At 35.8% G+C, this 144,179-nt stretch overlaps 7 protein-coding genes, 1 long non-coding RNA gene and 1 other non-coding gene across 9 annotated transcripts; 4 read left to right on the top strand and 5 right to left on the bottom strand.

Moving 5' to 3' along the window:
- Nucleotides 1-862: 862 nt before the first annotated feature.
- On the top strand, nt 863-2,132 carry LOC140181654 (uncharacterized). Its single transcript, XR_011876676.1, has 2 exons — nt 863-1,324; nt 1,517-2,132. It is a non-coding gene; the product is annotated as an uncharacterized lncRNA (long non-coding RNA).
- A 17,846-nt stretch (nt 2,133-19,978) lies between these two features.
- Nucleotides 19,979-20,717, top strand: LOC112769964 (uncharacterized). Its single transcript, XM_025814403.1, has 2 exons — nt 19,979-20,568; nt 20,639-20,717. The coding sequence occupies exons 1-2, from the start codon at nt 19,979-19,981 to the stop codon at nt 20,715-20,717; spliced, it is 669 nt and encodes a 222-aa protein (XP_025670188.1).
- Nucleotides 20,718-32,341: 11,624 nt separating this feature from the next.
- On the bottom strand, nt 32,342-36,428 carry LOC112770699 (1-aminocyclopropane-1-carboxylate oxidase homolog 1). The gene is made up of 3 exons (XM_025815058.3): nt 35,250-36,428; nt 33,510-33,831; nt 32,342-32,752 (listed from the first exon to the last, which is right to left on the bottom strand). The coding sequence occupies exons 1-3, from the start codon at nt 35,807-35,809 to the stop codon at nt 32,501-32,503; spliced, it is 1,134 nt and encodes a 377-aa protein (XP_025670843.1). The 5' UTR covers nt 35,810-36,428; the 3' UTR covers nt 32,342-32,500.
- An 18,379-nt stretch (nt 36,429-54,807) lies between these two features.
- Nucleotides 54,808-58,227, bottom strand: LOC112771490 (1-aminocyclopropane-1-carboxylate oxidase homolog 1). The gene is made up of 3 exons (XM_025816256.3): nt 57,337-58,227; nt 56,041-56,362; nt 54,808-55,251 (listed from the first exon to the last, which is right to left on the bottom strand). The coding sequence occupies exons 1-3, from the start codon at nt 57,861-57,863 to the stop codon at nt 54,994-54,996; spliced, it is 1,107 nt and encodes a 368-aa protein (XP_025672041.1). The 5' UTR covers nt 57,864-58,227; the 3' UTR covers nt 54,808-54,993.
- A 9,257-nt stretch (nt 58,228-67,484) lies between these two features.
- LOC112771497 (1-aminocyclopropane-1-carboxylate oxidase homolog 1) lies at nt 67,485-69,729 on the bottom strand. Its single transcript, XM_025816260.3, has 3 exons — nt 69,043-69,729; nt 68,240-68,567; nt 67,485-67,916 (listed from the first exon to the last, which is right to left on the bottom strand). Exons 1-3 carry the CDS (start codon nt 69,576-69,578, stop codon nt 67,668-67,670), a joined length of 1,113 nt encoding a protein of 370 aa, XP_025672045.1. The 5' UTR covers nt 69,579-69,729; the 3' UTR covers nt 67,485-67,667.
- Nucleotides 69,730-91,164: 21,435 nt separating this feature from the next.
- On the top strand, nt 91,165-91,271 carry LOC112774909 (small nucleolar RNA R71). Its single transcript, XR_003189363.1, has one exon. It is a non-coding gene; the product is annotated as a small nucleolar RNA R71 (small nucleolar RNA).
- A 17,026-nt stretch (nt 91,272-108,297) lies between these two features.
- On the bottom strand, nt 108,298-109,920 carry LOC112772897 (major pollen allergen Ole e 10). Its single transcript, XM_025817910.3, has 4 exons — nt 109,652-109,920; nt 108,973-109,001; nt 108,644-108,878; nt 108,298-108,534 (listed from the first exon to the last, which is right to left on the bottom strand). The coding sequence occupies exons 1-4, from the start codon at nt 109,704-109,706 to the stop codon at nt 108,509-108,511; spliced, it is 345 nt and encodes a 114-aa protein (XP_025673695.1). The 5' UTR covers nt 109,707-109,920; the 3' UTR covers nt 108,298-108,508.
- Nucleotides 109,921-112,814: 2,894 nt separating this feature from the next.
- On the top strand, nt 112,815-116,136 carry LOC112772276 (fatty-acid-binding protein 3, chloroplastic). The gene is made up of 5 exons (XM_025817181.3): nt 112,815-113,277; nt 114,459-114,560; nt 115,159-115,314; nt 115,415-115,629; nt 115,769-116,136. The coding sequence occupies exons 1-5, from the start codon at nt 113,049-113,051 to the stop codon at nt 115,925-115,927; spliced, it is 861 nt and encodes a 286-aa protein (XP_025672966.1). The 5' UTR covers nt 112,815-113,048; the 3' UTR covers nt 115,928-116,136.
- Nucleotides 116,137-116,274: 138 nt separating this feature from the next.
- Nucleotides 116,275-119,456, bottom strand: LOC112772275 (receptor-like serine/threonine-protein kinase At1g78530). The gene is made up of 6 exons (XM_025817180.3): nt 118,900-119,456; nt 118,565-118,729; nt 118,140-118,478; nt 117,340-117,594; nt 117,129-117,262; nt 116,275-116,783 (listed from the first exon to the last, which is right to left on the bottom strand). The coding sequence occupies exons 2-6, from the start codon at nt 118,689-118,691 to the stop codon at nt 116,553-116,555; spliced, it is 1,086 nt and encodes a 361-aa protein (XP_025672965.1). The 5' UTR covers nt 118,692-118,729; nt 118,900-119,456; the 3' UTR covers nt 116,275-116,552.
- Nucleotides 119,457-144,179: the final 24,723 nt, after the last annotated feature.

Raw genomic sequence — 144,179 nt, 5'->3', positions numbered from 1 at the left:
TTATTATAAATATTAGATATGTAGTTTTTAAGTTTTGAAGTTTTAGATCTGTGAATTTGTTGTTAGTTGATTGTATTTATTGAAACTAAAAAATAAAAATAAAAACTTTTTTTAATCTCTGATTTTAAAGTGAGCTTTTTTTTCTATATTTGCTTTACATAAAAAGATATTAAGAAAATATCATTAATGTCACAAAATATAATCATTAATTTTTTAATGCTATTATATTAAAATGTTGAAAAATAAATTATTTTATTGATTGAGTTTGATAATTACCGAATCTTAAGTAGGCAAAATTTCTTCCGAAAACTAAAATACTGATAATTTCATGGCGAAATTTAATTTTAAACTTTTTTATATATAAAATCTATAACCGATAATTCAATATTAAATTTTAGGAATTAACTAACAAAAACATTAGTTATATGAAGCAACTACAATGTCCTCAAGATTTACAAATTTGATAGATTATAGAGATCAGACAGTAATAATAGTTACGGAAGTGCTACGAAAGGAGGTTGAACATAAGGATAGATTGGTAAATTCAGAGTCAATTTTAAATGAATGGAGTTATGACAATTTAAGGCTCAATCAAAGAAATTTGGTAACACATCAGCAAATTGATGGTAATAATGAAGGGTGGACAAATTTTGTGGGATATAACGAAAAGAATGAAGTGGATTTTGAACTCACCTTTCCGTAAAGTTATAGTTGTAACTATAATGAGTTAGTAAAAGGGATAAAAATTGATAAAGGTTTGAGAGTTGTTGATTGGGCCAACAATGCTAATAATTTCAAAAACAATGCGTTGGGCCAAGGGGGCCCAAGTTCATCAACGCTTGTGAAGGAGGGCGCTGACACTGGCTTTGTTGGGTTGGATCTGCAGAGTGCAGGTCGGGTTGGGAGGGTCCAGGTTACAAAACCCGGATCTCACACTGCTAAAACGCCGCTACGTCGTCCTCGTGCGTTGAGGGGCCATGGCGAGTAGCTTCGGAAAGGAGGAACCTGTGATGGACGCTGCCAAGTCACTCAGGCTGAAGGTGGGGAGGCGCGGCGCCAACTGGGCAGATTGGCGGGGGCTGAATCGGTGCCGTGCGAGCGTGCTATCCGGGAGGAAGAAGACCATGATGCATTTGTTGATGGAGATGGATTGACGAGGATGGTGACCCAAGTTGAAGCCATTCCAAGGCCCGCTGGTGGGGCGCCGGGCCTGGTAGCCGCTGATAGTGAAAGGAAGGCCGGTAGAGGGGCCAGAACAGTGGAGGCAGGGGACTTTACGTTGGAAAAACAGGGTTCACGGATTGTGATGCACCACTATTTCGTGGTACATTTTATGCTTAATTTGAATGGATTTCATCCATTATTCCCACATTTATTCAATGAAATAGCAGGGTTTCATGACTTTCTCCTAATTTGTTTTTAAGAGTGAAAACATGCTTTTTAGGCCCTTAATTGGTTAATTTGAAATCACCTTTGAATCCACTAGATGCCATTATGTGTTTGTTAGTGAATTTAGGTTGAAAAGGCTAGGAATGGATCAAAGGAGTGAAGAGAAAAGCATGCAAAGTGGAGAAATCATGGAGAATCAAGGATTTGGAGTGCATTCATCGACGCACATGCGTGGCAGACACGCTCGCGTGAATTTGAAGTCGCATGGCGACGCGTACACGTGACATGACGCGTACGCGTGGAAAGCAAATTGCCAAGCGATGCGTACGTGTGACCCACGCGTACGCGTCGCAGCTTGGGCGTGACCTCATTAAAGTGAAAACGCTGGGGGCGATTTCTGAGCTGCCCAAGCCCAAATCCAACTGCTTCCAGAGCCTATTACATGCAGAAATCAAGATGAATCAAAGGGAAAAAGCACATAGTTTAGTTTTCTATCATGCTTTAGTTAGTTTCTAGAGAGAGAAGCTCTCTCTTCTCTCTAGAATTAGGTTAGATGTAGATTTGGATTTCTTAGATCTAGGTTTAATTCATGCTTTGATTCACTTTTCCTTTACAATTTCTTGTTCTTCTACCTCTACTTTCTCTAGTTTAGTCTTTTACTCTTGTATTTGTTTATTTTGTTGTTGATGCACTCTTGTTTTGTCTATTTTCCTTTTAATGCAATTTTTGTTTGATTTCTTTTATTGTTGATTTGAGTTGTTGTTGTTAATTTCCTTGCAATTGGTAATGTAGATCTACATTTCTTGCAATTTTATCTTACTTTCCTTTTTTGCCTTCCAAGTATTTGATTAAATACTTGGAAGGATGTTAGAATAGATTTTTGTGTTCTTGGCGTGGGATGGTAACTTAGGTGCAATTGAGTTACTAATGTCCAAGTCTTGATAATTGGTGTCCATTGACTCTAGCCTTCCACTAAGTTAATTAGTGAGATGGTTAGGACTTGTGGATTAGGATTGGTGTAGCTCATTTGACTTTCCTTTACTTGTTAGATGATGACTTAATGAGATTGATCCTTGCGATTATCACGTTGTGGTTAGTAATAAGGATAAAGATCCTTGACCATCATTCCTTGCCAAGACCTTTTTATTATTTGAGTTTCATTTACTTCCTTGCCATTTATTTTTTATGTTCCTAATTCAAAACCCCAAAATATGCATCTCATAACCAATAACAAGAACACTTCCCTGCAATTCCTTTGAGAGACGACTCGAGGTTTGAATACTTTGGTTATTATTTTTATTGGGGTTTGTACTTGTGACAAACAATTTTTTGCATGAGAGAATTGTTTGTTGGTTTATAACTATACTTGCAACGAGATTTCATTTGTGAAATTCTATACCAACCAATTTTCCGTTCATCAAAATGGCACCATTGCCGGAAAATTGCAAATGTGTGCCTTGTTATTGGTTATTGTATATATGTGAATATTGTGAATATGTTTGCCTTTTGTTTCTTTGTTAGTTCTTGCTAGTTTTAGGATTTGGTTTTCTTTGTTTCTTATTTGATTTTGTTTTTATTTGCTCTTGCTATCATGAATTCTCACCCTTTTGGCTATGAGTTTGGTTACAACTAAGTTGTAGGAAATGGGAATTTCAATGGGAATATGCATTAAGGATGGAACAATCAAAGGTGGGAGGAGCCTTAAGCATATGTCAACCTTCTTGGCAACAACCTCCTCCGGTTTCGTATAGGTATAATTCCACTCCTTATGCATATCAATCTAATAGATGTGGTAATTCTTATTGTACGTGTCAACAACCACCACCACATGCCTATGAACCACCTCCTTAACATAGTCCTCAACCATACTCACAAGCCTCTTTTCACCGAATACCTTCCTATGACCCTCATCCATCATATAATCAATCACCCTTACCTCATCCTTGTGACTATTATGTAAGAAAATCCTTAGAGCCATCACAATTTCAACATCAATACTCCCAAGAACCACACATTTCATATGCACCACCTCCATATTCTATCAAGAAGAACCATCTTCCTATTATGATCCCTTTCTCCAAAATGATGAACCCTCCTATCCACCCCAAGCCCCAATGGATGATTTTCTCACTCTATTCCTTCAAAGGCAAGAAGAGATGAAGAGGGAGGTACTAGAATCCACGACCGCCTTGGTAGAGGTGGTAAACCGATTAGCCTCCCAATGTTTGAGCACTCAAGGAACTCCCATGGCCACATGTGGAGAATTAATTGAAGAGCATAGCATGAAGGAGAGATTGGAAACTCTGGTGGCAAATGAGGAATGTTGCTTTGTGTTAGAACAATTTGAGGAACCTATGCTTGTTAAAGAAGAGGAAGAAGTGGTTGAAGACTTAGGAGATGCAGAACCTCCATGGGAATCTAGAGTTATAGAAAATCCCTCTAAGAAGATTGAATTTGATGTTGAGAAGAGTGCACAACCTCCAAACCAATTTTTGAATGAAGACTTGGAAGGAATGAAGCAAGAATTGAGTTCCCTTGGTGATGAAAATCATGCATCAACCCTTCTTGGTGGTGAATCCTTTGAACTTGAATAACCTTCTCCTGGTAAATTTGAAAGTGTTGTGGAGGTAGATTTCTCTCATCCGTTCATTTATGATTTGAGTGATGGAGAAGAGTTAGATGAAATTGATGAACAAACGATTGAATTTGAGAAATCCTGTGAAGAGGTGGAGGTCCTTAGAAAAAGAAGGACGGGAGTTGAATGCGCTTTGTCAAGATCCTTAGAAGCTTCTTTACCTAGGTTGTCGTCCACTCCTCCATTTGAGTGGGTGAAACTCATTTCTATTAGCTTTATTGTCCCACTTAAGTATGGCTTTCTTGAAACGGATGGTCAACTTAGGGCACTTTGCGGGATGAAGCGTAAGAGAAAGATGTTTCGTGGTTAGCGTTGTAAATCAAGGCTCATTATAGTTGATACTTCAAGGATTAGATACAAAGGTTTGGCTAGTGCTCAATTAGATGGGTCTAGAGGGATAATTTGGTGCTTTATTGAGAATTCATCTTGCTTACCACCCGGATGGAATAATGATGATCAACTTGAAGATGGGTGTCAAAACAAAGTGTGGGATCCCGGATCGCACAAGGAGAATAAATTTTGGGAGCTCATGGTTTGTGAATAACTCCATCAAGGCTTGAAGTTATTAATTTTGAAGAATGGAGCTTATTAGAGACTCAAGCATTGGTGGATGTTCCAAGATAAATACAAGCACAAGCCACCTTGATAAGGAGCTCCCCATAAGTCTAACTTAAGGACAATAAATAAAAGTGCTAGGTGGGAGACACCCCACCATGGTAATATCTTTTCATTTTCTTCTTTTGTAAATATTAGTAGAATTAGTTTAATTTCATGTTTTGATTAGTTTGTTGAGTTTATTTGGTAGTCTAATATGTTAAATAAGGTTTTATGGTGTTTTGATAGTTGTTTGGAGGTTTGGAATGTTTGGTTTGGTGCAAGAACATTGAAAAATTTTGAAAAACAGAGCACCAACCCACGCGTACGCGTGGCCCCAAGCTTTTCAACCATCCACGCGCACGCGTCACCCACGCGTACACGTGGATTCAAAATTTCCACCTCCATACAAATTCTAGAGAGTTGTGCCTACTTTGTGCACGTTTTGTGCCTCGAGCACAAGCCAGCCCACGCGTATGCGTCAGGTGACGCGTACGCGTCGCCTCTCTGAATAACACACCACGCGTACGCGTCGCTCCCATTTCACCACCCCACGCGCATGCGTCACGTCACGCGCACGCGTGGATTTCCTTGTTTCACATCTCTTCTTTTCTTTTCTTCTTTCCATTTCTTCTCTTTTCCTCTCTTCTTCCCTTCTCTTACCCATCATCCAACACTACCACACACCTTTAACCATTAGTTAGTTAGTTAGTTAGCTATTTAGTAAGTTTTATTTTTGTTTCATTTTCCATTTTTTTATACGTGTTGGATTATTAATTTTGTTTACTATTTATTGCTGCTGATTGTTGATGAGATGTTATATTAACATCATTGTTGTTAATTGTTATTGTTGGATTCATTGTTGAGGTTGTATTTGGCTACTTAGTTTTGAATTTTTCGTGCTTAACCTTTGTGAACACCAAGTACATGAGAATTGCCTTCAAGCTTTTTAAATCTTTTTGAATTGCATGATCTGGCCACCATGTGATTTGAATCCTTTCCTTTGATTAGGCAATTTCTTGATGGATGTTGTGCATTTATCTTAATGCATTGTGTTTCTTGATCATATGCATCCATATGTTTTTGGCTTGAATGCTTTTATGCTTCTTTATTGCTTGTTTGGTTGTTTTAACCTACGAGTTTAGAGCATCTCAAGCACACTAGAATGAGTGAAGTGCATGCTTCTTTTGTGACATAATTTTTTATGCTAGTATGTGTTCTAAACCGCGTGCAATTTAGAACCCACTCACCTATTTTCATAAATGTCACACTAATTCACTCACTCCATTCTAGTGATTCTTACCTCATTCCAACAATTTACGCTTCCTTACTTTTGTATTTTCTCATCTTACGGTGTTATTTTTTGTTCTTTCATGCATGATGCACCATAAGCAAAAACAAAAGCGGAAAAAAGAATACGCAGCAGCCGGTTGATCCACCAGCTGAAGGTGGCAACCCATGTAGTCACCGTACCCCATTGCTCATCTTTGGATGCACCAAGGACGGTGCAAACTTTTAAGTGTGGGGAGGTCGTCCGGCCAGTCGGCGTTTTTGGGTGACAAGTTTCTAAGCCCAACACTTTTGCATTTCATTTTTAGGTCTTTTAGGATTGTTTAGTTGTGTTTTCTTATTTTGCATATATATACATAATAAGCTTAGTCAAGATAATGAAATTTTCAAGAAATTTATCTATAGGGCACCCCAATTTATTTGAGTAAAAATTTTTAATTGAACTTGCTTGAATTATATATTGTGGATCATGTTTTTGAGCTAAGAACACAAGCATGTGAGATTTGAGCCTAATTGTGTGGTTACATCTTATAACCACTTATTTTCATTCTTGTGTGCATTATTCTCTTTCTATGATTGTAATCTTTGATTTGTTTGATTCTTTATGTCAATTATTTTGTGTATGAATGCATATATATGATTGAGGCCATCATTTTATTTAGCTCACTTACCCAAATAGCCTACCTTTTATCTTCCATTGTTAGCCAACTTTGAGCCTACGATTAACCCACTTTATTCTTAATATTAGCATATTACAAGCCTTAAAGCGAAAAATAATAAATGTCCTTTATTTGGATCTTTGATTAGCTTGGGCTAGTGAGTGTGTATCATTCAAGTGCAGGAAAACTTGGGACATTGGTTGAGAAAAAGTGTGTGTTTTGTATTTCTATTGTAAATATTGAGAATTGGGTACATACTCATGTGTTAATTAAATGTAAAACCATATGCATTGATGCTCTTGTATATACTATATTGCAAAAAAAAGAAAAAAAAATATATATATAAAGAAAAAAATAATAAAAAATAGAAAAAGAAAGAAAACGAAAAGCAATAAAAAAGGGACAAAATGCCTGAAGAGAACTTTTGCGTGGTCTAGAATTCAGAATAAATTTTCGTTGCAAGTATAGCTTCTAAACTAACAAAAGTCCTTTCTTACAAACGTTTTGGTTGTCACAAGTAACAAACCCCTAAATAAATTGATAACCGAAGTTTTTAAACCTCGGGTCGTCTTCTCAAGGAACTGCAGGGAGGTGTTCTTATTATTGGTTATGAGTTTTGTAAATTGGGGGTTTTGAAAGTAAGGAACAAGTAATTTAAATGGCAAGTAAAATAAATAAATAACTATAAAATAAACTCTTGGCAAGGTATGAGAACTTGGAAGTCCTATCCTAGTTATCCTTATCAATGGTGATGAGAATTGAGTTTTAATCCCACTTAGTTAGCCTTTACTAAAGCAAAGGAAGGTCAAGTGACTAATCAGTTTGATCCTCATGTCCTAGTCAATTCCTAAGAAAGGACTGGAATTATTGAAGTTCAATTCAATTAGCAAAGACAACAATTATCAATCACGTTGAGTTTGATAACTCAAGAGTTGCCAATTAATCAACCAAAGCCAAAAGGGGAAAAGTAAACTTACTCGAATAAAAATGTCTTCAGATTGGAAGCAACAGTAGCATAAATAAAAGAAAGAAATAATAAACTGAAATGCCTCAAATTATATTAAATAGAAATTCAAATCTAAACATGAATGGTTCATAAGCCAATTTGGCAACAAAAGTAATCGAAGGAAAGCATTAAAATATCTAGAAGTAAAAGAGAAATATAAAGTAAAAGGAATATTGAACCTGATAAGGAGTTGGAATACTAAATTGAAATAATAAGAAATCCTAATCCTAAAACCTAAGAGAGAGGAGAGAACCTCTCTCTCTAAAAACTACATCTAAACTATGAAAAGTAAATAATTGGAGAGCTCCCCTATGAATGGAGGCATTCCCCCCACTTCATAATCTCTAATCTGTGCCTTCTGGACTTGGATCTGGGCCAAAAAGCGTTTCAGAAATCGCTGGGAGCATTTTCTATAATTTCTGGTGTGTGGCGTCTGTCACGCATCCGTGTGAGTCACGCGGTCGCGTCATCTGGAGTTTTTCTTATCACGCGTTCGCTTCGGTCATGCGTCCACATCATCTGTGTTCTGCTCATGGCGCGCGTCCGCGTCAGTCACGTATTCGCGTCACTGTCTTTTCGCGCTAGGCATGCGGCCGCGTCGTCCATGCGTTTGCGTCGCTGTCAGTTTCTTCAAAAACTCCATTTTGTGCTTTCATTCTATTTTTGTATGTTTCTTTTCTATCCTTTAAGTCGTTCCTGCCTTAGGAGATCTGAAACTTCTCAACACACAAATCACGGCATCGAATGGTAATAAAGGGTGATTAAAATAAATAATTTCAAAGCATAGGAAACATGTATTTCACATTTATCACATAATAAGGAAGGGAAAGTAAAACCATGCAATTTACATGAATAAGTGGGTGAAGGATTGAATAAATCTCTTGAATTGAGCACAATATATATCATAAAATATGGGTTTATCAACCTCCCCACACTTAAACAATAGCATGTCCTCATGCTAAATCCAAGATAAAGAATAAGGTAAGGTTAAAGTGGTGAAATCTCATGCAATGCAATCTATTCTAAATGCAACTACCTAAATGAATCATGCAATTCTAATTGTTATTCACTTGTATATAAAACTTACATGTAGTTAAATTAATTCACATTCTCAAGGAATCATATATGCATAGCCAACCTTAGATAATGTTAAAGCGCTTTTACAATTGAGATGGGTAAAAATATTTTTCAAACTTGCAAGACAATTAATAATTTAAGCAGAGATATATGGTGATGAGCTATTGAACCCTCACTGGATTTTGTGTTTACTCTCTAGTCACTCAGTGTTTATTGGGTTAATCACTCTATTCTTCTTTTTATCCTTACTTTCTATAACCTTGTTCTTCATCTAACCAATCAACAATTATAGAATACAGACATACAAAAATCATGAGGTCTTTTTCAAGGTTGTAATGGGGCTAAGGTAAAGGTAAGGGTATATGTATAAGGCTAAGTGAGCTAATAAGTGAATCCTTGATTAGTCTAAGATCTCACCTAACATACATATTTTGTAATTCAAAGCTTCTTAACCTATTTGCCCAGATTTTCTCACTTTGTATTGCAAGCTCATGCATTAATTTTAATTTTATCCTATGTGCATTGATTCTTTTTATTTTGTAATTGGAAAATTTTTGTATCCCCTTAATTAAATACCGAAAATAAAATAAAAGCTTTTTTTTAATGCACATGGTAATTCAATTGATTTCACATGAGCATGCTTCCCAAAATTTTTATTTTGAATATTTTTATTCTTTTTAACTTTCTACCTTTGTTTCTATCATCCATGTTCCCATAAAGTTCCCCACACTTAAACAATACACAATTTCTATCTTAAGCTAACCAAGGATTCAACTTGAGATTTTTATTTTGTTTTTCTGCTTAAAGCTAGTAATGTGGTTTATAGAACAAGAGGGGATTAAAAAGCTCAAGGGGGCTAACAAGGGTGATGTAAAAGGCAGGCTAATTTGGGATACGTGAGCAAATATTTCAAGCAATGGCCTCAATCATCTCTTAGTATGTATCTATATTCTATATTGGACATATAGATTAAAACAAAGCAAAGAACATCAGAATAAAAAGAAGGGCGAAACACACAAGAATGAAATTTATGGTTTGAATGTAACCATACAATTAAGCTCAAAACTCACAGGCTGTGTGTTCTCTAGCTCAAAAATCATATATCAGTTATACATGTCATGCAAGTAGAAATTAAGAGTTCTCATTATTCTCAATGTAAAATTTCTTGGGTGGCTTTAAAGTTTTAGTGTTCCTCCTTGATGAAATGTTGTTAACTAACTAACATATTATGCTATATATACAAGGTGTGTGGATTGTTGTTGATTATGTTAAAGTTTCTAGTTTACTTCCTTTTTATTTTCAATTTAAACCAAACTATCATATGCTAAAATGGTAAACTATACTAATTAATCCACATATTCTATAACTAATAAATTTATAATTGCAACTAAACTAAACGGCTAAAATATAAACTAAGGTGCAAAATGCAGATATAGAGTAAAAATACATAAAAAAAGGACAATGTATAAGTACTGAAAGATAAAAATGAAAATAAAGATTAAAAATACATAAAAATAACCAAAATAAGATAAAAGAGTCTGTAGTGGTTCACCAAAAAGATACGCCAGAGATGGCAACCTCCCCACACTTAAAATAAAGCATCGTCCTCGATGCTCACTCAAGCTGGGTGTGAAGGAGTGTCATCACTAGAAGGATGGGCTGCTGGAGTCTCAGTGGTGGCCTGAGGATCTGCAGACTGGATAAGGGTAGGAGGATCTGTCTGCTGCAACGGAGGCTCTGACTGAATAGGAATCTCGGGATCTGCGGCCTGTATCTGGTGTGGCTCCTCCTGCTGTGGCACAGCCTGCTCCGGGTTTGCCTGCTCAGCCTGGGCATGTGTCTCCTCCTCATGGGCACTCGCCTCCGCCTCAGATGTGTCAGAAGGGGTGTCAGGCTCGGAGGGGATGTCGCCGCCGGATCGGATCATCAACTTGAGGTGCTCATAGCGTCGCTTGTTGCGACGCTCCATACGGTCCAAGCAGGCGAAGAGTCGATGCACCAAATGGTAAATAGGCTCAGGAGCAGGTGGAGGTGCAGTGGGTGGGGTTGGTGCAGCAGTGGAAGAAGAGGGAGCAGCTGAAGGCGTGGCTGTCTCAGCAGAAGCGGTGAGGAATGGAGGTGCATAGCCTAAAGCCCGAAACTTCCTGCTGTGAGGGATAATCTTCTTGCAGTCTGTAGCAGGTGGCTTCTCATCAGCATCCTCCCAAGGCACGTCAGCTCGACGGCCTAGCTGGGTGACCAGGTAAGGGAAAGGAAGGGTGCCTCTGACATGGACCCTGGCCATAAAGTGCCGGATGAATCGTGGCAAATACAGGTCCTTACCCTCCTGTACACACCAGAGAAGGGTGATCATACTGGCAGGCAGCTCCGTCTCATGAGTGCTCGACATAACAAAGTTGCTCAGGATCTGGTACCAGAGCCGAGCCTCATCATTCAAATACATAAGCTTGATTCCTTTAGGCATTGTGGCGTTCTTACCCATGACCCATGGGATAGTAGGGTCAAGGGCTATCCTCTCCTTGATAGCATCCCAGTCAAATCTCAGAAACCTCATATCCTCTTCAGCCTTTTGGTAACCGTCAGGCTGATCTGACTTAGGCTGAAGGCGCAGAATATCCTCAATGGCCTCTTCAGTGACCAGTATCTGTTTCCCTCTGAGGTTCACTGCATCCAAGGAAGTCTTGAAATAATTGCAGTAAAACTTTCTTACCCAGGAAGCATTGACCTCAGTCAGGTTTCTCTCCAAGAAGAACCAGCCTCTCTGTTTGATCTGATCGGAGGTGTACTACTGCAGTTCTTCTGGAATTTTAGAGTCCACTCTAGGTACAGGTTTCTGGAGGTAGCAAACACTGGATACTTCAGCTCACAGTATCAGTTTGCAAACTTGATTGGATCATTGGCAGGGAAGAGCTAGTCAGCCTTCTCCTGCGGGGTAAAGTGCTTTTCCCGACAGGAGTCATCATGCATAATCTTCAGGATAGACATAGAGGGTTCACCTCTTTTTCGTTTGCCAGTTGTTGCCTTTCCTTTTACCTTTCTTTGAGGGTCAGACATCCTGAAAAACAGAAATCTAGGATATAATAAAAGCAGGAAAATAAGTAGGCAAATAACAAGATAAGCACAAAGTGGCAAAGGAGCAGTAGAATTATGAAATGAGTTGAATAATTGTGCATATTGGATTGTTTCGGAGTTAAAAAGCGGAGATGAGAAATTTACAATCCAAAATGTATTATAAGGAGAATACTTGTTAATTAGGAGCAATAATAATCATGCCATGAGTTAAAAAGTTGAGAGAGTTAGTCAAAAAGCAGAGGGGGAAGTTAGAAAGTTAAAAGTGGTTAAACTTTGAAAAAGAGGTTAGAAAGCAAAAATCAGTGAGTTAGTAAAAAGAAAATCAGAGTAAGTGGCATGATGATCGGTTTCTAAGTAACAAGAATTTCATCATTTTAAGCAACAGTCAACTCATATTCAAAAAATATCAGGTTAGTGATGATGATTCATAAAGATATAAAAATAGCAAAAAATTAAAATCGAATCATCAAAAGTGCAAATTTATTAACCAGGAAATCGAGAGGAATAAGAATGCTGGCCCGTGCATTCATGAAGTGGTTTGGGAAAAACCAAGTGATGCCAAATTCAAATTGCCAAACCAAAATATGAATGAATATCAAAATAATTTACAGAAAATTGGGCAGCATTTCGGCTAAAATTGGATGATCCCGGGTAATAAACAGCACGCAGAATAGTTCATATAAAGTAAAATAAAGCTGTAATTACATATACGGAATATAAACATGAAATAGAAGTGTAAAAAGCAGCATGAAACAGTAAAGAACAGCATATGAACAGTATTAATCATCACAGCAACAGCTGAATTGCGAAAATTATAAAACAAGTAGCATGAACAACGCAATTAAACAGGCCTAAATCCACTAACCACATCCTAGCTACCTAACCACCTAGAATCAACTACAAACATGCATCTCTAACTAGCCTAATTTTGAACATAATTGAAAACATATGCAACTAACTATGAATGAAAGAAAAATGGCATTCGGCGGAACCTGGTAGGCGTATGAACAAAGCTAGGGAACAGAGAAATGGCGTGGGTATGATGGTGGTGCTGGGAGGGGGGCACGGCGGTGGGTGGCTATTTGTGGTGGCAGGGGGTTTCGGGTAGGGTGATTGGGGGAGGGGTGGTTGAAGAAGGATGGGGGTAAGGTTGGTGGTAGTGGGAGGCGCGGCGGTGATGGCGCGGTGGTGGTGGGAAGAAGAGGAGAGAAAGAGAAGAAAGAGAGGGAGGAAAGAAGGAGGGGGTGGGCGTCGCGGTTGTGGCTGGGTGGTCGGCGCTGGTGCGGTGGTCAGGGGTGGTTGGCAGTGGGTGCAGAGGAAGGAGGGAGAGAGAACAGGGGGGTTGGGGAGGGAGAGTGGGGCGCAATGAGGGTAGGGTTTCGCGTCACTGGGGTTAGTGAATTTGAATCCACGCGAACGCGTGGGGCACGCAGTCGCGTGGCTAGGGTGGAAAGGGGTTGACGCGATCGTGTGGAATGGGTAAAAGGATGAATGACACGGTCGCGTGAGGCATGCGACCGCGTCGCTAGAAATTGTGCTAAACGCACAATTCCAGTGTCGTTTCAGCGCAACTCTCTGTCTCCTTTGGGGTGTTGTGCAATCCATGCGACGCGAACGCGTCGCTCACGCTTCTGCGTGGGATGGGTTTTTTGCAAGTGACGCATTCGCATCAGGGATGCAAACGCGTGGGCCCTTTTGTGCTAAACGCACAACATCCGCACGATTCCAGCCCGGATTTCTGGGCGTTGGATTATTACGCCGATTTCCAGATTACGCGTTCACGTGGTTGACGCGGACGCGGACGCGTGGGGGGTGGTTTTTGCAACTGACGCGAACGCTTTAGCGATGCGGTCGCGTCGCACGCCCTTTCTTTTTTTTTATGCAATTATGCAATTATGCAGATATGCAGTATGCAATGCGAATGAATAATATTCAGGTTCAATGAAAAATAATATAATATAAAAATAAACAACACGAAATAAAACTTGAAAAAGAAACGACCATACCATGGTGGGTTGTCTCCCACCTAGCACTTTTAGTTAAAGTCCTTAAGTTGGACATTTGATGAGCTTCTTGTTAAAGCAAACCATTTGATGAGGTTCTTGTATTAGGTGGTAATGGCCTTAGGATGGGTGTTTCCAGTGGTTCTGTACGTTCTACTCCCTTGTATTTTTCTGTGGATTCCTCCACTTCTTTGCAAAATGCTTCAACTGCAACTGTGTCCTGGTCAAAATCTTCTATGTCTTCCTCATCACTTAAGTCATACGCTGGAGGTTGACAGAAATCTACCTCTGCATCATCTTCGTATTCACTTGGGAAAGATTCTTCAATCTCGGAGAATTCACTTGCGAGTGCAAGTTCATCACTAGGAGAACTTGACCTGTGACTATCACTATCAAGGAAACTTACGTCTTGGGTTATTTCGTCTAGTTCTTCATGAAACACCTGCTTTGGGGATTGTGCACTATCCTCCATAGCATCAATTGTAACGTCCTTGACGGAACTTTTTCACAACTCTGGATTCTCATGGAGGTTCAGCATCTCTTAAATCTTCAACCTGTACTTCTTCTTCTTGGATAATTTGAGCTTCCTCCAATTGTTCCAAAATAAAGTTATGCTCGCTACTGCCTACTGGGGTTTCCAGTGTCTCCTTCATGCTATGTTTGTCATTAGATTCTCCACATAAAGCTATTGGAGTTCCTTGAGTGTCTAAACGTCTGGAAGATAATTGATATATTGCTTGCTCCAGCTGATGAAGGGTTGTATGAAGTTGATCTACTGTTTCCTTGAGACGAACCTGTGATTCTCGAGGTGATGGATATGGACATGGTACACAGGAAAGTGGCGGGGTTTGGGAGTAAGTGGATTGGAGTTGGGATTGTGGTAGATAAGGGTCATATTATGGTGAATGGTGAAAAGGAACTTGTGAGTGTGGTGGTTCAAATCTACGTTGAGAGGATGGTCTATAAGCACAGGGTAGGGCTTGTTGGTAATTACAAGGGGGTCCACCATGTTTATCAGCTTGGTATGCATTATAGAGTGATCCTTGCCCATGATATCTTGGAGGGTGTTGTTGCCTAAAAGGTTGATCAGATCCTCTTGACTCCATCCATCTTTGATTGCTCTGACCTTGATGCATGTTCCTGCTATAACTTCCGTTCCCTTCAACAATATTAGAACCAAACTCAAAGCGAGAGGGGTGAGAATTCATAGTAGCTAATAAAAATAAAAGGGAAAAACAAAAACAAATAAACAAATAAAATAAAAATATTTACAATAACCAATAATAAGACACACGTTTGCAGTTTCCCCGCAACGGCGCCATTTTGAAGAGAGAACTTTTGCGTGGTCTATAATTCAGAATAAATTCCCGTTGCAAGTATAGCTTCTAAACCAACAAAAGTCCTTTCTTACAAACGTTTTGGTTGTCACAAGTAACAAACCCCTAAATAAATTGATAACCGAAGTATTTAAACCTCGGGTCATCTTCTCAAGGAACTGCAGGGAGGTGTTCTTATTATTGGTTATGAGTTTTGTAAATTGGGGATTTTGAAAGTAAGGAACAAGTAATTTAAATGGAAAGTAAAATAAATAAATAACTATAAAATAAACTCTTGGCAAGGTATGAGAACTTGGAAGTCCTATCCTAGTTATCCTTATCAATGGTGATGAGAATTGAGTTTTAATCCCACTTAGTTAGCCTTTACTAAAGCAAAGGAAGGTCAAGTGACTAATCAGTTTGATCCTCAGGTCCTAGTAAATTCCTAAGAAAGGACTGGAATTATTGAAGTTCAATTCAATTAGCAAAGACAACAATTATCAATCACGTTGAGTTTGATAACTCAAGAGTTGCCAATTAATCAACCAAAGCCAAAAGGGGAAAAGTAACTTACTCGAATAAAAATATCTTCAGATTGGAAGCAACAGTAGCATAAATAAAAGAAAGCAATAATAAACTGAAATGCCTCAAATTATATTAAATAGAAATTCAAATCTAAACATGAATGGTTCATAAGCCAATTTGGCAACAAAAGTAATTGAAGGAAAGCATTAAAATATCTGGAAGTAAAAGAGAAATATAAAGTAAAAGGAATATTGAACCTGATAAGGAGTTGGAATACTAAATTGAAATAATAAGAAATCCTAATCCTAAAACCCAAGAGATATGAGAGAACCTCTCTCTCTCTCTCTAAAAACTACATCTAAACTATGAAAAGTGAATAATTGGAGAGCTCCCCTATGAATGGATGCATTTCCCCCACTTCATAACCTCTAATCTGTGCCTTCTGGACTTGGATCTGGGCCAAAAAGGGTTTCAGAAATCGCTGGGAGCGTTTTCTGTAATTTCTGGTGCGTGGCGTCTGTCACGCGTCCACGTAAGTCACGCGGTCGCGTCATCTGGAATTTTCCTTATCACGCGTTCGCTTCGGTCATGCGTCTGCATCATCTGTGTTCTGCTCATGGCGCGCGTCCGCGTCAGTCACGCGTTCGCGTCGCTGTCTTTTCGCGCTAAGCATGCGGCCGCATCGTCCATGCATTCGCGTCGCTGCCAGTTTCTTCAAAAACTCCATTTTGTGCTTTCATTCCATTTTTGTATGTTTCTTTTCCATCCTTTAAGTTATTCCTGCCTTAGGAGATCTGAAACTTCTCAACACACAAATCACGGCATCGAATGGTAATAAAGGGTGATTAAAATAAATAATTTCAAAGCATAGGAAACATGTATTTCACATTTATCACATAATAAGGAAGGGAAAGTAAAACCATACAATTTACATGAATAAGTGGGTGAAGGATTGAATAAATCTCTTGAATTGAGCACAATATATATCATAAAATATGGGTTTATCAATGCCCCAAAGTGAAATCCAATAATAATCAATGCATATGAGTTGTAATCAAGAAAAGAATGCATAAGTGTGTGAAAAAGTGAGAATTATGGGTAGTTAAGTTTGTTTAGAATTGCATAGGTTGTTATATAGGTTAGGTGGGAAGTTTAAGTTAATCAAAGATTCAAATTATAGTCCACTTGACTATATGCATCTTACCTTGACCCTAACCCCATTACAATCTAAAGAAAAGACCTCATGATATTTGTATGCATGCATGAAATAATTGTTGATTGTTAGATGAAAAACAAATCTTGGAAAGCATGATTAGAGGAGAATTGAGTGAATCAACCCTATACACTTGAGCGACTAGAGCGAATACACATCCGGTGAGGGTTCGATTGCTCAATTGCATGTTTTCACCTATGATCATTTATTTTCTTGCAAGTTTGTAGAATCTTTAATAACTCAATTCAATTGTGGTTTGGCTTGGTTGTTAATACCCTTAGCCCTTATGCTTATATTAGTTTTTCTTGGGGATTGATTTATTTTGACCAAGTAATTGCATCTATTTAGATAGTTGCATGTAGATAGATTGCATATAGTTTATTTACACTGAATAAATGATAGTACCCTTTGTCTCTTTCTTGGTTTAGCATGAGGACATGCTATGGTTTAAGTGTGGGAAGATTTGATGCACCATTATTTCGTGGTACATTTTATGCTTAATTTGAGTGGATTTCATCCATTATTCCCACATTTATTTAATGAAATAGCAAGGTTTCATGACTTTCTCCTAATTTGTGCTTAAGAGTGAAAACATGCTTTTTAGGCCCTTAATTGGTTAATTTTAAATTACCTTTGATTCCACTAGATGCCTTGATGTGTTTGTTAGTGAATTCAGGTTGAAAAGGCTAGGAATGGATCAAAAGAGTGAAGAGAAAAGCATGCAAAGTGGAAAAATCATGGAGAATCAAGGATTTGGAGTGCATTCATCGACGCACACGCATGGCAGACGCGCGCACGTGAATTTGAAGTTGCATGGCGACGCGTACGCGTGACATGACGCGTACGCGTGGAAAGCAAATTGCCAAGCGATGCGTACGCATGACCCACGCGTATGCGTCGCAGCTCGCACGTGACCTCATTAAAGTGAAAATGCTGGGGGCGATTTCTGAGCTGCCCAGGTCCAAATCCAACTGCTTCCAGAGCCTATTACATGCAGAAATCAAGAGGAGTCAAAGGGGGGAAGCACATAATTTAGTTTTCTATCATGTTTTAGTTAGTTTCTAGAGAGAGAAGCTCTCTCTTCTCTCTAGGATTAGGTTAGATGTAGATCAGGATTTCTTAGATCTAGGTTTAATTCATGCTTTGATTCACTTTTCCTTTACAATTTCTTGATCTTCTACCTCTACTTTCTCTAGTTTAGTCTTTTACTCTTGTATTTATTTATTTTGTTGTTGATGCACTCTTGTTTCTTCTATTTTCCTTTTAATGCAATTTATGTTTGATTTCTTTTATTGTTAATTTGAGTTGTTGTTGTTAATTTCCTTGCAATTGATAGTGTAGATCTACATTTTTTGCAATTTTATCTTGCTTTTCTTTTTTGCCTTCCAAGTGTTTGATTAAGTGCTTGGAAAGATGTTGGAATAGATTTTTGTGTTCTTGGCTTGGGATGGTAACTTAGGTGAAATTGAGTTACTAATGTCCAAGTCTTGATAATTGGTGTCTATTGACTCTAGCCTTCCACTAAGTTAATTAGTGAGATGGTTAGAACTTGTGGATTAGGATTGGTGTAGCTCATTTGACTTTCTTTTACTTGTTAGAGGATGACTTAATGAGATTGATCCTTGCGATTATCATGTTGTGGTTAGTAACAAGGATAAAGATCCTTGACCATCATTCCTTGCCAAGACCTTTTTACATTTGAGTTTCATTTACTTTCTTGTCATTTACATTTCATGTTCCTTATTCAAAACCCCAAAATACTTGTTTCATAACCAATAATAAGAACACTTCCCTACAATTCCTTTGAGAGACGACCTGAGGTTTGAATACTTCGGTTATTTTTATTGAGGTTTGTACTTGTGACAAACAAATTTTTGCATGAGAGGATTGTTTGTTGGTTTAGAACTATACTTGCAATGAGATTTTATTTGTGAAATTTTATACCAACCAATTTTCTGTTCATCAGATTGGTGGAGCTGTGACGTTAGTTGAGGGGGTTCATGGTGACGAAGATGCGAATGTAGGGGCGGCCGACGGTCACGGTTATGGTGCCACTCATCAAAATAGTCGTGGTGCTAAGGCAAATTTAGCAAATCAAGGCCTGGGAATTGATTCTCTTGGTGAAGAAAACTGCTAATTCAGAATGAGAAAGAGGGCTATGGTGACAGAGAGGACCATATGAGAGAAGAAGGGCTTGCCAATGATGATGAGGACAGCGATATTGAGTATGAAAAATTGGAAGAGCAACTGTTAGAAAATCAAAGGACTTTGGATTTAGCAAAAGAATCAGGAGCAGTGCTATATAACAAAGAAGATGGCATTATGGCTATCTTCCAAGAACAGAATGAAGAAATTACTCAGAAAAGATTGGCAAAACAGAAGGCTAAAGCTAGACGGAGCAGGCCTAAACGTTACAACAAGGTGTCTAATAATAATTTAAAATGATTGTTAGCTCTGGAATATTAGGGGGTTAAGAGGTGATGGGAAGTTTCCAATGGTGAAAGACCTTAAGAGAAAATATAGCTTGAATATGTTAGGCTTGGTAGAGACTAAAAGACAATTAGTGACAAGATTTAATATTTTGAAAATTTGGGGAAATGGTTGTGTGGGGTGGGAGTATGTTGGGTCTGACAGTGCATCTGGCCAGTCGTTGTTAATGTGGGATGATGGTTTCTTTAAAATGAGAAATTGCTATAAAGTTGAGAGATGGTTGTGTGTTGAAGGGATTTTGTCGGAGACTTCTATTAATTGTGCTTTTTTCTTGGTCTATGGTGCACATACTAGAGATGAGAAACTTGTTGTGTGGAAGGAGTTGAGTTACGTGGCTGGCTTGTTTCAAAGACCCAGCTATTTTTTGGGGGACTTTAATGAGATTACACAGGTGGAGGAAAGGCGAGGCTCTGATGGCTTACCTTCAACGACGCAAGATTTTAAGGACTGGATAAACGACATGGGTTTGGTGGAGTTACCGATTACTGACCGTAAGTTTACATGGTTCAGAGGACGTTCATGTAGCCGTATTGATAGAGCTCTGGTTAGCTTGGAATGGCTAGAGGCATTTCCGGAGACTCGCTTAAGAGGTGGTTCACGGGGTTTGTCTGATCACTACTCGATTATAGTGGAGGATAAGAGGCAAAGGAATGGACCAAGGCCGTTCCGAAGTCTAGATTTATAGTTTACACATGACGGGTTTCTAAGAATGGTCAAGGAGGAATGGAGAGGGTTAGGAGAAGTACAATTCACCGAAAATTTGAAGGCTTTGACGGTTCCTTTAGGGAGATGGCATAGAGACAACTTTGGTGATATGGACAAGAAAATCATGAAATTTGAGGAAGAGATTAAGAATAATGATGACATGGTCGGTAATGGGAATTATGATGGAACAGTGGAAGCAAGAAGGAGGGCGCTAGTTACTTGCTGTGAGAAATGGTATGTGAGGAAAGAACTACACTGGAAGCAGATGTCGAGGTCTAGGCATGCGAGGCACATGGATAAAAACACGAGATACTTCCACAACTTAGCTTCCGCGATAAGGAGGAATAATAGGATTGATGCTCTGGTTATTAATGGAAGATTGATAAGAAATCAAGTCAGGATCAAGATTGCCATCAGAGAATTTTATAAGGGTTTATATCATCAAGAGCAGTCTCCTATGGTGTATTTTAGAGATGGTCTGGTAGAAATGATCGGCGAGCAGGATGCTATGGCTTTAGAAGTGCTACCGACTCCTGAGGAGGTTAAAGAAGCAGTGTGGGATTGTGAATCTTCTAAGACTCCAGGAAGTGACGGGTACAACATGAATTTCATAAAAAAGTGATGGGATGATCAAAGCGGTACTGGGTTTCTTCCAATCTTCCAGGTTGCCGACAAATGCTAATGTCATTTGGGTGGCGCTGGCTCCTAAGTTTACTGGTGCTAAGGAAATCAAAGATCTGTGACCGATTAGCATGGTGGGGTGTGTGTATAAGGTAATCTCAAAGATGATGGTTAGGAGAATGAGAGCAATTATGCCAGGGTTAGTAGGCGAGACGCAGAGTGCATTTGTCAAGGGCAGGAAGATTCATGATGGGGCCCTTATCGCGTGTGAAACGATTTAGTGGATCAAAATAAGGAAGAAGGAAGCAACAATAATAAAGTTAGACTTCCATAAAGCATATGATAGAGTCAAGTAGAGTTTTGTAGACCTTGTGTTGTAGAAGATGGGTTTTGGACGGAAATGGAGGGAATGAGTTATGGAGTGTGTCAGTACGTGCTCTATGTCAGTATTGATAAACGGCTCGCCGTCAAAGCCATTCAAGATGGAATAGGGACTGCAACAGGGTGATCCTCTGTCTCCATTTCTATTTGTACTTATTGTCGATGTCCTGCATAGGATGATTGGAGAGGCTGTTAGAAACGGACGCATATCGCCGTTGTTGGTTGTAAGAACCGAAGTTTTTCTATAAAACCGTTTTAATAAAAATAATAATTTTAAGTTCCCGAGATAGATTCAAAATTTAGAAGTTTTAATTTGAAAATATAAAAGTGAAATTTGATTTCAATGAATTTTTCTAAGTTGGAAAATGTATCTTTTGTGATAGGTTTTTGTAAAAATGCGTACTGGCGCTTAAGCTGGCAGTACCGGCTTTAGTCTGTTCAGTACCGTGTATGTTGGAAAAATAAGATTTGGAAAATTGATTTGGTGTTTTGAAAGAACAAAAATAATTTAGAATTAAAAACCGGGCACTAGTTTTAAAGGTTTTAGCCCAAAGTGGGCCAAACGTACTAAAAACCCTAACGGGGTGGACTAGGCCCAAACTGGGCCCAAGGCCCAACATATATATACATGTTTAATGAGCTTTCAGCTCATTTTTCACCTCCAAGAGAGAGAGGCGCAGTTTAAGAGAGAAGGGAGAAGAAAGGGGGGTAACACTATTTATCACCACCTTTCGGGAGCCATATCTTGAGCTACGAAGCTCTAATTGACGAGCCGTTTACAGCCACACGAAACTCTTATCGAGCTCTTCATTTTTATCTAAGAAAATCTGGTGACCTCTAGTAGTGGATAATTGTCGGATTTCGCTCCAATCACCGTTGGATAAGCTTGTCTTGGGAGTTGGTGGTGGCTTTTGATTTGGCTTTGGTGGTTTGGAGCTTGGTGGAAGCTTGTTGGAATCAAGTTTAGTGTTTGAGCATATTGAGAATCGGCCAAGATATGATTTCGGTTTTCTTTATGTAATATGTAATGTTTCGTGAACCTTAGGCTAGTTGACCTTAAGATAAGATTGGATGTTTGGGTGTATATTTAATTGTATGTGATTTTGATGTTTGAAGATAAGTTGTATGGTAGGGATGATGATATAGAGTTGTAGAATGTGGAATATATAAATTTTGATGTTGATTGTTGGTGATTAATGACTATGAATATTAATTATGAGTGTTGTGATTTATTATTGTTTATGAGGATTGTGGGAAAGTGAATGTTGATAATAATTGCTAATGTTGAGATAAATTGTGGAGGAGTATGAATATTAATGTTGATGACAAATGGGTGAAGGATGTGAGCTTTATGAGAATAATGTGAGAAATAAACTTTTTGATGAATTTAGGTAATGTTAGATATTGCTTGGTGATGATAATTGAAACTGATGAGGATTTGTAGTGGTTGTTGATGTTGTTATTGATTGACGATGATTATGAATGTTTATGATGATTTTGGATGTTGATGATTAAGGGTTTTGATGGTGTTGAATGGTGTAATTGGGATATTATGGATGGTTGAGTGACAAACCCCAATTTGACGGTTTGTTTTGCCTTGAATTTAGAACATTTTGATAACCTTTTGTCACATTTAGCCTAAGAATTAGCATGGTTTTGTTATCTCTTCCATGATTGTGCTTAAGTGTAAAAAGCATACTTTTTAAGCCTTATTTTGGTGAATTCTAGTTTCTCTTTGATTCCATAAGATGCCTTGATGTGTTTGCTAGTAATTCCAGGGTTGAAATAGGCTAGGCATGGATCAAAGGAAGCAAGGAAGGAAGCATACAAGTGGAGAGAAGCATAAAAAGTCAAAGAAGCAAAGTCAGCCATGCACGCGCACGCGCACAAGGCGCTCGCGCGCACATTGCAGAATCGACCAGGGACGCGCACGCGTACCATGCGCGCACGCGCCGATGTTGGCACATGACCTCATTAATGCAACACGTGCCTGGCGATTTGAGAGGGTTTCTGAACCCATTTTTGGCGCCAAATTGCTAAGGGAAAGGAATAAAAGGATGAAGGATTAAGGAGAATGCATCATTCATCACTTTCATACTTTTAGATACTTTTCATACTTTAGAAGTTGGAGATAATTAGTTTAGTTTTAGCTTTGTAGTTAGTTTCTAGAGAGAGAAGCTCTCTCTTCTCTCTAGGATTAGGATTAGGTTTAGGTTAATCTCTCTTCTTAGATCTAGGTTTAACTCATGCTTTGATTCATTTTTCATTCACCAATTCCTAATCTTCTCCTCTTCCTCTTTCTAGATGTGTGCTTTAATAATTGTAATTCTTCATTTTGTTTTGGATATATTGTTGTTCCTTGGTTTTCTTTCAATAATGCAATTTGAGGTAATTCATGATAATTGTGATTTCCTTGATTGTTGTTGTTAATTCTTTACATTCAATTGTAGTTAGAATTCATTCTTGTTGTGATTGACTATACTTTTCTTTTGTGCCTTCCAAGTGTTTGATGAAATGCTTGGTTGGATTTTAGTATAGATTTTGTTCCTCTTGGCCTAGGTAGAGTAATTAGTGACACTTGAGTTATCTAGTACCTTTGTTGATTGATAATTGGAGAGATTGCTAATTGGTTTGGAGTGCACTAAGGCTAGTCTTTCCTTGGGAGTTGGCTAAGACTTGTGGCTCAAGTCAATTCATCCACTTGACTTTCCTTTAATTAGTAAGGGTTAACTAAGTGGTAGCAATGAACAATTCTCATCACAATTGAGAAGGATAACTAGGATAGGACTTCTAGTTCTCACACCTTACCAAGAGCCTTTTATAGTTGTTAGTTTATTTTCATTGCCATTTACTTTTCATGCTTCTTATCCAAAACCCCAAAATAACTCATAACCAATAACAAGGGACTTTATTGCAATTCCTAGGGAGAACGACCTGAGGTTTGAATACTTCGGTTTATAAATTTTAGGGGTTTGTTTTAGTGACAAACAACTTTTTGTATGAAAGGATTAGTGATTGGTTTAGAAACTATACTTGCAACGAGACTTCATTTGTGAAATTCTAAACCGTCAAAAATCCAATCATCATTGAGTTGGGAGAAGAATGGTATGGACTTTTATGTTGTTTTGGTATTGTCTGGGTTGTGATTAGTTTGGTTTTGTATTGAGAGTTTTGGTGAAATTGAGGTTTTGAGACTTTTGTAAAAACATATTTTTGGTGAACTTTGACGGATCATAACTTGAGCCTCAGTTTTCAAATTTATTGAAATTTTCTTTAAATTAAAGTTCATTGAAAAATCTTTAAATGGATATAAAGTTTGTAGGAAATGAATTTTTGTAGAGGAAGTTATGTTCATGCAAAATTGTATCAAAATCTGAATTCTGTGCATGCTGCAGAATTTGTGATTTTTGGTTTGTGTGCGCACGCACACCCCTGTGAGTTTTTGAACCTATGCACACGCATAGCCTTGTGCGCATGCACACTCAGGGGAAGGCTTGTTGTTGAGAGCGCTAGCACGACCGGTGTGCACACACAACCAATGAAGTTTTGAATCCTGTGCGCACGCACACATTGGAAGGTGCACTCTGTTGAGGGCCTTCGCACGTCTTGTGCGGATGAACAGAGTTTGAAAATTTTACTCCTTGTGCGTACGCACACCTCTATGCGTATGCACACATTTGAAAGCTTTCCTGGAGCTTGGTGGAAGCTTGTTGGAATCAAGTTTGGTGTTTGAGCATATTGAAAATTGGCCAAGGTATGGTTTCGGTTTCCTTTATGTAATATGTAATGTTTCGTGAACCTTAGGCTAGTTGACCTTAAGATAGGATTGGATGTTTGGGTGTATGTTTAATTGTATGTGATTTTGATGTTTGAAGATAAGTTGTATGGTAGGGATGATGGTATAGAGTTGTGGAATGTGGAATATATAAATTTTGATGTTGATTTGTTGGTGATTAATGACTATGAAGATTAATGATGAATGTTGTGATTTATAATTGTTTATGAGGATTGTGGGAAAGTGAATGTTGATAATGATTGCTAATGTTGAGATAAATTGTGGAGGAGTATGAATATTAATGTTGATGACAAATGGGTGAATGATGTCAGTTTTATGAGAATAATGTGAGAAATAAATTTTTTGATGAATTTGGGTGATGTTAGATATTTCTTGGTGATGATTATTGAAACTGATGAGGATTTGTAGTGGTTGTTGATGTTGTTGTTGATTGACGATGATTATGAATGTTTATGATGATTTTGGATATTGATGATTAAGGGTTTTAATGGTGTTGAATGGTGTAATTGGGATATTATGGATGGTTGAGTTGGGAGAAGAATGGTATGAACTTTTATGTTGTTTTGGTATTGTCTGGGTTGTGATTAGTTTGGTTTTATATTGAGAGTTTTGGTGAAATTGAGGTTTTGAGACTTTTGGTAGAAACAGATTTTTGGTGAACTTTGACGGATCATAATTTGAGCCTCAGTTTTCAAAATTTATTGAAATTTTCTTTAAATTAAAGTTCATTGAAAAATCTTTAAATGGATATAAAGTTTGAAGTAAATGGATTTTTGTAGAGGAAGTTATGATCATTCAAAGTTTGGTGTCAAAATCTGAATTCTGTGCACGCACGCACACCCCTGTGAGTTTTTGAACCTATGCGCACGCACAGCCTTGTGCGCACGCACACTCAGGGGAAGACTTGCTGTTGAGAGCGCTAGCACGACCTGTGCGCACACACAACGAACGAAGTTTTCCAACTTGTGCGCACGCACACGTTGGAAGGTGCACTCTGTTGAGGGCGTTCGCACGTCTTGTGCGGATGAACAGAGTTTGAAAATTTTACTCTTTGTGCGTACGCACACCTCTATGCATATGCACACATTTGAAAACTTTCCTGGGCGTGCGCGCGCACACCTCTGTGCGTACGCACATGCCCTATTTTTCAACTAAAATCTTGTTTTTAACTGTTTAACCTTCCCAACAAGCTTGTAAACTTCTGTGGCACCTATTTAAGATGTTTTGGCTTGCTTTTGGATGTTAAACAAAGAGAAGGTCTTGGAATTATTTGGATATTACTTTGAAAAGTTAGAGAGCGGAGGTTTAGGTTTCTAGTGTACTGAGGATGAGTTCGGTTGAGAGAGAAGGAAGAGTAGTGAACTTGGTGATTTACTGAAAACAAATTGAGAAACTGATGAACTAACGAGTTCGGAATGGAATTAAGAACTGATGATGGTTATTATGAGCTTGATGGATGTTGAAGGAAAGTGTGCTAAACACTATATCCTTAGAATGTTGAGAATTGAGAATTGAAAGTGATTTGAGATGAGAGATGGTGATGCTTTGAGGTCGATGGACTTGTTGGATGTGGATAGGATGCCAGGCACTATATCCTTGGAATGATAGTGTGCCAGGCACTATATCCTTGGAGTGATTTATGATGAAATAGATGTTGTTGTTGTTTTCCTTCTCTGCCGCAAGAGTGTGACAAGCACTATATCTTCGGAATGAGCATGCAAGTGTGCCAGGCAGTATATCCTCGGAACAAAAGCATGCCAGGCGCTATATCCTCGGACGTGGCAGAAAGGCGACATCTGGAAGGATGTGTCGGGTTGGCATTCATAGACCGACAAGTGATATCACGAGCCAATAGGACAGGCATTCATCATGTGCATCTACTATGTGTTTTGTTTGCTTTGCCTAATTGCATCTCTTGTCTAAATGAATAATACGCTTATTTGCTAGTTATTTTACTTGTTGTACATGTATATTACGTGTGATTTACTTGCTTGTATTACTTGTGATTGTCTGGTGTTGAGGAGGTAGGTAGGCGGTGGCGATGGGATCGCACGGAGGTTAGGTTGGTGAAGGTTGTGGGATACAGTGATGTGATTAGTATTAGTTAGAATTCCCCGAAGTTTAGATAACCCGGTTTATATTTTAAGTTTTTTATTTATTTAATTTATTCTAAGTTTGAATATTCGTATTTGATGTGAAGTTCTAGGATTGCCTTCGGCGTCCCGGAGCCTTACATCTTACATATTGGACACTGTTACCATACTGAAAACCTCCGGTTCTCATTCGATACTTTGTTGTTGCTTTTCAGATGCAGGTTGCAACCCACCTCGGTGAGTTGCTTTGATGGTAACAGAGCGGAGGATCCTGGATATGTTTTTGGAGTCTTTTTAATTATGTGTTTATTCTTCTCACTTTTGTATTTACTTCTGCCTAGAAGCTTACTTGGAGAGAAAATCTTGTATAAGTTGTTTTTAACTTTCAGATTTCTGTATGATCTGTATATAACTAGCCGACTTAAACTCCGCAGACCGAAACTAGATTCTTATACTTTGATATTTTGTTATATTATATCTTTTTCTTATGCGTTAAGTTAGTAACTTGTTTATATATTTAAATAAATATTTTGAATTTGAATCCCATTTTATTTATGCAGTAACTTATTCGTTAATCATCAATTTTTGAACGATATTTAAATTTGCGGTAAATTAATATTTAATCTTTTAGATTAAGAGATATTATAAAAAATAAAAAAAAAGTGCTTAATTAAAAAAAATTCTTAACATATGCTCTAACGGAACCGCAATTTTACATTAAAATAAAGAATGGTAAATATTATATATCAACACAATAAATCAAAGTTTTGGAGAAAAAATATTGATAAAAAAAATCTTTTTTTTTTTTGTTTTCCGTGTTATATATATACACACTGTTTTATGATAAATAAGGAGTACAGTAGAGTGATATTTTTGAAAGACAACTGATGAGGGATTAATCTAATAATGTACGTAGGATTGTAGGAAAGCCGTCTACGCTATGTGCTCTAACAAGAACCATAAAATTATCAAAGTTTAGTAATAAAAAGATGTACATGTTTTTTGCTAATAAAATCAATTTGAGTTTCAACAATCAGCCACGTTGTGAGCTCTATTCTCAAGTTTTGTACGTGATATTATTATATGGAATCTTCTTTGTCCAAATGCCATTGTGTGGCCAAATTCAATTGCCAATAACAACTACCCAAATGCCATTCGCTAATATCAAATATTCGTATAAATAGTTGGACCGAACCAATTGATTCAACAAGATTAACTAAAAACCGATTCAATGCAAAATTCAATTTACAGCGAACAGATCAGAAAAAGGGCCAAAAATCAGTAAATTGGTCCTGACTTTTACTAGAGAATCAGTTAAAAAGTAGTAATTTTAAAAAAAATTATATAAATTTATTTATTTTATTATATTTGATTTAATCTTGATTAAATTCCCATAACACTTTTAATTTTATTAATTTAATGACCAATATGGTCCTCAAAAACTTCATAAAAATCAAACATCATTTTCAGGAATAAAAGCACAGCTCAACTTCTTACTATAATTATAAATAGGAGTTTGAATAAAATTGATTTTGCAAACTTGATTTTGATGAAAAATAGGTTTGTGTTAAAGTGATTTATGTTTGGCAATCTTTGCATCAAAATGAATTATAGTAAAATAAATATTGTTTGGATTATACTACTCAAAATTACTTTTAGATAAAAAATTACTAAAATAGATACCAATTAATAATTTTTGTATATTATCTTATCATTTTAATTTAGATATTTAAATAGATCTTATTAATTAATTCTATAATAAAATTAATATTTATACACTAAAATAAAAATAATATATAAAAATTGGCAAAATATATTTTTAATTAAAACTAACAAAATATAAATTTTAGAGAGTACTAAGAATAATAAAAAAAATTAAATATTTATCTTGGTAGTAATTGAAATAAATCAAGAAAATTTTTATGATATTTTTTATATAGTATATTTTTAGTACTCTTAATACTCTTTTTTAATATGCTATAATTTATTATTATTATTATTATTATTATTATTATTATTATTATTATTATTTACAATTAATTTTTTGTTTAATTTACTTTACCTAATAGAATCAATAAATTATATTATAAAAAAATAATAAAAATAATACAAAAAATTATAATTATAAAAGTGTATAATATCAAATAAATAATTAATAAAAAATAAAAATAATAAATAATAGAAAAAAAGAGTTCATGTAATAAAAAATAATAAGAATTCCATAAATAATATAATAACATGCATAAAGGATAAAGTTGGTAAAAGATAAATAAAGATGGAGTATTGTGGCTAAAAGTCCGTTGGTAAAAAGCAGAAGCTCAAAATTGTAACTTCCTGTAAACGTGATTTTGAAAGTAAAATCACTTCTGCGTTCATGGATCAAAAGTTTGCCAAACTGAACATTGAAACTTTTAAGAAGGCTAAACATGCTTCTCTTTTGTAACGCATTTGCCAAACACACCCTTATTATATGTGCTATCCAAGTATCCATCTTAACTTCTTTAAAAAAAGGAAGCAAATCAAGATTTTTTTTGTAACTAGAAAAGAAGATATTAATATAATAATATAATTGTGGGAGAATTAATTTTACGAAAACGTTTCATGTTTTTTTTGTCATGTCTCTTTAGAGTTTAGACTAGCATTGACATGAATTGACAACATGCTTTCTTGCATTCGATGATTAGTCTGCACTCTAAAGCACTTATTAATGATATTGATACATACTTCTTCCCTTACTGAAAATTAGAGATATTAATTACCAGGACTATTTGGGTGTGTTATCGTGTGCACTCTACTATGTATGTCACTAAAACATGATGTTTCATGCTTATATGCAATTGGAGTTTGCTTATATGCTTATATCCACGGGTCGAACTAGAATTTAAAACCCAAATTTAGCAAACTTGAGAGTGCCCCGTCAAATTTGTAGATTTTGGCAGGACAACCTGCCATGCCAAGATTTTTTTATAAATATAAAAGAATAATTAATGTTACAAAAATATATATAAAAATTAATAATTATATAATTTTTAATTTAAACATATATTTTTTATTTTTTTAATATTTTTTATTATTAATTTTATTTATTTTATTTCACACTCTTAATGTATATTCAAACTATGATTTATTTTTTAAAATTAAAAATAAAAAAATAATAAAAAAAATTATATTATAATTTATTATTTATATTTATATTTAATTTTTTAATTATAATTTTAAATAATTTTATTAATTATATTTTTTAAAAAGATTAGACGGAAGGCCCGGCCATTAACCCGCCATAAAAGCGAGACAGAATTACATTTTAAGTCCGCTTATTTTAGCAGGGTGAATCGATCTGTCACTTTTTTAGATGGACCTTGGCCTGCTCAACTCGCTTTGCCACCCTACAGTAGTGACCATGTGATAGTAGTAAGGTTTCAAACATAAATATGTACACACATCAATATTAAGTAAGACAATGACCACTTTCTATAAATTATTTGGTCAAAACTAGTAAACAGTAAATGAGAATGCAGAGTAATAACCAAAGGGTGGTAAAACGGATCGAACTCGTCGGGTTAAACCGCAAAGAAAAAAATGGGTAGGAACGAAATTTTTAATCCGTTAAATTTTAAAAATCCGCCAAAACGCACCACCAAACTCGCGGACTAAGGCGGGGCGGGGTGGCTGCCATCTTGTTTTTTTAAGGGTTTTTTTTTTGCAAATTTATAAATGGTATAAATAGTAACTTGAATAAAAAATTGTTTTCCTTCCTACAAACAACAGCCACAGCCGGCCCTAACCCTTCCCTGATCCTTCAGCAGCTCATCGTCGTCGGTCTCCCCGTCGCCGGTCCCTGTCTCATCTCGTCGATCCTCACCAAATCGAAGTCCCGGCGGCGTTGTCTCGTCTTGCCTCTACTGTTCCCTATGCTCCTCTTTCCTCCTTTGTCTCTTGGACCTCGGCGGTTCTGTGTCCCGCAGATTCTCGGCGGCGCTCCTCTCTCCTCCTCTGGCTCTCGGTGACTGTGATTGAGTAAGTGAAGATTGTTCTGTTCTTTTGTTTTTTCTTAAGTAAGGAACTGTGATTACATTTTACCTATAATTTGTTTTTGTTATGGCTCTATCATATATTCATGTATGTGGTTGTGGACAGCTTCTTTCATGCTTTTAAAATTTTTCGTGGAGTCATAGTACATCTACCTAAGTTCGTCGCACTGAAACAGATTAAAAATCTACCATCATGTGGAATTGAGATGATAAATTTTAATAAGAGCACTTGATTAAAATTTAAGTTAACTGTTGATAATTTCATGATTAAAATGATAGTCATGGTCAGTAATTAAGAATTTCGGTAGGACAATGCCATTAATTAACATGTTCGGCTTGAAATTCTAAATTAGTTGCAATTTTAGCTCTTGATGAATAAATTGGAACAAGACATAGACAACTCTCTTTTTCCTATTTTTAAAACGCTAACTAATATAGGCATAGCTAATTAGCTATAGGTAGCTAGACGTTTCAATACATTCTTTGTGTGCTAGTTGATATGCATTCTTTGATTTTGAATGGGTACTAAGGAAGGTATTTTGGAGGCTCTGATCAGTGCTAAAATAAATTATTCAATGTACATGTTGTGTTAGTTCCAAGAGTATATGACTGGTAGAGTGGTAGGAGGATATCAATTTACTTTAGTTTTAATTTGTTGGATGCTTGGTGTATGTGTTCTGATGCAACATTATCGAAGATTATTATTGATGGTTCAGTTATGATGCTTAACTTCTTTCATGCTTTTGAAATTTTACTGTTTTAATATTTTTTTTATTGATTTATTACTTATTTAGATATTGTTATATATTTGTGTTATTTAAGTTGAGTTGTTGATTTTGCTATAGATAACTCTGTCTCTATGAAAGTTGATGGTGGGAATGTAACACAATCCTAAAAATAAAGATCTGAAACTGCAGAAGATTTAAAAAAAAAAGGACAAAAGCAACAACATCTGATATGTGGAGATATTTTACAAAATAATCGTTATTATGTTAAATTTAATTTGATCATAAAAAAATTTGTTAAAAAATAGGAAAAGTCTAGGGGACCAACAATTTTATTGAATTTTGGCCAGCATGTAACCAGCAGAGAAAGGTGAGCCATTGGATGAAATCTCACAACAATCTCACACCATTAAATCATCATTGATGGCTATTTGATGGCTACTAATCACAAATGTTGCTGGCTCCCTAACATTGTTCTAAAAAATATTTCAAAAAAAAAGAGGCGGGCCGGCTGCTTTGCCACCCATACGTAATAATTTACAATTGAGTTGCAAGATTGAAGTAATATGTTTTAAAGAAGACTAAAATACTATTTCACTGACACTTTATTTTATTATTTTTAATATTTTTTCCCTTATTCAATTTTTCTTTTTTTTCTATTTTTTTATTTCAAAAAGCTATGAAGCGAACATTTGGCTGAATAAGCCCTTGCTTTCTATATAACCAAGCAAATATGTGTATCATTATTATTGTTTTTTTTTTTTTAATAAGGAACTAACCAAATGTTCAACTTATATATAACTAAATCTCAATTACAATTACAAATTATGTCACTACCAACATGATTATTAAACTAACTCCAGTTTCAAATTTTTCTAGTCAAACTCTAAAATGTTCAAGAGCAGTGGTTCCATCAAGACCTTTGGCATTATAGTATGCTGCATACTCTTCCATCGTAGTTTTTCTGTATTTTGCAGGATTGTCTTCGGATAACAATTCTTTTATAGGACCATAAAGCTTTGATGATGATCTCATACCTGAGCAGAAAAAGCTTGCAACAGATATTCTTGGACCAATGAGATTTGCCAGTACTCTATGTTCAACACTCTTAAATATATCATTTGTTATAAGCTGCACTTTAAGAAAAAGAATAAAATTGTAGAATTAGCAACTTTGGATAAGCTCATTTTAATTTACAAAATTTGCTTAAGAACAAGTTCTCTAGGGTGAAAATTCTTATGAAATTTTTATAATTACTAACTTCCTAATCAGATTTTCCAGTGTACAAAAGTTTTTAATAAAATCTTTGTTTTCATCCAAAATTAAATAAACTTAATACATTATAGGATCTTAGTTGAAACTTTTTTTACATTAATTGCATGGTGTTTTAACATAATATATTATACTTTTAAATTTAGTATGGAAATTCAGCAAGAGCAGTTATTGGTAGCCATTCTAAATTAATGTATATGATTAGTATGCAGTTAACCTATCAATTTTTTTCTTTCTTAAGTTTAATAGTGAAAATACTCCCTAAAAAATAAAGTATGCATTATTTTAGTTCTTCAAAGATCAATGCCTCAAATTGGTTTCGGATGATACTACTGTGAATTAAATTGGTCCTATAATCAATAAGATGTTGACATATGATATAATCATTTTGTGATACCTCAATATCTAATTAGTAAAGGGATTAATTTGATTTATCACGGTATCTTTTAAGGATTAATTTGATCTGTTTGATCTTTCGAGTATTAAATTGATGAATACACAAGAATCATTTAACTATTAACCCTTTTCTTCTCAACAACAAAGCTTTTGTTATCAATGAAACTATAGACATAAAAAATATTAGTAATAGTTTTTAAAAGAGAATAAGAAAACTTGCCTGCAGAAGATCACCAATATTGATCACTAGAGCCCCTGGTACCGGCGGTATATCGATCCACTTATCCTCATGAAGGACTTGAAGGCCGCCAATATGGTCTTGGAGAAGCACCGTGATAAAGTCGTTATCAGAATGCTTGGTGGTTCCCAAAGTTAGTTCAGGTTCAGGACATGCAGGGTAGTAATGACAAAGCAAAATACGTCCATAAGTGCAACCTATGTCTCTTAAATAGTTTGAATGCAAACCAAGAGCTTCTGATAGTAATTCAAAGAGTGCAATCCCAAATTTCATAATATTAGTCCCATATTCAAGAAGGATATCCCTACAAGAAGATTCAAATTAGTATTACCAAGTAAATATATGTTCTCTGGTAGAAAATACAGGGTTTAAATTTGTGTCTTTGTTCATTGTGTAACGTAACTATATTTGCAATGAATTTTATAACTTTTTGTTTAACTTTCTTCTATTAAATTTGATCCATAATTCATGTATATTTGGATTAGTTGAAGTGTTAGTTGATATAACTTGTATTCAAGCTTTTTTATTAGGAAAAGTATAGGTAGATAATAAAAATACTAAACAATGTGAATACTGGATATATCGGATGTTCATTTCACTAGGTGTACGGATGGTTATTCTAATATTAAGATTTAGGTAGGTAATTTGGAGGTGGTGTGTTTTGATTTGATTGGTAGTTGTTCATGTTGTTCAAGAAAGTTATTGGTTACTTAGCATAACCCTTTTTATTAATATTCTATTCTTTTTCTATTCTTTTTTAAAATTTATTATCAAAATATCATTTTTTAAATTAATTATTTAATTGTTATCTCTTTATTAAGGTTACAATTGATTTATTATTTATTTTTAATTATAATTTATTATGTTATTATAAAAAAAGTGGCATTTGAATAATTAATTTTAAAAAAGTGACATTTAGTATTAAGTTTCGAAAATAATGACACTTTGGTGTAAAAATTCTGATATTCACAGAGTCACAAACAAAATGAACAAATGAAAGTGAAACTGCTAAATTAGAAAATTCACAGAAATTATTGTAGGTGTTTTGCAATTAGTTAATATAAAATTTCTTTTCTCTGATTATAAAATATAATAATGCTAACGAATAGTAAAAAAAATCTCTATCAATAAAGAGATTAAACAAAGAAAAATTGTTGAAATATGTTTGGTTTGTATTTTAAAAAAAAAAATTGTAAGAAAGCAAAACAAAAAATAATATTTTTTTACTTTTTGATTTTTTTTAATTCACAAAATTCTAAAAATAAAAATACAATTATACTCTAACTTCTTTTTAAGAAGATCTACCACCAAAATAAAGATTTTTTATCTATAGTTGTTTCAAAAACACAAATACATAGATACAAAAATGTAAAGAAAATGTTCAATAAGCCAATAAGACTAATACAGAAAGGGGAAAAAATATCACGAGACAGAGAGAAAAAGAAAAGACATGATGATACTAATGAAATATAATGTCACAACAAAAATATTATCAATACATTAAAAATTAGCTATCAAATCTATTATCATGTATGTATATAAATATATATTATTTAATATATATTCTATATTCTATATTAATATCTAAACACTTATTGATGTCACAAATATATCCTATCTCATCCTAACTATCTGTGTTTGAAACTAAGCCAAACAGAACAAATTAAGGAAGTCTAGATTAATCTAGTAATATAAGTGAAAGCTAGTGCAATTAGAACATACCTGCATACTACTGGCAATTCTACTGGTTTAGGATTATCAGGAGCAAGATAACACACAAAAGTATCTCTCCAATTAAGTGCTGGTGAACTATATAAATCAAAATTACTGTTATAAATAAACGACCTATTCTGGTCACGTGTATAAAACTTTTTCTTCACTTCATCGTCTTGTTCGAAGAACCTTCTAACCCCATCTTTCATCTCCTCAAGAACACTCTCAGGGATGCCATGATTCACCACTTGAAAGAAACCCCATGTCTTACAAGCTTCCCTTATTCTTGAAACAACTCCTTCGCGTTTGCTTGGATCTTTGGTAACAACAACATCTTCAAGGTCTATAACTGGAATTGTATGTTCTGAGTTGCATACATTTGCGGCTTTGTCAGATTTCGTATTATCATGTTGGTGATGGAAGAGTGATGGAATCTTTGTAAGGCCTTTGTCAACAAGACCCTTGACGCCAGTTTTTGTTTCATCGAATGATTTGAGGTCGTTGAGTCTGTTAGAACTGAGCTTCACTGTTCCTACTGCAACTTCTTGATCAGTGTAAGAAACCTCCATTGATCTCCTTATTACTTATTAGTTATTAGTGTTTCCTTACTTTCTTTATAGAGTTTATCCTATAAAAGAAGCTAAGAACAATATTATATGGCACCTAATTGAAGACAATAAAAATATCTTTTTATAAAAAATTTTATATTAAAAATATATTCTATTTATTTAATCATATTTAAAAAAAAAATAATATTTTTATAATATATCAACTATCTATATATTATGTCTGTGGCGGGCCTCGCGGATAGAGGCTTTCAATTAAGAAAAAATATTTTATGGCCACATCCATGGTATGCAGACGGATATAGCGGCAAACCATTATTGACTTTTTAACACAAGTGACAAAAGTTCGATATTGAACCAAACCTAAACTCTTAAATTTAAGATGAAAACTCGTCCAACTACACGGCGGGGTTAGATTTTTTGCTCCACTTCATTTTTATCATATATAAAGAAATTATGGATTTAGTTTAGTGAGTAGTGCAAGTAGTTTAGGATAACTATTTCACTACAGAAAATTCTATGGTGCTGACTGGAAGAAAAATGGCATGCTATGAGAATCATACGTGTCTTGTTTAAAAAATGACTCATTTATTGTTCTTGTCACAACTTTATGAATTGATTTTCTGTTTCTCGTTTTCATATGTGAGGTTAAACGAAAATAATTATCAGGTTAATTAACTTGCTATCTGCACCGAACGCTCGAAAATTTTGGCCATTTTGTATGCATTATTAATGTATTACACCTTTGTGTAAGTTTTTGGTTTGGACTTTAATTTGGACTATTTTTTGTAGATTTCTATTTACTAAAAGTTTTAGTAATTGGATTCACAAATTTTATTTAGTTTTAATATTTTAACTTATCATAAGAATATTTATTTTTAGTTTTTTATTCCAAAAAAATAAAATGTATTAGACCAGCAATAAATCTATATTTTCTATTAATATTAATATAATTGTAATCGTAAAATAAATAATATAAAACACATTTATTTTTATTATAATATATTTAGTTCATTTTAATTATTTAATAATTAATATTAAAATATAAAATAGTTAAATTTTAAGATTTTTTGATAACAAGTTAAAATATATTATATTATGTGATAATAATCAAGATAGTATTAAAATATGTTTTTATGGTTTAAGTAATAATTTTTTTTTATTATTCTACTATACAAATTTTTATGTTAGATATTTTTGTTACAAGTTAAAATATTAGAATAAATATTTAAAAATTAATAAATATATTTTTTGTATTATTATTATTATTATTATTGGAAAACGTCTCCTTTTTAATGGTTTTTTTTTTCTCATTTTTTTCATCCAAGTATAAATACTAATAGGTTTTCTTGGTAGTTAATTGGATATCAAATTATGAAACTTAGCTTCTATTTACTTGGTAAATATATTAGTTCTATACCGTTTAATTTTCACAAGCTAACAAAATTTTGGAGATTATCCCATGTTAGTTAAAAATAAATAAATTAGAAAGAAAAGATGATTCGAATTGTTAAGTAAATTTTTGGAAGAGAAGTTGGTATCGAAGAAGACATATTTAGGGACATTGAGTAAGAGTTTGATTAGTTTAGCAAATCGAGGAGTTACTCAAATAAAGAAGATCGAAAGTTCTTGAAATCAAAGGTTATTCTGTAACTGTTACGTGATCAGGCAAAAGAATGAGAACGGTTACCCATGTTTTCGCACACGTGGGAGTTTCATTTCAAAATTGATCAGTTAAGAAAATGCTTATAAATAATAGAAAACTCGAAGTTACAATGGTTGGAACTTTGCTTCAGAAAACATTCAAACACACTCACATCCCTAGCGAATATCTGAGTCTGCGTTCGAGTCTCTTTTCTGTAGGGTTTCTTCTATGTTTTTATCTTTTCAATTTACAATTTTTGCAAAAACTTTACTTTTCGTGTTCAATTTATCTTTCAAGCAACTTAATTTTCCTGTCAAATTTACATTCCAGCATTTTTAATTTCCATGTTAAAAGTCCTTTGATTCAGTCGAAGGCATTTTATCGCTTTGTTTAAATCCAACGCAAACCATTTTGATTTCGGTCAATTTTACTTTCAAAATATTTATTTAACACCTTTTCTAGTCTTCCATTTTAAATTTTGTCTAATTCGAGGATCTTTGATGCACTTCTAGAAAACTGGCACTCGCAAAAAAGAGGAGTAGGTTTTGCTCCCAGCCATTAGAATCGAATCACCATCGATTTGCTAAAAATCGACAAAACAAATTGGTACGTCCATTGGACAGTTTTTAAATTAAAGTGGGTCAAATAATTTTGGTGTCACTTGGTGTATGCAATTAAGAAGTGCAAGGATTGTTTACATGGCTAATGAAGTGTCGAAAGTGTGTAACACCCTAATATTCAAATCCTTATGCTCGAGTCATAAGTCAATGATAATAAGGTGGTACGACTCTGATGGGGGATTTTTAATACATAATTATAAGTAAAATTGAAAGGAAGTATTAAACAAGAAGCCTAAAAAGAGTAAAAATAAAATCGTGAAGTCGTATCACTCACGCATCGACAACTCAAAGATAAAGCGTGAAGTCGAAGGCGATATACAGATAAAGGCATTAGGGAGAATAAGAGAAGGACAGTATAAGTATATAACATAATTAAATAGCCACTAGTCGCGACCCGCGAAGTTTAGCCGGCTAGGGTACAGTATAACAGTAGATGACAACAGTATCTCCTAACCTCTCCCAAAAAAACATAAAAACCTCTATAGGCAAGTTCAAAAGAGTTCAATACATAATATGAGCTTTTCAAAATAAAGGTGGAGAGATTCTAAGCAAAATATAAAGTAGAGAATATAAAGATCTTTGCCGTCTCTTAGATGAACCACAGTTCACTTGGACCTGTATTTGAAAAACAAGAGATATATACGGAATGAGAACCCCCGACCCATGGGTTCCTAATACGGTAAAAGTGCCAAATAAATACAACGCATTGTAATAAAAACTCACTAAGAATCCTAAACTTCCTCTTACCAAATATTCATCCTCTATTCTCGCTAATCCATAAATAGGCAACTGTCATAAGGGAATGCTAAATATGATTCATTTTTCTCGTACTTTCCAACGTTCTAACTCTCCGACAATTCACAATTAGAATTATAAACAAAACCATCCCCAGCTATTCTATCTTAGCAATTCTATATCATTACCTCATATCCTCTCCTGGAGCAAGTGAAATCATTTTACTGCGTCTACCCAGGGAGCTCAAATTATCTCATTTAATAATCATCATCATTATTCAATCACATCATCAACTCATCTCATCAAGAACAGCCCCAGCGTCAATCGACACCAGCATGAGGGACCTCTCAGTTGTACAAATACAAGCAATACAGGAAAATAATACACAATGAAGTACAAGTAGAACAAGTAGCACGTAATCAAGTAACATAGCATATACGATAGATATAGCAATCCAAAACAAATAGACAAATCTAAACAATTCAAACATATGCAAATGATGTATGCCTGCCTTATGGCTGAAGATATCATCTGTCAATTATCAAGCCAACCTGACGTGTCCGGTAGCTAACCCGGGAACAGTCTCTCTGTTGCGCTTTATTACCATTAGAGGGAATCCATGCCTTGTCACCATTAGAGGGTATCTGTGCCCTGTCACCATTAGAGGGTATCTGTGCCTATCACCATTAGAGGGTATCGGTGCCCTGTCACCCTTACAACCAGAGAGAAAATACAAGCAAACTCACATTCAACATTTTTCATCATTATTCATTTACAACATTCATTCATAATCACTCTTCATTATCACCAATTCTCAAACATTGACCCAGAGCAAGCGGGACGAACCACGACCCTTGCTACTACCCATGTATCACAAATACATTCATTCAAAACTCTATAATTAAACTCATTTATCATAATTCTCCTTCGCCATCTCATACTCGGAGCAAGTGGACAACGCCCTTGCCTACTACCTGGGGTCACACGTCACATTCATTTTCAAACCATCATTTCTGCACTTCCTCAATCACAATTCATTACTCCAAGCATTTCTTTATCAACAAGTTATCATATTTCCTAGCCTCTTCTCATTACTAGGCATACTATACAAATTTAGGACTTAAAGGATGAAAATGGAGGATTAGAAGTTTGAAATTCAGCTTTTTTAAAAATTCAAAAATCAATTTTTGCTGAAAACGGGGTCACGCATGCGCGTCACCCACGCATACGCGTGGGAAGCGGAGAAAAGCAGGTGACGCGTAAGCGTCGCCCATGCCTACGCATGGGAAGTAGAGAGGTAGGATGACGCATGTGCGTCAGCCACGTGTACGCGTGGATGTGTTTTGTGCTCCTCGCACAAAACCGGCACGCTACCATCACAACTCTCTGGAATTTGTACCACGCAGCTGCATCAATACATCGACACGTATGCGTCGGCCAAGCGCACGCGTAAGAGAGTAAAAATCGTGAGTGACGCGTGCGCATCAGCCATGCGTGCGCGTTGGAGTATGATTTACCAAAAATTTTCTAAGTTCAAAAAGCTGCAGGATTTCATTTTCAAACTCCAAACTTTCGATGGGCATAACTTTTTTGTTTCAAATTATTTTCCACCCATTTTTCGAATGGTATATACATCTCGAATCCAATTTTATTTCTAAATAAGTTTGATACAAATCGGAGATTTGGAGACCAAGTTATGCTCTGTAAAAGTAGACCAAAATCACAACTTTCATAAAAACCAACCGAAAACTAAATTTTCAAGACAAACTAAGTTCAAACCTTTTCAAAACCAACCAAAACTTACCAAAATCAACCTCAAGCCCCTCAACTCATATCTTCAATATTCTCATTAAATTCACAATCCACCAACCCACCATTTTGACCAATCCCAATCAAATAACTCAATTTCAAACAAAATATCATATCATATATTTCATTCCACATCTCAAGTTCCAACAATACCAATTCTATCAACCCCTAATACATATAAATCCATATCATCATATACAACCCACATGCATTATCAACAAAGACATCAATTCCTCCCTCAAAACCAATAACCACATAATCCATACAATGCATTATAACCAAATAACAACAATCACAAGTCCATTGAATCTCATATGATATCACACAATACACACATCACTTACCTGCCTTACCTCTTTCTGGCCTCCGGCCCAAATTCATAATTTAAATGCCTATTCCACAAACTAATATTCATTATCCAATTCATCAAATTCTCAACAGACCAACATACAAATTTACGCAATTCCCAACCCAATCTTTAATACATATCAACTACACATATTGGTACCAACCACTTACATAATTCAAACTTAATCCTAGGGGCATCTAGCCTAGGAATTCTCATCACACCACACGGTACTTAAATGAAACTTGAACTGTACCTCTTGGAACCAAACCAATTGAGCCTCTTCTTTGGAAGTCTCCACCAACTTTAGCTCTAAGCCTCACCAAAGCTCCACAAGCAAAACCAACCTCCCAATTGTGCACCAAAATCAACCAATACTCTAATATAACCAATTTCACACTTACAATCAACCTAGGGTTCATGAAAATGATAAATCACAAGGGTTGGAGGGTTTCTTACCTTAACCCACTGAATTTTGTGATGAATATCACCCATGGCTCATACTAGAACACTCCTAAACAACCAAAATCATAAAATTACTCAACACCCATAACCAAACTCGAATTTAAGAGGAAAAACGAAATCTGGGCAGAAGACAGTGGAATACTCACCAAAAAACTTAGATAGAATTGTAGAGGATGAGAAGAGCAATGCGTGGTCGCAAACGGCTCGTCAATCAGAGTTTCGGAGAGAAAGTTATGGTAATTTAAAATTTGGAAATCTAGGTTTTCTTTCTCTCTTCTCTCTATCCGCCCCCTCTCTCATTTCCTAGGGGCTAGGGTAAATGAGCTGAAATGCTCATAACTAATATTTATATATGTTGGGTCTTGGGCCCACTTGGGCCCAGTTCACTTGTTTTAGTCTATTGGCCCAATTTTGGACCAAAACCTTTAAGATTAGAGTTTTAAATCGTATTTTAAATATTTCTAGCTTCCCAAGTTATAATTTCTCATTTTCTAACCTTATTCACTTATAATTAATTTATTCAGTTGCAGTACTGAATAGATCTCAGCCGGTGTTGCCGGTCAAATTTCTAGTGCGCATTTTTACGCAGAAAACTATTTTTCCGATTTAGAAAAATCCACTGAGTCCAATTATCATATTTAAATTATTGAATTCCGATTACTAAATTTTCTAACCATGTTCGCTCCTATTTAATTTATTATTTAATTAATTACGGTTTGACCGTGTTTTACATTCTACCCACCTAACAGGAATTTTCGCCCTCGAAAATTCGCTATCAAATATTCATATAAGCTCTCTCGTATTCAACTGAACTCCTACCATTCTTTTACCATTCTTCAACATAAATTTTAACACCCTATCCCGATTCCAGCTAAAGCTATATTTATCCGTTATACTCTTAGCTTCTTATATGCTTCTCTCAATAACTAACCAAATGTTATGTTCATCTCACCCTTCATAAAACTTCTAAGTTAAAACTATCGATTGATATCATAACTTAAGATTTCTAAACTCTTCAAGTTCTTTTCAGAATTCTAGCAGAACCTCCCCTATAAATTTGGGTTCGCCGTCCTTCACGGTTTTCCTAAAACCAATCTCAGTACAATATCAGCATTTCAATTTAATGTTTACCACATTCGTCTTTGAATCTAATCATTATACATTTCAATCTAAATCCAAGGTCATCATGATTAAGTCGTAATACTTATCCCTCAAACACGACGATTGGTACTCACTTATCACCTAAATCTAATTACACACCAATAATCATTTTCGTATCCACTCCGGAATCAGTCAAAGTTCACAGCCACAATCAATTCAAGTACCTGAGAATCATTACTCGCATTAACCCACTAGACCCTTCGAGTATTTCAAGCTTAAGACATTCTAGTCAACTTTACACCTCCTATACGTAACTATCCTGTGCTACTGCTTCTGCTGCGTCACTCTGATTGCTTTTTATTAAAGATCTACCTAATCGTTTATGATAGCCAAACCTTCTATTAAGATAACTTAGGGTCATCTAGAACAGATCATGATTTTTCATTCGACCATGTGTTATGAGTGAATACCAGTCTTCAGTATTGTCTAAAGTGGTAAAGAATTAAGTTATCAGTTTTCTTATTACCTCAGGTATGAACCCGAGGGGTAGGAATCATCCTCCTCGGTCCAGGAGAGCTTGGTATTGATGGCTTTGGCAGAACATGAGAGGATCCTTCCCCAACCACCTTGGCCGAGATGTTCTGGGCAGCTGTAGCCTTCCTCGCCTTTTTAAAGGCCCTCATGGAGTCATTATTTTTAACTATTTCTGAAAAATACAAACAAAACAAAGTTACAAAGCTAGAAGAAATAGAAAACAAGAAACAAGCAAGCCAAAAGAAGTCGACCACTACCCAGCTCGGCTCGGACAAGGGAAGGGTCTCCTAAAAATCTCTTTGTATCAAGATGAGGAGGTTGTCCCCAAATCCCCTCCAACAAAGTCACGAAAGCCTGCTCAATCTCATCAAGCATTTTCCACGTATATCTAGAAACTACAACTTTCTTTTGCCAACATAAGGGGAAGGCAGGTTCACCATTCGACTCTAAGAAAAATAGTCGAGCTCCCTCAACAGCTCGGACCTTGAAGAAGTAGTTCTTAAAATCCCTAAAAGACTCATCGTACATAGAAAATACTTTGTGTCCTTGGGCATACCTGAAAGAAACCCAAGAAGCTTTCTTTTTGGTAGTCCCAGGCTTGGTCAAAACGAAAAGATATAGAAAGAGAGTTTGAGAAGGTGTGACATCCAACTCTTGGCAAAGCAACTGAAAGATCTTGATGAAGCCCCAGGAGTTCGGATGGAGCTGGGATGGGGCCACATTACATGACCACAACAAGTTGGTCTCAAAAGAAATAAAAGGAAAAGTAATATTCAGCTAGCTGAAAAAATAGTCGTAGGCATAGAAGAAGGAACGTTCCCCTTGAATCAAAGATGGAAAGCAAACCCTTTCATCGGAGTCTGGCGCTACCAATTCATAATCTTTCTCCTGGTCTCTACGACTACAGATACAGTGACGTTTTCTAAGTTCCACAAGATACTCGGAATTAACTACTGAGACACACATCAGAACAAGAGAGTCCAGCCAATCAGACATACCCTCAGGAACCTTAGAAGACGTTTCAACAATATTTTTGCGAGAAGACATGGCCAACTTGTCCTACAGCAAGGAAAAGAAAATGGATTACTAATCAAAACAGCTCGGACAACATGACTCAGAGCAATACAAACAGTAAAAGGAAAACCCCAAGAGGCACACCAAGGTCCAGGGGCATCCTTTGGAGACAGGGACAGAGTAAGGACTCAGAAAAAGTATACAAGACTACACCCCAACAAAACTCTCAGCGAAGTAAAATAATCCCTTCCAACAAGCAACAACACGAGAAGAAAATCAAAGCAAAGTCATCAGAAAATTGTCGTCTCTTACAACTCTATCAGCAAAGAAAAACTATCAACAGGGCGTAAAGTCATCAAAGGAGCAACCTTTTTAACAAACAGCAGTTCATAAAAACCTCAAAAATCAAAAGAACGATTAGAAAGCAGCGACAACATGCAAAGCCCTAAAAGCATCAAACTACCGGGGAATTCACCCAAGAACATATATAAAGAAAACCAGAAAACACAAATCACAGTGACAACCAAGCATGGTAATATGAAAAGGTTCAAGCTTTCCAACATAAACTCAAGCAAAACCGCAACTTTGCCAAAGATAGAACAATGCAAGCACAAGGGAAGAACGACGAAAGAAGTAAAGAAATAGAAAGAAGAACCAACCTGAAAGAGGAGGAAGCGACGAGAAAGTTGAAGACGAAGGGATGGAAAATCCAGAATTTCCTTTCGAACAGAGGAAGCTCTTGTAACCACCAATGACGCCACGAAGAGAAGCGTGAAAAAAGGCTCAGGCAAAGACAGAAAAAAGGAAGAAGGGTGGAGTTACGGTGAGCAAAAGAGAAGTTGCAGTAAGCAAGGAGAAAGGAAATGGAAGCGAAAGGCTTTGTGAAAATTCAAAATGAGAAAAGGAAACGGCAAAGGGGGGAGTTAATGGGTTTTTAAAACCCTCGCACGTTCCCAAGAAAGTGCAAAACGCGCGCTACAAGGAGAAACGTTCCGCATTTAAAGCTACTTACATGAAGTTCCACAAACAGACCCAACAAAAAGAATGCTCGAGTCCGACTTCCCCAAAAGAGATCGAAAAAACTCGACTTCAAAAGAAAGACTGAGCTCGAGCAGGGGCACTGTTCATACCCTGGGTCGAGCTGTCTGACCTGGGATGTTTAACGACAAGTTGACCGACCTCTTCAGGTCAGGACCATCCGACCTTTTCTCAAAGAGCTCGGCCAAATTACCAGAAAAAGCCCAAATAGGGCCCAAACAGAGGAACACGACCCAAATCCAAAGGTAGTCCAAGCCTACAGAGATAAGGACGGTTCCCTTGAAGATAAGATGACCTCACTCAAAGATAAGATAAGATAAGATAAGATAACTATCTTATCTCCAAGAAGGTCACTCCGCACCATTATAAATACACTGGAGCACCCAGGTATAACTCATACTCTAATTCTACTAAAAACCTGCTTAATACCCTTGCTAACTTAAGCATTGGAGTCCCTTGCAGGTACCACCACCTTCCGGTGATGAAGGATCAGCATCACCAACAAATCGGACAAGTCGGACGTGGCGGCTCCGGCCACCACCCACAAGTCGGACACATCAGCGCCGACCAGCACAGAAGATTTCATCCGAGATCAACCTACAGTTTCAGGTAACCCTCGGAACACTATTGTTGGCAAAAGTAGAAGTTCAACATGCATATATCTAGAAAAGATGGAAACTATTACAAAAAAATTATAAAACTTGAGATGAAAAGAAATTCAAGGTGCCACTAGTTTTGCTAAATCGGAGCGTAGCTTTGCCCTTTTGTTGTCCAGAATTAAAAGTACTTCAATTTGTTTGAACTTGTCAGCTTGGACTTTCTCAAGTTGTTTTTCATATTCTCCCTGCCTGGTATCAATTGAAACAAGTTTTTGAATGAGGTTGTGTTGTTCTTGTTGGGCTGTTGCCAGAAGTTTGGCTATAGTAGCTCGATTTTGGCGTATTGTGGTAAGCTTTTCATTAATCTGAGCTAATTCTGCTTCAAGTCTTGCTTCTTCTTGGTCATAAAAAGCTTGAATAGAAATAGAATGGGAGATTCTCAAATCAAATTCCTCACGAGAAGTTTGGATTAGTTGAGCGGCTGCAAAATAATTTTCTATATTAGTTTTGATATTGGTTTCTTCAGTCTCAATTTCTTGCAGTTGAAATTGAGATGCAACGCTCTCATTGAGAAGTTGTTTGAATTCTTGAATTGAGGCAGAATTTGGTGTGTTAGTTGGGAGTTCAAAAGAAGAATTCAAAAGATCAGCCAAGAGTTGGTTAAGAATTGGATCATTAACCCATGTGGTAGGTTGATGATCCAAGAGTTTGATGAGTGATCGAAGCTGTTCTTGAGTGCCAGGATCTAATTCGAATGAAGACCTTAATGTAGCAGGTCTTGAGATTGCTGGTACAGGCACTGGTACTTTATTTTCTTGGATAACTTGATTTAAAACAGAAATCAAGTCGGCCAAGGTAGCACTTGTAGGGGTGGTAGAAGCACTCGATATTTCAGGTCTTGGTCCTGGAGGAGTCTGAAGATCAACTCGGAGTGAAGGACTAGGCAGTTTGGGAGGAGTTTCTAAGACCCTGGATCGAGAAGAATCTGAATTGGTGGTGTCAGCAATTCTAGAAGCAGAATCAGAGTCTGGGGCCACCTAGTTTTCTGCAGAGAATACAGTTTGATTGTTTGGTGAAATTGACTCAAGTATATGGGTATCTTCTAGAGAACACTGCAAGGGATTTGTTGTCGGATCAACCACCTGTGTCGTATGAAGGGGAGGTGGAAAAGCAGCTGGAATTGACTGAATGGGCCCTGTGAATTGAATCGAATCATGTGATGTGGAGTGCTCTGGGTTATTTTGTTGTTACAGAATCAGTTGATCAAGAGCCCCAGTGGATGAAATTGAATGGGCAACATTGGTAGGCTAGTATAAAAGGTACACAGTTATAAGTTCAAAATTTATTTTAGACCAAGTAAAATGTGTGTAAAGATAATTGTGTTACCTGAGGAAGTCTGGATTTTCGTACCAGCTGAGAACCAGGGTCAAAATCGGCTGCATCTTCCGATTGGGAGGAGGTAGCAAGAGTATCCTTATTGGTTGGTTCACTTTCATAAGTGCTTTCGCTTGATGATATCAGCAGTAACTGGTAAAAAAGTTCAGAATTAAGTGTGGTTAAGAAAATATAATTTGAAGAACATTTCAAGTTAAAAGGAAAAGTTATGAATAAAATAGTTACTTTTCGAGAGGTTCTGGTAGGAGTCCTTCTACTTTTGTGTGGTGGTAGTCGAGCAGTGTCAGCTTTTCTTTTGTGAGTTCTTTTTGGAGAACTCTCAGCGACAAGGACCGTTCGAACAGTAGTTTATTGAATTTTTTTTAAGATACGGGTGTACCTTGAATAATAAGTAGCCCACCATTCAAAAACAAGATTTGGTGATGTATGAACTGCGTTCATAGATCAAGAAGTTGAAGCGGTCTCTGCGTTGTTGATTTTTTAAGAGACAGGTGTTGAAATCTTCTTGAGATATTAGATCAATGTGGCAGAATGGATCAATGTGTCGAGGTTGTGGTGTTGGGATAGCTTGAGAAAACCCCAGTTGTCTGGCTGCTAAGTGAGGAGCATATAGGGTTATCTTGAACTTTTCTTTTTTGTGTTGTGGCAGCCCTATCGGGATTACCTGAACAGCCAGTAGGTTTATCCAATTTGGATTTGCAAGTTCTCTCTCCTCATTAGTGTTAGGAAAGAGTAAACAATCAAGTCAGTCAGGGCCGCAATTGCGACGCAGAAAGGGAGTGAAGTTGAGTTGATCATTGTCAAAATCTTTGCAAGAATGAAAAAGGGAGAAAACAGCCCAGAATCTGTCTTCATCTGATTGGGTGTTCAGAAAATTGGGTTTGTAATTAGACAATCGAAAACCTTCAATGTGTTGTTTGTCAGTACTGACACCTTCAGGTTTTGTCATAAAATTTTCAAAAATGGCATTAAGCCATAATTGAAGGAGCCACAGAGGACCTTCTGTACTGATTATTTTATTGTCTCGGGGGTCGCAAACAAATTGACTAAGCTATTCAAAAATGTGCCTTAGAAGAAGCTTGGCCAAGTTGAGAATTTTCCCTTCATGAAGAAGAGTAGCCAAGGGAAGGAAGAACTTTGACATTTGTATGCTTCGAGAGCAGAATAGGATTGCATTTAACCAATAAAACAAGAAGGCTATATGTTCACTATCTGTGATTTCTGTACCATCTTCATCCATGTTATGGGAAATGAAGTCGTTGTAAGAGTTGGTTAAGACAACATTATACTGGTGCTTAGATTGCATGTCAGGAGTACAATCTGGATAATTTATTGGGAGTCATGTAATGGCAGCTACATCGAGGAGAGACATTCCAATCATTCCGCAAGGGAGGTGGAAGTTATTGGTCGTCCTGTTCCAGAAACAAGTCACCGTCCTAATTATCCAAGGGTATGTTGAGAGTGAGAAATGAGAAAGCCTTAGTAGTTCCTGCATTCCTAGGGCTCCCCAGGTAGTACTTTTTGTGGGTTCGAGGCATTGGTACCAAGCAGTGAAATCGAATCCTCGAGGGTTGATTTTTGGATTATTTCTGAAGGATTTTTGGTTGATGAAATGAGAGATGTTAAAAGCCTGATTTATTAATAAATCTTTCCCTTCAGCGCTAAGAAAGAAAGAAAGTTTTTTGTTTGCTCTTTCAAGAGATTCAATTGGTCTGAGGAAACATTGTGTATCTACACCGATTGTAAGGGGATTAAGATTCTGGTATCATTAACTTGCAAATAGGGATCGTTAATGATTTCATCATTGACTTAATTGAGAATACGAAGGGCTGGTGGAGATGGCGGTGCTATTGTAGGACCTTTACCCTTGTCTTGAGTGGTGGCATGAGAAGAGGAACCAGCCATCGTTGAGTACAAGAAAAAGAGATTAAAGGTCGAGGATTTGGTGAAGTTCTTAATGTAAGGAAGATTCAAAGAATAATGAGTATTCGAAAGATTTGAATCAAAGGGGGAAATGATGAATTTAAAGTATTACGGTAGCCGTTATTATGAAAAGGATGCGAATAGAGGTAACTTCGTGAAGAAGATGAAGTGGTAGAGAGAGAAAAAGTGCAAGTTTTGGGAGACGTGTCGAGTGGGTCAGTATTAATGGGGAGTTTAAATGGCAATTATTACTGACTTGAGAACTGACGTTTTCAGTTTTGGATTAAGTGTTTTATCTTCTAATAATGTTATCGAAGGCAAACACATTAATCCAAGGGGGGCAATTTGTTGATCGAAAAATATTTTTCAATGAAATTAAGTTGATTCGGAATAAGTCAGGAACAACTTCTCGAGAAGATGTACTCGTGAGCGTGGAGTTGAAAGTAATGGGCGTCAATTGGATTTCGAGTGACTTATTTTGATGGGCTTAATCGAATAAGCTGTTCGAAATGGATAATCGAGTAAAGCATTCGAAAGGCAGGTCGAATGGTTACGGTAGTAAAACAGTTAAAGGCTTTTATCACATGAGAAAATTATGGGAACCGTCTACAATCAAGTGGCGGGGACAGTTACCAAGGAGAAAGCATTTGAAAGTTTAAATTTGTAATTAATTGTAATTAATTATAATTAATTGTCAGTTACTAAAAGTAGATTATAAATACTAGGAAGCCTTAGGAAATTAGGGTTGGAACTTTTACTCAGAAAAATACTCAAGCACACTTACATCCCAGTGAATTCTTGAGTCTGCAATCGAGTAACTTTTCTGTAGAGTTCCTTCTATCTTTTCATTCTTTCAATTTAATTTTCTGTAAACTTAATATTTCAAGTAAATTTACTTTTTCAAGTGTTCTTTATTTCTATTGTTCAATTTATCCTTCTGTATTTTAGTTTCACATGTTGATGAGCAGATATTTTATACGTTTTTTGGGGTTAATTTCATATAGATTTTAGTATGTTTTAGTTGGTTTTTAGTTTATTTTCATTAGTTTCTAGGCAAAATCCACATTTCTGGACTCTACTATGAGTTTGTGTATTTTTCTGTAATTTCAGGTATTTTCTAGCTGAAATTGAGGGAGCTGAGCAAAAATCTGATTCAGGCTGAAAAAGGACTGCTAATGCTGTTGGATTCTGACCTCTCTGCACTCAAAATGGATTTTCTGGAGCTACAGGACTCCAAATAGCGTGATTTCAATTGCTTTAGAAAGTAGACATCCAGGGATTTCCAGAAATATATAATAGTTCATACTTTGCTCAAGGATAGATGACGTAAACTGGCGTTCAACGCCAGCTCTCTGCCCAATTCTGGCGTCCAGCGCCAGAAACAAGTTGCAAGTTGGAGTTCAACGCCAGAAAAGGATCCAAAGCTGGCGTTGAACGCCCAAAACAGCCCCAAGCACGTGAGAAGCTTTAGTCTCAGTCCCAGCACACACCAAGTGGGCCCCAGAAGTGGATTTCTGCACTATCTGTTATAGTTTACTCATTTTCTGTAAACCTAGGTTACTAGTTTAGTATTTAAACAACTTTTAGAGATTTATTTTGCATCTCATGATATTTTTTAGATAAAAACTTTATACTCTTTGACGGCATGAGTCTCTAAACTCCATTGTTGGGGGTGAGGAGCTCTGCTGTGTCTCGATGAATTAATGCAAGTATTTCTGTTTTCCATTCAAACATGCGTGTTCCTATCTAAGATATCCATTCGTGCCTAACTATGGAGAAGGTGATGATCAATGACACTCATCACCTTCCTCAATCCATGAACGTGTGTCTGACAATCACTTTCGTTCTACATCAGATTGAATGAATATCTCTTAGATTCCCTAATCAGAATCTCCGTGGTATAAGCTAGATTGATGGCGGCATTCATGAGAATTCGAAAAGTCTAAACCTTGTCTGTGGTATTCCGAGTAGGATTCTGGGATTGGATGGCTGTGACGAACTTCAAACTCGCGAGTGCTGGGCGTAGTGACAGACGCAAAAGGATAGTAAATCCTATTCCGGTACGACTGAGAACCTGCAGATGATTAGCCGTGCGGTGACAGCGCACCTGGACCCTTTTCACTGGAAGGATAGATGGTAGCCATTGACAACGGTGATCCACCTACACACAGCTTGCCATAGGAGGACGTGCGTGCATGAATCAGAGGACAGAGGAAAGCAGAGATTCTGAAGACAAAGCATCTCCAAAACTCCAACATATTATCCATTACTGCATAACAAGTAACCTTTAATCCATGCTCTCTTGTTTATTCGCAACTCAACTGATAAATATAATTGACTTCCTGACTAAGAATTGCAAGATAACCATAGATTGCTTCAAACCAACAATCTCTGTGGGATTCAACCCTTACTCACGTAAGGTATTACTTGGACGACCCAGTGCACTTGCTGGTTAGTGGTACGAGTGTGAAAAGTGTGATTCACAATTCGTGCACCACATGTCAAAGTCCTTTGATCCAATCAAAGGCATTTTATTGCTTTCTTTTCAGTTACAATGCAAATTATTTTTTATTTGTAAACGATTTCTTTTTTGAAAATTTTATTTCTTTTTTATTACTTCCTCAATTTACAGAGTTTAATTTATCCTTATTCTTAAAACTTATTTAATGAAAGACACTTTGATACACTTTTAGAAGAATTGGTACCTGCAAAGAGGAGTAGGTTTCGCTCCCAGACTATTAAAAAATCGAACCACTATCGATTTGCTAAAAATCGACAAAACAAATATATATGAAAATTATAATACATATAGATATCTTTTATCAAATAGTTTATTTCTATTTAATTTATTTTAATTTTAATTATAAACTCACTCATTTTTAAATTAATTATATTTTTATTTAACAATAAAAGTAAAGTATCGTTTTTGTCCCCAACATTTTAGGTAAATCCTATTTGTGTCCATAACATTTAAATCGTCCTATTTGTATCCCTAACGTTTGTAAAAGTGATTCAATGTTATCCTGCAGTCAATTACACATCATGAGCGCTTTAGTTTAAGTTTTAAAAATCTCTTCTTGAGGTTAGAATACAAATGTCTGGGATTGAATCGATGATCTACTCCGAAAAATAGCTCATCAAATGTTGAAACTAATTCCTACAACATTTATATAATTCACTTTTCTAGGGACATAATTGAATCTAAACACAAATAGTGGATATAATATTAAAATTGAACACATCCAAGTGAGACCTAATTGAGAATGAATACATCCAAGTGAGAATAATTGAAAAATATAATCTGATTTGTTAGTATAATTGATAGTATGATAACATTGAATCACTTTTATAAACGTTAAGGATACAAATAGAACAATTTAAACGTTAGGGACACAAATAGGACTTACCCCAAACGTTGGGGACAAAAACGATACTCTACTCTAACAATAATTATAAACTCACTTATTTTTTCTTTTCATAATTATATAATATCTATTAATATTATTTTTCAATAAATACATGTAATATATAATAGTATAATAGATATAAACTAATTAATAAATTATTAAAACTTGAAAATAATAGTTATTTTAATATAAAAATAAAATAAAAATATTTGTAATCGAGTAAAAATAATAAAATACTTATTGAAAATGTTCCATATTGTTTTAGAATAGCTAGATATTCTTAAAATGTTAGTAAAAATACATATTTTAAATTTTAATTTTAAGTTTTTAACTATTTTTTATTTTTTATTTACATAGAACCGGATTAATCTGTCAGTAATTCACCAGTTGAGCTAGTAATCCAATGACTCAGTAATCTCATGGATTGGTGTTAAAACAATGTGGTTGATATCTATTACATTCCTATTTTCTTTGAAACTCTGGCCTTTAGCATCTTCCAACTTTATTCTAAGTCATTTTCTTATTCTAGGTAGATTTAAGGTCTAAGACATTTTCTTATTTTAGGTAGATTTAAGGTCCAATTTGAAAAAATAGCTTAATTAAGTTATTTTGAAAAAAATAAGTTAAATAATAAATGATTATATTAAAAGTAATTTATAAATTAAGTTATTTTATGTTTGAGATTTTAGTTTTAAAAGTGTTTATTTTATAAAAATGTGATAAAAAGTAGTAGTATTATGAAAAAAGTCTTTTTTTTTAACTTCACTATAAGCTCCTAAATAACTTCTTAAAAAATTGCAATTTGATTTTAAAAATTGCACCAAACATTAATACTACTACTTTTCATAAATCAAAAACTCAAAAAAATTACTTTTAAAACTTTCCAAATAGACCTTATTCTCATAGGAACCTAAAGGTAACTCTTTCTCTAAGACACGTTCAAACGTCTGACATCAATTCTAGCTTCTTGACTATAATTCTTTCTAAACTTTCTTTTTAGAGGAGTGCTACACATACAAGTCATTTTTGTTTATAAGTCTTACAAGTTGGGCCTAACACGCGCGTTACAGAAGCAGAAGAAGAAGAAGAAGAAGAAGAAGAAGAAGTTGGGCCTAACACGCGCATTACAGAAGAAGAAGAAGAAGCGTGAATATAAATGACTTGTATGATTTGTATGGAAAACCGTTCTCTCTTTGCCTTCGATCTCCTTCTGTTTTTTTCGATTTTCATGGTTTCTGAAATCAAGCTTTGAAATTGTTTTGAAGATGATGAAACTTCAGAAATACATCCGAACGATTACAAAAATACACTCAAACGATTATAGAAATACATCCAAATGATTACAGAAATACACCCAAACAGTTACAGAAATAAACCAAACGATTACAGAAATACACCAAAAGGATTACAGAAATACACTCAAAGGATTTAAGAAATACACCCAAAGGATTTAAGAAATATAGCCAATATAGGGAGAGACAGTATATTTCTTCTTGAAATCAATACACCCAAAGAATTATAGAAATACACTCAAAGGATTACAAAAATACACCCAAAGAATTTAAGAAATACACCCAAAATTCGTTGAAGTACACCTTATGCATAATTCAGAACTCTTTCTCTTTTTCCTCCTCATCTTCTGCTACTACTTCTTCTTCTTCAAAAACGATTTCAGAGCTTGATGTCAAAAAACAATGGAAACCGAGAATAACGAAGAAAGAAAACAAAGAGAAAAGCACGTAAATGAAGAAGAAGAACGTGTAGCAAGAAGAAGAAGAAGGAGAAAGAGAAGGCAAAAAACGTACCTTGAATAATGTTTCTTCATTTTTTCTGGTGATTTTGATGAAGGAGAAAGAGAAAACGAAAAGAAGAGAAGAAATTTCAATAAAAAAAGAGGGAGGAAGAGAAGAAAAAGAGACACAGAGAAAGAAGAAGAAGAAGAAGAGGCACAAAAAAAACGTGAAACGGCGTGTTTATAAATGACTTGTATGAAAAATCACTTGTATGTGGAGAATTACTCTTCTTTTTAACCATCAACCTTCTCAATACAATCTAACTCCATAACCTCTTTATTTCCTCACAACCTTATCAGAAATTTCAAGAAATGACTAAAATCATGAGTCATAACTTGTGGTTTAGAATCATAACTTTCTAAACCTAAAACATATTCATTTCAACTTGACTAAGTCCATTAACAACATCCCACGCAGCTTCAATTATGCATCAAATCTTATCAACTCCACTTCCCAAATACATTAGTTAGGATTCTTCAAGCTTTATTAGATAAAGATACATAAATGGTTATATAATTGATTTCTTTCCGGAAAGGTAGTTATACTGAAAAAAGAGCAAAAAGAATGGAGAAGGGGCTGGGGAAACAGGGCTTGTAATAACTATGCATGTGAATACCAAATGTTGCCATCAATGGCACAACACATATATATGGGTAGCATGCTTTTCTTTCTTATACCAAGTACATTCAAATATTGTAGCATCCAGATAACGATATAATAGCACTCAAAAGTATTATTGGCCAACAGCATGCAATTGTTGAAATCACAACTTCAAGTGAGAAATTGAGCAAGTCCTAAGGCCCTTCTGAAAACCATTTTTTATGTAATCTTTCAAAGAGGTGTCTCTGTATAATGGTGGAGTCTCTTCAGATAAGAGCTGCTTGATTGGACCATAAACTTTTGGTGTGGCCTCTGCTGGTTCAACTCTTGGTCTAAACAATGACGCCACTGAAATTCTTGGACCTATAGTATTTGCTAAAACTCTATGCTGAACACTAATGAACTTGTCATTGGTCACAAGCTGAAAAAAAAAAAAAAAAAAAAAAAAGAGTAAAGGGGCAAAACTAATAATCACAATCTAGTTCTCATTTATCCATAGACATCATTCTGCACGTTCAAGCAAAAGACTAAGTCTCATCATCATTTGGAGTTTTAGTCTTGACTATTTATGCAAGACTTGTTGACTATCATTTTGGCTCACAAAATCTTAATTCAGCGATAAAATGATCCTTTGAAAATTGATAATCATGTTGCAATACCTAAAAGATTGATTTTGCATGACAAATCCATCCAAGCTAAGAATAATTTTGTCTGTGTATTTATATTTCAAGGACAACAATAGTAACTTACTCCAGAAATTTAAGAAAATATTACACTATTGAATAACTTTTTATTCGTGCACTGTAAAAGAAAAAACAATTGAGAGATTAGAAATTTATATGTTATAAATCATTTTTAAAACAAGTTTATGTCAATCCAAAATCATTTATTATCCTTTTTATATATACTTGAAAATCAATGAAATATATTTGTTCAAAATATATATAAACAAATGATTTTTCAATTATAATAGTTAAATCAATAAATATACATCTTATAAAAAGTTATGGGCGATGTAACTTTGGTTAAATTTATATTGGTGTTATTTTACCCTAACTCAAAAAATAGTATCAACCATAGAATGCAATGCTAAATTAGAAGAGAAAGAATGACACATAAGACTATAAAACCTTGGAAGAAAAATGCCTTGTGTCACACTCTTTCTTAAATACATATCATTAATGTCCATTTTTATGCATGAAGAAGTTACCTGTAGGAGATCTCCAACGTTGACTACAAGAGCACCATGGAGCGGCGGCACATCGATCCATTGGTCGTGATGAAGAACTTGGAGGCCGCCAATCTGATCCTGTAAAAGAATTGTCATGAAGTCGCGATCGGTGTGCTTGCAACTGCCTATGGTTAACTCAGGCTGAGGGCATGCAGGGTAGCAGTGACATATAAGGAGAAGCCCTTCAGCACAGCCAATATCTTTGAGATGAGACTTGTTAAGGCCAAGAGCCTCTGATAGTAACTCGAACAAAGTTAAACCAAGTTTCATTACTTTCTCTGAATATTCCATCACAATATCTCTGCATCCATGAGCAAATTGTAGGGAATTTAAGTCTTAATTGATCATATGGTAAGAGAATTTTATTTGTTCTCTCATTGTCACTGACTCACTGGTCATCGTCACTTTTGTTGTTACATACTTGAATTCATGTATCTTGATAAAAAAAAAGAATGTAATAACATAAGTTTGGCATTAACTATGTGTTTCATTAGTCACTATTCCTATTGAAATTAAGTTCAAGTATATGTTTAGATACCATTAAGTTATAAAGAAAAAGTAAAATTTTATTATATTTGGCAAAAATATTTTAAATAAAGCTAAAAATGCTAGAAAAATAAAAAATATTTTAAAAGATATTTTAACATAATAAATAAATAAAAAATAAATTTATATTATTTTATCTAAACATATATAAATTTAGAAAATATAATTTTATATGAGATATCCAAATTTTAAATTATTTTTACATTTTCAAGAGATTTCTTAAATCATTTAAAAGTTAATTAAAGGAATAAAAGCTCAAGCAGAGATAATGTTAAAACTTAAAAGTAGTAGTGATATCCGTATCACAATTTACAAAGAAACTGATATAGTGAATAATGGGCATTAGAGCTTAACAATGTGAATTAAATTGAATATTTTAGCGAAAATATAGAATATTTTTCCCTATTCCTTAACTTAGGATCAGCTATCTCATCCAAATAAAAGCTCTAATTTTTGTTCCATATGGCACCCCTAGTGTGTTTGGAAGCAAATCTTGAAATACAACTATTAATCATATTCGGTTTACATTAAAATCAACCGTCAATATACATATAAAAATATAAAATATACATTAAAAATAAATTAAAATATAAATATATTTATACCAAATATATATTAACGAATTTTAATGATTGATTTTAATGTGTAAACTATAGATATAAAATATCAAGTGTCATATAATTACAACATCAACATAAATTAGTATATATAATAAATTGAACCACAAACCTGCAAACATGTGGTAGTTCTTCTGCTTTGGGTGGATTTGGAGCCATGGAAATTCCAAGTGTGTCCTTCCAATCAGCAGCTGGATCTTGGAACAGAGTGAAATTAGAGACATAAAAAACCTTCCCACTAAGATCACGTGTGTAGTACCGTTTCCTGACCTCAGGATCTTGCTCATGGAACATGCGAGTTCCATTAATCATGTCATCCAACACATGAATTGGGATGTCATGGTTTATGATCTGAAAGAACCCCCAATTCTCACACGCATCCTTAACCTTCGCCGCAACATCATCACCAATAATACCATTATTGAGATCTATTATGGGGATGCTGAACTTTGAATTTGGTTTACTGCTACTATTTGACTCATGTTCTTTGCAATGGAATATAGGTGGAACTTTTGTGACCCCGTTTTCTATGAGGCCTTGAACACCGGTTTTTGAATCATCAAATGCTTTGAGTTCACTTATTCTATCAAAACTAGTAGCTGCTGCTTCTTGAGACTCTTCTTTGCTTGTGACCACCATGATTTTGCTTTTTTGGGAGGTAACTCTGAAGGGTACACTATTACTGACTACTTAGTACAGAGTTAGTAGTGGTTGTAAACAGTCATATATAGTGTGTTGATAAAGCACATACAAAGTTTTCTTTTACCAATTTTATTAGGAAGGGTTTATGGCAGCAACGGTTGCAAATAGGGTTGTGGCCCCCATTGAAGAAACTAATTACTAATTCCAGGTGTGGATCATCCAATTGATGAAGGTAATTAAACCAATTTTGCAATTAGGTTTGTATTATTTTGTAGGAGGAATTTTAAATGCTCATGAAATATGGGTACTTCAGTTTTAATCATTGATTTTATTTATAAAAAATATATATAATATATATTAATTAAAATTAACGAGTAATGTTATTAGAATACGTGAGTATTAATATATTATCGGTATTTACTATTTAGTAAACCCTTTTAGTAAATCCACCCTTTTAGTAAATTCTTTTGGACTAATATATTAATACTTTTGTGTATATATTATGGTCTAAGTAGAATCAATGCCCTAAGGGTTGGCCATATCCTCGAAGTTCCATTTTATTTTGGACATCGGTACATCACATACTTGGAAATATTTTTTTGGATATGGCTACATATTCAAAGATTTTTTCATCCAAATTTATTTAAATAAGTCCAATACCAACAAAAATCACTTTCATTAAAAAAGTGTCATTGCACGCACTTTTTTTTCTTTTTCTTTTAAATATAGGCATACGTCATCTTCTTCTTCTTTAAAATTCACACATACTTCCTTCTTCTCCTCCTCCTCTTTCTTCTTGTTCGCGCACGCAGATTCTTCTTCTGCTTCTGTTTCTCTTTCTCTTCTTTTTTTTTCTCCTCTTTCGTTATTGCCATCACCAACAATACCAACATTTTGCTAATGAATTATTTTTCAATCGAATTGGATGAAATGTAATCGCTAAATTGAATTGAATTGAATTGAATGGACGCAGATATTTTGAATTGAATTGAATTGATAATCTCTAAATTGTAGACATAGGTGTTTTGAATTTGATTTTATATAATGGATAATGTTCCGTTCATTTAGTAGTATACAATTGTTTCACCTTAATAACATACATGTTCAGTTCATTATGAATTGAATTAAATTGAATTGAATGGACGCAGGTGTTCTAAATTGAATTGAATTGAATTGATAATCTCTAAATTGTAGACACAGGTGTTTTGAATTTCATTTTAGGGATAAGTATTGTTTTGGTCCCTAATGTTGAGGGTCAGAATTGAAACCGTCCCCAACGTAATTTTTTATTTAGAATCATCCTTAACGTTTTTTTTCGTATTAAAATCGTCCTTTGAACATTTTTCGGACAAAAATACCTTCCACCACCACCAGCACCTTTACCTCCACCACCAAAAATAACATCAATAAAATCAACACAAATTCAACAAATCAAGGAATCAGAAATTCAACAAATCAACACAAATTCAACAAATTCAACAACCAAATCAACTCACAACAACAATAAAATTAGAAAACAACAAATCAAAATCAGAATTAGAAGTAGAAGCAGAAGCAGTCATGGAAGCAAAAGTAGAAACTCAAACAGAAGTAGAAAGCAGAGGCCAAAGCAAGGAGCAGAAGGCGAAGCAAGAAGAAGAAGCAGATGCAGAAGAAGAAGCAGATGCAGAAGCCGAAGCAGAAGAAGAAGCAGATGTAGAAGCTGAAGCAGAACCACCGGCGCTTCCCCGACGGCAACTCGTGGGTGAATCGGCGGTGACGGCTCAGCGGCGTGGTCTCCCGAGGACGACGCAACGGCGGCGGCAAGCCCTAGCAGCGTCGGCGCATCTCCTTTCCCTCTTCTCTTCTCCCCTGTCGCAACCCCTCTCTCCTTTCTTCTTTCTTTCGGTGACGGCGACGACAGCTCCAAGCTCCGCCGGCGCTGTCCCTCCCCCCTGCCCCTTCCCCTTTCCCTTTCCCTCCCCTCCCCCCTTCGTGTAGCCTTTTTGTCCTCCCCCAACCACGTTCTTTTCTTTTATTTTTTTAAAATTTTATAATTTTTTTTATTAAAGTAGGGATAGTTTAGGAATAAAATTAAAAATTTTATTAAAAAAACGATTTTAGTACGAGAAAAAAATGTTAAGGATGATTTTAAATAAAAAATTACGTTGGGACGGTTTCGATTCTGACCCTCAATGTTAGGAACCAAAACAATACTTATCCCTTCATTTTATATAATAGATAATATTCCGTTCATTTAGTATTATACAATTATTTCACCTTAATCATGTGTTCGGTTTATTATGCAGAAAGTTGTTTTGAATTTGATTTTATATAATGGATAATGTTCCATTCATTTAGTACTATACAATTGTTTCTCCTTAATAACATGTTCGGTTCATTATGAATTGAATTGAATTGATAATTTCTAAGAGGATGAGAAGAAGAAGGAAAGAAGAAAAACCTGCGTATGCAAATTCGGAAGAGGAAGAAATACGAGGAGGAGAAGGAGAAGGGAAAAGAAATGAAAAAAGAGCATGTAATTTAAAAAGTTGTTACAACAACTTGGATAAACTTGGATAAGAATTTTATTTGAATATAAAAATTTTTTTTATCACAAAGTAAATCCCGTTACAAAAGTTTTTAATAACTAAAAAAAGAATTGTTAAAAAAAATATGGATGTTTTGTAACAATTTGAAATTTTGGTTACAAAAAAACAATACTCATTTTACAATAATTTAGATTATTAAAGATTGTTACGTGTAAATTTTTTCTTTTCGATATTTGTATTTCTTTTTAGAAAAGATCTTTTTATTTATCAATTATATTTGAATAACATAAGATAAGAGTATTTTTTTGTTCATTTATTATATGAAAAATATTTTTATTTTAAAAAAAATCTTTTAAAAAAAGATATAAATTGTAACTTCAAAAAATATATTTTTTATTTTTTTAGTATTTTTATTTTTACTATTAAAAATTTACCAAAATACTAAAAAAAATCTTTTTTATTGAAAAAAGATATTTTTTATCGATTTAATAGTGTCTAAATATACGCTAAATTTCTTGAAAAAATTACTTTTATATTTGGTTACTTTTTCTCTTCTGAATAGAGATGTAATTTCACATTCTAAACCAACCTACTGGTAAAACCATAAAAGTAAAACTTTTAGCCAAAAAATTACTTAGACAATTAGTTAATTGAATTTATTTTTTTAAATCCTACCAATTATGCCTGTTTATTTTTTTCTTGGTAGTCTCTTTGTTATTCATTTCTCTTTCATTTATATGATCATATAGTTTTTCATTTTATTTTTTTGGTTTTTGTTTATAAGAATTCTGTTCTATTTTGTATTGTATTGTAATTTTTTTTGTATGAAACTTTTTAATTTTTAGGTTAGATTGGTTAAAATTTGTAACTGTTATATTTGTGTTTTATGTTTATTATTGTAATTTTGTTATAATATAAATTATTGATCCTATTAAAAAGAATGATATAGATGAAACACTAACTATAACACTTGAATCATAAATAGTAAAAATTTATTATCTAAAATAGTTCTGAGAGCACTACAAAAAATAATGAGATAATTTAAAAAATATTTTGATATATTATTTACATATTATTTCTGTTTTTTATTTAAAGCATGCTTTGTCAATTTTTTGTTATTTTTAGTTTAATATGTAAATATGAGTTTTTATTAATTTGATAAGTAATAAAATATATTTAATATTTAAAATAAAATAATAAAATAATATAAAATAATTATTTAAATTTATATAACTTTTTGTATTTTTATCCTATAAGTAATTTTAACTAATATAATACAAACAACATTTAATTTAATATAATTCATTTTCATATAAAAATTGTTAAGTATAATTGATGTCAATACCAACCCACTTTTTTTTAAAATTAATTTTATGCAAATTCTTATTTATAAACTTTATTCCACACACATTATCTTATGGTACAGATTATACTTTTAAAAGAAAAAAAAAGAGAGCAGATGAAGGAGAGAATATGATTATTACAATTATTACTATTATAATTACCATTATTATTATTAGCCTATATTATTATTATTATTATTATTATTATTATTATTATTATTATTATTATTATTATTATTATTATTATTATTATTAGGCGTATGAATTGTGGTGTGTTATCGATAATAATAAAATTACTGATAACAAGAGGGTGTTAGTAATTTTAATAGTAGAGTTTAGGTTAGAAGAATTTAGGGTTACTAATGAGTTATGAATTGTAGAGTTTTATTTTAAATTGGTAGTGAAGATATGTGATGTGGTGTGTGTAACAGGGAACTTTTTTAAAAATATAATCTACTCAACAACATGATTACCTATTTTTGTAGGAAAATATTTATATTTAAAGCTAGTTAGCGTGTCCTTAAAAAAAATGAATGATATGATTCAGATGTAAAATTTTTTGTAGTTAACGTGTTCTAAAAAATTAACATCTTGTTTTTTATTATTTGATTTTTATTTTTGATTATTTTTTACGAAAAAATAGTCTAAAATATTGTTAAAAAGATTTAATTATTAAAAAAAAAATTTAATACCAAAATTATATTAAAAAGACTAAATTTTTTAGTTATATTTATAATATTTAAAGAAAATGACTAAATCTTATTATAAAGAGACAAAATATATCTTTAATTATTTTGTTATTTATTTTCATTATTTTTATACTAATATTTTTTATTTTTCTTAAAATTTTAGTAATTTTTATTAAAATCAATAAGTAATTAAAAATAAAAATATTATAAAAATAAATAAAAATAAAAATAAATAATTAATGAAAATTATTAAAATTTTAGGAGAAATAAAAATTATTGATATAAAAATTATAAAAAATAAATAAAAAATAATTAAGGATATATTTATTTTTTTAATAAAAAAATTTGATCCTCCTTCTTAAATATTATAAATATTAATAAAAAATTTTAATTCTTCTTAATAATTTTAATATTAAAATTCTTTTTTAATAATTAAATTTTTTTAATAGTCCTTTAGACTACTTTTTCTATTTCTTTTTATCTTGTAAGATCTTATAAAAAAAACTAAAAATCCTAATTGCATTGATCAAGTAAATTGTATGTCTATTTAGTAACTATCACTCATTCAAAATTATATTTTTTTGGTATTATATTTCATATGAATTTATATTATAATAACGTCACTTCTATTTTAGTAGATCCACTTCTGAATTAAAAAATTTTAGGCAGGTAAATGAGGATCATATTTTAAAACATTTACACTGTGTTTGAATTGAGAGAAAATAAGTGAAAAGAAAAAAAACAAAAAGAAAATAAACAAAAAAAATTTTATTTTCCTTGTTTGGATATAAAAGAAATAAGAAGGAAAGAAATTTTTTGCATGAGTCTCACCAAAAAAATTTTTCCTCTATTATAAACAAAGAAAAGAAAGTTATTTTTAATATATTTTAATATTATCTTCAGTTATATTGTTATTAATAATTATTAATATAAATTTAGTTTTCATAATTTTGATATATTTTCATAGTTATATTCAAAAACAATGTTAGAATTGTTATAATATCCCAAGCTAGTCTTTGCAAAAAGAGGTATTTGACTAATTAATAATTTATCTAAATGTTTAAAATTTTGAATAAATTTAACTATATCTTAGTTTAAACCCTTCATTACATTATGCAACTTTTTATTTTCATCAATGCAGTTTAGGTAGGTAATGATAAAACGTTTTTCATTAAGACTATTAATTTCAGATTTTAAACCTTTTATTTTCTTCAATAAGATCAATAGAATTTTTGACTTCTTTTAATTTTTCTATGAGGTAAGTATTTTCAGCTTTTAAGATATTATTTTCAAATTCAAGCTCAGAACATTGATTCAAAAATTTTCTAATTTTCTTAGTGAGATCATCAATCATTTGATGGAGTTCATCATTAGTGGGCTCAAAATATGTTACTTCATCATCTTGATTGTGATCGGCCATCAAGCATACTTGAGAGTTGTGGTCTGATTCTTCATCCTCTTCAGAGTCGTTTTCAGATCTTTCCATGAAGCCATGAGCATCTTCTTCTTGTCTTTACAAGTTTTATCTTCTCTCTTGAGTTTGGGACAATCATATTTGAAATGTTCAACTTCTTTGCAGTTATGGCAGATGACTTTGCTGATGTTTTTCTTTGATTTTTTTTGAGTTGTCTCCTCTACTCCTTCTTTTTTTTCTTATTAGCCTTCTAAATTTCCTAGCAAAAAATATAATCTCGTCATTTGATAAATAGTCACTGGAATAATCTTCCATGAATTCAACATAAGACTTAAGAGTCACTCTTTTTTTGTGTGTCATTTTCATGTGAGTGGTTTTGTAAGTTAGTAACTTTTCTCTCAATTCATCATAGGTTATTTGATTCAGGTTACTTCTTTTAGAGATAACAGTAGCCTTGGTTTCTCATTCTTTTGTTAGGCTTCTCAAGACGTTTCTCACTAGCACTTGTTTGGATGAGTGATTCCCAAACCATCCAAACTATTTATGATGATAGAGGATCTCTCAAACATTTCATCTATTATTTTTCTTCCTTCATAGTAAACATTTCATACTCCTTGCTCAACATAGCAATCCTTATTTCTTTTACTTGCTTGGTACCCTCATGTGTAACTTGGAGCTTATTTCGGATTTTTTTGCTGTTTTGCATCTAGATACCTTCCGGTATTCCTCGAAATTGATGGCGCAATTTAGCATGTTGATAGCCTTGGCACGAGTTTCACCTTTTTTTATCGTCGTCATTCTATTCTACTTCTTCTTTAGGAGTTACAACTCCTTCAACGCTTGTTTTGGTTGGAATTTGAGGACCATTCATAATTATCTTTCAAAGGTTGTAATCTACGGACTACACAAAGATCTTCATTCTTTCTTTTCAATAATTGTAATATTTTTTATTGAAGAATAGAGGTCTGTTGTTAGATTGTCCTTCTGTCAGAGTGTAAGCTACTATATTGAATCCCATGTTGTTGGTCATCTGGATCTTTCCTTCAAGCTGTGAAGCTTGATCTCTTTAAGAGTAAACTTTGATACCAATTGATAGATATCAGTGACTTTGAAAATGAGGGGTTGAATCTAGACCTCTTTTTAACTTTGCTTGCTTGTTCTTCAAACTGGATGTATTTTATAGATTCTATTGAGTCATCTCGTGCAGAAAAATAGGAAAATACTTTGATTATGTGCAAGGTATATAGCTGTGAGGTTAAGCTTGATAGAGTAAGTAGGAGATAATTTTATTTTGTCTCCTAAAGAATAAAACCATAAACAAAGAATAGAAAGAGAAGTGATACAGTCATATATCCTGGTTTAGCTTGTCAGTGCAATGTAGTATACATCTAGTCTCCATCAAAACAATGATGAAATTTTGCTACCTTTGAACAAGATTACATTCACCAATTTTTTTAGGATTCAATCTAATCCTATCTGGGACAAATCCAGCTTCTACCCAAACCTGATTTGACTAGGAACTCACCCTAATTTTCAACAGCAAAGTGCTCACCTAACTTATAAAAGAATCTCCTCAAGATCATGAAAATAAAATAAAAATACATACAAAAGATTTTTGAAATAAATATTGGCTTTTCTCAAAGTCTAACTCTCTCTGCCTTTTTTCACTCAATGACTTTTTCTTATATTTCTCACCATAATGCCTTTTTTCATTGAAACAAAGAAAGATTAGACTGAGAAAATATAATATTTAATGACAATCATGAAGGAGAAGAAAGTAATAGCTATGTATGCTATAGGAATCCAAACTTTGTATTCTCACTCTTTGAATCAATTTTTGGATGTTTACCCATTGAATAGAGGAGTAAAACTTCCAAAGTTTGAACCTTAGCTTGCACATGTTTGACTTCTTCTTCCCCAATATCAGTAGCAGCAGCAACGTCACAGACGAGAGATAGAGTAGTAGAGGCAGTGATTTAACAGTACATGCATCCATACCTTTTATCTTCTCTTTCATCCTTTTTCATATTGCTTCTTGAATCGGAGCCCTTTATTTGTGCTTTGACTCCAAGTAACTTTTTTGTCCGTTGATTTCTTGCAAAACTCCATACCCTGCAAATCCTTGAGCTTTCCAATTCGGTACATGCAGAGAGAGAATTTTCTTCAACAATCTCCAATAAAGCACAAAGATGAAAAGATTTTTTCTGATGAGACTTCGGATGTGATCTTTGCTTTTAATTCTAGCTTCTTTAACTTTCTTCTTTGCTTGAAAATGATAATCTACTTTTTACTTTTGATTTAGTCTTAATCAGAGCTTCTTATTTTTTTCTTTTTTTGCTTCAGAGTTTTACGTAGGTAATAGAAAAGAGAAAAGAGTGATAAGAGAGAGTTTGATTCGGTAGTGTAATTTGGTTCTGATAAAAATGAAGTTTTATTGTTTAGTTAGCAATCAAATAATTAAATGGGCTTGAATCACTAATCGGACCATTTGTTTGTTCTTGAGCCAGATTCTTTCTTTCTTTTTTGAAGATCATCCACCCATTCTTTGGATTAAAAGTGATGATATGAATGCTTATTAGATCTGAATCAATGTTGGGCCTTGTTGGCTTATGATTGGACTCGAAGCTAGTTGTTGGAGGACTAATTTACTTTATTTTAATTTCTTGCATACTTAAGTAAACTATTCACACATATAAAATTGGCTTTTATCCCAATAATAATATTTAATCATCATCTACAATATATTATTAGCTCTTCGAACTCAATATTTTTTAAATATTCTTCAATAATTATTAGAAAGGTTAGCATTGTTAAACAATACAGGCAGAGTCTGAACAATAAGAAATGTTCAAGAAGTATATCATATACCGTTCAAGGTAAAATTCTCTTTTTAATTCTTTAAGTCTTTTTTATTATTTTTTGGCACTTTAATTCATTTTCTTTACTAAGAGGTTAGCTAATAATGGAAATGATTTATATTGACCTGAATATACTTATGGTGCCATATTTTTTCTCCTTCTTTTGGTGGTTATATATATATAACAGAATTGAATTTTTCTTTTATTCAAAATACATGAACATTAGTTGACATAAAAGATGAACATGCTTACTCGGCTTTTTGGCTTGTCCTTTAATTTTTCTATCAATTTTTTTTTTTAAGATTGTGATGAACTTCAAAGGAATTTGCGATGTTTGTTCTTCTTTTTAAAATTGTTTTCTGATCGCTGAAAGAATTTCTTTCTATTACGTTCTCTCTCTTATTTGCTGAGAGAAAGAAAAACATTTATAATTCTGCTTCACTTGCCAATGCCCTCCTACACTTCTGACAGAATCAAATAGAGCATGTTACCGCTCTTCGCCTATACTCGGTGAGTACTTCATCAAGCTTATGTTATTCTCTTTCACTATCCATTATCTTGCTTCTTTTTCCTTCATGGATACCTATCATTGCTGCTTTATTATTGTATCTTTTTTTTTTTCTTTTTTAACTTCATTCAATGATCAAATAAGTTTCCAAAATTGAGATTTTAGGAGGGAAAAAAAAAAGAAAGAAAAGAATGGATTGCATATATTTTTTGTTTCGTTGGTACTCAGCAATTTAGCAATTAGCATGGTGTCGCAAAATTAAAAGAAGAAAGAAATTGATCACTTATTGGCTGCTAAATAATTAACTACCAATGTAAAATTTTAATTACATTCCTGATAAATTGATAATAATGTTCAAATACAAGTGACAAAAAATATAACTATATAAGCAATCCAAGAATAAGACTAGCTCCAAACTATACCAAACCACCTCAATTCCAATTTTTCAATTTCCCAATTTAAATCCTGAAGTGTTCAAGAACAGGGATTCCAAGACCTTTGGCACAAAAGTATGCTACATACTCTGCAGCTGTTGTTTCTTTATATTTTGGAGGACTGTCTTCAGATAACAATTCTTTTATAGGACCAAAGGGCTTCGAAGATGGTTTCACACTAGAGCCCAAAAAACATGCAAAGGATACTCTTGGACCAATGAGATTCGCCAGCACTCTATGTTGAACGCTCTTGAATCTGTCATTCGTTATTAGCTACACTTCAAGAAACAATTAATTAGCTAAGGTAGTTGTTTGTGTTGTCATGGGTAAAAGAGTCATCTAGCACTAAATCAGTTAAGCTACTAAGCTTTGTTATGAATAAACTCGGAATTTGCAGGAGTTAAAGAGTTCCAAAACTATGACCATACATATATTTATCTTAAACTATTTATCTTTTATTTCACTAATTTAAAAGATGACTCAAACACGAATCAAATATTATGTCAAAGGAGAATATTAGGAGTCCAATACTTTCAGTTGGAAAAAAATAACCAGTGTTGATTCAAATATAAGGTAAACAAAATTAGAGAACTTGCCTGTAGAAGGTCACCAATATTAACAACTAAAGTTCCGGGTACAGGGCGTACATCGATCCATTTGTCATTATGAAGAATTTGGAGGCCACCAATATGGTCTTGGAGAAGCACGGTAAGAAAAGAAGCATCGGAATGCTTGGTGGTTCCAATTGCTAGTTCTGGTTCAGGACATGCAGGATAATAATGGCCAGCACAACGAATTTGTTCGGTAATACCCAATTTCATGTCTCTTAAATAGTTTGAATGCAGATTAAGAGATTCTGAGAATAATTCAAAGAGTGTGATCCCCAATTTCGTAACATTAGTCCCATACTCTAGAAGTATATCCCTATAATAATAAGATGCAATCAATCAATAAGGAAGCAAATAGAATATCTGTCTGATAGAAAAGGGCTTGTTTGGGTGAGCTTTTAAGAAAAGATCTTTTTTCGAGTTATCTTTTTTTAAAAGATCTTATAGAGAAGTAAAAGTAATTTTATGTTTGGATATCTCATGTAAAAAGGTCTTTTTATCAATTAATTATGTTTGGGTATAACAATATAAAAGTACTTTTTTGTTTATTTATTACATGAAAAACATCTTTTTTTTAAGGAAAAAAGATCTTTTAAAAAAAGATGTAAATTACAGCTTCTAAAAAAAGATCTTTTTTTTTTATTTTACTAGTGCTTTTACTTTTACTACTAGAAATTTGCCAAACACGTTAAAAAATAAAAAAAGATATTTTTTTCATTGAAAAAAGATCTTTTTTTTAACAAAATAATGGCGCCCAAACATGCACATAGAATAGTTCCAAAAGAATATACCTGCATACTTCTGGCAAGTCTTGAGGTTTGGGAGGTTCAGGAGCCAGTTGACATGAAAAACTATCTCTCCAATTGAGTGCTGGTGAACTATAAAGATCAAAATTACTATTATAGACAAATGGCTTCATATCATCACGAGTATATACCTCTTTCTTCACTTCAACATCTTGTTCAAAGAACCTTCTAACCCCCTCCTTCAACACCTCAAGAACACTCTCAGGGATGCCATGATTCACCACTTGGAAGAAACCCCATGTCTCAGATGCCTCCCTTATTCTTGAAACAACTTGTTGGCGAGTGATTGGATCTTTGGCAACACCTTCAAGATCTATGACGGGAATCATGGTGTGCTCTGTTTTGGAGGCGTTTGGGAATTTATCAAGTGGATGATGAAATAAGGTTGGAATCTTTGTAACACCTCCATCAACAAGACCCTTGACACCACTTTTTGTGTCATCAAATGCCTTCAGCTCACTCATCCTATCATCAGAATTATTGATCATCTTCTCTCTACCTTCAACTTCACCCTCCACCATCCTTCGTGGTCTTGACTCCTTGAATACTTAAGACTTAAGAGGGTTATCCTACAAACAAGAAGAGAGGAATGCCGAGGATATAATGTTAGCTTGAAAAGGTTAGAGAAAGCACTAATCATTAAAATAATAAGTATAATAAATCAATTTAGTTAATAAATATTAACTATTTTTTTTAATTTTAAGATTTAGAGTTTATATATATATATATATATATATATATATCAGATTAATATTCAAAATAATTTTAAAAAAATTACTCATAAATAATGTGGCCTGTCAAAAAATAAACCAACATAACTTAAATTGTTTTTTTTTTTAATTAATTTTTTACTAATTAATTTTACCCACATTTAGTTTCCTAAAAATACATTACAACTTTGAATCAACACACCGATTAAATTGACTCTAGTAAGTAGTAACACCTTTCATGCAAACCCACATCATTGCCAACGCATATAAAGTCAAGTTTCCATAGTCTTACTTTGCGGCCTTTCTTGGCACATCTCCCAATTTTGCATCACAAATTGACAATTACGATCCAGGACATAGTTGTAGAATGGAATTGCTGATTGAACTTGTTAATCGATAAGTAACCGATTAAATCGTTAAAATTAATTCTATGTAAATAAAAAATAAAAAATAATTTAAAATTTAAAATATATATTTTTATTAATATTTTATAAAAAATTAAATTTTAAATTTTAAAATAATTAATATAAAAATAAGTATAAAATTAATTAATTTTATTATAATAATATTTTAATTTAACATAATAAAAATATATTTGGTTATAAAAATAATTAAAAAATTAATATAGTTGTTACAATCTAATTAAAAGTTATAATTTGGTATCGTACGTTATAACTCGACTTAATGAGTTATAATTCGGTCAAACGACACATTTCAAAATCAAACGTTCGACCAAGTATCGTAACGTTCTAATATGATATAAATATTCTTCAATGAAAATAATCATAACAAGCATAACCGCTAACACTTCATCCTACATATAAAGAAGGTAAGGTATTTTTTTAAGGATCCATTGAACTGACTTAAGTATTGGAGTGCCTTTTGCAGGTACTTTTCTCCCTTTTTTTGTTGTTCGCTTTCATGCCAAGGTGTATCCCTGCTAGAGATAAAAATCCAGAACAGAGACCTAGAAGCTCGGTACAAGGATTCACTATAGACGAACTATACCTCGGCCTTCCAGGTCAGAGCAATTGGCGTCCACCATGGGGCCGAAGACATACCCTTTTTTTTCCTATCCCTTTTTATTGCCCTCAAAACTTCTTTACCCATCCATGGCTGATCTACCTACACCAACACCCTCTGAACTCTTTCGGATGATAACTGAGCTGCAACAAGCAAATCAACGAATGGCAAAGGAAAATCAAAAGATGGTGAACCAGATAATCGAGCAGACCAATGCTCGGATCGAAAATAATGGCAATAATAATGAACGAGAGGAGGATGAAGAGCACGAATTTGATCCGACACACGTTTCTGAAACTCCTCGGCACGAGGAAGCTCGGCCTAAAAACAAAGACAATGAGTCCGACAACGTTGTAAGGCCATTTACTGCTGACATCATGAATTTTCAAATGCCCAGAAGATTCACTTTGCCAACGAACTTAACTCCTTACGATGGATTAGGAGACCCGAAGAAGCACGTCAAAAAATTTCAATCAATAATGATAGTAAACGGTGCTTCTGACCCTGTTTTATGTCGTTGTTTTCCTACCTTTTTAGACGGTCTTGCACTTGATTGATTTTGTTCGTTGCTTGCAGATTCTATTTATCATTTCAGGAACTTGCAAAACTTTTTGAATATCACTTTGCTGCTTCTTCTATCTACTTGCACGATTCTGGCTATTTGAATACAATCAAACAAGGTCAGAATGAGAGCCTGAAAGATTACATCACCCATTTCACAAAGGTAGCCATCACCATACTAGATCTTCATCATGAGGTACATCTACATGCCATCAAGAGTGGACTCAGATCAGGAAAATTTCAAGAAGTAATCACCGTGGCCAAGCCGAAGACTCTCGCTGTGTTTCACGAAGAAGCCAAAGGCTAGATGGAAATCAAAGATCTCGGCCAAGCTCCGAGATTAGAAAAACCTCACACTAATAAAGAAGAGGACAAAACTCGAGAAGCAAGAAAAATTTCAAGTTAACTCCTCGGTATGATTTATATACACAATTTAACACGAAGAGAGATGATATCATCAAGGAAATCTTGAACTCCAAACTCATCAAACCCCCGAGAAAGGCCGGTACCTACCAAGATATGAAGAATGCAGACAAGTCCAAATATTGTATGTTCCACCAAAAGCACGAGCATACCACTGACGAATGTGTCATCGCTAAGGACATATTAGAGCGATAAGCTTGGTAGGGTCATCGGGATAAGTACATCAGTGGCCATATACAGAAACGGACCACAAATTCCACCGAAAACACCTCTACAGGGCAATACTCTAGAGAAAAGGAGAAAGCAACACACCAACACCCTAATCAACAACAAGGTATTCTTAATTGTATATTTGGAGGTTTTGCAGGAGGTGGAGCATTAAGCTCGGCACGCAAACGATCCTATCGAGCTATGCTCTTGGTAGAAGGAGCCTCAAGTGGACCAAAGCTACCTCCTTGTCTTTCACAAATGACATTCGAGCTTGCCGATTTTACCAACATCATAAACTTGGACGATCCTGTTGTTATATCTATTTAGTTAGGTGACCTCTTGGTGAGAAAAGTACTGCTCGATCCAGGGAGCAGTGCCAATGTCCTCTTTTTTTCCACATTTCAAAAAATGAAGCTCAGTGACAACATACTTCAACCTTTCAGTAGAGATTTGGTCGAATTCTCAGGTGAACGAGTCCTGGTATTGGGATCTGTGTGGTTACAAACCACACTGGGTAAGCACCCTCTATCTAAAACCTATGATGTTCAATATTTGGTTGTTACAACATCAGCCTAAAGTTGCAAAACTGAGCTATAGGAGCTCAAGTAAACGACATCCAAAGTTCTGCCGAGGTCTCAGCTTTGACAGACTAGACCCACGAGCCAAATTCCTCGAACGACCAACACCAATGGAGGACCTACAAAAAATATACTTCAATAATAATTCTAACAAATATACTTATGTAGGTATAACCCTAGACACCGAATAAAAGAATGAAATTCAAAACTTCTTGCAGCAACATGTCGACATATTCACATGGACGCCTGTTGACATGCCCGGGATTGATCCTTTGATCATCTATCACAAGTTGGCACTCAATCCCTCTGCCTGACCTATAGCACAGAAAAAATGTAACCTCAGCACAGAGAAGAAGTAAGCGTCTTTAGAAGAAACCCAAAAGCTCATTAATGTCGGTTTTATACGAGAGATTAGATTTATAATATGGTTGGCCAATGTGGTAATGGTAAACAAACACAACGGTAAATAGCACATGTGTGTTGATTTTACTGATCTTAACAAAGCATGCCCAAAAGACTCTTACCCTTTGCCATCTATTGATTCCTTAGTAGACAATGCTTTTGGTTATGCAACACTTAGCTTTATGGATGCATACTCTAGGTATACCAGATCCTTATGAACCCCTCTGATCAAAATAAAACTGTTTTTATAACTGAATATGGTAATTATTGCTATAAAGTTATGCCTTTCAGATTAAAGAATACAGGTGCAACCTATCAACGTCTCATGGACAGAGTATTTGCAAAACAGATCGGACGAAACATGGAGGTCTATGTCGATGACATGGTAGCCAAAACAAATCTCGGAAACAAGCATGCGACGACCTTACTGAAATCTTTTCTTAAATTCGATGCTACAACATGTGCCTAAACCTAGAAAAGTGCGCTTTTGCAGTACAAGAAGGCAAGTTTTTAGGCTTTCTGCTAACAAGCCGAGGTATAGAGGCTAATCCAGACAAATGCCGAGCTTAGGTTTGGTTTAGGGTTTTTAATAGTTTTCTCAGCTTTTGTTGTGAGTATGTTATGTACTTTATTATCAAATTATTGATTCAAATAAGGTAATGCAGTTTGTGAATAGGATTTTTTATGTTAAGTTAACGTAAATAAAAATTATAATTAAGTTAATGTAAGTTATGTAGGGTGAGATTAACATTGTTTGACTTTGTTTGGTTTGTTGAATTAATTAGTTTCACATAGTGAGTTTAACAAGTTTTCTTTTTCATTAGAACAATGTTATTTCTCTGAGAATAATTGGATTTTGCTTCTTCCGTATTCTGTGAATCTGTGTTTCAAGTAGGTTTTCTATCTCTAACTATAATCAATTGTTTAAGTTTTCTGTTCGACTTACTTTTCCTAAGATAGCGTTTTAGGACGGAAGTGGGAGAAGATCACATAGAGGTGCCTTCTCGAAACCCTTGTTTACTGGAAAATTGAAGAGTTATAAGGGGTTGCGCACTAGAACGACTAGGATTTGATATGTTATTGAATTTGTGTTTATTCTAATACATGCTTGCAGTTGTTTCCTTTGTGAAAATTATTATATTTATTTAATGGATATCTCTAAGTTAAGGGGAAGTTCTACCAAAATTTCGTGCGATTTGATTTAAAAATTGTTTTGTTTGCAGAAGATTCTAATTATAAGGTATGTTATGCCAAATTATGTAAAAACTTTAATAATTTTGTCTTGTTCGTTGAATTCTAGGGTGTGTTATTTAAAATGATTCCAAGTCATTGTCTATAGATGTATGATAAAGATAACGGTGGATGGGGGATTAAAACCTAAATTCTGTGAGGAGTTGACGTGTTTGTGGGGCATGTGTTCAGCATGGAAATGTTTAGGTCTGAAGGGGTATCTAGGTGTCTGTACAAAAAGTGTCAGTTGACTAAGTGGTTAGGACCTGTAGATATAATGCTTCACCTTTACCGTAACGGGTTCAATGATGGGTATTGGATGTGGATGGAGCACGGAGAAGTGGACGAACAGGAAATTAACAGGTCTGACTTGAATTTCAATAGGTCTGATTGTCGATCAATGAGGATTCGGGTCAAAAAAGAACTAATCATCGAAGACATGACTTTGGATGGGAACCAACAAAGATACAACGAGATGGTGTTTGATGCAACAGGTGTTACAGAGCAGGAAAAGCTTGAACAAGAGCCTAACCCAGAGGCAAAGATATTTTATCATCTGTTAGAATCTTCTGCGAGACCGTTGTTTGAGGAAAGCGTTCATTCAAAGTTGTTTGCATGTATTAGAATGATGACTATTAAGTCAGAGTCAAATCATACGCAAGAGTCTTTGATAAGTGGGCCACCCTTTGCAACGAATTGGTGCCTTTTGAGACCTCTAGCATCCCACGAAACCACTAGGAGCAAAGAAGCTAGTTTCAAAATTGGGTCTAAAATCGTTGAAAATTGATTGTTATTTGAATGGGTGCATGTTATATTACAAGATAGATACAGACCTAGATGAATGCAAATTCTGTAAATCACCGAGGTTCCAAGTCGAGAGAGAACAAATTAATAAACGCCTAAAGAGAGTTCCAATGAAACGGATGCACTACCTGCTGTTGATCCATAGGCTGAAACGATTGTATGCATCGATGAGTTTGGCCCTTCACATGACCTGGCATAGTAACAACAAGAGAGATGATGGAACTATGACGCATCCATCACACGGTGAAGCCTAGTGATGCGTGAGCATCTTTCCTATCTTTTCCTAGTGAATTTGCATTTAATTTGTTAAGTTTTATCAAAAATTTATTATCTTTTAGCCACTATGGATGCTACTTTGAGTCTTGTGCAATTTTTTTTATTTTAGGTAGCATTCGGATGAATTTGATGGAGTTTCTGCAGAGAAAGAGAGGAAACCAAGGAGCTGACCAGCGAGGAGCGATGCGTGCGCGTGCTTGACGCGTACGCGTGATTTGGAGCTATTCATGGTGACGCGTGCGTGTACTTGAAGCGTACGCGTGAAAAGCAAAGTTGCTCAGTGTCGCGTGCGCGTACCTGACGCATACGCGTGACATGCGCGATATGCAAAAAACGCAGAAAACGCTGGGGGTGATTTCAGGCCAAGTTTCGACCCAGTTTTCGGCCTAGAAACACAGACTAGAGCCAAAGGATAGCAGAGACTCAAGGGAGATTCACACAAGAATAGTTATGCCCACTCAAAGTTAGGCGTGGACCCTACGAAGCAAGTGGTCCCCATCCATCAAATTGAAGACATGCTGACTGCTTTAATTAATTCTGATTTGAACTTTATTTTATTTAAAAAAAAGGAAAAGATATTATTTTGGTTTTAGAAGATAGATTTTTAAATTAATTAGGATTAGATATAAAAGGGGATTCCAACAGGGGGGTTCCAAAACAACATTATTCCATTCCAATTTACAATCCTTATTTTTCTCTGAACCATGAGCAACTAAACCTCCACTGTTAAGGTTAGGAGCTCTGTCTATTGTATGGATTGATTTTATTGTTTTTCTATTTTAATTCATGTCTTGATTTATATTTAAGAATTATTTTTGTTCTTTATTTTATGAACTTGGGTGGAACGGAAGTATGACCCATGTTCTAATTGAGTTCTTGTATAACTTGGAAAAGCTCTTTACTTGAACAATAGCTTGAAAACAATTTCTCCTAAATTTTAATTATCTGGATTTAATGGGATATGTGACATATAATCCTTTTATATTTGGGTAATTAGGATTTTTGTGGCATATAAACTGGAATTTGATCATCACCCTCTAATTGAAATTAATTGACCAAGGAATTGGCAGTTGATGAATTTTAGAGGAGGCTAGAAAGGTCTAAGGAATTAGGGTCTAGTCACACATAGTTTGCCATGAATTAAATCCTGCATAATTAAAATAGTTAGTAAGAAAAGTTAATCCGAACAAAATCGATAACTCTGAAACCTTAACTGTTTCTCCATACATATTCCCAACTCATTTACTTTACTATTTTAATTTCTGAACGATTGTTTAATGCTCCTTGAACATTTAAACACTACTTTCTGTTTTCCTAACTAAGTAAATTAATCAACCATTATTGCTTAGTCCTTCAATCCTCATGGGATCGACCCTCACTCACCTGAGGTATTACTTGGTACGACCCGGTGCACTTGCCGGTTAGTTTGTGGATTATAAATACCGCACCACCTAGAAGAATTTTTATCGGGTCCATCCTACATTTGTGAGCGAGCTTAGAAACGTGAGACTAGCTTTGTGCTCTGACAGGTTCACACCAAACTCCAATTTCGGTAATGCATACTCGTGTTGGCCTGTAGTCGTGACACCTTATAACCTAAGTCCCGAAATGTGCATGAAAGAGCCATACATGTTCCTAACTTGCATCATACCTGGTCTTAACAATCCAAAATCCAAAATAGATGTCTTCTTGTAGCCCTTGGTGGATGAGTTAAAGGAATTGTGGACTAATGCTATGGAAACGTCCGATATTTCGACGAAGACAAACTTTTAACTGCGGACTGCCTTAATATGGACCATTAATGACTTTCCTACATATAGCATATTGTCAGGTTGGTTCACTCAGTGCAGAATGGCATGCCCAGTTTGTATGGAGATATGAAGGCATTTTGGTTACCGAATGGCAATAAGAATTCGTAGTTTGATTATCATTGAAGGTTCCTCAACTATAATAATCCTTTTTGGTGCAACAGGGACTCGTTTAAAAAGAATACAACTAAACACGAAGAGGCACCTGAAAAGTTGAGTAGTAGGCAAGTTTGGAATCGTGTTAGTAGAATCTCAAATACCGTAAAAAACGGGGCAGCTTTGAGACCTGCGAGATATGGCAGGGAGCATGATTGGATTAAACAGAGTATATTCTAGGAGTTGCCTTGTTAGAGAGACAACTTGGTTCGACATTGTCTTGATGTGACGCACATTGAGAAAAATGTGTTTGATAATATTATGCACATTGTGATGGATGATGAGCAAACAAAGGATAACAATAAGGCACGGTTAAACTTAATGGACATTTACAAGCAACCAGATCTGAACTTAAGGAGACTTGAGAATGGGCAGTGGGCTAAAATAAAGGTAGTGTTCGCTCTAACAAAGGAGCAAAGGAAAAATGTTTGTAGGTGGATTAGGGGATTGAGGTTCTTAATTGTTACACCTCTAACTTGAGCCGATGTGCAAACGTGCCACAGGGTAGGCTTGCTAGCTTGAAGAGCCATGATTATCACGTTTTCGTGGAGTCTTTGCTTCCTGTCGCATTTAGAGAACTTCCAACCAACATCTGGAAACCCTTCACATAAATAAGCGAGTTCCTTAGGGAGTTATGTGCTACCAGACTTAGCATGAATGATCTCATAGTCATAGACAGGAACATCCTGATCATACTTTGTAAGCTAGAGAAGATATTCCCTCAATCCTTTTTTGATGTTATAGAACACTTAACAGTCCACCTACCGTACGAATCAATACTGTGTAGGCTGGTACAATTTCGGTGGGTGTACCCATTCAAGAGGATGATTGGTTCATTCAAGCGCACCATAAAGAACATGGCTCGGATTGAGGGAAGCATATGCGAAGCATTCCTAGCTAAAAAAACAGCCACATTTTTCTCATTCTATTTTCATCCTCATGTTGAGTCACGTAGAACAAGGATTACAAAGAACGATGAGGGGAGAATTATCATCAGATAGAATAACATACCCAATCTTTGCCCTAGATTGAGCTGCAATGGGTGCGGGCAGTGACTACTGGTTAGAGCAGAAAGAAATCGGGCCGCACATCTGTATGTGTTACTTAACTGTGACCAGATTTTACCGTACCTCGTGTGAGTTTATTAAGTCCTCGTAAATATTACAATTAGTAACATTCTAATTTCTTAATGTAATTAAAACTTCTTTATCCTATTCTATGATATAGGTTATTCCAAGAGAAAAATCTTGATATCTCATTGAACAACTTCCCATGTTGGTTTAGAGAATACGTCAGCATGTAGCTACGTGACACAACAGATCTAAAACTAGTTGCACTTAGTTGGGCCCTATGAATAAGGGCACTAGCTACCCGATGTACACTGTTAATGGATATCGGTTCCATACCTTACAGTGGTTGGTAGGGAAGAGAACCGATAACACCGGAGTTGGGGTTCGTAGGGATTTAGGCGAGACTCACTCTAATTGGTTTAGTGTGTTGCCCAATGATGAATGGATTTTTGATGGTATAGAATTTACAACCATTTTGATGAATGAATTTTTGATGGTATAGAATTCACAATTGAAATCTCGTTGCAAGTATAGTTTCTAAACCAACAAATAATCCTTTCATGCAAAAAATTGTTTGTCACAAGTACAAACCCAATAAAAATAACCAAAGTATTCAAACCTCGGGTCGTCTCTCAAAGGAATTATAGGGAAGTGTTCTTGTTATTGGTTATGAGATGTATATTTTGGGGTTCTGGATAAGGGACATGAAGAGTAAATGGCAAAAGAAAGGAACTAGCAACTAAGAAAGCTCTTGGCAAGGTATGAGAATTAGAAGTCCTATCCTCATTATCCTCCTCAATTGTGACAAGAATTGTCCATTGCTCCACTTAGTCAACCTCTAACTATGAAGGAAAGTCAAGTGGAAATAATCAATTTGATTCCTCAAGTCCTAGTCAACTCCTAAGGAAAGACTAGAGTTAGTGGAATTCAAATTAACTATCAACTTTCAATTATTAATCAACAAAAGATTTTGATAACTCAAGAGTCTCCAATTACTCAACCAAAGCCAAGAGGAGAAAAATCTACTCTAGCATCCTTCCAAGCATTTAATCAAACACTTGGAAGGCATAAAGGGAAAGCAAAATCAAATTGCAAGAAAAGTAAATCTACAACTATCAATTGCAAGGAAATTAACAACAACAATTCAAATCAACAATAAAGGAACATTAAACACAAATTGCATTAAAAGAAAAATAGGAGAAACAAGAGTGCATCAACATAAAAATAAAGAATTACAAGAATTAAATGCTAAACTAGAGAGAGCAAAGGTAGAAGGGCAAGAATTGATAAAGGAAAAGTAAATCTAAGCATGAATTAAACCTAGATCTAAGAAATCCTAATCTACTTCTAACCTAATTCTAGAGAGAAGAGAGAACTTCTCTCTCTAGAAACTAACTAAAGCATTCCCTCCAAAATTTAATTATGACTTCCCCCCCCTTTGACCCCTCTTGATTTCTGCATATAATAGGCTCAGAGATGAGTTGGATTTGGGCCTAGGAAGCCCAGAATTCTCCCCCAACGTTTTCACTTTAATGAAGTCACGTGCGAGCATCGACGCGTACGCGTAGGTCACGCGTACGCGTCGCTTGGCAATTTCTCATCCACGCGTGCGCGTCATGTACGCGTACGCATCTCCATGCGACTTCACTTCCACGCCTGCGCGTCTGTTACGCGTGTGCGTTAATGAATGCATCCCAAATCCTTGATTTTCCATGATTTCTCCACTTTGCATGCTTTTCTCTTCATTCCCTTGATCCATTCCTAGCCTTTTCAACCTGGAATCACAAACAAACAAATCAAGGCATCTAGTGGAATCAAAGGTGAATTAAAATCAACCCAATTAGGGCCTAAAAAGCATGTTTTCACACTTAAGCACAATTTAGGAAGAAATCATGAAACCATGCTATTTCATTGAATAAATGTGGGAATAATGGATGAAACCCACTCAAATTAAGTAGAAAATGCACCACAAAATAGTGGTGCATCACCGAACATAACTGAGTTAAAGTATTTCTATCACACTACATACATGGTATCAGTGATTAAATGTGAAGAGTATGATCTATGTTCGCGATAAGGAGCACGAAAGCGCAAGGACTACGATATCATTGAAGTTAATATAACAAGGAAATATAGGCAATACGATCTTTTTATTCTACCTCAAAATGCATGGCAGGTGTACTTTTTGCCTTATCCGGATTCATGCAAGTCTAGTTGAGTAATTGTGGTTAAGACTAAGTCAAGATGCCAGATCAATTCTAATGATAGGATAGAGGGTCAGGAACTTTACCAGATTGATGACACAATCCCTTCAAGAATAACGGTTGATATCGGTGAGTCGATTACCCTTAGCTCTGCTGTTATCATTAACCTTGGATTATAGGATGACACACTACCACAGCAGCACGACGATCTCGAATAAAAAGACGAGGTCGACATGGACGAAGAAGAGGAAGGCAAGTTCGATGATCAGGAAACTACCTCGGAAGAGGAGGACGGTGAACTCGAGGAAGAAGATGATGAATATGAATAGGGTTAACGTAAATATAGTCCGATGATATGTATCATTCTTTACCAAACATTGAGATGAACATATTGTAATTAACATTATTCTTTCAAATATATTAATCACCATATATCTTTCCATACTTTACGTTGTTTATTTTATATTTCACTTTAGATTTAAAGTACTGTTTCAATTATGTTTGTCATCAGGTTACGCTTTAAATGGACGGAAAATAATTGTTTTTTAAAAAATAAAAAATTTATTTCCGTTGGTATTACTGTCAGAATGTAAAATCTGAGAAATTAGCAAATAATTAGTTAATAAATTAATTATTAATCTAAGAAATTAGAAAATAAAATTTTATAGTTTAATGTGAAAGAGCTAATTAAAACAAGAATTTTGACACTAATTTTAAAGAATTTAGCCCAATATTCGACCGAACGAGCTGAATCGGTCAAACCGGACCCGTGGGCCCAACCCACTTACTTAAATAAATGAGCTCAGCTCATTTCTCTCTCCTCATGCATGCTGAAATGCTAGAACTTAGGAAGAAAAGGGAAAGAACTCCCTCAAAAACACAAACCCTCACTTCCATAATCAAATTCACATAACTTTTGATTCGGATCTCCGATCGCCGCACCGTTTACGGTCACGCGACCAGCGCGACGAGCTCTACAAAGCACTGTTCTTGATTAGGTGTGAAACTCACTTCTTAGTTTCAGTTTCCTTCTCCCCAATTTCGAAATTCAATGTGAATGCAGGTTAAATTTTATATGATTTCGGTGTTTAGGTTCGAATTAGCTTGTGGGTTTTGTCGGGGTTAGCTCGTTTGAGTTGTAGGCAAGGTAAGCACCCTCAAACCCTTGGTATATATATTGAATTATTGAGCTCTATTTTGATTATAGTGGTAATTATGATAATAGATTGAAATTGAGTGTTGGATGGAGCTAATTTGAGGATTTGGAAGCTTGAGGTCAAGTTTCGGAGGCCGAGTTTCATTGGGGAGGTTTTGGAGTCTTGGAAACTTGTGGTGCGGGAATGCTTCAGGTGTTCCGGGTTTATCGGAAAATCGGCCAAGGTATGGTTTCGGTTTCTTGTAACTAAAATATAATGTCTTGTGAAAACTTAGGCTATATAACCGACATATGATATCATCAGCCATAGGACAGGCATGCATCACATGCATTTGTGTGTCTTGTTTGATTTTTCATTAATTGGACTTGCCTATGTGATTATTTTGCTTACTTGCTAAATTGTTACCTATTGTATCTGTATTCTACTTGTGCTTGCTTTGCTTGTTGTTTGTCGGTGGTTTCACTGGAGTTGGAGGAATTGGAGGAAAGACAGAGGATTAAGGGTTTTAGTTAGAGGTTGGTTAAGTTTAGGAGTCTTAGAGACCCACCCCTATTTATGGTTTCCGTCTTGAATCTTTAAGTTTTATAATCTGAGTGTCGGAGTTCTAGGATTGCCTTCGACTTTCCCGGGACCTTATATGTTAGTTATGTGAGCATTGTTACCATGCTGAAAATCTCCTGTTCTCATACCATATATATGTTGTTGTTTTCAGATGCAGGTCGAGAGGTACCTCGATAAGCATCTAGAGCTCATTCTGCAAGCGAAGTGTTATATTTGGGACTCTGTGTTTTGAGCTTATGTTTAGTATTCTGTACTTAGACTCTCCTCTGTAAGTTTAACTTTACTTTGTTCCTCTTAGAGGTCGATGTGGAGAAACAGGTTATTGTTTTGTCTATTTTGGGTTATGTATATTTATGTAAATATTCTCCGGCCAACCTTGGCTTCGCAGGTTGAGCCTGGAGCTTGAATTTTTTGTATCTTTTGACACTCTCTTTTTATTATTCATATATATATTACGTTTCTTCGTACGCAAGTTTTCCATTTACGTGAGCGATGCGCCCTTTGTTTTAAACTTTTTTTCAAAGGCTCCTCGTTATAAAATTCTTTTCAACTATATATATTTTACTTTCAGAGGTTGTAATACCTTGCCACCTCAGTTTTATAACTTAAGCATAAGACTCTGTGTGGTAGGGTGTTACACAGAATATACTGACGGTAATAACCAATATATTTTTTTCAAAAAAATCTCCAAAAAATGTTTTGTCGGAATTACCGTCGAATTTATCCAACGAAATATTGGCGCGAAAATATGCAGCTTAGTGTCGGACTAGAAAAAATCGACGGTATGTACTTTCCAACGAGGTTTATACTATCGGATGACTTTCACCTGTAAATCCAATGATAAACTTATTATTATCGGATTTATCTGAAAAATTCGCTGATTTTCGGTGACTTCCTTGTAGTAAGAGGGGGGAATTTGATAGGGTATATTACAATCTTTGAAAATTCTAGATAGAATTTAAGAAGAGTGTGGCCTAATCTCATGTGCCAAAGCTTGTAATTTGATAGTTTTAGCACATTGATAATGAGTACAGCTAGGCTTATTCTTTGTGCATTAGCTTGACCAAAGCTGTACAATCCTTGATTAACTATTGATGCACGGAAACTTGTCTCTCAACAATTTCCTTCGGCAAGTATACCGAATTGTCGTCAAGTAAAAACTCACAATAGAGTGAGGTCGAATCTCACAGGGATTGATTGGTCAATCAACTTTAATTAGAGGAATGTTCTAGTCGAGCTAAGCAGAATTTGATGTGAGAGTTGCAAGAAATTAAATGGCGGAAAGTAAATAGCAGAAAATGTAAATGCTGGGAATAAAGAGCTTAATATAAATGACGGAAAGTAAATTGCAGAATCTTAAAGGGGGGATGGGAAATTTAGCATGAAAGTAAATTGCAGAAATTAAAGAGAATGGGTAAGATCAGAAATGGGGGATTCATTGGGCTTAGGAGATGTTGCATTCTCCGGATCAAGTTCATTTTCATCTCTTCCTCAATCAATGCATTCATTGATCTCCTTGGCAATCTTAAGTGATTGAACTCCAATTCCTTGGTAATTCAATCTCTCAAATCTTGATCAATAGCCAATTCCTTGGTCCAATTGCTCATGAGAAGAGATGAAGTATGGTCACTGATTATACCACATGTATTTCCAAATCAAAGTGTTGGTAGAATTATATGTCACTATATCCATCCAGACCCCAATTTGGTCCAACATGAGAAAGTATTTCTAGCATGATCTCTTCATTCCTCTTCCAAGGTTCTGAAGAGATCCAAGTATGAATAGCTTTTTTTCCAAGATAACTACCCAATTGGATGAAGATTGAAAGCTTTCTAGTAAAATCAAGAGAAAAAAAAAGAAGAAGAATAATGAAAACTATTATTGATCCATCAAATTACAACAGAGCTCCCTAACCCAATGAAAGGGGTTTAGTTGTTCATAGCTCTGGGAATGAAAAACAAAGATGGAGAGTGCATTCTGAAAGTAAAACTAGAAGTTGCAGAGAAAGTAAAATTATACAGAGAGTTGTTCTCCCAATCCAAAAGTTCTTCTCTAGTTCAAAACTACTCCTATTTATACTACTCTTCTGATCTTCTAGTTGGCTCTTCAAGTCTTGGATATGGGCCTTTTGATCTTGAGTTGAAGCAGTTATTATCTTTAATGGGCTCAGCTTCACTTGCAGAGAAAGTGTGCAGTAGGAATGGACTTTAGCTTAGGGCGTTAGTGGTGTTAACGTTAAGTGAAAATGTGGGGTCGAGAACGTTAGTGACAATCACCTTTTTCACTAACGTTTCTAACCCAAAATGGTCCACGTTAACTTCAACGTTAGTGGCACTAACGTGACCACTAACGTTGCCTCTTGGCCCTTTGCAAACGTTACTGGGGTTTACCTTTCCCAATAACGTTGAGAGTACCCCTTTCTCCCTACGTTAGAGTTCACGTTAGTATAGTTAACGTGACCTTTAACGTAGGCTTGCCAAATCTTCGAGAGCGTTAGTGACACCTACCTTTTTTACTAACGCTCCAAAACGCCCCTTTCCCACGTTAGTGCCTCACGTTAATTACATTAACGTGACCACTAACGTGGTGTTGATTGCCATCTCCAACGTTAGTGACAAAGGTGAGTGTCACTAACGTTGGCTCATTATCCCTTTCCTCCACGTTAGCTTCCACGTTAATGTAATTAACGTGGCAGCCAACGTGGCTCATAGTGGCTTAGTCCAACGTTAGTGACAAAGGTGAGTGTCACTAACGTTGTCATTATCTTTCTCTTCCACGTTAGAGTTCACGTTAACTGAGTTAACGTGACTCTTAACGTGGCCAATTGCCCTTTTTGGAGTGTTAGTGGCACTCACTTTTACCACTAACGCTTGGAGCTTCCTTTTCCTCCACGTTAACTACCACGTTAATGTAGTTAACATGGTATTTAACGTGGGCTATGATGGCTTCGAAGATGTTATTGGTGATCACTTTTCTCATTAACGTTGCAAGCTAGCACCCATTCCACGTTAGTTAGACTAACGTGGCTACTAACGTGGCTTTTCCTTGCCTCCTTTGTCATGAAATCAAGCAAATAAAGTGCATCAAAGCTCTAATCCAAGTTATGAGTCATCCATCATCCAATTTGTCATTAAATTCATGCATAATTCTCATGAAATCATATAAAATTCAGAATGTTTGTTTGAATCAAGATGTAAGTGAAATTCTACCCAAAACTTGCTTATTTCCTAAGAAAATGCATGAAACTACCCTAAAACAGTAAAGGAAAGGTCAGCGAAACTGGCCGAAATGCCCTGGCATCACAACACCAAACTTAAAGCTTGCTTGTCCCTAAGCAAGTACTGAAACATGAGAATGATGAATGAAATGAAATGCGGAATGAATCATTATTGTGGAAGTCATGTCCTTGGTTTTATGGGGTTTCATGCATAGCAACTTAGGTTCATTCCTTTACTGGCTTTCAGACCTTTATCATGCCCTGGAATACTCACTTGATTGCACACTTTGAGACTTTTATTTATTGACCCCTTTGTCTTTTCAAGGTTCATTGCATCCTTAGGCTAAGTGTTCTGTGAGGAGGCGACTTTTTAAAATAAGCTTTCAGCCAACACTCCCGAACCAGTTGGTTCAAGGTGCTAGGTGTTGAAACACCCCTAAGGACTTACTCCCTCAAGTCTCTCTTCCCCATACATGCACACCACAGGCACATGGTTTGTTATTTTCTTTCCTTGAGGCCTTGGTGTCCAGCACCTCTTTGGGTTACTAAATGTTCTGTAGCAAGGTTGCTCTTGATAGTGGATTTTCAGTTGATAATTCCGGGTTAGTTAACCCAAGTTACCAAGTGATGAAGCACTCCTAAGAACTTATTCATCCAAGCAGATCCTTGGTACAAGAGCACCACAGACACATCCCTCAAGATTCAAGCCCTTGGTGCCTAGCCTTATTTCTTATTACTTTTCTTTCTTTTTCAACTCTTATTGTTCTTTTCCTTTTTCTTATTAGGATCTTGTTATTTAGCTAGTCTCATAGGGTGTGTTTCAAGCATATGACTTCAGGACAGATAGTTACCTTCCTACCTTGTTAGTGAACCAACTTAGCTAAGTGATTACTACACCACAAGCTTAAGAACCTATTCCACAATTGATCATCACTTTGGTCTTTCATAGCATACATTCTCTTTTTATTTGATTCAAAAGGACAAGCATACAAGTAAGCAAGGCGAAGATGCAACAGTGACATTAGACTAGCAAGCATAGACCTAAGCAATGACAACTTAAAGGCAGAATTTAAAATCCTAAATTACCATGGAAACATGTTCTATTTCATACATGATTTTCCTTATTTAAAGCTTTGAAAAAGATGGAACAAAGAGGGAACTCCACCACCTTTTACTCATGGGGGTGCTCATGCTCTCCCTCTTGTTTGTCTTCTTTGTGTCCACTTGTGTTTCCTCGTATCCGTGCTAGTTTGGCTTTCTTCTACTCCTCAAGTGCCTTCCTTACTGATTCATGACTCTTTTCTACCCTCTCTCTTTCTTCTCGCGCTAATTCATCCTTTACTTCTTCATATCTTATGATTCTCGGGTGTAGTACAGGCAGTTGTCCAACTAAGTACCCGAGCCTGGCTTGAGTGTTTACATGATGTCCAGTCTCGTTCATGTAAACTCCTTCTGCAAACGCTCTGTATTCATCAAAGAGTTCTGCTTGTTCTAGTTGTTTCCGATGCATTTCATGTATGTGTGCACCTTGATGTGCTTGGATGTTGATTAGCTTTTGGATGGCTTCTTGTTGTTGATCTTGCCTTTGCTCTATCCTGTGGAAGGATTCACCCCAATATTTCCCTTGTTCCAGTTGCTGCTCCATCAATTGCTTTTGCCATTCCCCCTGTTGATTCATCCATCCAGAGAGTAATTCTTCTTGACGGCTTACCAACTGTAGTTGCAACTCTTTCTGTGCCCCTTGATTTTCCAAGTATTGTCTAGATAAGCCATCAATAGCTTCCTGTAGCTGGTGCATGTCTAAAGGGGCTTGCTCCTCTAAGTTTTGTCCTTTTACTACTTGATGGGCTGGCCTCTTTCTTGGCTTTCGTTGAGGTAGGAGAGATGCAACCGCATGCATCTGTCGGACAGTAATTAAGATGCCCACTTTTATCCACTCGGGGGTCCTCATCTTCGAACACTACCCCAGCCCTGTCACACAGACGAAAAATAGTGCTAGGGTAGCCTAACCTTCCTCCAGAATCGCTCTTTTCAGCCATCTTCCTAATACCTTGAGCTATAAGTTCATGGACCTTGATCTCTCCCCCTTTAAGTATACATTGCACCATTGTTACTCTCTTAAGATTCACCTCTGAGTTATTCTCGGTAGGAATGATGGATCTCCTTACAATTTCAAACCACCCCTTTGCCTCAGGGGTGAGGTCCCCTTTCTTGATGAACTTGGGTTTCCCCTGAGGATCTCGTACCCAATCAGCTCCTTGCACGCATATATCTTGTACAATCTGGTCATGATTGGGGCTGCCATCTATTCTGGAGTGATAGCTTTCTTCAGCAAAGGGTATGGCTCGTAGCTTTAATGCCCTCATGATGCTCATGGGGCTGAAGTCCACGGTTACCCCTCTCACGAAGCTTATATAGGAGTCATCTGCCTTATCATACCTGACTCCATTTGCATAAAACTCTCTTACAAGAGTTGCATTTACTTTTATGACTGGATCAGTAAGGAGCTCCCATCTTCTCTTCTCCACCTTCTCTGTGATTTCGGGGCACTCAGTTTTTCTGACTTGAAAGCCTAGCTCATATATGATCTCCTTATCAACCATCCATCCATATTGCAGTGCATGGTGAAAGGTTTTGAATTTCTTCTCATCGAAAGGGCGTTGCTCCATAGGCTCCTTCCGTTTTCTTCTCTTAGAGTTTGATGATGCCATAAGTGATTGTTGATATGTGAAGGTGTAAAGGGTGTGGATAATTGGCTTCGGCCGGTTAAGATGGGGTGTAGTGAAGGGAGTGAGTGAGAGTGTTTCTGATGGGGTAAGAAGAGTTGGGTGTTAAAAGTGGGAAGTGTAAAGGATGGAAATTGGAATGTGAAAGGGAGTACGGACTAGGAACCACTTTATATAGGGAGATGGTGAGTGAATGAAAGGTGTGGATTGATGGAGTGGTTGTGTGATGAACGGATGAGATTTAGCATGGGATGAGCACAAGGATCATCAACTTCATGAAGGGGGGTTGGTTCGATTTCCAAGCGTGTGACTCTTCCAATGTTGCATGACAACATTTCCCAATGCATCCCCCTTGAAAACATGTGTATAGTATTTCTCCTTTTGTGGTGGCCGAATCCTCCTTCTTCAATTGTCCCATCAATTCTCCTACAAATAAAGGGATGTGATTAATGAATTTGTGGAAAGTGGTGGCAAAATTTAAAAGAAAAGAAAGAGTAACTACTTTTTAAAATTTTTTTGTTGTTAACTGACTAAGTGCTATTCATAAGTACAAACCAACTGACTAATTGATTGTCCATGTATGCAACATTGGTGACACCAAACTTAGTTTGTGGCCATGTGGAGTAAAAGGAATTGTTCAAGGTTCTAAGAGTGACATGATATGAATTGCATTCATGTTCTCTTAGTGTGCCTTGAACACCAAACTTGTTCTTCACTATATGTTGCATAAAAGGATACATTCAAGTATATGTCAGAGTTGATTTGGACTTCATGAACCTTGCATTATTAACTACTTTTAAAATCATATAAAACATGGGTTGCCTCCCATGAAGCGCTTCTTTAGCATCACTAGCTTGACGTTTTGCCCTTTGTTAGGGTGATTGGTAATGCTTCAGATCTTTCCCTCTTGCAGTGAACCTATATCCATTGGCTTCATCAAGGATCTCTACATGCTCTAGGGAGAGAACTTTGTTGATGGTGAAAACCTTAGGTAGCTGAGATGGGATGGTGGGGAGATGAGGTGGGATATGTAGGAAGTAAGCTGAGATCACTTTATCCCCTGGAGAGAAATCCTCTGTAGGGATCTTCTTGTTCCTCCATCCCCTGGGTGCCTTTTTCTTTGTCGCTTTTGATGTTGTCCTACTCTTTGTGGCCTCTTCTTTCAAGGAAATGTTGTTGCTGGTCTCATATGACTCTGGTGGTTTAGGTTCCTCCTGATTTTCCTTGAGCTGTGACAGTTGCTGATTATCTTGTTCATCAACCAAAGGGATTCCCTGTGATTCAATGCTTGTTTCTTCCACCAGTGCTTTGTCGTGCTCTTTCCTTGGTTTCTTGCTTTTCTGATCTGCTTCTTGTGAGGGTTTGAAGACATTGAATATGAGTTGTTCGTCATGTATCCTCAATATTAGCTCTCCTCGCTCCACATCTATGAGCGCTCTGGCTGTAGCTAGGAATGGTCTTCCCAATATGATTGGGTGAAGGTGACTCTCTTCCATTTCCAATATGACAAAGTCTGTAGGAAGGAAGTAGCTCCCAACCTTTACCAACACGTTTTCAACCACTCCTACTGCTTGTTTTTGAGTTTTGTCGGCCAGCCTGATGACTACGTCTGTGGGTATTAGCTCATTGACCTGCAGCTTCTTCATAAGGGATAAGGGCATTAAGTTGATGCTTGCTCCTAGGTCACAGAGTCCTTTGTCAAACATTGTTTCTCCTATGGCACAGGGGATGTGAAAACTCCCTGGGTCCTTCCTTTTTGTAGGCATCTCTGGTTGAATGAGAGCACTGCACTCCTTATTCATCACTATTGTTTGCCCTCCTTTGAGTGAGCTTTTCCTGGTCAGCAGCTCCTTCATATACTTAATGTATGAGGGAATTTGTTGGAGGGCCTTGATGAATGGTATGTTTACATGGAAAGATGCAAACATGTCAAGAAACCTTGAGTATATTCTCTTTTCTACACCACCCTTGACTTTTTGGGGAAAGGGTGCATAGAGTCTCAGCAGCTCCTTCTGTGAAATTTTGGTTTCTTGGTGATCATCTTCCTGTTTCTCTGCTGATGTATCTCCAGGTTGTTCTAATGGTTTGTTCGGCTCTTCCTCAGTCCCCTTATCACTTATAGTGACCATCTTGCAATCTTCCCATCTGACCTTCTTTGCTTCACCTCTCGAGTTCTTCTCTGTGTCACTTGGGAAGTTATGAGTAGGTTTGGGAATCTTTTCAGAGAGGTATCCCACTTGAAATTCCAGCCTCTGAATGGTGTCTCCCTGGTTTTTGAGATTAGCTCGCACCTCCTCTTTGAACACCTTGTTATCTTGAATCTCTTTGCATATGCCTTCAAGTAGAGTCTCAATCCTTGATAGTCTTTCTTCCGATGATGGTGAGTTGAGATTGGAGGGATGAGAAGGGCCATTTTGGCTTTGGTATGGATGTTGAGGTGTGTTGTTAGGTGGGTGCTGATATGATCTCTGTGTGGAATGTTGGTGAGCTGCATTGTTGTTGGGGTTGTGGCGTCTCTGATCTTGGCCTTGGTCTTGTTGATTTTCCCACCCAAAGTTTGGGTGGTTCCTCCAACCAGGATTGTAAGTCTTGGAGTATGGGTCATGGTTCTGCCTAGGTGGATTTCCAATGTAGTTGGCTTGTTCCTGATCACCCTCTGCTTCTTCATTCACTCCTTCTTGAGCTGTTGTTGAGGTGGTGATTACTGCTACTTGACTTCTCTCCATCTTCTTGGTAAGGTCAGCCAGCTGCTTGGTGATCATCTTGTTTTGAGCTAGCAGTGCATCCACATTGTTTAGCTCCATTACTCCTCTAGTGTTACCCCTTTCAGAAGCATAGAAGTAGTCATTCTCAACTACAGTCTCAATGACATCTATGGCTTCTTCAATGGTCTTCTTCTTGTTCAGAGATCCCCCGGATGAGTGGTCTACTGCCTTCTTTGATTCATAAGAAAGACCTTCATAGAAAATGTGTACCTGCACCCATTCATTGAACATATCTGGTGGGCACCTTCTTGTCAGATCCTTAAACCTCTCCCATGCTTCATATAGAGTCTCACCATCTTGTTGCCTGAAAGTTTGAACCTCAGCTCTCAACCTGTTGATTCTTTGAGGAGGATAGAATCTCGCCAAGAATTTATTCACCACATCTTTCCAGGTTGTTAAGCTCTCCTTCGGGAAAGATTCCAGCCATTTAGATGCCTTGTCCTTAAGTGAGAAGGGGAATAGAAGCAGTCTGTAGGTGTCAGGCTGAACACCATTAGACTTCACAGTATCACATATCCTCAGGAAGGTGGTTAGATGTTGATTGGAATCTTCTTGAACACTTCCTCCGAATGAACAGTTGTTCTAAACAAGGGTGATGAGCTGTGACTTTAGTTCAAAGTTGTTGGCATGTATGGTTGGCTTTTGGATGCTACTTCCACAGTTTCCTGGGTTTGGATTGATGTAGGATCCCAGAACTCTTCTATCTTGCCCAGCATGATGCATTGGGCCTTCTCTGCCATGGTTGTGAGCCTCTTCTTCATGATGGTTCTCCATATTCTCATCCGTGTCTGGTTCAAAATACTCCTCTTCTTCCTCCGTACCAACTACTCTCTTTCCTCTTGCTTCCCTCCTTAATCTAAGGAAGGTTCTCTCAGGTTCAGAATCAAAGGAAGTTGAAGCCCCGCTTCTTCTATCTGTCATACAACCAACAAGGCAAAAGCAAGAAAGATAGATGCAGACAGTATTCTCTGCAGAAATGCTGTTAGTGTGAGTGATGCAATATATCAAATAGTTAGTGGGTCAGTGAACTAAATAGTAAAAAAAATGCGCAGATAACACCACAAACGGGTAAAGGGTAAAGGGAAGGAAATAACTAAAACTAAAAGTAAATTACTCAAATGAAATTAAATCAAACAAAAGAAAAAAAATAATGCTCAATCTAGTTATCCACCAATTTAATCATTGTTGATACAAAATCAATCCCCGGCAACGGCGACATAAACTTGATGCACGGAAACTTGTCTCTCAACAATTTTCCTCGGCAAGTATACCGAATTGTCGTCAAGTAAAAACTCACAATAGAGTGAGGTCGAATCCCACAGGGATTGATTGGTCAATCAACTTTAATTAGAGGAATGTTCTAGTCGAGCTAAGCAGAATTTGATGTGAGAGTTGCAAGAAATTAAATGGCGGAAAGTAAATAGCAGAAAATGTAAATGCTGGGAATAAGGAGCTGAATATAAATGACGGAAAGTAAATTGCAGAATCTTAAAGGGGGAATGGGAAATTTAGCATGAAAGTAAATTGCAGAAATTAAAGAGAATGGGTAAGATCAGAAATGGGGGATTCATTGGGCTTAGGAGATGTTACATTCTCCGGATCAAGTTCATTTTCATCTCTTCCTCAATCAATGCATTCATTGATCTCCTTGGCAATCTTAAGTGATTGAACTCCAATTCTTTGGTAATTCAATCTCTCAAATCTTGATCAATAGCCAATTCCTTGGTCCAATTGCTCATGAGAAGAGATGAAGTATGGTCACTGATTATACCACATGTATTTCCAAATCAAAGTGTTGGTAGGATTATATGTCACTATATCCATCCAAACCCCAATTTGGTCCAACATGAGAAAGCATTTCTAGCATGATCTCTTCATTTCTCTTCCAAGGTTCTGAAGAGATCCAAGTATGAATAGCTTTTTTTCCAAGATAACTACCCAATTGGATGAAGATTGAAAGCTTTCTAGTAAAATCAAGAGAAAAAAAAGAAGAAGAATAATGAAAACTATTATTGATCCATCAAATTACAACAGAGCTCCCTAACCCAATGAAAGAGGTTTAGTTGTTCATGGCTCTGGGAATGGAAAACAAAGATGGAGAGTGCATTCTGAAAGTAAAACTAGAAGTTGCAGAGAAAGTAAAATTATACAGAGAGTTGTTCTCCCAATCCAAAAGTTCTTCTCTAGTTCAAAACTACTCCTATTTATACTACTCTTCTGATCTTCTAGTTGGCTCTTCAATTCTTGGATATGGGCCTTTTGATCTTGAGTTGAAGCAGTTATCATCTTTAGTGGGCTCAGCTTCACTTGCAGAGAAAGTGTGCAGTAGGCATGGACTTTAGCTTAGGGCGTTAGTGGTGTTAACGTTAAATGAAAATGTGGGGTCGAGAACGTTAGTGACAATCACCTTTTTCACTAACATTCCTAACCCAAAATGGTCCACGTTAACTTCAACTTTAGTGGCACTAACGTGACCACTAACGTTGCCTCTTGGCCCTTCGCAAACGTTACTGGGGTTTACCTTTCCCAATAACGTTGAGAGTACCCCTTTCTCCCTACGTTAGAGTTCACGTTAGTATAGTTAACGTGACCTTTAACGTAGGCTTGCCAAATCTTCGAGAGCGTTAGTGACACCTACCTTTTTTACTAACGCTCCAAAACGCCCCTTTCCCATGTTAGCGCCTCACGTTAATTACATTAACGTGACCACTAACGTGGTGTTGATTGCCATCTCCAACGTTAGTGACAAAGGTGAGTGTCACTAACGTTGGCTCATCATCCCTTTCCTCCACGTTAGCTTCCACGTTAATGTAATTAACGTGGCAACCAACGTGGCTCATAGTGGCTTAGTCCAACGTTAGTGACAAAGGTGAGTGGTGCACGAATTGTGAATCACACTTTTCACAACGCGTACCACTAACCAGCAAGTGCACTGGGTCGTCCAAGTAATACCTCACGTGAGTAAGGGTCGAATCCCACGGAGATTGTTGGTTTGAAGCAATCTATGGTTATCTTGTAAATCTTAGTCAGGAAGTCAATTATGTTTATCAGTTGAATTGTGAATAACCAAGAGAGCATAAATTAAAGGTTACTTGTTGTGCAGTAATGGAGAATATGTTGGAGTTTTGGAGATGCTTTGTCTTCTGAATCTCTGCTTTCCTCTGTCTTCTGATTCACGCACGCACGTCCTCCTATGGCAAGCTGTGTGTTGGTGGATCACCGTTGTCAATGGCTACCTTCCATCATTCCAGTGAAAACTACGCTCACGCGCTCTGTCACAGCACGGCTAATCACCGGTTAGTTCTCGATCCGGTTGGAATAGGATTTACTATCCTTTTGCATCTGTCACTAACGCCCAGCCTTCAGGAGTTTGAAGCTCGTCACAGTCATTCAATCCTTGAATCCTACTCGGAATACCACAGACAAGGTTTAGACTTTCCGGATTCTCATGAATGCCGCCATCAGTTCTAGCTTATACCACGGAGATTCTGATTAAGAGATCTCAGAGATACTCATTCAATCGGATATAGAACGGAGGTGGTTGTCAGGCACACGTTCATGGTTTGAGGAAGGTGATGAATGTCACGGATCATCACCTTCATCACAGTTAAGCGCGAATGAACATCTTAGATAGGAACAAGCGTGTTTGAATGGAAAACAGAAATACTTGCATCAATTCATCGAGACACAGCAGAGCTCCTCACCCCCAACAATGGGGTTTAGAGACTCATGCCGTCAAAGAATACAAAGTTTAGATCTGAAATGTCATGAGATACAAAATAAGTCTCTAAAAGTTGTTTAAATACTAAACTAGTAGCCTAGGGTTACAAAATATGAGTAGACTATGATGGATGATGCAGAGATCCACTTCTGGGACCCACTTGGTGTGTGCTGGGATGAGACTTAAGCAATTCACGTGCAGAGGCCATTTGTGGAGTTTAACGCCAGTTTTTATGCCAGTTTGGGCGTTCAACTCCAGCTTTTGATCCTTTTCTGGCGCTGGACGCCAGAATTAGGCAGAGAACTGGCGTTGAACGCCAGTTTACGTCATCTATCCTTGTGCAAAGTATGGACTATTATATATTGCTGGAAAGCCCTGGATGTCTACTTTCCAACGCAATTGAAAGCATGCCATTTCGAGTTCTGTAGCTCCAGAAAATCCACTTTGAGTTCAGGGAGGTCAGAATCCAACAGCATCAGCAGTCCTTTTTCAGCCTGAATCAGATTTTTGCTCAGCTCCTTCAATTTCAGCCAGAAAAATACCTGAAATTACAGAAAAACACACAACTCATAGTAAAATCCAGAAATATGAATTTTTCCTGAAAACTAATAAAAATAGACTAAAAACTAACTAAAACATACTCAAAACTATATGAAATTATCCCCAAAAAGCGTATAAAATATCCGCTCATCACAACACCAAACTTAAACTGTTGCTTGTCCTCAAGCAACTAGACAATATAAAATAGAAGACTAATAGGTTGAGAAGCAATAATATCTCAGAGTTTTTGATTGAAGCTCAGATCCTAATTAGATGAGCGGGGCTAGTAGCTTTTTGCTTCTGAACAGTTTTGGCATCTCACTTTATCCATTGAAGCTCAGAGTGATTGGCATCTATAGGAACTCAGAATTCAGATAGTGTTATTGATTCTCTTAGTTCAGTGTGATGATTCTTGAACACAGCTTCTTTATGAGTCTTGGCCGTGGCCCTAAGCACTTTGTTTTCCAGTATTACTACCGGATACATAAATGCCACAGATACATAACTGGGTGAAACTTTTCAGATTGTGACTCAGCTTTGCTAAAGTCCCCAATTAGAGGTGTCCAGAGTTCTTAAGCACACTCTTCTTTTTGCTTTGGTCCTTGACTTTAACCGCTCAGTCTCAAGTTTTTTACTTGACACCTTCACGCCACAAGCACATGGTTAGGGACAGCTTGGTTTAGCCGCTTAGACCAGGATTTTAGTCCTTTAGGCCCTCCTATCCACTGATGCTCAAAGCCTTGGGATCCTTTTCATTTGCCCTTGCCTTTTGGTTTTAAGGGTCATTGGCTTTTTCTGCTTGCTTTTTCTTTCTTTCTCTTTTTTTTTTCTGCAAGCTTTGTTCTTTGCTGCTTTTTCTTGCTTCAAGAATCATTTTCATGATTTTTCAGATTATCAATAACATGTCTCATGTTCATCATTCTTTCAAGAGCCAACATATTTAACAGTCTTAAACAACAAATTCAAAAGACATATGCACTGTTCAAGTATTCATTCAGAAGATAGAAAGCATTGCCACCACATTTAACCAATTAGAATTTCTTTTATTGAACTCGAAATTTTATTGCTTCTTATTCAAAAGATCTACTATTTTATTCATGTTTAATGATGATGAGAAAAATAAACTATAGCTTAATTGGAGATAAAATCAAATAGATACTAATTACTATTATATGACTTCTAAGGTAAACTTTTATAAGGACACTGTCACAGAGTTAAGGCAGAAATTGGAAATTAACAACCTTTATTCTGGGGGCACGGGGGTTCCTCTGATCCTTGGGATGCTTGGTCCTACAAGAGAAGACTTTTGGCGCTTCAGTTCCCTTAAGTCACGCCCCTGCTCCTCTTGTTCTTTAAACATATAGGTCAGCATTTGACTGTGTTCCTTCTGTTCTTTTATTATTTGCTCCATAGCTTCCTGTATCTTGGTGACGGACGTCTCAAGATATTCCCAATATTCCGCTTGAGGAATCTCTGGGAGGAATTCATGTGCTCTCTTCTTGATGGGATCCTCCTGTGCTTGTTGTCTCTCCATTGATGCTTTAGTGATTGACTTTTCAATTAGGATATATTCAGTTATTCCCATCCTTACTCCAGCGTCCTTGCAGAGTAGAGAAATCACGCTTGGATAAGCCAACCTGGCCTCTTTTGAATTTTTGTTAGCAATCTTATAGAGCTCAGTTGAAATCAGCTGATGAACCTCCACTTCCTTTCCCATCATGATGCAATGGATCATCACTGCTCTTTTAACTGTGACTTCAGAGCGGTTGCTAGTGGGCAACAGAGAATGCCCAATGAAGTCCAGCCATCCTCTGGCAACTGGTTTGAGATCCTCTCTCTTGAGTTGATTTGGGACGCCCTTTGTGTTGGTGGTCCACCTGGCTCCAGGGATACATATGTCCTCTAGAATCTTATCCAGGCCAATGTCTGCTCTCATCATCCTCCTGTTGAAGGAGTCTGGATCATCCTTTAGCTGAGGTAGCTTTAATACCTCTCTGATCTTGTCAGGGGTGGTGTGAACAATCTTTCCCCTGACCATGGTCCGAAATTCATAGTGGGCAGTTCCAGATAGTCTTTGCTTGTCAGTCTGCCACATATTAGCATAGAACTCCTGGACCATGTTCCTTCCTATTTTCATTTCAGGATTAGCTAGGACTTCCCAGTTCCTGATTCGAATTTGCTCCTGGATCTCCGGATATTCATCTTCTTTCAGATCGAATCTCACTTCCGGGATCACTGATCTCAGACCCATTACTTTGAGATAATGGTCTGCATGTTCTTTAGATAAGAACTTCCCTTGATTCCAAAGTGATTTTGGAACGCTCTCTTTCTTGCCTCTTGGAGTGGATTGTTTTCCTTTGGGAGCCATGATCTTAGTGATCTCGGATAAACACACCAAACTTAGAGGTTTGCTTGTCCTCAAGCAAAAGAAAAGAAAGGAGAGGGATAGAAGGAGATCGAGGTGCACTTGTTGATGGAGGAGGGGGGAGGCCGAACCCAATTTTAAAGGGGTGGGTGGGGTGGGTTTTCGAAAAATTGGAAGAGATAAGATAAAAAGATTGAGTTGAAAAAGATAAGATAGAAGATAGAGTTTAATTTTGAAAAGATATGATAGATTTTTGAAAAAGATACTCTGAATTTTGAAAAAGATAATATGGATATTTGAAAAAGATATGGATTAGTTGAAAAGATTTTTGAGTGAAAAAGATAGATTTGTTTTCAGAAAAGATTTTGAAAAGAGTTGGATTGAATTTGGAAAGATGGATTTTTAGAAATTAAGGATTTTAGAAATCAGGGTTCTTGACATGTTCATGTAAAAATCATGCATTGAAGCATAAAATTTGAAATTAAAATGGAAATACGTGTGGGATAAATGGATTTGGCTCCTCCCTGTCTTCCTGGCGTTTGAATGCCCAAACACTGCTTGTTTTGGGCGTTCAGCGCCCAAATGCTGATCTCCTGGGCGTTCAGCGCCCAGTTGCTGCCATTACTGGCGTTCAACGCCCAGTGGGTGGCCATTTCTGGCGTTGAACGCCCAGATTGCTACCATTACTGGCATTCAGCGCCCAGTGGATGCCCATTTTGGGCGCTGAACGCCCAAAATGCCCCTTTACTGGCGTTTTCTTGCCATTGAGCTCTTTTACTCTGTTTTGTGTGCCGAGTTCTTCTGTAAATGATTATTTACCTTGTTTTCAATGAACTCTATATAAACAAATAAAAATAAAAATAGAAATAGGGCAAAATGCTTAGAGGATTGTTGCCCCATGGCTGGGTTGCCTCCCAGCAAGCGCTTCTTTATTGTCTTTAGCTGGACCTTGCTGAGCTTTTAATCTAGCTTCAGCCTTGAGCATTCTTGCTCGATGTTGCCTTCAAGATAATGCTTGATTCTCTGTCCATTGACAATGAACTTCTTATCAGAATCAATATCTTGGAGCTCCACATAACCATATGGTGACACACTTGTAATCACGTATGGTCCCCTCCACCGGGATTTCAGTTTCCCGGGGAATAGCCTGAGTCTAGAGTTAAACAACAGGACCTTTTGTCCTGGTTCAAAGATTCTAGATGACAGCTTTCTGTCATGCCATTTTTTTTATTTTTCTTTATAAAGCTTGGCATTTTCGAAAGCTGTGAATCTGAATTCCTCTAGCTCATTTAGCTGGAGCAATCGTTTTTCTCCTGCTAATTTGGCATCAAAGTTTAGGAATCTGGTTGCCCAGTAGGCCTTATGTTCCAGTTCCACGGGCAGGTGGCATGCCTTACCATACACGAGTTGGTATGGAGAGGTCCCTATAGGGGTCTTGAATGCTGTTCTGTAAGCCCACAGAGCATCATCCAAGCTTCGTGCCCAATCCTTTCTACGGGTATTTACTGTCCGTTCCAGGATTCTCTTTAATTCTCTGTTAGAGACTTCAGCTTGCCAATTGGTTTGTGGATGATATGGAGTGGCCACCTTGTGGCGAATTCCATATCGAACCATGGCAGAGTAAAGCTGTTTATTGCAGAAGTGAGTGCCCCCATCACTGATTAGTACTCTAGGGACACCAAATCTGCTAAAGATATGTTTCTGGAGGAACTTCAGCACTGTTTTAGTATCATTGGTGGGTGTGGCAATAGCCTCAACCCATTTTGATACATAGTCAACTGCCACCAGAATATAAGTGTTTGAATATGATGGTGGAAAAGGTCCCATGAAGTCAATTACCCATACGTCAAACAACTCAATTTCCAAGATTCCTTGTTGAGGCATGGCGTAACCATGAGCCAGATTGCCAGCTCTTTGGCAACTGTCACAATTACGTACAAACTCTCAGGAATCTTTATAGAGTGTGGGCCAATAGAAGCCACATTGGAAGACCTTGGTGGCTGTTCGCTCACCTCCGAAATGGCCTCCATATTGAGATCCGTGGCAATGCCACAGGATCCTCTGTGCTTCTTCTCTAGGCACACACCTACAGATAATTCCGTCTGCACATCTCTTGAAGAGATAAGGTTCATCCCACAAGTAGTACTTTGCATCAGTAATTAATTTCTTCTTTTGTATCCTGTTGTACTCCTTGGGTATGAACCTTGCAGCTTTATAGTTTGCAATATCGGCAAACCATGGTGCTTCCTGAATGGCGAATAAATGCTCATCAGGAAATGTCTCAGAGATCTTAAGGGAAGGGAGGGGCGTCCCTTCCACTGGCTCTATCCGGGACAGATGATCAGCCACTTGGTTCTCTGTCCCTTTTCTGTCTCTTATTTCTATATCAAACTCTTGCAGAAGCAATACCCATATGATGAGCCTGGGTTTTGAATCCTGCTTTGTGAGTAGATATTTAAGAGCAGCATGGTCAGTATACACAATCACTTTTGATCCTACTAAGTATGATCTGAACTTGTCAATGGCGTAAACCACTGCAAGTAGTTCTTTTTCTGTGGTTGTGTAATTTTTCTGGGCATCATTTAGAACGCGACTGGCATAATAAATGACATGCAGAAGCTTGTCATGCCTCTGTCCCAATACTGCACCAATGGCATGATCACTGGCATCACACATTAGCTCAAATGGTAATGTCCAGTCTGGTGCAGAAATGACTGGTGCTGTGACCAGCTTAGCTTTCAGCGTTTCAAACGCCTGCAGGCACTTTGTGTCAAACACAAATGGCGTGTCAGCAGCTAGCAGATTGCTTAGAGGTTTTGCGATTTTTGAAAAATCCTTTATAAACCTCCTATAGAATCCTGCATGCCCCAGAAAGCTTCTGATTGCCTTAACATTGGCAGGTGGTGGTAATTTTTCAATTACCTCTATTTTTGCTTGATCCACCTCTATTCCCTTATTTGAGATTTTATGCCCAAGAACAATTCCTTCAGTCACCATGAAGTGACACTTTTCCCAGTTTAAAACTAGGTTGGTCTCTTGGCATCTTTTCAGAACAAGTTTCAGGTGATCAAGACAGGAGCTGAATGAGTCTCCATATACTGAGAAGTCATCCATGAAGACTTCCAGAAATTTTTCCACCATGTAAGAGAAAATAGAGAGCATGCATCTCTGGAAGGTTGCAGGCGCATTACATAGCCCAAATGGCATCCTTCTATAAGCAAACACTCCAGATGGACATGTGAATGCTGTTTTCTCTTGATCCTGGGGATCTACTGCAATCTGGTTGTAGCCTGAGTAGCCATCCAGAAAGCAGTAATAATCATGACCTGCTAGTCTTTCTAGCATCTGGTCTATGAATGGTAAAGGAAAATGATCCTTTCTGGTGGCTGTATTGAGCCTTCTGTAGTCAATACACATGCGCCACCCTGTAACTGTTCTTGTAGGAACCAGTTCATTTTTTTCATTATGAATCACTGTCATGCCTCCCTTTTTTGGGACGACTTGAACAGGGCTCACCCAGGGGCTATCAGAAATAGGATAAATAATCCCAGCCTCTAGTAACTTGGTGACCTCTTTCTGCACCACTTCCTTCATGGCTGGATTTAGCCGCCTCTGTGGTTGAACCACTGGTTTGGCATCATCCTCCAATAGGATTTTGTGCATGCATCTAGCTGGGCTTATGCCCTTAAGGTCTCCTGTGGACCACCCAAGAGCTGTCTTGTGTGTCCTTAGCACTTGAATAAGTGCTTCCTCTTCCTGTGAATTTAAAGCAGAGCTTATGATCACTGGAAAAGTGTCACCTTCTCCCAGAAATGCATATTTCAAGGATGGTGGTAGTGGCTTGAGCTCGGGTTTAGGAGGTTTTTCCTCTTTCAGAAGAAAGTTCAGAGGCTCTTTCATGTCCTCTGAATCCTCCAAATCAGGCTGAACATCTTTAAAGATGTCTTCCAACTCTGATTCGAGACTCTCAGCCATGTTGATCTCTTCTACCAAAGAGTCAATGAGATCAACTTTCATGCAGTCTGTTGATGTGTCTGAATGCTGCATGGCTTTGACAGCGTTCAACTTAAACTCATCATCATTGACTCTCAGGGTTATTTCCCCCTGTTGGACATTAATGAGGGATCGTCCAGTTGCTAGGAAGGGTCTTCCTAGAATGAGAGTAGCACTCTTGTGCTCCTCCATTTCTAGCACAACAAAGTCAGTGGGAAAGGCGAATGGCCCAACTCTGACAATCATGTCTTCAATCACGCCTGATGGGTATTTAGTGGAACCATCAGCAAGTTGGAGACATATCCGGGTTGGTTTAACTTCTTCAGTTAAGCCAAGCTTCCTGATAGTGGATGCAGGTATTAGGTTGATGCTTGCCCCAAGATCGCATAAAGCTGTCTTGGTGCAATCACCTTCTAATATGCATGGTATCAGAAAACTCCCAGGGTCTTTAAGCTTTTCAGGAAAGCTTTTCAGGATGACTGCACTGCATTCTTCAGTGAGGAGAACTCTTTCTGTTTCTCTCCACTCCTTTTTATGACTCAAGATCTTTTTCATGAACTTGGCATAAGAAGGTATTTGCTCAAGTGCCTCTGCAAATGGAATCTTTATTTCAAGAGTCCTTAGATAATCTGCAAAGCGAGCAAATTGCTTATCCTGCTCTTCTTTCCGGAGTTTTTGAGGATAAGGTATCTTGGCTTTATATTCCTCAACCTTAGTGGTTAAAGAAGCCTTTTTAGAGGGGTTGTTATCAGCACTTGTGTGTGTCTGATCCCTCACTGGCAATTGAGTGCCAGAGTCAGAAGCTGGAGTGACGTTAGACGCCAGCTCACTGTCTGTTCCTGGTGCCTGAACGCCAGAAATGTGCCCATTTTGGGCGTTCAACGCTGGATTCTGCCCCATTTGGGCGTTCAACGCCAGATTCTTGCCCATTTCTGGCGTTGAACGCCAATCCTGCCTTGTTTCTGGCGCTGAACGCCAGTTTTGGGCATGGTCTGGGCGTTCAGCGCCAGCCTTCCACCCCTTTTCTGGCGTTTTAGTGCCAGAATTATTTTTCCCTGGGCTCTTACTGTCCTCAGGTGAATCTTTGGTGGGTTGCTCATTTCTTGAATTTTTGATCCCTTGAGGTGGGGTATTTAATGTTTTCCCACTTCTTAATTGAACTGCTTGGCATTCTTCTGCTATTTGCCTTGATAGCTGCTGCTTTGTTTGCTTAAACTGTTCGTCCATCTGTATATTAGTTATCCTTGTCTCTTGTAGCCTGTCCTTGAATTCAGCTAGCTGCTTTGTTAGAAAATCCAATTGCTGATTGAATTCAGCAGCTTGTTTTACAGTACTGAATTCAGCAGTTACTGTTTTAACCTCTTCATTCATGGAAGGGTTGCTGCTTAGGTACAGATGCTGATTCCTGGCAACTGTATCAATGAGCTCTTGAGCCTCTTCAATTGTCTTTCTCATATGGATAGATCCACCAGCTGAGTGATCTAGAGACATCTGAGCTCCTTCTGCAAGCCCATAGTAGAAGATGTCTAACTGAACCCACTCTGAAAACATTTCAGAGGGGCATTTTCGTAGCATCTCTCTGTATCTCTCCCAGACATCATAAAGAGATTCATTATCTCCTTGTTTAAAGCCTTGGATGTCCAGCCTTAGCTGTGTCATCCTTTTTGGAGGAAAATACTGATTCAGGAATTTTTCTGTCAGCTGTTTCCATGTTCTTATGCTGGCCTTAGGTTGGTTATTTAACCACCTCTTAGCTTGATCTTTTACAGCAAATGGAAACAGTAATAGTATGTAGACATCCTGATCTATTTCCTTATCATGTACTGTGTCAGCAATTTGTAGAAATTGTGCCAGAAACTCTGTAGGTTCTTCCTGTGGAAGACCGGAATACTGGCAACTTTGCTGCACCATGATAATGAGCTGAGGATTCAACTCAAAGCTACTAACTCCAATGGAGGGTATGCATATGCTACTCCCATATGAAGCAGTAGAGGGGTTAGAATATGACCCCAGAGTCCTCCTGGACTGTTCAATTCCACTTATGTCCATGATGGATAAAGGGATATAACTTGGATTGATTTACCTTTTTATTTATTTTATTTTATTTATTTAAATTTTTTTTTTAAAATGATTTTCGAAAAAAAATGCTTTAAAAATAGAGGGAAAAGATATTTTTTTGATGTTTAAGGGAAAAGGGAGAAACAAAAAGATAGCACAGGATTTAAAATTTTTAGATCTAATGCTCCTTATTTTTCGAAAATTTTTGGAGGGAAAACACCAAGGAACACCAAACTTAAAATTTTTAGAAAACCAAAAGAAATTTTTGAAATTTTTTTTTTTTGAAAAATCAACAAGAAAACACCAAACTTAAAGTTTGGCACAGGATTTAATAGAAAAATTATTTTTGAAAAAGGTTTTAAAATTATGATAGCCAATTACCATGAACATAAACACCACGTTCTAACTAACTGAGCTATAAATTTAAAGTGTTTTAACAAGGGATAAAAAAAAATAAAAGACTCTAAACCAAAAAAAAAAAAAGAGAAATTTTTCCTAATCTAAGCAACAAAATAATCCGTCAGTTGTTCAAACACGAAATCCCCGGCAACGGCGCCAAAAACTTGGTGCACGAATTGTGAATCACACTTTTCACAACGCGTACCACTAACCAGCAAGTGCACTGGGTCGTCCAAGTAATACCTCACGTGAGTAAGGGTCGAATCCCACGGAGATTGTTGGTTTGAAGCAATCTATGGTTATCTTGTAAATCTTAGTCAGGAAGTCAATTATGTTTATCAGTTGAATTGTGAATAACCAAGAGAGCATAAATTAAAGGTTACTTGTTGTGCAGTAATGGAGAATATGTTGGAGTTTTGGAGATGCTTTGTCTTCTGAATCTCTGCTTTCCTCTGTCTTCTGATTCACGCACGCACGTCCTCCTATGGCAAGCTGTGTGTTGGTGGATCACCGTTGTCAATGGCTACCTTCCATCATTCCAGTGAAAACTACGCTCACGCGCTCTGTCACAGCACGGCTAATCACCGGTTGGTTCTCGATCCGGTTGGAATAGGATTTACTATCCTTTTGCATCTGTCACTAACGCCCAGCCTTCAGGAGTTTGAAGCTCGTCACAGTCATTCAATCCTTGAATCCTACTCGGAATACCACAGACAAGGTTTAGACTTTCCGGATTCTCATGAATGCCGCCATCAGTTCTAGCTTATACCACGGAGATTCTGATTAAGAGATCTCAGAGATACTCATTCAATCGGATATAGAACGGAGGTGGTTGTCAGGCACACGTTCATGGTTTGAGGAAGGTGATGAATGTCACGGATCATCACCTTCATCACAGTTAAGCGCGAATGAACATCTTAGATAGGAACAAGCGTGTTTGAATGGAAAACAGAAATACTTGCATCAATTCATCGAGACACAGCAGAGCTCCTCACCCCCAACAATGGGGTTTAGAGACTCATGCCGTCAATGAATACAAAGTTTAGATCTGAAATGTCATGAGATACAAAATAAGTCTCTAAAAGTTGTTTAAATACTAAACTAGTAGCCTAGGGTTACAAAATATGAGTAGACTATGATGGATGATGCAGAGATCCACTTCTGGGGCCCACTTGGTGTGTGCTGGGCTGAGACTTAAGCAATTCACGTGCAGAGGCCATTTGTGGAGTTGAACGCCAGTTTTTATGCCAGTTTGGGCGTTCAACTCCAGCTTTTGATCCTTTTCTGGCGCTGGACGCCAGAATTGGGCAGAGAACTGGCGTTTGTCTATCCTTGTGCAAAGTATGGACTATTATATATTTTTGGAAAGCCCTGGATGTCTACTTTCCAACGCAATTGGAAGCATGCCATTTCGAATTCTGTAGCTCCAGAAAATCCACTTTGAGTGCAGGGAGGTCAGAATCCAACAGCATCAGCAGTCCTTTTTCAGCCTGAATCAGATTTTTGCTCAGCTCCTTCAATTTCAGCCAGAAAAATACCTGAAATTACAGAAAAATACACAACTCATAGTAAAATCCAGAAATATGAATTTTTCCTGAAAACTAATAAAAATAGACTAAAAACTAACTAAAACATACTCAAAACTATATGAAATTATCCCCAAAAAGCGTATAAAATATCCGCTCATCAGTGAGTGTCACTAACGTTCAGTTAACGTGACTCTTAACGTGGCCAATTGCCCTTTTTGGAGCGTTAGTGGCACTCACTTTTACCATTAACGCTTGGAGCTTCCTTTTCCTCCACGTTAACTACCACGTTAATGTAGTTAACGTGGTATTTAACGTGGGCTATGATGGCTTCGAAGACGTTATTGGCGATCACTTTTCTCATTAACGTTGCAAGCTAGCTCCCATTCCACGTTAGTGGTCACGTTAGTTAGACTAACGTGGCTACTAACGTGGCTTTTCCTTGCCTCCTTTGTCTTGAAATCAAGCAAATAAAGTGCATCAAAGCTCTAATTCAAGTTATGAGTCATGCATCATCCAATTTGTCATTAAATTCATGCATAATTCTCATGAAATCATATAAAATTCACAATGTTTGCTTGAATCAAGATGTAAGTGAAATTCTACCTAAAACTTGCTTATTTTCTAAGAAAATGCATGAAACTACCCTAAAACAGTAAAGAAAAGGTCAGTGAAACTAGCCGAAATGCCCTGGCATCAACTATTCCTTGGAGATGTAGCTCCTTGGAATCCTCACATTTTACCAAACATTTATGAGGATGAAACTCAAGCCATACATGATTAACACAAATAAATTTATGGACACTTAAAAGATTCTTGGTAATTCCGGAACATGTAGCAGTTTATTCAGTGTAAAGGTGTGTTTAGAAGAAAATGGTTTTAAACTGGAACTTCAATTCCAATATTAGTTATTTCTAAAGCATTACCATCACCCACAGTTAATTGCTCATTGCCATTGTAGGTTGTAAATTCTTAGAAGTTGCTTCTGTCTGGAGTCATATGGTGTGTTGCACTAGAATCCAAATACCAGTTTGGGTGATAGATGGTAGCTTGGTCTACAAGAATTTTGCTTGTGGCAAGATTGGCACTGGTTCTTCCATGTGGCTAAGTACTTCCACTTCCACTGTTGTACTGTTTATTGTATCTGTACTAACAATCATGGGTAGTATGACCTGCTCTTTCACAGACATGACAAACTATTCGATGTGAATTTGCTCGGCCAAAGTTCATTCTGTCATATCCTCTTCCTCTTTGCATGAAGCCTCCTTTATTGCTTTGGAAAAAATTTCTATTTTCTCTTCTACTATTATAAGCAGATTCAGAATTATACCTTCATTATTTTGTTGGATGAAATTGTGCTACATTAGTCATCATTAATTCTGGTTTCTTAAACTTCTCTATTCATTTTTCTTGTGCCATCAACATTGCTTCTAGTGCTCCAATTTGGAGAGGCGTGTCTCTAGTATTGATTGATGTGATAAAAGAGATGTACTCTTCAGAAAGTTCTTCAAGAATTGCTTCAACATGAGCCGATTCATCAATTTGAGCTCCTACTGAGATGCTCTAACAAGTAATTTGCCATTGAACCAACCTTCTTTGTATTACAGTCTCTGCCAAATCTGATGAGAAGTTGAACATCCTGCCATTCTTGCTGCAAATGATGGAGTCATTGAAGCTAAAAGCCAAGTTTTCAAGAAAGAATCTTGTCTCTTTCATATCTTGAATTTTGCCACTATTACACCATTTTTCTCATCTTCTTCTGAATGAAGCTATCTTGGAATATTTATTCCATTAACAAAATTCATGAGATCATGTCAATTGAAGCTTCAGCTTGATCTTTTCAAGAAAAACAGTTTTCATCATCTAGCTTAATTGAAATTGGAATCGAGAAATTATGTACTACTGCTGCTTGGTTAACAGCTGCACTTGCACTTGCTGGTGTTGGATTAGCCATAGCTCGAAACGTTTCTGCTATTGATATAGTGCTGGTATCATATAAATGATACCAGTGGCTCAGATGTATGTGAGAAGGAGAGAGTGAGTTTATAGCTAGATGAGAGAATCAGAATTGATGATTATGATTACAACATTGAATTTTTTTACATCTTGTAAGGATATATAAAGGTACATTTGTCATATATTTAATATTATTAGTGTATTAGTAGATACTAACGCATTTATTAATTCATTATTTTATTTGTTATTTATAAAATTAATAAAAATCAAATTGATGGAGATGATAAATAATTTATAACTTAAATTAAGATATCTAAGATTCAAGTATTGGTAGTAGCAAAAGATATTTTCCTTTTAAATTATATATAATTAAGGATATTTTAAAATAGAAAATTGAACACAAATCTTTTTCACCTTCCCATTTTATATATAGGGTTGTTGATGGAAATTATTCTCATTTTTTTATAGACTATAAATTTAAAAATACTTGTATAACTTTAAAATATATTTAATGTGTCTTCTAAAAACTCTTTTATCCAAATTTTAATTATAAATAGGTTAAATATTGTCTTAATTTTTTATCTAACTTTAACTATAAATTAGTTAATATATAATTATTTAATGTTAAAAGTTTATAAAAGAGAGCATAAAAAATCCCCTTTAATGTGTCCTTTTAACAACTTTGCCTCATCCATTCCCTTTGTTGATCCTTTATTTAACCACAATTCAGTCAAAAATTCTTTTCTCTTTCATTTTATTACTACATCGGACATCTATAAAGTTACAAACGAAATTTAAAAATTAAGAGAAGGCAAAATTTGATTTCATAAATATAATGCCGCGTATATATATGGCTAAATATCCATCCACTGGTTGAGAATGGCAACATAATAAACATACAAGAACATTTACTAGAACAAGAAGAAGATTACAGCACTACACCGGAATCCACTACCAAATTTTGCCTATGTATAAATATAAACCAAGGCATATACTTCGGTAAACTCCATTTCTATGCATAAATGCAGTTACCATAACCTGCAATTAAATAAATAAATAAATAAATAAAAAGAAGAGAGAATGATCCTATATTATCAACTTTTCATAAAATTATGTTTCCACCCATAAAGTAAAACGTGTAACTTACTAGGGTCAGTAACAACAACAAGGCCAGAGGCTCTGAAATCACAGTTCCAATGGTTCCTTCCCCTTGATTGGTAATAGAGATTCATGGCTATGGATGCACGGTTGATGAGACTTTCAGGGGTAGAACAGGGACACCCTTTCTGCAGAATCTTGCAATCAACTTGAGAGCATGCATAGTTGATGTTGGACAAAAGTGTTGCTTGATCTGATGAAGGTTTAGCCACACACCATGTTTTCTGTCAAGTTCACTTAATTAATTAGGTCATCAATTTTAGTAACAAGTCTACATGTCTTTTTTTTCTTAGTTGAAGGAATTTTGTTATGGTTTACCTGCCCATTAGCCTTGATTACATTCATACCTGCACAAATCAAAATAGGAAAAATAAGAAATGAAACTATTATTAAGTCTCGTTAGTGTATAATTTGAACTCCGCAAAGAGTGATAGTTTGACTTGTTGATGTTGAAATTTATAGTAAGAAAGGAAGATAAAAAATAATTTAGAGGGAAAAATAAAAAAGAAAATGAATTTTTTTACTAAAGATAAATAGGGGAAAATAACCAAATAGTAATTAATTCCAAAATCTATCTAACACTACAGTATCTCTAATAGATCTAATAGTATCTAGCTGCATATGTTACTCAAAGATGCTTCAATAATCGATTAATACACTGAATTTTTAAGGCAAGAATTAAAGAAAATCCTGCATAGATCTGGAAAGTTTAGGTGAGAAATCACAACTAAACATAACACATTGAGGTGTTTAGATTTAGAGTTGAAAACAATGTTAATTTTAATTTAACCATGCAGAAAACGCATTATAAACCCACAAAGAACACAGATTCTTGTAATAATATAACAAAACCAAAAAAACGAAAACAGACCAATGTTGATGACTTGTTAAATTCGTTCTCAATATTCATATGAACAACAACAACAACAACCACCACCGAAATTCAGAACAGAAATCTAAGAATAGAAAACACTAGCAGTTTTATACTGACACATACTTGATGTGATAGACAATAAGAACATGAGAGAAAGAAGAGCAGCAACTTTAGCCATGGTTATTTGTTGTATAATGCTGTAGATGCTGGTTTGTAATGTACTTTTTTTTCTGAAGTGAAATGCTGCTACTACTGAAGTGAGAGAATTATAGGTCAATGATGAAGAGAGAAAGAAGAAAGTGGGTATATGTGTGTGTTAGAATTTAGAGTGTAAGAGGATAGGGGCCTTTATAAGTGAAAATAGGAATGGGGTGGGTGAAAAGGGAAAAGGCAGAGGGTCATGGTCATGGTCATGGTCAGCATAACGGCTACATTAACAGCTAACTAAGAGTCATCAGAGACGTTGGACAACTTAACTAATTAATTAATTAATTATTAATAAGAGTTTGTTATGGTGAGGAACCTCATCAAAGAGGAAAAGGTGGCTACAGTTAAAATAAAAAACAGAGGAGGTGGACAAGCTGCACCTGGAATGCTGGCACAGGACTACAGGAGTACATGTTATGAAGGGTTAGAATGTATTTCTGAATTCTGAGTTCGAGTTTTATGGCTATTTTAACACAGCCATGTTATCTAGTATATTAAAAATCAGTTATTCAAACATAATATATATTAGATTATAAAATATATATTAAAAATTAATTAAATAATACACATATATAATAATTAATTTTTGATGTGTACATAATATTTTTTAGTAGATAATTTATAAGAAGTTTTTATAAATTGTGCTTAATAACGGAAAACTGCAGTTATTTTTCTTTCTTTATTTTGTTTTGAATAAAACTATAAATAATTTGACAACATTTTCTATTTTTATTTGATATTATTGTTTCGCGTTATCAAAGAAAATATAAAAGATAAAAGAAAAGTATAAATATATTCCAGATTATTGTAAAAATAAGACATAAATATTTCTGTTTACTAAATAGAAAGGCTTATGTCTCTGAATAAAATAATTTATTATTTTTTTCTCAATAGTCAAGAAATTTAATTATGCTTGCAATAAAAATTTAGAAATCTATTTAGTATTTTCATTGAAAATAATTTTATTTGTATATGTATTTGGTCACTACTTCTATGGTAAATACTAAATAGAGCAGCACTATCTAATCTAGTGTAGTAGATGTAGATCAACCCAAACTTTTATGAACAGAAAAGAAAAGGAAGTTGTGGATGCACGTGAAGTGCCATCAACTTCTGTGTATGTGTTGTGGCCAATGGCAGTGAAGGGTGTCTTTTGGATGCTTGCTTTTCTAGCTGCATAAACGGATAATTATTGGAGAAAGAGAACCGTTATGCGTGACAATGTAAAATTGACCCCACCATTGTTTTATATTATTCATTTAACGTTTTATTATAATGTTGTTGAATGGTCCTTGTTGCTAAAACATTATTATACTTTACTGCTATTACTGCTGTAACCTATAAGTCATTAATCTTTGTTGAATGAGACTTGATTAGTAAGCTGAGTTAATTGGAATTTCGAAGGGGGGGGGGGGCGGGGATCTAAGATAGCAGTAGTTTAGGTATGGTGGATGAATTCAATAAACTATTTATAGCAAATTGGTTTGGAATTTTGGTTTGGTTCGAGAAATCAATTCATTTTAAAATGTAATCAAACTAAACCATTTGGTTTGGACGTTTGGTTTGGTTGCTACTCAATTAGATCATATGATCAGGCATACCGAAACAGTTAGATCATATGATCAAAATGTGCTTTTCATATCAAAAACTCAAAACTAGACATTAGATATATAATGCAACCTTCTAAACCACATTCATTTTATCTGTTATTTTAATATAATTGAGCATAAATAGGCTATTTAGAGGAATTTTTCATATTAAATTACATAATTTGGTTGAATTTTTTCTTTGAACTACATAGTTCTCAATAAATAAAACAACTAAACCTGAATTTTAAATTGTTTTCATATCTAAAGAGTCATTTTCATTCAACTATAGTTTCATATTTTTTTTTTGTTAATTTTTTTTTATTTCTTACGATATCTTCTAACTCAACATGCCAAATACTATTTGTTATAGATCTGAACTTTATTTAAGAATTTATCGCTGGCTAATGAATTATTGCAAGCACAAAATGAGATTCAAATCTCCGACACATACTTAAAAAGACTAATAAATTAACCATTAGACCAACTCAATTTGATTTTGGAAAAAAAAAAAAGTTTACTAATTCCTTTGTAGTTGGCAGGTCGAATTGGCCTTTATTTTGTGGCCATTTTATATTGAGACCTACCATTCACTTCTTTGCAAAGAATTTGTATTGTTTTGAATTTTGATAGCGAAGAAAACGTTGGATTAAAAAATTAGATTAGTTCTAATTAATGAATTATCTAATGTACCAAAAAGAAATTGAAATAGTTTTGACCTTAAAGAAAAACTAGGATTTGTTTTACAGGAAGAATTCTCTTAAGTAGTGAGTAATAATTATTTGGACGTATGATTTCTAAATTATGCTAACTATTTATAAATCTGTTTATTAGTTATGATAAAGGATTAATATTTGTTGACCTCTTATAAAAATTAATAGACAAATTTATAATAAATTTCTAATTATTTTAGGAATAATATGCTTGAATAATATATTTAATATATAAATTAATTCCTTTTTAAGAAAATTTAACCAATATTATTTTAAATTCTTAAAAATAATAAGTTCAACTAGAAAACCAGCTATCTCAATCAATATCAACATGGTTTTAAATTTTATTTTTATTTCATATTAACATGTAAATAAATATTTAAAATCACATATCAAAATCAAAAGAGTATTTAAAATCACGTTAAAAAAATTTCAAAAATAAAAATAGAATATCCAAAGTTGGAGATGGTTTTGTTGAAAATAACGAGGGGATGAATAATATTTGTATAAAATTAAAATTCAAATTTTATTAAGTGCGGATAAAGAAAAAAGTGAATAAATAAAAATTATTTTAAGAAAAAACTTGTTTAAAATTAGCTATAAAAAATAGATTCCCTTTATTTCCTTTTAAAAAAGTTAGCCACTAAAGGGATGCACAACATGTCATTTATTTAATATTTATAGAAAGACTTACGTGTATTTTCTATTTTCGAATATGTTTTCGCAGAACAAGCAAAAAGACGTAAATTCATATCCTTGTGAAATTTGTATCAAATTTTAAATTCTAACTATCAAACTGAAAATTAAAAGTTAGTAAATTACTTTCAACAACACGACAGTTGGATTATCCGTATCGAAAAACCGACGGAACAACCAAAGTAATAGATAGAAGTAGTGTCAGTTCCTGGTTGCTGTAATAATCTCAAAACATTCTTTCTACTTTCTATATTTTATTACTAACTAACTAACCTTTCCTCACACTCTTATTCCTATTACCTTAACAACAACACTAACATGCTTGGAACTATAGCTACTTCCATTACCGTAACACCATGTTTTTCACCCTCCATCAATTTCCTTCCAAGATCTAATCATGTTCTCACAACAACCTCAAACTCAATTCTTCCATTGAATCATGGCCACTGTGTCACTCTCTTTTCAGCTTCCCCCTTGCATTTTACTTTCTACAGGAGCTTTAGAAGACCCAACACTCTGTTCTTTGCAGAAACTGCTTCATCTGCTGGTTAGATTCTGTGGTCACTGCATTTATCTTCAACTTTTTATTTATTTATTTAATTTATCAGTAACCCCTCCTTTTTAGTTCTAACTTTTTTTGCCTTAGTTTATTCCTTTAGTTGCTTCTTGGAATGCACTTGCCACTTTCTTGGGATTTTTCTTTTTAGAGTTCACTTTCTTGGGAAATTAACAATGCATAAACGTGGAATCGTAAACTTTAATGTTAGACTAATGAGTAATACACTGTTTTAAAACAACGTCAAATCGGACAAAATGATAATATATCAGACCTCTGTTGAGAACTTGAGATATATTAATTGTCTAATATACCATTTTATTCAAGTTTGATAGTTATTTCGAAACAGACTGGGAAATTTTTTTTTTTTTTTGGTCTTTAGAGGAAAATACATTTTGCATTTAATTTGTTGTTGCTTGTTGGCTAACTTGGTTAAAGAGAAATTGATTTTTGAGATGCACAATAATCTTTTTCACTTGCTTCTAAGAACATGTGCAGCAAATATTCAACTTTAAGAACATGACCAATAAAGAAAAAAAGGGAAAGGGGAAACTGAGAAAAGTAGGAGATTCTGGGGCAAGTTTTTTTAATTCTTTGTTTGGGTTAGTTGCTGAGATTTATAAAGATGACAAAACCGAAGTGTCAATAGTGTGTGGTAAAGAGTTGCCTAAAGTTGGTTGAGTTGTCCCAATTTCGCAGCACTAAACAAAAGGGAGAGATTTGAAAGAGGGAGAAAGCTGTTAGATTTGCTTTTTCTGAACACTTAACATTCTAATATTAAAACATGTTTTAATTCATGTGCCATCTTGTGTGATCCAATCACAAGGGATAGAATTCTAACTTGCTTTCTATAATAAAGAACATGTCGCTGTTATGGTGATTCTGCCAAACCAACTGCAGCTTTTTCAGTAAGATGAGTATGAACTTTGAAATATTTGTCATTTTAGGAAACTTCGCTGCAGCATGTTTTAACTATTTAGACTGTTAAAATGGCCTTTATGTTCTTGAAAAAGAAAGTTTTGTGGCAGAGAGGTGGCTATGAAGTATTTTAACAATTGGACTGAATATGATATAGTACCATAATTATAAATATATTTGGTACTGTCTCTTTCTGTGTCTTGTTAACTGAAATTGAAAATTGACATGATTGGTTGGTAAATTGATAACTGCAGCTACGAATGCTGAATACGTGGAGGAACCAGCAACAAATGTGAAATTTCAGACATCTTTGATGGTTCCGGGTTGCTCGGATTCATTAATTTTGCTTGGAACTGGTTAGTTTGTCGTTGTATCACATATTCACATGGCTTTAGAAAATGAGGATGATATAAATGCTCTGAACAAGTGAAGAAAGGATCAAAAAGACTATAATTTGTATTGAACAATTATAACACATTAAAGGAAGTGTTATTCTTGTAAATAAGGAAATAATTCGGTTGATGTCATCATGAACATACTTTTATCTTTTTTCATTTCATAGACATTAACTTTTGATTGTGATCATTACTGCCTTTTCGAAAAATTCATGTTATTGATGATAACTTTGTGCATAGATTCAAACTCTTTTAAGAGATTTTTGGTTAAAACTTTAATGTCACTCTGAAAAGATGTTAGCAAACTATTTTTCTTTGTTGGCCATTTGTTAAAGTTGTATATAATCATCAAATTTGTCACTAATTGGATGGGGGAAATTAAACCTAATAAAATTATGAACTTAGATTTTTGTATATATTCTTTTTATCATTATGGTTTTATTGTATATTTGTTGAAATTTTTGTCTTCTCTTTTTGGTCACTGAGAATTGGCAACAGTAGAACTTAGTAGGTTCCAAGAAATGCTATGAGTTTTGATTAATAATAACAACAATTTCAGGATTCAGAGAGAAAGTTTTTGCAATCATTGGAGTCAAGGTCTATGCCGCAGGCCTATATCTGAATCAATCTATCATAAGTGAGTTGAATGTTTGGAAAGGGCAATCAAAAGATATAATTCAAGGAGATTCTTCTTTGTTCAAGACCATTTTCCAAAGTAATGAATCTACAAGTTGATTTCTACATTTATTTTTACAATGCTAGAGTTACACAGAAAGAGATAAAGTTGATAAATACATGTATTTTTATGGTTGCAGCATCCCTTGAGAAATCATTGCAAATCATTCTGGTCAGAGATGTTGATGGTAAAACTTTTTGGGACGCCTTAAGTGACGCAATATCACCAAGAATTGTAGAACCTACAACTGCAGATGAATCTGCTTTGTCTGCGTTCCGCGATTTCTTCCTTAATCTTTCTCTTAGGAAAGGAACTTCCATATTTTTGACTTGGCCAAACCCCTCCAAATTGCTTGTAAGTTTGTTTTCCGTTTATATCTCCAGTGGATATTCGACTACACTATTTTTGATCTTTTGCAGCATGTACCCTATAGCTTCAATATTTCACTTGCATGATACTATTCCAACTAAGTTCCTTGTGATTCAATTTTCAGGTTTCTGTCTCCTCACAGGGTCTTCCATCTGCAGTGGATGCTACAATGGAATCAACAAATGTAGCTTCTGCTTTGTTTGATGTATTTCTTGGTGATAATTCTGTCTCTCCCTCCTTGAAAGCTTCAGTGGCCGAAGGCTTATCGAAAGTACTAAAGTAGAGTATGGTTTCTAGAAATGGTTCAGTCTTTGAATATATTCAGTAGTTTCTACCTATTTTGTTCTAGTGTATATGTAAGCATGCTGTAAAGGTGTGCGGCGAGTTGGAAGTTCTTGGTTTCAAGTACTCGTTTTTTTTTTCCTTCCCTCTACTGAATCTACATATTTTGATTTGTCCATTGATATAAACTTTTTTCAATTTGCATGCTTAGATGGCTATGTTAGAGCCATAGAGGTACTACTTCTCCAGAAGGACACACTTTGTTAGTATATCAGTTCAAATATATGCTTCACTTGGTTAATGCATAAAAAGAATGTTATTTGTACAACTATAAAAAACCTGAGAGAATTAGTGAAAACCATAATATAACTGTTTTAGAAGAAAATTGTTGGACAACTTTTGGTTTTCCAAATAACATTGTTACATTGCACATCAACATCTCTCTGTAGTTACAAAATAAAATCCTGTTGATGCTGAATTACTAATAGGCAAGGGCATCAAATCCTGTCTCAGAAGCCCCCTCCCGCCAATGGAAAAGAATTACAATCCCAAGATTCATATCTGCAGCATACATTCCAAAATTCTTCGAACAAACATTAATCTTGGGATGGGTTTTGACCAAAACATTAGGATGACATGTCATTAAGTGTACATGGCAATGTTGTAGTAACATGTTTGCATGATACTGCTTGTTCAAGCAAGTTGACAACCTCAGCCATGTTTGGTCTATTCAAGGGGTCTGGTTCAAGACACTTCATTGCAATGTTGAACACCTTGTTTACCTCTTGCATTGGACAGGACCCTAAGCTACTGTCAAGAACTAATTCTTCTTTCTTCTCCTGAACAACAGCTTTCACCTGATACCCAATATTAACAAAAAGATTCTTTATTAGGTAAGTTCTTATTCCAATACTGTATTAAACAAATGATGTGTTTAAGCCAATCCAACTCTCAAACTAAACATGAATTGATTTAATGCGCCCCCCAAGCTATAGTAGTTTTCATGATTTTAATCTCTATTTGATTTCTAATGTTTAAATGCAAGTAGAATGCTATGTTTTGTTCTAGTGTTCAAACTATGTTTTCCTTATGAATGGAAATTTCACAATCCTAGAGTTCAAAGTGAATATAAACAGCTCAGTGATTTCAAATTTGTCTATTAACATAATCACAAAAGGAAAACAGCAATAATCAGTTCTTACCCATGTGACAAGCTTGGTTCCTTCTTCTACAAATGCTTCATCACTGGGTTTCTTCCCAGTTAAGAGCTCTAGTAACACCACTCCAAAGCTGTAAACATCACCTTTAACAGTTGCTCTTCCAGTATCGAAATATTCTGCATAAAAATATTTCGCAATTAGAACTAAAGTGTTGTGGAAGCTAAAATTGTGCTTAGCACATTTATGTCTGTACCAGGTGCCAAGTATCCAAAGGTTCCTGCCACCATTGTCGAAACATGAGTCTTATTCGGCTCCATCAACGTGGCTAATCCGAAGTCAGAAACTCGCGCCCCCATGTTTTGATCCAGCAATATGTTGCTTGATTTGATATCTCTATGGATAATGTGAGGGATGCAATCATGGTGAAGATATGATATTCCTCTAGCAGCACCTACAGCTACTCTATATCTTGTTGGCCAATCCAAATGCTTCTTCTCCTTTGATCTCCCTGCCATTGTATTCAACTTTGTAATTAATTAGAAAAACAAAATTCAGTAATCAATTGACTAGCTAAAAATTCTACAAAACCTTGGATGTAACTAAAGAGCATTCCATTTCTATCATTGGATCACATATTTTGATTGTTTTGTATAAGAAAATATGTTCATTACATCATCCAAATCTTAAAATTTTCACTTGGTCAATAGAAAAAGCTACAAAAGGCACCCTAGTGCATGAGGCTACAACACTTGCTACCCTTATGACTTATAAGATCTAATATGAAAAACTAACAAATGTTTACTCAGATATAATCATTCATGTGCTTCCTTCTATCAGGTTAAATTTTTGAAAAATTAGTTCTATGACATAATATCAGAACTTCTATGACCAAAAAGTGTAGAGTTTGATCCTTGTTATCTCCCAAAAGAGAAAACAAAAATAGTATAAGGCAAAGAAAAATAGAAAAGAAGACTTATACAAAAATTCAAACAAATCCAGAAGAAGCTTTTGTTTGAAGGAGTGTGTTAGAAATATAACTATTCATACACTTACCATGCAAAATGGAATCCAAACTTCCATTTGGCATTAGCTCATATATAAGAAGATTGTAGTGTGGTGCAATGTAATATCCATGAAGAGTTACAATATTCCGATGCTTTATGTCCGCCATCGCCTCCAACTCTCGCTCAAAACCATTGTCCCTCTCTTCTGATCCCCGGTTCAGCCTCTTCACGGCGAAGGCTACAGATTCATTTAGTCTTAGTTCATAAACCACTCCATAGCCACCAGATCCAATGATGTCTTTATTGGTCAGTTTTCGTGTCTTCTGTAAGACTGCATCGGATTTAAGAGATTGCAGCAATGAAGATCTAAAGATTACCATCTTTCCTTCTGTATTATCCAATCAATGTATGTTAGAAAGTCTTGTTTTCTCTCTAATTAACAAAGTAGGGGAAAAAACACATTTTTTTTCTAACCATTTTCATAAATTATGTGCTTTCTTTTCCATCTTTTGTAGAGAAGAACAGAGATCAAGATCTTGGATATCACGAAAGCGATGAAGCATATTGTTGTAGATAAGGCTATAACCAGGAACTTCCTCATTTTGTTGATACATAAAATGATGCTGAAATTTGAAGATCCTGGAAACAAAGTTTGGTATTATGGTCTCAAAAAATTTGACAGAAAAATAAGAATTGAGAACATTTTGAAAGATTGCTACATGAAATGTGCAAAGTAGCATTTTTTTTCGCCTTTAGTTTCTTCTTAACTGAAGCAAAATCTCAAACAAGAAAAGAGGAAGAAAACTCACAGTAATTCTCTGTGGATTACTTCTTATAGTTGATAACATTGTCCCTCACTTTCTGCATCTATAAATTCTCTTCACATCTTGATGAATTGGACAAAAGTTCTTAAAACTTGTTCTGATCTTCACTTTTTCAAGTGGGCTCTCTCATGAACTCTGAATTTTAGTTACCCTTTGAAGAATCTGCATCTTTGTCCACAATGGCCAGTGAAGAGAAAAGAGACATGGAAAGTTCATAACCACTTTCTCACTTATCAACCAGAAGAAGAAAGATCACAGAAGCTGATCATGAGGATAAGAATAAGAAAAATGTATAGTGAACGTTTTGAAAACTAAGGTACATTATTATTATTATGAAGAACAGTTTTGAAATGATTGAAGGTTTGAAATTAAAGGCCTAACTTTCTGGTTTTTGTTGCGTATATTACATTGCTTGTTTGTGTAATCAAAACCATTATGGAGGTAAAGTATGTGTCATGCCACCCCAGTTAGCAATGTCCTTTATTGAAAGGAATAGATTGGTGTGTGTTGAATTGATTGAACATGGAACCTACCTGTCAAAAAGAACGTCTGTGTTACTATTCTCAATGTGAACACACTTGGACTATTCATCACCAATGCCACCAATGCCAGTGTAGTGATGGAAAAATTTGTCTCTTTTTTACCACCAAATTGGTCTCTAAACAATTTTTAATTGGATAATTTAATTTTCAACTAATTTTAATCACCAAATTAGTCAGTAATCTTCTCTTTTGTTAAATAAATAAATTCTTACATTAAATTTTGATTAAAAAAATAGATAAATTAGTTTCTGTCATTATTTAATAAAACATAAAACAAAACTTAATGAAAATTTTTTAAAAATTTTTAGATTAGTCTCTCTGTAAAGACAAACAATAAGATGTGAAAATTAATTTGTCTAACAAAATAAAAGTTAAAAAATTAATTTAATAATTAAAATTTATTGAAAACTAAAATTTTTTATTAAAAATTTTTTAAGATCTATTTTGGAGTGTTACTCATAATTTAAATTGAAGACACGGGATAGAAAAATTTTACTAATCTATTAGAAGGAATAATAAAAGTGTTTTCAGTTTTTCGAACAGAATTAGTTAACTTTCTAAAATGTGAGAAAGAAAAAGGATTATATACTAATTAAAGTTGAATAATAAATAAATATGTTTTTTAAATATTTTGATTTCTATCCATAAGAATGAAAAAAAGGTTTACTTTACTCTACTAGGAGAATCAATAACAATTTTAAGTTATATTAGTTTAATTTCTAGTAATCAAATGTGAATACACGTGAAAAAAAATTGTCACGCATTTGTCAAAAATATTGTCATGCATTTGTCGAAGTTTGAAATTAAAATTTGTTTTTCTTCTGTATGAATGGATTTTGTTGTCATACCCGTGCTATGTTTATATGGGAATGTTCCTGACTTGATGGCTATTAAAGTAATAAACACTCACGAAAAGAGAGGACAGGGACAAAATAAAGTAGGGTGGTTGGTCAGCTAGAAAAGTAGAAAACTGGCAAAATTTTTATTAGAAGAGTAATACACGGTCAGTAACTTTTATGATTTGTAGTAATTAAGTAGTCATTAATAATATTTTTAATAGTATAAAATTTTATCTAATGATATGTAATTATTCACTTTTTTTTGTTGGTTACATGCTAGTTTGAATTTAATAAAATTGCTGGCACCTTAGACATTTCTTTTTTATTTTATTTTATATGTAATGATCTTGTGAATGCCTTTTCTGTCACCATTTGTTATTCACCACTTGTCCTCTTTCCAGTTTATTTGGAGGTTGGGAATTCAGTTAAGCCAACGAAATACAGACTAAGTTAAAACTTTCTAATTTTATTATTGGAAGAGAGATTGTGTTTTAATAAAACCACATGAATTTTTACATACAAATTCACATTCTTAAAAATTAAAAAGAGAATTAATTATTATAATATATTTTTAAACTAATATATTTCTCATCTTATACTCTTATTTAATTTTTTTAAATAATTTTTTTTCACTCACAATACAAAATAAAGAATTCCCATACTCTTAATAAATTTTTATAAATGCCCTAACTTAGTATCCTTTTCTTATTGTGATATTTCAGTTATATTTTTTATAATTCAAAAAATATAAAATATTTCTGATAAATTGACAATTAATATATTGATAATACGTCATTATTGTATTATAATTCGTTCCTTATATTGTATTTTTTGAATAAAAAAATATTCTAGCAATTACAATACACCATTAGCGCATTTTCTACATTAAAACAAAATTTGTCATCAATTCACCTCTGGCAAATTATTTGTGACACAACATGCTTCCAAAAAATTCTGGTAAATACTAAATAACCCAAAAATTAGACATTACACCAAAACCAAGACAATATTAAAAAAATTAGCCACTTAAGTTAAGTTACACATTTATTACCGGTAGTAAAAATAATTTTTTTAGAATAGATTAAAAAATTATTATTTTTCAAAAAAATCACTCTTACTTTAAATACCAGTAATTATTATTGTCAATTTTTTTTAAATACTAGTATTTACTTTAAATACCAGTATTTAAGGTAGTGTTTGATTAGTGGGTGTGTCTGCATAAGACAGAGACATGCTGACACACGTTCTCTGTTTGATTGTTGAGACACACAATTTTGAAGAACTGGTACATAGATTGACACAAATTACATATATTCAGTGTATTTTTAATAAGTTGAGACACAAAAATTAATATTGAGACACTGATTATTTTGACAATTTTACTCTTGTTTTATTTCTATATTTTTATTTTTGTCATCTCCTTTCACCCATCTCCAGATCTCTTCATTTCTTCTCCCTTTCCTTCTCCTTTCCATCTCAACTTCGGTCTATTCTCTCTTTTCTCTTCATGGCCAACTAAGCAGAATTTCTTCTCCTCTCCCTTCTCCTATGCATTTTAACTTTTGTTTCTTCTCTCTTTATGGCCAACCAACCTCCTCTAGTGAAGTGCCTCTTCCATTGTCACTGCCTCACTTCCTCTTCATACTCTCCACTCTGTCTTCTTCCTTCTTCTAAATCTCCAGATCTGCGATTTGTATCTTTGCCATGTCGTAATCGAACCTGTATCATCGACCCATCGTGCCTCTATCTTCATCTCTGTTCATCCTTCTATTTGTCCTTTTCTAGATTTTTTTTTCTAAAATAAAATTCTATTTTTTCTTTATTTTTTATTATTAATCTGTGTTAGGAAAAAATTATAGTCTGAATACTATGGATAATTTATTTCCGTTGGCTTCTAGACGTTGAAATATCTCACCCTCCAATTAATTTTTTTAACAACTTAAAATTGACACAAGGGATTCAAAATGTCATGCCAATTAATTACTTGTTATTTGATTAAGAAGATATGTATTGAATTTGTTGTTGAAATTACTGAAATTTTTGTTATCTGGATAATTTTTTGTTATGAACGGAGATAGAAAAAAAGAATCACTGCAGCCGTTGATGAAAAAGTATAAATAGTGATGATGGTAGTAAAGTTAGATGACAAGGATATTATTGACTTTTTAAAATTTTATGTGTTTTATGTATGTTCTTTGTCAAACATAAAACATGTATACATGTATTTTGTGTCTATGTCTATATAGTCTATGTCTCTGTGTTCTTGTCTCATGCTATACACTAAACAAACGGAGGCTAAGAGTACATAGATATAAGAAGACACTGATTTCATATTCTGTTTGGTAAGTTAACATGACAAAAAATTATAAAAAAATTAGTATCTCAAGTTAAAAATTGTCTCAATATTTTACAAAGATACAAAATACATATTTTTAATGGGTGTTTGTGTATGATTGTGTCTTTTATCATTTTTGTCTCAATAAATAAACACTATATATATACTCCTGTGTACTTCTGTATCTATATTTTGATCGATATATATATCAAAAACAAACGCTGCCTTAATAATGCGGGAACTACAAAGGAGTTCATCTAATTATAAAAAGGCTCCTCTTTTCATTTCATTTTGACTGTTTCCCATTTTATTTTTACCGTTCTCTCTCTAACTTCTCTCTCAATTTAATGTCTCTCCACTCTCCATCTCTCAACTCTTCCAATTCCATCAACAGATAAGTGTTTCTATCTTCGTTCTTAGTTTTATTTAGTATCTATGTTATGTTTACTTATTTAGTTTATATAATATTATTAATTGAATAATTAGATTAATTTATTAATTTTTATAAAAATAAATATTAGAACTAGTTAAATTAGTATTATGTGAATAGTTAGATTGTTGTTATGTGAATAATCACATTAGTGTTATGTGAAAATAATTATTAATTATTATAAAAATAAATATTTTAGAGTAATTTATAATTTTAGAGTTAATAGTAATATATAGAATAATTTTCAATTATTATAGAAATAGATATTTTTAGAGTAGATTACAATATATAGAAATAGATATTTATAATAAAATTATTTGTGATTTTAAATTAAATTTTAAGTGTATTTAGAGTAGTATTTGTATATTGTTAGCAATATTATAAAAAGATTATGATAACTGTAGTGCCATCCTCACACTTTTCGGGCTAGATGTGCTTTCTGACCATGGTGCACCAGTTCTTCGGCTCCGGGTTTACGCTTCTGTCATGCTTGCTTGTCACCCAGGCATTGGTGTAGAACTCTTACACCATCAACACTCCAACCTCAGTTATGGGGTTGGCCAGAACTTTTCAACTCCGTCTCAGAATCTGGAATAGGATCTCCGAGTATTCATCATCCTTCAAGCTAAAGAGGACTTCGAAAATCACCCTCTTTCTCCTCACCACCGCATAAAAATGATTTTGATGGGTCTTGGAAAAGAATCGTGTGAAATTCCATGGATTGGAAGTGGGGGCTTTCTCCTTTCTTTTTCTTGAGGATTCTCCATTTTGGGTGCAATGGAGGTAAGAATGAAGAAGGACAAAGCGGAGCGCCCAACACCAAAGTTAAAAGTTTTGTTTGTCCCCTGAGCAAAATAAAAATAGAAAATAAGAAAAAGAGAAGAAAATAGAAGAAAGAGATAGAGAAGATGGGGAAGGGCTTTGGCCTTTGGGGGGGGGGGAGGAAGGGAAAAGATGAAGGAAAGGAAGTGTGTATGGTGAAATGTAAGTAAGAGAAAAAGAGAAGTGGGAGCTGTGGTAAAAGTGGAAGAAGAATGGGATATTTATAGGTGGAGGTGGGTGGGTTTCGGTTATGCGGGGGGAAGGGTGGGAGGAAATTGAATTTGAATGTGGGTTGTTGGAAAGAAAGATTGATGGAAAAGATGAGAGGGGATTGGGTGGAGTGGGAGGTGGGTTGAGTGAATCTAGGGATTTGATGGAAGATAAGATGGTTGAATGTGGATAAAAAAGTGGGGTAAAGAGGAGAGAAAATGGAAAAGATTGAGTGGTGAAGTGGTTGAGAGTTGGGTGTTGGTTTGGCCTTTAACGCCACCAGGGGGTCACCCCCCCTCTCTCTCTCTCTCTCTCTCTCTCTTGCTCCTGGCATTTAACACCCTACGGGGATCAAATTTTGATGTTGAAATGCTCCTTTTTTGACGTGAAACATCCAAAGTCTTAGCTCCTCTCCCGGTGCTGAACCTAGACTGGCGTTTGGCGCCACTAGGGGGTCTCCTCCAGGGTGTGTTGTTTTTCCTCCTAAGTCTTCCTATTCTTGTTCTAAGTGCTATGCATGATCATAAATGTTATAAAAACTAGAAAAACTATGGAAATTAATATAAAAGAAAATGATATGAAATCAAATTCAAATGACTGAATGAAAATTGAAATGAAGCACAAGTAAACTAAAGGATACGTATGGTTGGGTTGCCTCCCAATAAGCGCTTCTTTATCATCATTAGCTTGACGGACAGTTCCTCTACAGAGGGTTATAGGGGCTCAGATCTTCACCCCTTATTGTGAACTTCTTTCTTGTGCTCTCATAAATCAGCTCAACATGCTCCAGAGACAGGATTCTGTTCACAGTGTGTGGTATGACTGAACTCTGAGTAAAGACCACTCTCATGCCAAGTGAGAAGTCCTCAGTAGGAATCTTCTTATTTCTCCAGCCTTTGGGTACTTTCTTCTTGGGGCCTCCTCTATCTTTGGCGGGTGGTGAGTGTCCAATACCAAACTTAGACTTGATGTCAAGGGATACTTTATGGCTTTCCACCAAGTGAGAAGGCTTGAGCACAAAGCACTGCATACTAGTACCTCCTTTGTTAGAGAATGGTAGAGGTTTGAAAATTTTGAACAGTATATAGTCCTCCCAGAGCCTCAGAACCAACTCTCCTCTCTCCACATCAATCAGAGCTCTCCCAGTTGCTAGGAATGGCCATCCTAGGATGATAGAATCATCTGTCCCCTCTCCGGTATTAAGTATCACGAAGTCTGCGGGGAGGTAAAGGTCTTCAACCTTTAATAGTACATTCTCCACCAATCCATATGCCCTCTTTAAAGACTTGTTCGCCATCTCCAGTGAAACTCTTGTGAGTTGCACCTCTTGGATCCCCAGCTTCTTCATCACAAAAAGAGGCATCAGATTTATGCTTGATCCAAGATCGCACAATGCCTTCTCAAATGTGATGGTCCCTATGGTACAGGAAATTTGAAAGTTTCCAGGGTCTGACAGCTTCGGAGGTAGCTTCTTTTGCACTAATGCACTGCACTCCTCGATCAGAACCACAGTCTCATCTCCCTTCAAGGCCTTCTTCTCAGAGAGTACGCCTTTCAAACAGGCCATATAGCTAGGGAGGCATCTTCTCCAATAGCTCTGCAAAAGGAATATTGATTTGTAACTTTTTGAAGACTTCTAAGAACTGAGACAGCTGCTCATCCTTGGTCTTCTTTTGCTCTTCCTGAGGGAGTGTTACTTTAGGCTCTTATGCCACGAATGGGGCGTGTAACAGGGGGCTTTCAGCCTCTTCTTGAGCCTTTTTTTCCTTCAGTTCTTTAGCGATGTGCACCTCCTTCGGCTTTGCCTCCTTAGCCATGATGAAGGCCTTACACTCTTCTCTTGGATTCACCTCTGTGTTGCTTGGAAGAGTGTTAAGAGGTCTCTCATGTGTCCTCTTTTTCAACTGAGCCACTTGTACTTCCAAGTTCCTAATTGAAGCTCTCGTCTCTTGCATAAAACTGTGAGTGGTCTTGGAAAATTCAGAGACTATTTTGGCCAAGTCAAAATTGTCTTGAGAGGGTCCTTATTGCTGCTGAGAGGGGTAAAACTACCTGTCGTTAGACCTATTCTGATTAGTTCCACCCTGATTATTGTGGAAGCCCTATTGGGGTCTTTGTGGTTGCTCCCTCCATGAAAAGTTAGGGTGATCCTCCATCTCTGATTGAAAGTATTGGCATAGGGATCATTATTAGAGTTTCTAGAGGAATTTTTCATGTAATTAACTTGCTTAGTAGTGGGTTGAGCATAGCCACCAGCGTCCCCTTGGATGTAGCTTCCAGTCATATCATAGGATGCATCTTAATGGTTGACTGCTGAAACTTGCATCTCAGTCAAGTGTTGAGAGATCATGCTAATCTACTGGGACATGATCTTGTTTTGAGCCAAGATGGTGTCCAGTGTATCCGCCTCTATGACTCCTCTCGTTTGAGTAGTCCTAGTGTTCACAGGGTTCTTCTTTTTCGTGTGTAGAGAACCACCTGCAGAGTGATCCAATGATATATTGACCATCTCAGAGAGGCCATCATAAAAGATCTGCAGCCTGGTCTAATCTGAAATCATGTCAGGAGGGCATCTCCTGATCATCTGCTTGTATCTCTCCCAAGCCTCATAGAGAGTGGTGCACGAATTCCCATGCTTCGTACAATTGAACCAACAAATACACTGGGTCGTCCAAGTAAAACATGAGCAAGTCAGGGTTGATCCCACGAGGATTGTGGTTTGAAGCAAGCTATGGTTATCTTGTAGGTCTTAGTCAGGCGGATAGAAGAGTTGGTTTGATTTTGAAGATGGAATTACAATGTTTAATTACATAAAAGGAATAAAGGGTATAAAATACTTTGTGAATGGAATTATAATCAGGGATAAAAAGATGGTTAAGGCTTGGAGTTGCTTTGTCCTTCTGAAATAACTCTGGTCTTACTGTCTTCTACAATTGTGAATGATTTCTTCAATGGAAGGTTGTATGTGATCAACGCCTTTCTTGAGAGGTTGTCAATGCTCCTCCAGATCTGAACACCAGGGTTAGTGCGCATCCAGTCTGATTGAGGATGAAGCTTCGTCAGTCCATTCTCCTTAATGATTGTTGAGTTAAGAAATTAACTAAATTAATTAGTGATGATAAATATTTTTTTGGGCAAAATAAATAATTAGTGTTGAGTATTAATAATTATATGTTGCTAATTATTTATAAAATGTTGTAGGCCATAATTTGAATTATAGCCCAAATGGAATGGAAAATAAAACAAGGCTGATGGGTTAATGAAATAAACAAAGCCCAAAAGAAAGCAAAGCTGAAAAGTCAAATGGGCCAAGCAAATTACAACCCGATCTAAGCCCGAGTTGATATTTAGCAAGCAAATTCCCTCTCACTTGCTTTCACCAACTCAACGTTCCTTTTTCTCTGACCATGTCAAATAACAAAACTCAGAAAAGTAAGAAAGAGAAAGAGAAAGCTTCTTCCATAAGGAGATCATCAAAGAAGCAAGAAAGAGAAAGTCCAAGCTTGAAACTCAGAAGTCTAATCAACCATTTCAAACCAAATCAAGCTTAGGTTAAAGGTAACCCATTTTCTTTTACATGCAACACACTTTCTTCTCTTCATCTTCAACTCTCTGTATCTCCATTTTGGGCAATATGGAAAAGAGGATTTTTGTTCCTCTTTGCTGTGAATCCATGGTCTCAAACATGTCTTAGGGACCAAGTTGGTTTTCAAGGGCTCAGATCAAGTTGACCATTAGAAGACTCTTATGGTTGTTGCTTTATGGCTTTCGGTCAAGATGAAGAAGTCAGAAGCAAAGTTTCTACTCTAAGGTTTAATGGAAAAAAGTAAATCTGTGGGTTGGTAAAGCTCAAGGCTCAAGGTGTTGACCTTGGAAGAAGAACCCAGCAACATGCAAGGAGATAAAAGAGGTTTGCTGTTCATTCAGAAACCAAGGAGAGAAAACCAGTGAATAGAGGTTTTGTTCTGAGAAAGCTCTTTGAAGAAGTTCAACTAACTGGACAGTGTAACCTAATCAAAGGTGCATTCCGCCAGTATGAAGAACTGAATCAGAGGCTTGCTAATCTGGTTTTTCGCATAGCACAGAGGCCATTGATGAAGTCAATCTCCTTTATGTTTTACTGATTGTAATGTACTTTTCTAAGTTTATCTTTCTGTAATTTCTTATGAGAAAAGGCATTGTGAGAAAGCTTAAGAAAAAGCCATGAGTGGAAAAAGGCTGAGAGAAATACTTGAGAGAAAAGCCTAGAGTTATTTTCTAATTTCTTTAGGTTGGTTAAGTGTCTTGTATCTTGAACCTATAAGGTATCCCTTTCTTAGTTGGGTTAGCACTAAGAGTGAATAGTTAGGTATTAGCATAGCCAATGTCAAGTTAGGTTAGAACTTGAGTGTGAAAGGATTGGGTCAATCCTGTGAAATTGGTGTATGTAATACTGTTAACTATAGTGAAAATTCTTCCACTGTTGTGGAGGAGACTGGATGTAGGTTGCATAGCACAAGGCAACCGAACCAGGATACATGCTGGTGTTAGCTTTTTCTTCTCTGCTACGTTCTGTTTTCTGATATTCATGAGACAAAAATAAATTATCTCATAAATTTCTGCTGCTGAGTTCAAACAGAATCAGAATTAAAAGTTTATTTAAAAAGGATCATAACAGCAATTAAAAGAAAGGCATAGATTCAACCCCCCTTCTCTAAGCCTACCACAACCTTCAATTGGTATCAGGAGCTAAGGTCTCAAGAATTAAGCTTAACCGCTTGGAGTAAAGATCCAATGGCGAATAACTTGGGCACAACCACAGTTGCCTACACCCTCACTGAAGGCCAGTCAAACAACCGGCCACCTTTCTTCAATGGGAAGAACTACTCCTACTGGAAAAAAGGATAAGGATTTTCATCCAATCCATTAACTACAACATATGGAAGATTGTTGTGAGCGGTCCCAAGATCCCAACAAAAACAAGTGCTGATGGAGTGGTGACTCCAAAAGAAGAAGCTGAATGGAATGAAGATGATAAGAAGAAGATAGAGCTGAATGCTAAAGCAATCAACCTTTTTCACTGTGCTATTAGCTTTGAAGAGTACCGGAAGGTGTCTAGATGTAAGACAGCCAAAGAAATTTGGGAAAAACTCCAGGTTACACACGAAGGCACTAAACAAGTCAAAGAAACGAGGATTGATATGCTGCGAAAAAAGTACGAGATGTTTAGCATGAAGGATGGAGAAAGCATTGATGAAGCATTTGAAAGATTCTCAATCATAATCAACAACCTTGATGCTATGGGTACAAACTATGCAGAACAAACCTTGGTGAGAAAACTCCTTAGAAGCCTTACAAAAGAATGGGAAAACACTGCCACTGTCCTAACCGAGAGTAACAACATAAGTCCCATAACCTATGATGAGCTGAGAGGAAAACTCCTTGCCTATGAAGCCACACACACAAACACAGACTCAAAGAAAAAGGGAATAACCCTCAAGTCACAAATAGAACTGAAAGAGAGTGAGTTTAGTGATGGTATTTCAGATGACGAGCTTTTGTTTTTTGCTAGGAGATTTAGAAGGATGATGAAGAACAAGGGCAAATACAAGGGTTCGAGTTCAAAGGAGCACAAGATCGACTTGAGCAAAGTGACGTGCCATCACTGCAAGGAGGCTGGACACTTCAAGCTAAACTGTCCAAAGCTTAAAAAGGAGGACAAAGGAAAGAAGGAAAGGAAGAGAGTACTCATGGCAGCTTGGGAGGATCTTGAGAACGACTCAAATGAAGAAGAAGAATCTGTAGGAGATGACAAAGACTGCTTCATGGCTGGAAACAACAATCTTGATGAGGTAAATTATTATGATTTGACCATTGAGGACTTGCATGCTATTATTGATGATCTCACTTTAAACACCTCAAAACTCCTTGCAAATACAATAAATGCAGATCTGAAAGAGATGTGTTAAGAGCTAAAAATAATTTTTTAAAAGAAAAAGTGAAGAAAACTGAATGTGCTTTGGACATCATTGAAGAAAACAGATTTCTAAAATCTGAACTTGAAAAATTAAAAGGAAAGCACATTGTGGATCCTTCTGATGAGTTAATTGCTGAAAATGAAAGATTAAATGATATGATTAAAAGGCTGAATGGTGACTTAGCAAAATTTGCTCAAGGTTCTAGCAACTTGGACAAATTACTTGCAAGTCAAAGACCATTGTTTAAAAAATTTGGTTTAGGCTACATAGCCAAGGAAGATGCAGTTTCTAATACTTCCTCTATAAAATTTGTGGCTTTTTTATCAAATACCAAATCCATACCAAACAAATCGGGTATTGGATATATTTCAACTTTTGAAGAAAAATTTGATGAAGTATACACAAGTGAAACTGAACCTTCACCAAGAAATGACCCAAGTTCAAACCGGTCAGGGTTGGGTTACATTTCAAAAAATGAGGCTACTTTCAAGAAACTATTTTTCTACAACAAAACCTCATTTTTGAAAAATCCAAAGAGTTTTAAAAATTTTGGTGAAAACATTTTTGCAAAGAGGAACAATTATAACAAAAATCAGTTTGTTAAAAGAAATGCATCTCCTCCAAAAACCAGAAAATTTCAACCATTTAATCACTTCAAGCAATTTAACTCACCTAAATTTCAGCGACACACATCAGAAAATCATTGTGTTAATTGCAAGAAAGTTGGTCACTCATATGAACAATGCTTCATTGAAAAGAGAGTTGTAGGAAACAAAGTCTACAATGTTGTTTGTGATTTCAATGCACTTGGGCAACCAAGATGGATTAACTTCAAAGGATCCAAATTAATTTGGATATCTAAGGCTACTTGAAACTCATCATGCAGATTTGCCTAGCATCCAAGAACAAAAAGGACATGTGGTACATGGATAGTGGATGTTCAAGGCACATGACTGGAAGGTCTACCTACTTCATCAAACTAAATAAGTATGATAGAAGTTTTGTGACCTTTGGAGATGATGGTAAAGGTAAAATCATTGCTATTGGAAAAGTAGGTAATGAGCAATCTACTTTCATTGATGATGTACTTTTGGTATGTGGTTTGAAGCACAATCTTTTGAGTATAAGTCAGCTGTGTGATTTAGGATATTTAGTGACTTTCAAAAGATTTGAATGCTGTGTTGTTAATGAAAAGACAAATGAAGTAATTTTTGTTGCCAAGCGTTTTAATAATATGTATGGACTCACTCTTGATGAACTAAAAGATCAAAATGTAGCTTGTCTTCACTCTAAAGAATCTGAAAAGTGGTTATGGCACAAGAGATTGGGCCATGCAAGTATGTTTCAAATAAATAAACTTGTAAAGAAAGAATTAGTAAGAGGTCTTCCTTTGATAAAGTTTGACAAAGACATCACTTGTGATGCTTGCCAAATGGGAAAACAAACAAAAAGTTCTTTTAAACCAAAGGAAGACATATCTACTAAAAGACCACTTGAGTTGCTACACATTGATTTATTTGGTCCAACAAGAACTCAAAGCCTAGGTGGTAAACATTATGGTTTAGTAATTGTTGATGACTATACTAGGTTTGGTTGGGTTTTATTTCTTGCACATAAAAATGAAGCCTTTCCGGCCTTTGAACCTTTTTGCAAGAAAATTCAAAATGAAAAGGATTTGAAAATCTCTTCTATAAGAAGCGATCATGGAACTGAATTTGAAAATAATTTATTTGAATCTTTTTGTGAGGAATTTGGAATATCTCACAACTTCTCTTGTCCAAGAACACCACAACAAAATGGAGTTGTGGAAAGAAGAAATAGAAGCATACAAGAGATGACAAGAGCTATGCTTTGTGAGAGTAATGTTCCAAAATTCCTTTGGGCTGAAGCGGTTAACATGGCTTGCCACATTTTGAATAGAATAATCATAAGGAAATTTTTGAAGAAAACCCCTTATGAACTTTGGAAAGGCTACCCACCAAACTTAGATTACTTGCACATCTTTGGATGCAAATGTTTTGTTTTAAATAACAAAGAAAATTTGGGAAAAATTGATCCAAAGGCTTATGAGTGTTTGTTTGTAGGATATTCCACAACTAGTAAAGCATATAGGGTTTATCATCAAGATGCTAGGATTATTGAGGAATCCATACATACTACATTTTGTGATACTAACTTGGTGCAAAGTATTTTGAAAGATTATGATGCAGGAAATCAAGCTCAAAAGGAAGATGAAACCACTTAAAATCATGAAAAAGAAAATTCTGGTCAAACTGAACCAGAAACTGCAACTGCTGAAAATTCGAGAGACAATTACATTTTGTCTCATGAATCTGAAGGAAATCCTAGAAACAGCAGCACCCAGAATCCCTTGGTGACTGAATCTGTCACCAAGTCCACCAGACCTCGTGAATGGAGGTTCTTGAAAAACTATCCCGAGAAATTTGTCATTGGGGACGTTTCTCATGGAGTGCAAACACGGTCCTCCACTAGAAAGGCAAATGAAGGATCAAACATTGCCCTTCTTTCACAAATAGAGCCTCAAAACATCAAGGAAGCACTTAGTGACCCCTCCTGGGTTAAAGCTATGGAGGATGAGCTTCTTGAGTTTGAAAAGAACCAAGTATGGACTTTGGTTCCAAGGCCAAGTGGAAAGAAAGTGACCGGTACCAAGTGGATATTTCGGAACAAGTTGGGAGAAGATGGTAGCATTGCAAGAAACAAGGCAAGGCTAGTGGCTCAAGGATATGACCAAGAAGAAGGAATAGACTTTGATGAATCCTTTACCCCTGTTGCCCGAATGGAAGCCATAAGACTTCTCTTAGCCTATGCTGCATTTTGTGGTTTTAAATTATATCAAATGGATGTGAAATGTCCATTTTTGAATGGTGTGATAGATAGAGAGGTGTATGTGGAGCAGCCTCCTGGTTTTGAAAATAAAGAGCATTCTAATCATGTTTTCAAATTATCTAAAGCTCTCTATGGTTTAAGGCAAGCTCCTAGAGTTTGGTATGAGAGACTTAGCTCCTTTCTTTTGAAAAATGGTTTTCAAAGAGGCACCACTGACACAACTCTATTTATCAAGAATTCTAATGATTCTTTTATTCTAGTCCAAATATATGTTGATGACATTATTTTTGGATCAGCCAATGAATCCCTTTATTCTGAATTTGGAAAGCTCATGACAAGTGAATTTGACATGAGTATGATGGGTGAACTTAATTTTTTCCTTGGGCTGCAAATTAAACAAACTAAAAAAATATTTTCATTCATCAAGAGAAGTATGCCAAGGAATTAGTTAAGAAATTTGGTATGGAAAATGCCAAACCCATGGGAACTCCCATGCATCCTAATTCAAAATTAGATAAGGGAGAAACTGAGAAAGATGTTGATGAGACTAGGTATAGAGGAATGATTGGTTCTCTTATGTACTTAACTTCCTCTAGACCCGATATTATGCAAAGTATTGGAGTGTGTTCTAGGTTCCAATCCAAACCAAAAGAGTCACATCTTTCTGCAGTTAAGATGATCATTAGATATGTTCATGGCACATCCAACTTTGATCTTTGGTATCCTAAGATTGATGATTTTTCTGCAGTTGGTTATTGTGATGCAGATTTTGCTGGTGATAGAGTTGATAGAAGGAGCACTTCAGGCTTATGTTGCTTCCTTGGGAAGTCCTTGAATGTTTGGTCAAGTAAGAAACAGCCAACAGTGGCTCTATCCACTGCTGAGGCTGAGTATATAGTTGCTTCTTCATGTTGTTCTCAGCTTTTATTGTTAAAAACACAGCTTGCCGATTACAAATTAAATGCTAAAAATATTCCCTTGATGTGTGAAAATATGAGTGCCATTAATATTTCTAAAAATTCCAGTTTTGCACTCTAGGAATAAACATATTGAAGTGAAGTTTCACTCAATAAGAGAGTGATGTATGGAAAACGATCCAACACAAAACTCACCGGCAAGTGTACCGGGTCGCATCAAGTAATAATAACTCACATGAGTGAGGTCGATCCCACAGGGATTGAAGGATTGAACAATTTTAGTTTAGTGGTTGATTTAGTCAAGCGAATCAAGATTTGGTTGAGTGATTTGTAATTTGCAGAAACTAAATTGCATGAAAAGTAAAGGGGAAGGGGAGATTTGCAGTAAACTAAAGAGTAGGAAGGTAAAAGTGCTGAATCTTAAAGTGCACGTAATGTAAATTGCAGAAACTTAGATTGCAAGTAATGTAAATGGCTGAAGCTTAAAGTGCAAGAAATGCAAATTGCTTGAATCATAAAAGGAATTGGGAATTGGGATTGCAGAAATTAAACGAGAACAAGTAAATTGCATTAAACATAAAAGAGAAAATTTAATTGCAGTGAAGTAGATCTTAAACAGAAGAGTAAAATGCCTTGAAGAATTTAAAAACAGAAAAGCAATGCTTAATTTGCAGTAATTTAAAAGTGGTTCAAGATCTCAAGAGTGGAAGAGACTAGATAACAAGTCTAGATCTCAAATCCTTCCTTGATCCAACAAGAACAATTGTAAAAGAAAAAAAGAAAAGTAAATTGCAGAAAGAGTGGAAGAAGAAGCAATGAACAGAAAATGAAATTCAATTATGCAGAAAATTAAAGAAGAGATCTCAAGGTGAGATTGAAACAGAAGTTCTTCAATTCTTCACCCAAGATCCAAAGCAAGAAAATTAAAGAGTGCTCAAGCAAGAACAAGGAAGAAGAGAGATCAATTCCCCTTTCCAATTCTCTGAAATCTAAATTCAATTACAAAAAGCTTAAATTGAAAATGAGAGTTCAAAGAAAAATTCAAAGTAAAGTCTCCGGATCCTAATTACATCAAACTAACTCCTATTTATACACTTTCTATTCTTGGATATTGGAATTTGGATGGGCTTTTGATTTGGTGAAGATTTAAATTTAATTGGATTTTTGATTGATTTTTCAGCCCATGAGTAATTTGCCTCCAGGGGGATGCTCAGCTCACAAAGTGAGCTGAGCTTTGAGACTTGGTGTGGGGAGGCCTTGCGTGCTGTTGCTTGGGGGAGGCATCAGGGGAAAGCTCAGCTCACAAAGTGAGCTGAGCATTGGTGCCTTGGTGCACAAAATTGTTGCGCGCTGTGTGTTCCTGGACCGTGTCATATGTTGCGCGCTCCACTCCCTCTGGCCGTGTCATATGTTGCGTGAAATGCACCAAGGGTAGCGCTCAGCTCTCCAAGTGAGCTGAGCCTTGGGGTATCCAAGGGAAGGTCCTTAGTTCGAAACTTGCTGAGTGCATGCGCTGCCCATTTCTTTGGTTTCCTTGCTCCTTGCTTCCTCAAGGTGCTGAGTTCGAATCTTGGAGGATGCATTTGGCCATTTTTGGCTTATTTTCTCTTGTGAGTAGCGCTCCCCCCATCTCCTTTGGTCATGGGTTCAAACCTTGGAGAATGCACTTGCAACTTATTTTCTTTGAATTATTTCTTGTGGGCTCTCGATAATGCTCACTTTGTGAGCTGAGCTTGGTCTTTCCTTTCCTTGTTTCTTGGCCTCATATTGTGCTCAGCTCACAAAGTGAGCAGAGCTTTGTGCCTTGGTCCCTTGAGAGAGAATGTAGCGCTCCCTTGGTGAGCTTGGTGCTCTTGGAGAGAGCTTCATGGTTTGTTGCGCCACACTTCCTCCTTTCTTGGGCCACACTTCTTAGGCTACGCTTTCTTCTTTTCTTTTTTTCTTCACCTACAATTAATCAAAACAACCAATCAAAGTATCTCCAAATTCACAAGGTTTATAAATCATTAGAAATCAATTAAATTTGGCTTAAACCTCATGATTTAGCATCAATTACATGGTGGTTGTTTGATTCAAAGAAGTCATGCTTTTTCATTCCAAATTACTTACTTAGGATGCAAGAAAGTGCATAAAACCAAATAAAAATAAAGAAAAAGGCTAGTAAAACTAGGCTAAGATGACTTGTCATCACAACACCAAACTTAAAACTTGCTTGTCCCCAAGCAAGAAAAGAATTGTGCTTAAGAGTTCTTTCAATTAAAATGGATTTAAAGAATAACATGTAGTATCCTGTGAGTGAAGTGATTAAGTGACAGTGGGGTGAACTCTAAATTATATGCTTATACCAGGGCTTCAGTGCTTACTAGTCCCCACATCTTGGAAGTCTTAGGTCTTATGACTTTCATCCAAATGATATCATGGAGATCTCTCTATAGGTAATCACTTTGAAGCAACTTATAGTTACTGTGCTTTGGCCTTGACTCTAAGTGTCATGTCTCAAAGCGGCTCTTTAGATAAGCTTTCAATCAATACTCCTAAACCAGTTGGTTTTAAGGTATTAGGTATTAAAGCACCCCTAAGGATTTACTTGCTCGAGCCTCTCTCTTTGACACAATTCGACCACAAGCATTTACTAGGATAACAACTCTTTGAGTTTTTGTTTCTTCTTTCTTTTCTGCCTAGTAATTGATGCTCAGAGCCTTGGGCCTTTTTTTTTTCTTTTGGTTGCTGCTTCTTGGATCAATAAATGTTTGAGAATCTCCACAATACTTCTTTGAACTCTATGTCCTGCCTATGAGCTCCCATGCAAGTTTTCATAAACATGCAACCTCAATGCATAATCATACAACTAGAACCACCACTTCTCCTAATTTTTTGCTTGCCTCAAAATTGTTTAATTCCTTAATCCTTCTTTTCAAAGAACTGTCATGTAGTGACCCTTTTTTGAAATCTTGAGTGCATGCAAGTTTGAAAAGTGTAGTGTTGTGAATAATCAAACATCTTAATTATTGAATTATAGAGAATTGCACTAAACAGACAGACAGACAGGGACATAATATCACTTTCAATCACAGCAATATCTGATAATCATTGAACAATACAACCTTTTGGAGTTTACTTACTGTCCTCCTCCTCATCATCATCATTGCTGGTCTTCTCATTCCTCTTTTATCTCCTTGATTGATGATGCTTAATCTTTCCAAAAGCTTGTACGATGCTCTGCAGTGATATTGAAAGTTGCTTGTTCCCCAAGCACTTGGAAAATGGTTAGCATGCAAGATTTATTTGTGGGCCTTTGAACTTACTTTGGTGTGGGAACACCAAACTTAGTACCTTGCCAATGGTTCTCATGCATCAGATCAACCATGTGTGAAATTATTTTTCTCTTTTTTTTATTTTTTATTTTTTTTAAGAGCAATAAAACTGAAAACTAGGAAACAGCAAAATAGTTAACTAGTTCATCTAATATGCTTGAAGCTAGCATTATGCAGAAGGTGAGAATATGTTTTATGATGGGATTTTGGTGGAACACCAAACTTAGAATCCTTCATTCTCCCTTATATTGTTTTGGTGTGTAACACCAAACTTAGCTTCTTTCAATATAGATGAAGTTAATTAACCTTTTTATTAAAATAGCTATGAAAAAAAAACTACCTCAGGTTGGGTTGCCTCCCAACAAGCGCTTCTTTATTGTCATTAGCTTGACATCCTTCATTTTGTGCTCATGGAAGTTCAAAATCTTGTTGCCTTTGATTTTCTCCTCTCATCCTGAGCTTCCTTTCCTCTGTTTCTTCTTGTGAAATTTCTCTGTGATGCTTTTCTTGGATGAGTAATTCTTTTCCCATAGCCCTCTCACTTTCCTTCAAAATTGCTTTCCATTTCTCCAACCTAGCAGCTTCTTCATTGTCTTTTAGGTCATCCTTAATGGCTTTGGAGATGATATTTGCCTTCTTCTCACCCGTTTCAACAAGGTGCTTAGCTAGTTGTTGTATTTGTTTCTCAATTCTTCTTATTAAGGTTTCCTGATCTTTCATTGTCACCTCTTGGTGCTTCATCATTCTCTCTATTAAGATCTCCAAGTTGGTGATCCTCTGAGATTCTTGTGAGATTAGTTGGTTGTGGGGTGTTGGGGGTTGGAAATGTGTGCATTGGGGTGGTGCGTGATGGTTGTTGTTGTGAGGGTGGCTTTTATGCTGGTTTTTGAAGTTGGGGTTGTTGCAATTGAAGTCCCTTGGTCTTTGATTTTGGTGTTCGAACCCCCTCCAGTTGGAATGAGTCCTCCAGGGTGGGTTGTACACATCATTCTGAGACCTGTGTTGGAACATGCTTGAGGGGCTGTTTGGAGAGTGTGATTGCTCATAACTTTGTTGCTCATGGTTAATTGCTCCAAAACCTTGTTCAGGTTGATTCCAACTGTATGAGTTTTGAGTTAGGTTGTATGCATGTACTACAGCAGTTCGCAGCTCATTGATTTCTCTGACCATCATATCTAGTTGTTGTAGAGTCTGCTGATGCATCTGCTTGTTTTGGTTCATGACTGCACAGACACCTTCAATTTCCTTCCCTTGTGTGAATGGTTGCACTTTTGCCTCTGGTTTAACAATTCCCTGAGGTGGTTTCAACTTGGCTAGGAGTTCATTCATTAGTTCTTCCCATCCAATGATGCTTCCTTGTGGGAAAGCTTCAAACCATTGAGCAACATTGTTCATGGTGATGAGTGGATGCTTCAAGTTATGGGTTGCATTATCATCTAAGGTGGGGACATTACTCCCATGATTACTGGAATTCGTTGAGTTCCCCTCCATGATCTGCACAATCACAAACGGTCCAAATGAAGATAGAGTATATTCATGCCAGAATATGGTTAGAGGATTAGTTGACACAATGTGTCAAACAGTTGATAAACTTGAAAGATTAATGGAAGAAAATTGCTTCTCTCGTATATTCAACAAGCTATGAGGATCACACAAAGCCAGAGAAACCAAGAAAACTTCACTCTATAGCTAAAGTGAAGTTTCAATTAGTTCAAGCAAAAATTCAAACAGTTAGTGGGTTAGTAACGAAAAATGAAGAAACAGAAAAGAAAAAATGCTTGATCTAGATCTCCACTTCACTTAATCATTGTCAACCTATTCAATCCCCGGCAACGGCGCCAAAAACCTGATGTGTGGAAAACGATCCAACACAAAACTCACCGGCAAGTGTACCGGGTCGCATCAAGTAATAATAACTCACATGAGTGAGGTCGATCCCACAGGGATTGAAGGATTGAACAATTTTAGTTTAGTGGTTGATTTAGTCAAGCAAATCAAGATTTGGTTGAGTGATTTGTAATTTGCAGAAACTAAATTGCATGAAAAGTAAAGGGGAAGGGGAGATTTGCAGTAAACTAAAGAGCAGGAAGGTAAAAGTACTGAATCTTAAAGTGCACGTAATGTAAATTGCAGAAACTTAGATTGCAAGTAATATAAATGGCTGAAGCTTAAAGTGCAAGAAATGCAAATTGCTTGAATCATAAAAGGAATTGGGAATTGGGATTGCAGAAATTAAACGAGAACAAGTAAATTGCATTAAACATAAAAGAGAAAATTTAATTGCAGTGAAGTAGATCTTAAACAGAAGAGTAAAATGCCTTGAAGAATTTAAAAACAGAAAAGCAATGCTTAATTTGCAGCAATTTAAAAGTGGTTCAAGATCTCAAGAGTGGAAGAGACTAGATAACAAGTCTAGATCTCAAATCCTTCCTTGATCCAACAAGAACAATTGTAAAAGAAATAAAGAAAAGTATATTGCAGAAAGAGTGGAAGAAGAAGCAATGAACAGAAAATGAAATTCAATTATGCAGAAAATTAAAGAAGAGATCTCAAGGTGAGATTGAAACAGAAGTTCTTCAATTCTTCACCCAAGATCCAAAGCAAGAAAATTAAAGAGTGCTCAAGCAAGAACAAGGAAGAAGAGAGATCAATTCCCCTTTCCAATTCTCTGAAATCTAAATTCAATTACAAAAAGCTTAAATTGAAAATGAGAGTTCAAAGAAAAATTCAAAGTAAAGTCTCCGGATCCTAATTACATCAAACTAACTCCTATTTATACACTTTCTATTCTTGGATATTGGAATTTGGATGGGCTTTTGATTTGGTGAAGATTTGAATTTAATTGGATTTTTGATTGATTTTTCAGCCCATGAGTAATTTGCCTCCAGGGGGATGCTCAGCTCACAAAGTGAGCTGAGCTTTGAGACTTGGTGTGGGAGGCCTTGCGTGCTGTTGCTTGGGGGAGGCATCAGGGGAAAGCTCAGCTCACAAAGTGAGCTGAGCATTGGTGCCTTGGTGCACAAAATTGTTGCGCGCTGTGTGTTCCTGGACCGTGTCATATGTTGCGCGCTCCACTCCCTCTGGCCGTGTCATATGTTGTGTGAAATGCACCAAGGGTAGCGCTCAGCTCTCCAAGTGAGCTGAGCCTTGGGGTATCCAAGGGAAGGTACTTGGTTCGAAACTTGCTGAGTGCATGCGCTGCCCATTTCTTTGGTTTCCTTGCTCCTTGCTTCCTCAAGGTGCTGAGTTCGAATCTTGGAGGATGCATTTGGCCATATTTAGCTTATTTTCTCTTGTGAGTAGCGCTCCCCCCATCTCCTTTGGTCATGGGTTGAAACCTTGGAGAATGCACTTGCAACTTATTTTCTTTGAATTATTTCTTGTGGGCTCTCGATAATGCTCACTTTGTGAGCTAAGCTTGGTCTTTCCTTTCCTTGTTTCTTGGCCTCATATTATGCTCAGCTCACAAAGTGAGCAGAGCTTTGTGCCTTGGTCCCTTGAGAGAGAATGTAGCGCTCCCTTGATGAGCTTGGTGCTCTTGGAGAGAGCTTCATGGTTTTTTGTGCCACACTTCCTCCTTTCTTGGCCATACTTTTTCTTCCTTGGGCCACACTTCTTAGGCTATGCTTTCTTCTTTTCTTCTTTTCTTCACCTACAATTAATCAAAACAACCAATCAAAGTATCTCCAAATTCACAAGATTTATAAATCATTAGAAATCAATTAAATTTGGCTTAAACCTCATGATTTAGCATCAATTACATGGTGGTTGTTTGATTCAAAGAAGTCATGCTTTTTCATTCCAAATTACTTACTTAGGATGCAAGAAAGTGCATAAAACCAAATAAAAATAAAGAAAAAGGCTAGTAAAACTAGGCTAAGATGACTTGTCATCAAAGAGCTTGTCCAAAAAGGGGATATTCGCATTCAATTTGTTAAATCGGAGGAGCAATTAGCAGATATTTTCACAAAACCACTTGCTGAGGACAGATTCTGCATGCTTAGGACTAGTTTAGGAATCTTGAGTTATGATTCTGTTTTTTGAAAATTGCTGATGTATTTGCTGGAGCTTTTTGTCTCATAAACAGGTATGAGACAATTCTGGGCAGAAGAAAAGTGTTCCCCCTTAATCAGTGTGATCTGGTCTTATTTCAAGTGCAAAATGATTTGGACCAACCTCAAAAATCAGATCTAGAGTGGTCCAATGTGTTTCCTTAAATTCAACTTTCCCTAGGCCCATATATGAATGTTACAATTTTTGTTTGGTTGTTAATTTTTTTGATGGGCTGTGTGTTTAAATTATCTTTTGAAAGGATTTTCATTTTTATCCAAAAGGATTTTCAGTTTGATTTTATTTTTGGTTGTTTTTTTTTCAAAATTTAAAATTAATTTCCAGTTTTATTTTAAAATCAAATAAAATCTTTCTTTTTTGAGGTCATGTCTTTTCAAGTCATTTCAAAAGGTGATGCATTTGCATGGTTTTGAAAATCTACTTTTGGGTACGGTTACCAACACTCTCTCTCTTCCCTCCATAACTTCTCCTCAACCTCTTCAGTTTCTTCCCACTCTCTTTACTGCTTCTCTTCCCTCAAAAGCCTAAATATCACCAAATGAGGAAGAAAACCATTGCTAAAAGGCCTCCTCGTAAAAAAATCTTCAAGCCTCTCACATAGCCCTCAACCCGCTCTCACGACCAAACCTTCACTCCATCTCCTTCTCCTCCTACCTCTCCTCCTTGGTGTGATCCCATGGCACAAACCAAAAATCCTTCTAGGGTTACTCCTTCCGCCAAGAAGACACCACAGACGAAAGAACCTCCATCCAAGCCAGGGTCATCGAAACCAAGTTCATCCAAGGGGAAGCGACCAGCCACACCTGAACCTCCACCTGAGTCCACACAACCAAAGTCTAGGTCTGTTCCATCACGTTCTCAAAGAGGTAAAACTCGAGTTCCTCTTAAGTCAGTTAAAGAACCAGACATTGGCCCTTTTGATCACAAAGCTCACTTTTTAACTTCTCACTCGAACTATAACCCTTATAGATTCAAATATGCCATAAATAATGATTTTTATGATGGGGTTATCAAGTATCATACCATGTGTCCCTCTTTTCTTGCTGATTTGCCATCTTTGAAAAGAAAAGGTTTTCCATTTGTTGATAACTTGATTTTTCTGGACTGGAATAATCTTTTTGACATCAAAAAGCCTGTTTATCCCTTGTTGGTCAAAGAATTTTATGCAAACATGACTTATCATGAAGGTACTGCTCACTCATATGTAAAAGGGTCAAGACATAGTTTTAAATAATGAAACTATCAGTGATGCTTTGAAGTATACTGATGTTGGGCCTTGTGCTTACACTTCGGTTAAGTGGGATGAAGGTGTTGGAATTTCTTATCATGATGTATTGGCTCACATCTGTGAACATGTTTCTTTAATTGATGGCATTACACCCACTCACAAAGCCCTGGGGTATGAGCGTGCTCAGTTGCACCGAATGGTCAACCACATTATTCTTCCTCAAAGTGGCTCATATCAAAGGGTTTCCTACACTGATACTCTTATTTTATATGCCCTTCTCACCAAAACTGAAATTTCATTTGCATACTTGATGGTTAGATATATGTTTGATATTGTTAGGAGTGAAAAGGACAGAGCACTTCCTTATGGCATGTTTCTAACTTGCATATTTGAGTATTTTGGTGTTGACTTGACCAATGAGGTATATCAAAATAGACATTCATACCTAAAAGGGGGTGGTTCAGTGAAACAGCAAAAAGGACCCACTAGATCTGAAAGAGTTGTCCTAGATGATGAAGATGATGATTTTGTCCCTGAGGATTCTCCTGTTCCTTTCACTGAGGGTACATCCATCTCTACTCGGAAGAAATTTGCCTTGCTGAATGTGGTCAAAGATGTTGTTAAGGAGTTTGTCTCCCAATCAAACCATTTGATTACCATGAGCAAGGAACAAAGGAAGCTAGCCAGCAAGTATGAGAATTTCCTAAAGAAATCAAGGGATCGAGTGGATGTGTTCATGTCCTTCATCGATAACCTTCAAGAGGATGAAGACCTTGCCACTGATGTTGAAGAAGAAGCCAATTCGGAGGGGAATGGCTCTGATGCCTAGAAATTGTCTCATAAAAACTGTTGCTGATCTCTTTCTGTCTCATGAACTATGTTTCTCTTTTGCTACTTTTGAACTGTTTCATTTTGGATAACTGTAATAACTTTAAATACTGTTGCACCTTTGGTAGTTTAGTTAGTACTTTGCACTGTGAACTAACTCTTTTCTGCAGGATTCAAGACTTTGTTTTTTTTTTTGTTGTTCATGCTTATTGTCCGCCCTTGATGGCAAAAGGGGGAGTAATAGCAATAGGATGGTAAATGTGTCCTAGGAATTTGTTGGCATTTGTTGCAGCTACTAGTATGTCTTTTGGGATTTTTTGTCCAATTGCTGCATTAAAACTTGATTTCACATGCTGAATCCTTTTGCTGCTGATATTAGCTTGATGTTGGGCTGATTATGTGATGTTGCCTATTTGATACCCTTTAGCAAAGATAAATGTGTATAGCTCTTTATTGTGCTCTCTTTAAGTGTAATATAAAACAGGAACAAAGAGGAAAGCATAAATCCAGGGGGAGCTACCCTTGAAAGAGAAAGGGGGAGAAACACAAAAGCAAGTGACATCATTCAAAGGAAAGTTTCTTAACTCTATTCAAATTCAATTCCTTTTGATAAATGTTTTAATTATGTTTGTCATCAAGGGGGAGATTGTTGAGTTAAGAAATTAACTAAATTAATTAGTGATGACAAACATTATTTTTTGGAAAAATAAATAATTAGTGTTGAGTATTAATAATTGTATGTTGCTAATTATTTATAAAATGTTGCAAGCCAAAATTTGAATTATAGCCCAAATGGAATGGAAAATAAAACAAGGCTGATGGGTTAATGAAATAAACAAAGCCCAAAAGGAAGCAAAGCTAAAAAGTCAAACGGGCCAAGCAAATTACAACCCGATCCAAGCCCGAGTTGATATTCAGCAAG

This window comes from Arachis hypogaea, chromosome 18 (assembly GCF_003086295.3).
Source record: "Arachis hypogaea cultivar Tifrunner chromosome 18, arahy.Tifrunner.gnm2.J5K5, whole genome shotgun sequence".
Taxonomy (NCBI): domain Eukaryota; kingdom Viridiplantae; phylum Streptophyta; class Magnoliopsida; order Fabales; family Fabaceae; genus Arachis; species Arachis hypogaea.
Note: the sequence above shows the minus strand (reverse complement) of the source record. Positions and strands in the feature narration are given on the sequence as shown.

Coding starts and splice junctions, on each gene's coding strand:
- LOC112770699 (XM_025815058.3), bottom strand. CDS start 35,809: ATGGAGGTTTCTTACACTGATCAAGAAGTTGCAGTAGGAACAGTGAAG. Junction 33,832..35,249: donor GAATTGCCAGTAGTATGCAG/GTATGTTCTAAT, acceptor ATCTTCTTGTAG/GGATATCCTTCTTGAATATG. Junction 32,753..33,509: donor ATATTGGTGATCTTCTGCAG/GCAAGTTTTCTT, acceptor CTTAAAGTGCAG/CTTATAACAAATGATATATT.
- LOC112772276 (XM_025817181.3), top strand. CDS start 113,049: ATGCTTGGAACTATAGCTACTTCCATTACCGTAACACCATGTTTTTCA. Junction 115,315..115,414: donor GTTCAAGACCATTTTCCAAA/GTAATGAATCTA, acceptor TTATGGTTGCAG/CATCCCTTGAGAAATCATTG. Junction 115,630..115,768: donor CAAACCCCTCCAAATTGCTT/GTAAGTTTGTTT, acceptor TTCAATTTTCAG/GTTTCTGTCTCCTCACAGGG.
- LOC112772275 (XM_025817180.3), bottom strand. CDS start 118,691: ATGAGGAAGTTCCTGGTTATAGCCTTATCTACAACAATATGCTTCATC. Junction 117,595..118,139: donor TTTGGATTCCATTTTGCATG/GTAAGTGTATGA, acceptor ATACAATGGCAG/GGAGATCAAAGGAGAAGAAG. Junction 116,784..117,128: donor GAACCAAGCTTGTCACATGG/GTAAGAACTGAT, acceptor ATTGGGTATCAG/GTGAAAGCTGTTGTTCAGGA.
- LOC112769964 (XM_025814403.1), top strand. CDS start 19,979: ATGGTCAAGGAGGAATGGAGAGGGTTAGGAGAAGTACAATTCACCGAA. Junction 20,569..20,638: donor AAGACTCCAGGAAGTGACGG/GTACAACATGAA, acceptor CCAATCTTCCAG/GTTGCCGACAAATGCTAATG.
- LOC112772897 (XM_025817910.3), bottom strand. CDS start 109,706: ATGGCTAAAGTTGCTGCTCTTCTTTCTCTCATGTTCTTATTGTCTATC. Junction 108,879..108,972: donor TAATCAAGGCTAATGGGCAG/GTAAACCATAAC, acceptor TGAACTTGACAG/AAAACATGGTGTGTGGCTAA. Junction 108,535..108,643: donor TGTTGTTGTTACTGACCCTA/GTAAGTTACACG, acceptor ATTTAATTGCAG/GTTATGGTAACTGCATTTAT.
- LOC112771490 (XM_025816256.3), bottom strand. CDS start 57,863: ATGGTGGTCACAAGCAAAGAAGAGTCTCAAGAAGCAGCAGCTACTAGT. Junction 56,363..57,336: donor GAACTACCACATGTTTGCAG/GTTTGTGGTTCA, acceptor TCATGGATGCAG/AGATATTGTGATGGAATATT. Junction 55,252..56,040: donor ACGTTGGAGATCTCCTACAG/GTAACTTCTTCA, acceptor TTTTTTTTTCAG/CTTGTGACCAATGACAAGTT.
- LOC112771497 (XM_025816260.3), bottom strand. CDS start 69,578: ATGGTGGAGGGTGAAGTTGAAGGTAGAGAGAAGATGATCAATAATTCT. Junction 68,568..69,042: donor GACTTGCCAGAAGTATGCAG/GTATATTCTTTT, acceptor TTATTATTATAG/GGATATACTTCTAGAGTATG. Junction 67,917..68,239: donor ATATTGGTGACCTTCTACAG/GCAAGTTCTCTA, acceptor CTTGAAGTGTAG/CTAATAACGAATGACAGATT.